The sequence below is a fragment of the Homalodisca vitripennis genome, chromosome X, assembly GCF_021130785.1.
Source record: "Homalodisca vitripennis isolate AUS2020 chromosome X, UT_GWSS_2.1, whole genome shotgun sequence".
NCBI classification, from domain to species: Eukaryota; Metazoa; Arthropoda; class Insecta; order Hemiptera; family Cicadellidae; genus Homalodisca; species Homalodisca vitripennis.
Genome location: NC_060215.1, coordinates 161,700,862 through 161,845,040, shown reverse-complemented (window position 1 = coordinate 161,845,040; position 144,179 = coordinate 161,700,862). Strand labels below are relative to the sequence as shown.

Here is a 144,179-nt window from a genome sequence, read left to right as displayed (position 1 = left end):
CTAGTAATTTTAGACGCAGAACATTATTTTATACCTAATATATATATATATATATATATATATATATATATATATATATATATATATATATTAATATATATAATAATGTCAAACTTTTACTCATCATAATCTTAGAAAATATATTGTATAAACGAAAACATAATTTAAATTTGATAATATATCATGACTGAATCAGTAATTACCTCAAAATATTGAATATGTAAATTAATTTAAAAGCATTATATTAATTTCTAGAGTAATTTCAGAATAGTATTTTATTCCCAACTACATACTATATACTAGATCACTGCTCCAATAATAACTTCAATTAATAATATAATTATTATTTGAATATATATCATATATATATATATATATATATATATATATATATATATATTAATGTAAAACTTTTAACACATAATAATAATGTTTTAATTATATTGTCATTTATATAGGTCTAAATATGTCCACGAATAAATTTGTTTTATTCTTTGTTCTTACCAATAAGTATGCAAAACACATGTGTAAAAAACGCTTGAAAAAGTATTCACAACAAGTGATAGATTCTAATATTATTAAAGTGTCGTAAAGTATTTGTAAAACACACCCAATAAAGTAATTAAAGATTTACTGTGTTATACTGAATTGGTTTTAACCCTTTCAGGGCCAGGACCACCAAATATGAGATGTTGCAAAAATTTTTTTCACATATCTATCCCCTTGTGACTAGTCAAAAGTGCCAGGCTAAAATTGGCGATTTTGCAGTTCTCTTAGATTAAAATTTATAACTTTTTCATAAACATTAGAGAATGACCTAAAAGTTGCACCAAATTACTCGTACAGATATATAATATCAACAAAAAAATATAAAGATGTAGTTTTAAGTAATTTAAAATTTAAAAAAAATAATGTTTTAATGGATTACATAAAAAAAATTTAATTTTTTAATTTTTTTCGGTAAATAACTAAAAAAGGAAAAATAATTTTTACTGTAGAAAGCTATGTTATTATATTGTACATTTATAAAGGAACAACCATACAAAATTTTGTGTTATTTCTCTCATAAATAAATTTTATATGACACATTTTGTATAAATACGCATAATTGTACTTCGCAACAAGTGATAAAGCAACTGACTCTTAACTGCAAGAAACTTAAAATAAATATTCACATTACGGATGTACCGGTAAACAGATGATTGTAGGATCCATAAGCAGTTTCAATACAGTTAAAAACACTATTTACCAAGAAATATTTACACAATTTTATTTGAAATTTATTTACACTTTTTCTATTTACAAATATGCTACTTACAATTTCACTCCCGTGAGATCGCAAATTGTCAGTCATTGTAACTACTACACACAATAGCTAAGCAGGTAACACTACTAATATTTACAACCACAAAATAAAATAATGAAGAAGAATCCAGCAATACAAATGGTACGATTGCACTAAAGCATAAAGAATTAACAACAATAGATCGAGTCACCTGATAATGTCACATGACAATTACGAAATAAAAAATGCATAGACCTCCAAAATAAAAATTATATTCATATTAAATATCTACAAATATACCAGGGAATAAAAAAACATAAAACTTTAATAATTTGGTGTCGTATTTTTTAAAGAAAATTACGAATATCAAGGCGGCAATATATTGCTGGCACTTTTCAGACACGATCTATGGCGGCAATATATTGCCGCCTGGCCCGGAAAGGGTTAAAGTACAAGAGCCGCAGATACTTAATATCTAATAAGCTAGTTGCAAGAGGAGGTTGGTGTTTGTTATGGAACAATACAGTTCCGATTGTGTCCTTGTAAATGACAGGTTATAATTCACTAAATAGATGTTATCTGGACTTCCTATAGAACCCCTTATCAAATGGAATATCAAATCCTACTGGGATAAGTAATGAGCAGATATTCCCTATAGAAAACGTGCTTTACGTTTAAACGCTGATATGTTGGAGTTCTGAAGCTAGAATGTAAAACACTGTCTCAATTAGCGCCAATAGTATAACAAGCTAACTTTAATGGCATCTGTTGTCATATTTTTCCAAAATTTAAAAATGTCGCAATGATTGCAGACTATTGATTGCAAATAAAATTCCTTGGAATTACGTGGAATAATCAAATCAATGGCTGTCTGTTACAAGCTATCATCAGGCATGTATGTTCTTATATCGTTAGCTAAACATTGCCCAATTCAGCTGCTGATGACGGCGTATTATGGACTCATTTGCTCACACCTCTTTTACGGAGTAGTGCTTTGGACACAGAATTCATGAGGTCATTCCGCCTTCGGAAATATCTGTTCGAAATATTTCATAGTTAAAACCCAGAGAGTCGTGCAAAGAGGATTTCAAAACCCTCCAAATGTTAATGCTCTCTCTTTATACATATTTGGAACCACAATGTTTTGTATGACTACACCCGCCTTGAAAAGAGCCAAGGTATTCATAAGTATAATACTAGGGGCATAGAAGGCTACCGAACTGGAAGACAGGACTGTAGTTTCTGAACACTTTCCCTCACAAGCGGGTGATCACTTCATTAACAGGTTGCCAGATTCTATCAAAAAATGCCTAAAACATTCTTAACTATTTAGGCATATAACTGGGCATGACTCCCAGCCCATTTGGGTGACTGACTCTGTAGTTGGGACTTGGATTAGAAAATTAGCGAATGGTTGAGTCGAATGAATGTGCTCGTACTATCCTTGTATGTTTCAGTGAAGTAAATTGTGATGTGCGTGTCAAAATTATCAGTTAACTTTTTCAATGCAATACATGTTATTTTTCTCTTACAATAAAAGAATTCTATATCTCTATCTATCTAGATAGTTCTCACTACCCATTCATACCCCCATGTCCACTTTAGTACGATATATTATCAGTACGGGCGACAGTAACAGAATATACCCGAGATATTTATATTTAAGTTTCAACTTGGTTGTGCTCTTTTTGGATCAGTCATTGTTTCCACTTTCTATTTTAAAGGGTGGTTATTTGGTTCTGGAGATCATTTTCGGTGATGATATGCAGAAAGTTTTTGGTGCTGGCATTCTGAACATAAAATTTTAATAAGCTGATTTAGTATATAAGTCATACTCAAATACAGACACTATAACGACTTGGATTGTAGATATTAATATTCCAGAGTAATTAATAATACAATACAAAATTAAATTATTAATGAGGCATCCAAGACGATATAAAATATTTTTTTGATTAGTAAGCTCCTAGTGAATATTAAGTACAATGTATTAACTATTAATTAACTAAATGTGTGTAACTATTAAATATTATCTGGTTTGTCTAAAACAAAAATCACAGTTCTAAATAAAAAACAATGGAATTATTTTAAAACTGGCAAATTAATAAGTTCAAACGTTTCAGAATTTTTATCACTCTATTTTCCACAAAGAATTGACAAACCTTTTTGTAAATTTAAAAATTCCTTTGGCAAGCAATAAATATTAATAAAATATATCAAACTAAAAATCAGAAGCTCTCTTATAAAATAAAATACTAAAGTGTTAAAATAAAAATCAAATACCTCTTGGAAATAACCTAAAATAAAAATATTCACTTCTAAGTTCACTCAAAATTCAAAATAAAAATTTAAACTTCTCTTTCCATTATATGAACCTTAACTTTCAAGTCTCTTCAATTCAGATTACAAGTCTCTCTAACAATTATTATAGTTCAATTAATTTCCAATTAATAATTCACAATAAAACAGTTCCAGTTAAATGTTAATAAATTACTACCTTTCCAAATCTCAATTAAAGTTATTAACAGAGTTCAATTTTAATTCACTTTTCTTGCAAGCATGAACCAAATGTAACTTGTATGATTCTATTATGCTCTATTGTGTTTCGACAATAAGTTATTCAGATTGCTCTGTAGTTTCTATGAATTTAATTTTTCCTATAAAAAAAAAACAACAAAATTAATTTAATATCAGATCAAGAAGACTATTTCATTAAAAACGTACAATAAATTTGGTGCTTACCTCAAAATCACTCGCGGAAAAAAAATTTATTTAAGTAACACGGCGCACTGTAATTAACTTTACTCACGAAAATAACCAAAAGAAGGGCGAAAATTATGAGCGGGGCGCTTAAATACTTCGCTTTCCCAATCAACTTTGCAGGACATCATCCGTGGTGCTCTCTCATTGGTCCAGCTGTATCAAACAAGGAGAACAATACTCGCAACAAGACAAGTTCTAATCAATTCAAGGCAGTCAACCTGCCTTCCTAACAATTTAAAAACTACTAGTACTAACTTGCCAAAGGATTACATGTTCGTTTTTAACCCTGACTTTTCACAATCTAATCTAAAATTAAATCCCAATATTTCGATTCCAACATTTTTATTTATTTTAAGTTTTAATTAAAAAATAAATCAATGTAGCTTTAAAAACGCTACAGACACGTAAAAAGAACTATAGCGGCTCATTCCTAAATTTTTCACCTCTGGTTTGCTGGTTAACGACTCCAATGATTCGTTCGTATCTGATAGGTCTATAGTTCGACAATTCTGATGTTTTTTTTTTTTTATAATAAAACCACGAAGAGGTGTAGCTAACCCAACCCTCATATGAGGACAGCTAAAGAACTTAATATTTAAAGCCTAAAACCCCTTCAGTCGGATGACACATAATCAAAGACATCAGGCCAACTTTCGAATTGAACCTGATGAAATTCTACTTTTTCACTGGAATTGGTTTTTGATTTTTATTTCGGGTTTGATTGCTCAACAAGTAATAATTCACAAATAATCACATATTGATATCGTTCGTTAATTAAGTATTTTTCCCTTAATTAAAAGTTGATTAAAGTTACGCTACATAACTCTTATTTGAGAGATTAACAATAGTTACTCATTGTTCTCAACAGAAACAGCAGAACACAAATGTTACGATACACACATATTATTTAACAGGTTATTACTTCGGGTTCTGATTCTTTCCATTAGAGAAAAAAACCTCCCATACCTCAGAGAACGTTCAACACTGCAAGTTCAAATAGACCAACATCCTTTTCCATTTTACTCGAACCAGGTAAGTGGAATAAGTTTATACATTGTAGGTCTACCATACCATTGTAATCTCCATTTTCATTTGAGATATATGGATATGTTAGGAATCATATGTTATATTGTGCAGACTCACAATATATGTATTTATTTTTTACCTACTGTTCAACCAATTGTAAAGATTAAAATTTTCTCCATAATATATTCTAAATTTGAAGAATTGAGTAGAAAATTTTAAGTCTTTATCAATTGACGTTACATAAAATGAAAGTGTATAAACTACTTCCAATTTCATTTAGTTACATCAAACAAATGTCAAATACGCAATTTGTCTATAAAATGTATATGTTTTTCAGTAAAAGTAAAGTTTTGCTTAACATAGCGTATAAAAAAAAAAATACTGAAGAAATAAAATAATATGAATAAATTAAATTAATTTGCCAAAATAAAATCTGTAAGCGATTCCTTATTTAAGTGTTAATTTATCAAAAATAAATATTTTAAAATGCTTATGGAAATTTTTGATTGTAAACTAGAGTAAACATATTTTCGACTTTTTTCGACAAATGAAACTTATAGATGAGAGTATGTCCGTATCATATTTAGAGTAACAATGGTTTATAAAGAATTTTTGCACAGTGTTTTATTTATAGAGATTTAAGGTTTTAAATAATTTAACCTTGGAAATGACACAAGTAAAATAACATAAATGTACTCCTTTTTAGATTGAAACATTGGCTTTTTGAATTTGTTTAATATAGAATGTTTTAATATTTCTTTAAGGTAAAATATCTTCTTTAGTTTAAGTACCAGCATTCTGTAATAATTTTCTTATTCTTTCATTTCTGCTTCTTTATTCTAAATTTTTTTTTGTGATTTACATTTAGTTTCGAACCATTAATAATGTTAAAATTAATTAAACTATTGAAAATACCCTTAAAATAATTTGTTTTTTATGCATTATTGTTTATTGCTAATGGTAATAAAAATAGCGTAATCTTTGGATTCTACTTTAAGTACGTTGTATGAATTAATATAACATTCACGTTGAGTGTAAAGCATGTATTTTTGAATTTCTATGTATGCATGTGAATGTATGTTAAATATGTACAAAAGCATATTTGAGAAATATTATAATAAGATTAATTAATAAATAAACATCATTGCTGGGTTTGAGTTTATAGTTTTATTAATTATTACAGCTTGGTTTTTATATAGGCTATTATTTACAGTTAAAATTGTAGTTTGTCAATATATTAATTAGTAAGTAGGTAAAACAACACCAATATTATTCTTTTGCTACTTACTTTAAATTATATACTAATTTAAAATAATTAGCCAATAACTCATTTTTTAAATGTTTTTTTACTGACCACTACTTTTTTTCAATGTTTTCAATAAAATATTAAATTCAGCTTTAGCACGGACATACTTACAGGTTTCTCAGCGTTAAAGATCCAAATCCTTCCGGGATAAACCAGGGTTATCCAGTAAAATGGCACTAAACTCAAAATCGAGCCTCATAAACTATTGAGTCAATAAATTGGAATATGGCTATTTTTATAATAAAAAAGTTAGAAACTATCTAATATAAGCCACTAGAAGTCCGTGTTTAAATACAAAATTTTAATTGCCTTAAATTGTTCTTGCTTAATCGTTTTTGCGGGTGTGTAGTGCAATGCGTCCCATATAAGCCGGATGATTTTTAATGTTTCTCCTAAAAAAAAACTAAAAATTGTATCGACGAACCCAAAACAAACATATGACTATCTAAAAAAACTATATACTATCTAACAAGGAAAATAATATTAGTCTGATAATCATCTGTTTATAATGTTTTATTCCCCACATTTCACCGTCTGCTGTGTAAAACATCCTCGATCAGTCATTGAATTTAGTTTCTATAATTACGAATACTTTAATCAAGGATAATCTAGATCATTTCATAGTAATTTTGAGACAAAATTACGTTCGTTTTTACAAATTTATTTATCGTCCTGGCGTTTTGAAATTAAAGTTTATTATTTACTAAATCTTCTTATATTACTGAACTTGTGGAGCACATTGCAGAGGTATAGAGTCAGACCTAGAGTGAATAATATTTATAGGATAATTTTATAAAATCTTGGTCACTTTTTGAGAGACTTGATTAGGTTTAAAATGCAAAATACATGATTTACTATCAGTTTTAAATTACTGTACATTAAACAATGTTATACCAACTACCTACAATTAAGTAAATTAAAAAACTTTTTTTAAAGTTTAGTAGTTTAAAGTTCAGATGGATTGGAACCTTGCAAAAACTTTTCTCCCAAGTTGCACACTGTCTACTGAAATGGCGAGTAGCACAACCCACCGCTTAAGATGTGGGAGTGAACGTTTTGATTTCATGTAATTAGAAAACCAAACGTTTTAACATAAACTTAATATTTAATAATAGCTGGAAATGTGATCAAAACATTGTATATCTGAAAATAAAAATGATGAATATTATGCTATTTATAAATTGAACAGGAAATAATATTGAAAAAAATTGCTTTAGTATAGTAGTAATAAATTGTAGCTTCTAGGAAAGCTGATTCAACAAATTTTATCTCTCTGCAGGGGGTCCTTATCTGAGATAACCTTTGACTTTTCCGCATTCCTGAGATAATCACGTCCCACTATTGTTTACTTTTTTCGTTATCGGCACGCGTTTGATTGTATCGCTATTTTCTCGACCTTCTTTTGATATTGAAATTACTTTAACTGAACGTGGTCGTCATTATAGTGTTGTGTGTTTAAGTTAAATAAGTTTTAATTTCTTCAGTTATGGCAGACAATCAACAAAGAGCAAATCAAGTGTCGCAGCGTCGAGGATTGGATGGTCGCCCGCCGCAACATAACTGCAGGCCGGATCCGAGAGTAGAATCGTATGAAGAATATTATCGAAGAACTCACGGTGAAAGAAAACCTGTACAGAGTGGTTTTTGTATCTTCTACTAAATGGACGGTATGGAGACTCTAATTGGTACAAAGCACAGACTGTGTATACAACTTCACAATATAGCAGCAGACCGCCACAGGACTCAAAGGTTTCTTCCAGCAAGGATCATTATGACAATTTCTATTTGAGGGAATTGCTTAGTGATTAATAGTAAAAATGTTTTTTATTCAGTTAGAATCTGATGAACATAATGCTATACTAAAAAAAATTTAAGAATAAAAAAAGTATAATTCTCTGATACACTTGAGTAAAAGTTGGTATTGTTGGGATCAACAGCTACCGACCTCTAAACTAATTAGATTTAGGTAAAACTATTATCAAAAAGTATGCATTCCACTACTTACTGTGGTGAGTAAGTGACTGTAGGTAAACTTGTTTTCAAAATTTTCGCTTCACTTCTGAATACATTTTCTATTACATTACTATTATTAATTCTGGATTTTATTTTTAAATTATCGAGAGTATGCAGTGTTCCACTACTTACTGTGGTGAGTAAGTGACTGTAGGTAAACGTGTTTTCTAAATTTTTCACATTAACTTCTGAATGCATTTTTCTATAAAAAATATACAAATCTCATTTGTATACTATCTACTCAGAGTCTGATGAAGTACAATGCTATAAAATAAATTGAGAATTCGAAGAATCTTTGAACATAGACTAAGTACGGGATTTCATGTTTATTTTTACAATATTTTTTAAAACTGGTTTTAGTAAACATTATATAATATAGATGAAAAATTCTTTAAAAAACATTGACATTCTAATTAAACTAAATACAATTGTATTAATTATTTTACTTCGCTCCATTTATAAAGGAAGAATTTCTTAACTAATAATTCTAAAATTATCTCAATTTAGATTATATTTTTTATTTTAAGAAAACATTATCAACTTTTAAGCTAAACATTTACAATAATTAGAGATAATTCAGTAGTTTGTCAGGATTTTTCAAAAAAACTGTAGTACTAGAACGTATGTACATTAAAAAACCGTGATTTTGGGTTTTTAGAAGTAGAACCGTGTTTTGAGGCCAAAATCACGGTTTTCAAATGTACATAATGTTACGTTTTTACAAACTAAATAATTCTTATGTGGGTTTACAAATAAGCAACACGATTATTAGTTACAATTAATAATGTTTATTAAAGCTAATTTACAATAAGGACAAATAATTACTTTAATTGAAAGAAATTACTATTTACAATTATTACTATTAATTACAACTCCAATAATTACAATTACTATTATTAATATTTGCCAAATGACTAAGATGGCTTTTCTGCAAAACTAATATTATTTGCAATCACAAAAAATATAGCTAATTAACAAGTGGCTTACTGTCTCTTCTGCTTAAGTCCAATTTGCTTACGATTTCCCCGGTGTCGTATCCTTCCACAGGAGTTTGTCCAATACTGCGCTGAATCTTCCGGTCGATCCCACGATGCGACGATTCCCACAGCAGTATCTCCGCAGGCACTCACTATCACAGGATCCGTGTCACGACACTCACTACACTGCCTCACTGGTACTCACAACTCCCCGGCTCCCCAGTAGACGGCCTTATATAACCTTCTAGCATTCTTGCTAGAAGGGTCTATACCGGTGGGGCTCTGGAAGGTCTAGAAGATTCCGGAGTCAATGGGCAGTGAGTCTTTTACCAGGAAGACTGGCTCTAGACTTTCTATTGTCATCAGCCTATTCAGAAGAAAGGACTGGCCCCAGCCATTTATGAGGGTGTTGATGGCTCTCGCAGAAGGATTTATGGCGGTCCCTTACGTCAACAGCCAGGCCGCCACCGCAGCCGCCGCGCGACGGCCAGCTCCGTGACACTGCCCTCTCCTTAAGGCTGATCGTCCCGATCAGTGTTGGAACCATGGTAAGACGCTAGACGATCTAGGTGGGACGACGAGCATCTTGCCTCTTGGGTGTCTTTGGATTCGGTTAGACCACGTCGTTGATTCATGTCACCACACGATAAGGTCCAATCCAGTCCTGTTGAAGCTTTGGGCACCTTCCCTTCCTCCGCAGGGGACTGTAGAGCCAAACCAAGTGTTGTTCTCCTGGAATCCAGCTGAGTTGGCTTGTCGGTCGTAGCGAGCCTTCATCTTGTCACTGCTGGGCGACCTTCAGGTGCTGGCGAGCAAACTCGTGAGTGTCGTGCAATTGATCAACGAGTTCCGAGGCGAAGTCAGTCGCTGGCCTCTCCTTGTCAGGTGGTAGGCCGAACATGAGATCACTTGGTTAGCCGAAGTTCTCTTCCGAAGACCATTCTTGCTGGGGTAACACCAGTTGTTTCATGGCTAGAAGATCTGTAGGCCAGCAGAAAAACTGGCACCTTCTTATCCCAATCCCGCTGGCTGGTGGAGACAACTTTCCTGAGATGACCGACGAGAGTCTTGATGTATCTCTCAACCATCCCATCGGATTGCGGGTGAAGCGGGGTTTGTCCGTGTCTTATGCACTCCCAGACGCTGAAGAACATCCCTCATCAAGATAGAACCGAAGTTCGTCCTTTGGTCCGCTGTGTAGCTCACGGGGTACCCCGTACCGGCAGACGAAGTCGTTCACACAAGCATCCTGCCACAGTAGATGCCTCCTGGTTTGGTATGGCGTATACTTCTGGCCATTTCGTGAAGTAATCCATGGCCACCAGGAGATAATTTATTCCCTGCGTCTGTCACGGGAAATGGTCCAGCGATGTCGATGGCGATCCTCTCGAAGGGTGATCCAACGTTGTACTGCCGCATCCTGCCTCGACTTCTTGTTTGAGGCCCTCGGCTTCCAGCACATACATCACATTGGCGGCACCATTTCTCAACATCAGCCCTAAGGTGCAGCCAGTAGAACCGTTGTCGCAACTTTTCCACTGTCTTGTTGACACCAAGATGACCTCCAGACGCTCCGTTATGCAACTCCATAAGGACTTCCCTCCTCTTACTTCTTGGGAGTACGATCTGTTCGATTTTCCTCTTCCCGTTAGGAGCTTCCCAGATCCTTATTAGTACTCCGTTCTTGATCTTCATATAGTCCCACTGTGCCCAGTAGCTCTTGTATAGGTGATCTCTAGCCGCGAATGTCTTCCCAACTAGGTCTTGTTCCAGCTTCCACCTCTCGCAGGAGTGGTCCGATCTCCGTGTCTCCTAGCTGCTCGTTTCCGAAGTTCACTCATTTCCCATCCACTAGCAGGCTCCACGGTGACACAACACAACGTTACTTCTGCCGAAGGATTCTTTTCTTCTACCTTGGAGCAGTGCTTACAGCCTTCTGGACAAGGACGACGTGGACAGAGCATCAGCGTTGGAATGTTTCTTCCCTTGTCGGTGTTCAGACGTGAAGTTGTACTCCTGAAGCCGCTGCACCCATCGCGCTGTCTGCCCCTCCAAGTTCTTGAAGTTCAGTAGCCAAGTCAGGCGGAGTGATCTGTCCTTAAATGGAAAGGTTGTCCATAGAGGTATTTATGAAAGTGTTCTAGGGACTTCACGACTGCTAGCAGTTCCCTCCTTGTGACGCAGTAATTCCTTTCGGCCTTAGATAGTGTTCTGCAGAAATAGGCTACCACGGTTTCCTGGCCATCCTGAACTTGCGAGAGTACTCCTCCTATGCCCACGTCGCTGGCGTCAGTGTCGACAATGAACTTTTCTCCAAAGCGAGGGAATCCCAAGATCGGAGCACTACAGAGAGGCAGTCTTGAGTATCCCAAATGCTTCACTCGACTCTGAGGTCCATTCAAACTTGCGCTGTTCTTCCGTGAGCTTGGTCCGTGGCTTAGCAATATCGGCAATAACCCTTCACGAAGCGGCGGTAAAGGTGCACAGCCCGAGGAAACTTACTACCTCATGTTTGTTACGTGGTGTGGGCCATTCCTTTATCGCTCGTATCTTCTCTGGAAACCACAGAGACTCCTTCTGACGAGACTACATGTCCGAGATAGTTTTACCTTATTTTTAAATAAGTTGCACTTCTTCAGGTTTAAGCTTCAAGTTGGCAGAACGAAGCCTTATAAAAATCTTTTGGGGGGGGGGGGTGGGGGGGGGGGGGGGTGGGGGGGGGGGGGGGTGGGGGGGGGGGGGGGTGGGGGGGGGGGGGGGTGGGGGGGGGGGGGGGTGGGGGGGATACTTGTCTCTGCTATACTTTTCTCTGCTATACTTGTCTCTGCTATACTTGTCTCTGCTGTACGCGTCTCTGCTATACTTTGTCTCTGCTATACGCGTCTCTGCTATACTTGTCTCTGCTGTACGCGTCTCTGCTATACTTGTCTCTGCTATACGCGTCTCTGCTATACTTGTCTCTGCTGTACGCGTCTCTGCTATACTTGTCTCTGCTATACGCGTCTCTGCTATACTTGTCTCAGCTATACTTGTCTCTGCTATACTTGTCTCTGCTATACGCGTCTCTGCTATACTTGTCTCTGCTGTACGCGTCTCTGCTATACTTGTCTCTGCTATACGCGTCTCTGCTATACTTGTCTCTGCTGTAAACGCCTTCCTTAGAATACGATTTGACTACGAGTTCCGAATCAGTTAGTAGCGAAATGAGACTTCAGTTCAGTGGAGAAAGTCTGGAAAACATTTAGCAAGACATTTAAATATTTAATATCCTTTATTATGTTATCATCCTTTATATTTAAACTACGCAGGGGAGTTTGTCATTGAAAATTCATAAACAACTTTCGGTTTCAATTATTCTTCCTATAGGCGCTTCTGTATTTTATTTCAATTTACTCAATATATTTTAGACTGTCATTGTGTTTTTTATTTTGTTATATTTGGTTGTCCGGTATCGTAATTTTAGATTCATATTGTCATGTAAAAATCACAATACAAATTAACATGTTCTTAAGCTTAAAATGTGGTAATTTATCAACATCGGAATTGCATTGGCTTACAAACTGATTTGTTTACTATTAATAACAAGAAGAAATTAAGAGCTCCTCTGATACCATTTCTCGTTATAAGTATAATTGGATTCTGACATTCTACTAAAGACTACGGTTAACGAAGTCAATGAATTTACTTATAATGTTTTATATATTTGTGTTTGTGTGATTAAGTTTGTCAAAGAGGAATATAAAATTAAAGTATTAAAATATTAAAAGAAAAAGCCCAACTGTACTGCAAAAACGTATTTGGATTTTTGTATTTAACTAGTGTGCACCCCAATTAATACTCGTATAAGATCACATGTATACAAAAGAATAACATTTAATGTAACTGTCTTACTTTGTATTTTTAATATGTTTATTATATTAAAATTTATATTTACAGAATGGGCAAAAAAGCCAAAATGTTCTCTATCATTATAATTGATAACAACCTGAAACAAACAGCCTTTTAAAGACACATCCTGCACTACATTCTTCACAAACACGACGTTATAAAATATTTCTGTAAAATGCGATCGTTCTATATATTTGTTGAATACTACAGAATTTATTAGCATTCTATAAAAAAGTGTTTATGCTTTAAACGAAAAGCTAATCAATTATACAATCACAGTTAATCAACATGACAGAAATAAAAGAAGAACTGATTGGTAAAGATAATTCTGAGAACTCAATAGTACTTGTTGTGTTCCATCATAGGTTGTTTATGAAGACCTTTATAAACTATCCAGAAACAGCGAGGCATATCAGGTCACAGAGAGATTACTTTACATGTATTCAAATAATATTTTTAAGATTGCATTAACTTTTGCTAGAAAAATGTTGTTTCTATTCATGATAAGATTACTTTATACAATATTTCAGTTTTATAATAATCCCATATACGTAAGAAATAAAAAACTATATAAAAAGGAGACAGAAAAATAGGGTTTCTACACTTTTATGATTGACTTTAATAATGCTAGTAGAACATTTTTCTTTTAGTTTAATTCCAGGACTATTTAAATATGTACGTAATAAATCTTTTTGGAACAACGAGGAAGGACAGTGTTTCTCCATTTAATTATGAACTCTATCTGGAAAAAAAATTCTTTTGGACTGAAAGATTTTGTCTTTATATCGTGGTCCCTACGCGATAATCTACTGTATGGCTTTTGTGACATTAAGTAAGACAACAGTACAGGAAAGCTTGCTGAGATGCCTATCACTAATAATAATCTTATTTCTATAATCTAATTATTAACCTGTAACAATATTTAGGCCAGCTCCACGCAATAGACCATAGTGAAACCTTTCTTTGGGTAGACAAGATACACAATATAGAGATAATGTTTTATTGTAACGTCCGTCACCTAACTTATGATAACAGCAAACATATCTCAGTTTATGTTATGGTTTCAGGTCACCTGATTTGAAAGTAAAGCGTAATCTGTTTTTAACCAGCTAAAGAAGATAAAGTGAAGAATTTTAGTGTCCTATAAGTGTATAAGAATATAATAGTGATAATTCAATGATAATCTTTTAACTATGGGTGGCAAAATATTATTATTATTAGAAACGTATTAAGATGTGATGTTTTGCCAATTTCTGTCCCTCCCCCTCAAAAATGCTAAAGAACATTTCGCTTTTTAGGTTCCGAATGACTTTCTACTAAAGACCAAATTGTGTTTTTTATATGTAATATGGAAAATGTTAAAATCACTAAATTAATATCATACCATACAGACTATTCGTCATTAAAATTTGAAATTGTAAAAAGATTATATACGTTGTGTTAAATACAAGCGTCGAACCATAACTTTTAGCATTTAAGAAACCGTCCTCTTGAAATTTTTTTTTGTTTTATTTGTGAGATTTAACCTTTTAAAACAAAAATAATTGATCTAATAATGGAGTCAAATATTTGAGACATAAATATAATAAATTATGACAAAGGAAAGTAAAATGTTGCCTCTCTAAACAGACGTCGATAAGAGGTCGAAGAAAAATGTTAATACTTAAATCGTGTTCTCGTTCAAGAAAGAATCCGGTGATATTTTGTAGAAAACGAGGGAATATTTTCTGCCAGAGCTGATATTTTCTGAACCGAGAAACCGACAAGAAGTGGAAATATTGTCTGGTTTATATCAGAACTACCTCAACGCTTCAGGCGGAGTAAGATATGTCAGAAATTGATAAATCATCAGTGAGCAGTGATTTTCTCTTCATTATAACATCTTACACGAATATATTAGTTAGTGGTTTATATCAGAACTACCTCAACGCTTCAGGCGGAGTAAGATATGTCAGAAATTGATAAATCGTCAGTGAGCAGTGATTTTTTACTTATTATAACATCTTACACGAATTTATTAGTTAGTGGTTTATATCAAAACTACCTCAACGCTTCAGGCAGAGTAAGATATGTCAGAAATTGATAAATCGTCAGTGAGCAGTGATTTTCTACTTATTATAACATCTTACAACGAATTTATTAGTTTGTGGTTCAACATTGGTTCAAAAGTTTAGTAGTTGGTTCTAATTAAGTCCTACAATAATATTGAACAACAGTTAATTTTAGAAATGTTATTTTACAAGATTTCTTTTGATTTAAAGAATCGTCTTTCGAATCATGCAGTGAGGCAAGAGAACAGCAACACTCAATTATTGAAAGCAATGGTATCAGACGTCAAAAATCGTGAAGAGAATTACTTCCAATCTTGGAAAAGTAGATTTCTATATTCGTAACGTAAACCTTACAACAGGAACAGTCACTATTGTACGTAATCGAAACTGAGAAACTTATATTGGTAAAACAATTAAATTATTGCAATTTTGGTGTTACCCAGCTAAATTATATCTAGTGAATAATTGTTGTGATAACACATTTGTGGGACACGAGCCTTTGAAATTCACAATATGAAACATACAAAAAATTAATTATTACAAGTAATGATCTACTATTTTGTTACAACTTAACAGGTTTTTAAGAGAAAATGTTCTTGATGCTCTAAACGAATAAGAGTTACACAAATAAAAGGGTTAGTGAAATGGAAATAAGGATATTTTCTTTGTGCTAGAATAGGGTTATTTCAATTTTCAAGAGCAATTGGTTTTCAATATATTAATTTTTAATATAGTTTACTACCTGATTTATTTTTCTGGTGTCATTTTAGACTTTAAGTATTTCTTTGATACAATAATTCCCAATCTTATTGTTAAATATTATAAATTTAATATCTAGCAGTGGCTAGATATGTGGCTACATGTCTTTTTCTACAAAGCAACATGAGATGTGTAAACATCCATTCCAGGTGTCATACGTAACGTCTATAATAAAGTCATTGTCACTGAAAATATATCTCTGGCCTCGGAACCTCATGAAAACGCAAATTAATAAATCTAAAGTCTATAATGAATGTTGACTTTAGCTCCAGTTAATCTTCCTCTTTAGTGCAAAATCTGAATTCTTTATGCTGTTGCATACTTAACCTCCTAAAATACGCAGTCAAGATTCGCCAGAAGGAAACCGAATTTCACTGAAGATTATAGTGAATTTTCACTAAATAGGAAGGTTAAATGAAGCTAAATTAAGCTATTTACGTTGAATTAATCTTCCCCACCACAGCTGCGATATGTCTTTAAAGTCACAGTTTTAAATCTTCAAACACGGAAAACTAAACCTATCTTAGTAAAAGCATATAAGAAATAGATGCAACACTTCATAATATTCAGTTGAACTGGTAGTAGGATATTCAGAATATGCTATTGACACTGCATATTAGGCTACTGCTATTTGTTAAGGCAACTACTGTTCATCAGGCAAAACTTCTATTCATTAGGATACTGCTATTCATTAGGCTACTGCTATTCATTAGGCTACTGTTACTTATTAGGCTGTTGCTATTCTTTACGCAACTGCTATTCATTAGGCTACAGCTATTCATTATGCTACTGCTATTCATTAGGCTACTGCTATACATTAGGCCATTGCTATTCATTAGGCTACTGCTATAAATTAGGCTACTTACTGCTATACATTAGGCCACTGCTTTTTATTAGGCTACTGCTATACATTAGGCTGTTGCTATTCATTAGGCAACTGCTGTTTCACTAGACAACTGCTATTTATTAGTCTACTGCTATACATTTAGGCCACTGCTATTCATTAGGCTACTGATATACATTAGGCTACTGCTATACATTATGCCACTGCTATTCATATAGGCTACTGCTATACATTAGGCTACAGCTATTCATCATTAGGCTACTGGTTCGAGCAAGAGTAACATATTTTACATCAAAATTTAATAATATGTTTTAAGGTAAAATTGGTTTATTAGTTAGTTAATCTTAAATGAAATACTTTTGTTCTGTATATCACACATTTAATACAATGTGTTTAACAACATTATTGAAGTTAATGGACAAATATTTACTATAACATTGTTGGATTACATTTTTTAACGTTATCACTTAAAACATTAAACTATAATTTTCTAAGCCCAAACTCTCCAATAGATTAATCTAGGTATTTATATAAACACAATTAATAAACGTAAAATTATTTATTTCAATTCAAGAACTATCATAAAATGTTTCAGTCTTTGAAATTGTAATTACTCGATATAACGAGTCGTCATGGAAACGGAAGAGCCAGTTCCCCCCGCTTGTAGAAACTTACTTTTTCAAACTTGTAATTTTGTTGATGAAGATTCATAATTATTTGTTACGAAAATTTGTGCAAATTTCTTTCTAATTAGGTAATAAAACATTTCTCCGTGTTGGTCCAGGAGTATTTCTTTCTTTTCTTTTTTTTGTTGTCAGAATATAAAGTCGATTGTTTATGTCCAAATTATAAGCAAAATTTCTCTAATTGATTAATTGTTATCCAAATGTTTATTCGGTTATTATTTTGATACAGGAAAATATGTATACGTGTTAAGATACACACTGCAGTATTAAATGTAAGTGAAATATATTTATATGGTATTATTTATTGTTTACATACAGCTGTACATTGTGTTATCAATTAATTTTGCTCATCACGTGAGAATGAACAAGATTGTAAATAATAAACGACTGACAGTTGTGTTAGAACTGTAATTACAAATCACTCTCCCACCTTCCCAATCTCCATCCCGCCTCCCACCAATACAATTACAGTTCATAGGAAGTTGTCAATTGTTTGTAAATATACTCTGCTAGTAAGGTACACATTACTAACTTGGGCAACTAACAAACTTTCTACATTGTGTACTCTATGCCTTCTCATTCTTACATCTTCTCTCATACCTCACATATTTATAAATCTTCCTAAATACGAGTGTATTGCGGTAAACTGTCAGGCCAATATCTTAATAAACATGACTTACAATCAGTAAATTAGTGTGGCATTAGTGAGTGAAGGTTGGTAGACCTGGTCCTACCCTACAGACACGTACTTTACGTCGCTCCATAGTTTAATTTAATTTTATCTGATTTTATGACCTAACGAGTAATTTTTGACTCCGGAAATAGATTTATTAAGCCACATAGTTAGGAACTGACAGAAAATAGGACAGTTTAATTTTTTCCCAAGTAGTTATAAGTTGTAAATTTAAACATTCATACTAACAAGGCTAGACATGTTTACGGCAATATAATCCACGTTTGACGTAACTAGGAGCACCGCGACTAATGAAAGATAAACATTCAATTCTTAGCTCAGTTCTAGTTGGTCAAGGCGGCAGTGTCACAGTCCTCTGACACGGGAGTTCGCCGTTCGAATCTCAGCAGATGATTTATCTTTTTGTCTAAGATTTTATCTTCTTTTACATATATTCCTTTCTATATCTTTAAATATTTATTTTTATTTTTAACATTTGTGTTATTTTAAATTTTGTTTTATATATTTTAAACCACATTTTATATCTTTTATTAATATTAGAAATAGGTTTAATCTTTATAATTTAACCTCTTGTTATTATTGAAATTTTTATTTGTATTTTGTTGTCTGTTATTAATATTTTATTGCATTTTAACCATCAATGTATTTTATTTATATTGTTACATATATATATATATATATATATATATATATATATATATATATATATATATATATATATATATACAGGGTGTATATTATGGTCTGGAAACGCCCAAATATATCCTTTAATAATTTTAAATATAAATTTTGAAACCTCTTACAATCGTGATAGAGATTGGGCATCTACTTTTTGGAACAATGTTTTTGTTATGTCACACCAACGGGGCGGACGTCCTGCCGAGGGTATCGTGAATATTCTTAATGGAAGCCTATACCTTGTGATACATAAATTTTAAAGGTACATAGCTTACTGAATTGAATGCCACAAACCGCATCTCAAGGGAATTATTCTATCAGAAAATAGAGCATTTTTAGTATTGAAAATTTACTGATGTTCAACAATGTAATTTTAACATGGTTCTTGCCACAAAATGTGTTACACACTAATTTTTTAGAATTTTTATAAATGATCAATTAAATAAAAACAAAAATTTCATTTTAAGCTGGTTCTATTAGCACAAATTTGCCAGTTTTTATTACAGTACAATTATGGAAATAATTATGTTATTGATTTCTTATTACAAATTAAAACATAATGTATGCTGTTAGAAAAGTCTTACAACAAACGTTTTACCTGCATTTGGTGTCAAAGCAATTGTTCGAACTGTGTTCCTTCTAACGGTTTGACAATGAGCCAATCTTGTGTAAAATGATTCGACAGAGTTGCCTAACATTTCTTCAGTTATCAAAGCAATCTCCTCTATAATCCTGTTTTCTTAGGTCTTCCAAATTATGAGGCTTTCTTCTATAAACATTGGATTTTAAATGACCCCATAGGAAATAATCGATTGGTGACAAATCCGGAGATCTTGGAGGCCATTCGATTTCTCCTCTTCGGCCAATCCATTTATGAGGAAACCTTAAATCCAAATACTCTCTTACCTGTCTCCCATAATGGGGTGGAGCACCATCCTGCTGAAACCATACATTATCAAAGTATTCTCCTGATGCAATTTGAATAGCTGGGATTATTTCATTTTGGAGCATATTGTAGTAAAGTTCGGCATTTAAATTTCCATTGATGAAAAAGGGTCCAACAATTTTGTTACCTTAAATTCCACACCATACGTTCAGTTTTTGTGGTTGCTGTGAATGGGACTCAGTAATCCAATGTGGGTTTTCACTAGCCCAGTAACGGCAATTGTGCCTGTTAACATTGCCATTTATGAAAAAAGTTGACTCATCAGAAAATAGTATGTTGGTCAGAAAATCTCTATTGTCATCACATTTGCGCATCACAAGTTCACAAAACTCAACTCTTCTGTCGTAATCATCCTCACTTAACTGTTGGACTAAATGAACTTTAAATGGTTTGTATTTATTAATTTTCAAAATCTTACTCACAGACATAGGGTGCATATCATGTTGCTGTGCAGCTTTTCTGAGCGATGTATGTGGGTCTTCAATAAATGTTTGCAAAACATCTAGTGCATGCTCTTCATCTGTTGCAGATTGTATCCTACCCGACTTTGGCCGATTACGTACACTCCCTGTCATTTCAAAACGCTCAACAGTTTTTGATATTGTTGTTGAAAACACTTATGGGATTCCTTTCTGGGAAAGTGTCATTAAACAAATTACAAACTTCCCGATAAGATCTTTGACGATCGCCATATCCTCGCATCATCAACAGAGTAATTCGTTCTCTTTCAGACAATTCCATTAAAATGCCAAAATAAAAACTGAACTACTGTAATTAGATAACTTGTTGACAGCAATGCTTCAGAGACACTGATTAACTCGACAGGAATGATATCACCTTTGTCCATTTGTAATTCCCAAGCTTAGACCTGTCTAGTGAAAGCTCCATGCTCAACAAACTGAAACCTGTAGACCAGATGATTAATAACACAATAATGTTTCTCATAGGCTAGTGACCTTTGTCTCTTTAAACCTTCCTGCTGACTGGAAAACACCAAGTACAGATTCATAAGTAATCAGTGAAAGTGACTCATAAGTTTTATTCATTGTAATAAAAACTGGTAAATTTGTACTAATGAAACCAGCTTAAAAATAAATTGTTTATTTTATTTTAATTGAACATTTAAAAAATGCTAAAAAATTAGTGTAACACATTTTGTGGCAAGAACCATGTTTAAAATTACATTGTTGAACATCAGTAAATTTTCAATACTAAAAATGCTTTATTTTCTGATAGAATAATTCCTTTGAGATGCGGTTTGTGGCATTCAATTCAGTAAGCTATTACCTTTAAAATTATGTATCACAAGGTATAGGCTTCCATTAAGAATATTCACGATACCCTCGGTAGGACGTCCCCCGTTAGTGTGACATAACAAAACATTGTTCCAAAAAGTAGATGCCCAATCTCTATCACGATTGTAAGAGGTTTCAAATTTATATTTAAATTATTAAAGGATATATTTGGGCGTTTCCAGACATAATATAACACCCTGTATATATATATATATATATATATATATATATATATATATATATATATATATATATATATATATTTAATTATAAAATAGCATTCACTGTTGATAAAACAAAGACTGGAAAACCGTGCATTCTTTTCAACGGTTCTAAATATCGGCAGCAACGAATTCTAAGAAATGGGGAGGTGTCTTGGCGCTGTCTAGGGAAGAGCTGTGGCGCGTCGATCAAAACTGATGCGGGTGTGACGCAAATTATTACCTGTAATCAAAAACACAGTGGCGTACATCCTGTCACATTGCGTACCCTCTTATCACCAAGTATAAACCTAATAAATCCAAACACAGGCGAAGAAAAACTAAGAACATGAAGAATCAGATAACACAAGCACCAAAAATTCTCGTGCAGTTCAAAACAGTGGGGATAGTGGTGACAGCCACGCTCGTCATCTCGCCCGACTGGTGGGAAAACTGGTGGCTCCTGCAACAACGGTGAGTGCCATCTGCAATCCCGGGGCCAAGCTGCTCAACATCCTGAGGCTCTCCCCAACACACAACTCACATTGCGAGGTGCTAATTGCGGGAAGCAATGATCTGACAGACGGCGAGCAGAAGAACATATATCTCCACTTAAAGAGGCAAATCGCGGCTAGACCCACCAACACCGAGATGGCCATCGCGACTCTCCCACACCGACACGACTTGGAGCCAGACAATCCCATTCACTTGGAGACTGCGCTGGTAAATGCTTTTATTCAGGAGCTGGCTGTGAGATACGGAACTCGCGTGGTCGCCTTCAACAGGATCAGCCGACAGTGTTTCACAGCCAACGGCCAACACCTCAACATGAGCGGCAAGCGTAAGCTGGGGGAGCTCGTGGTGGAGAGCCTCGCTGCTGAATGTACGGTGCCTTTGAGGAAGACTGAAGCCCCGCGTCCGACTCTCCGAAAACGAGGGTACGTCGTCAGAGACTGCGGAGCCATTTGTCCTCCCACACGACTTCTATGCCGAAGTGGTCAAGAAGACTTTAGACAAAGAACCTGTTTTTTTAGAGACTCCTACAACTGTATTACTTCAGACATAGGAAAAAATATAAACCAAAAGCGCTATTTCAGGGACCCTATATTTCAGCGCCAGAACAAATTGACAGATACGCCAAATCAACGACAAACTAATGCAAATTTTCTAAATAAAAATTCAATTCGACTGCTACACCAAAACGCCCAATTCGCAACCAACAAGCTCGATGAATTGCAACTCGTGTGTGAAGAACAAAACACAGATATACTTGTCGTGACCGAAAACAGGTTTAAAAACAAAAACATTGAACTCTGAAATATTCCAAATTTCAATCGGGCTACTTCTTATTGCAGACAACTCTCCAAAGGAGGGGGAGTCTCGATTTTTCTAAAAAAACAACTTCAGGTTCACATTGTTTTCAATCAAGGAAACAGTGGAAAAAGATTTCGAAGCAGCAGGAATCAAAGTCGACATCAACAAATCAAAAACAATCGTTGTTGGTATTTACAGGTCTCCCAATGGAAGCGATGATGTTTCTTTTCAAAATTAGAACCTTTACTGACAGAACTGACCAACCTTCAGCTGAATTATGTCCTGATGGGAGATTTCAATGTCGACGCGCTGAACAACACTCATCCTACCACAATACGACTTGTCGATATTCTACGGTCCTTTGGCTTGGAGTTGGTCAAATCTCTAACGAGAGTAACGCCAACGACACAAACTGCTATCGACAACGTCGTCTCCAACATTCCAAAAGTCGCAGTGTCTGTGGTTAATACAGCCATCTCGGACAACTACGGCCAAGAGGCTATAATTGTGGGAAAAGAAATCGAGAGGGAGCTCAAAATTACAAAAATCATAAGAGACACAAGGTCAAATAACATTGCTCTCCTTAATGCTTCCCTTTCAAAGGAACAATGGGATTTTCAAAATTTTACAGAACCCGTAGAACAGCAGTTTCAATCATTTAATAATTGCCTTAAATATCATTTCAATCTATGCTGTCCTACAAAAAAAATCAAAGTTTGCCCTAAAAAGTCAAACAATAACTGGATCACGAAATGAATACTGGTTTCGAGAGAAAAACTGAAATTTTTCTACGAATTTTACTTCTTCTACGAATATTCTTCCGTAATATTCTTTAAGTAACACTTACAATGTAATTATTAATCATTAATAATTAATGAGAGTTAATCAATAACTCTTCAGAAGATATTTCCGAAAAATATTTTTAACGAGGTCACAACATTACAGAGATTAGACATGTAATTCTGAAATACCTGAATTCAATCTTAAGTTCTTCAATAACGAACGTAATATTGTCAAAATTATTGGTTTGATGACCCAAAAGGGTGTATTAAGAATTGTTTTTTATATCACTTACAATAATAAAGTAATAAAATAAATAACTTTCAGTAAAAGACCATTAACTGTTTACGTAAAAATATTTATAACCAAACCGTAAATACTTTGCTATTTTTTAAAACTCAGCTTTTTATTCGACTTTATAATTTCTATTATCATATAATATGATAAATTAAGTACAGTCATATAAGTAATTAAACGGGATATATATATATATATATATATATATATATATATATATATATATATTATTGCAATATAATACAGAGTATTTACATTTAAAAAAAATTGGGATATATTGGAATTAGTCTTCCGTAAACCAATTTATAAATTACAAAACACAACTTTCCTACTTATCAATTTACATCACTATATGAATTGGTGAAATAATACAAATGCAGCTCAATGATTGACTCTAACGAAAGCCTTTGCCATCCCATAGATTACCGATTTAGAGCATTCGAAAACACTTATGACGGAATGACGGTACAGTAAATTATAGTATTAAGTTCGCTTTCCCATAAATCTTAGTACTGAGTTAAATATATTTTAATTTTGAGTTTCTAAATAATCTTTCATGTCGAATCTTAATTGGATCAAATAAAAAACTTATGTTAAACATATTATATGGTATTCGAATTTGGGAGAGTTTCACATAAGTGTCTACTTTTTTCAATATAGATCTAAAAGAAATAGCCCACACCTTAACCAAGTCCAAATTACTATAGCTTACAGTTAATTACAGTTAATACAGTTAAATTTATTTATAGAAGAGTTTAAACACAATAGCGTAATTACTTACATAATTATGACATTATGAATAGATTAAATTTAAAAAAGTCTATGACGTATGCTGTACTTGTTCTGTATTAGCACCTGAGCTATCAGAAACACAGATGTCTGTAGAGCCTGTGTACTTTACCTACAGTTCTTCAAAGCGTTCACAAGAAAGGACATTTTTGAGGCTTAACACCTTTTGTAAACCTACTTAACTACTGTTGACACTACTGATAACAATTGTTCTAACTGTAACTTTAGTTATAATTGTAAAACTCTTCTCTCCACACAGACATTACTTTGTCTAGACACTGGTACTAACTCTGCTGTCGGCAGTATGCCGGAGCGTCTGGAACAGGAAACTCACGACCTTCACAGACTACTGTATTTTTATGTTTCAGATTTGATGGCGAACTTATAACGGATAAGTATTTAAGACAGATTTATGTTTGTAGCCTACTCAGACTTACTCAGTTAACAATCACTATTCTTGTAGCACTGAAATATATCACATTGATCTGTCATTATGGTGATAATTTACAAATATAAATACGTTAGTGTACTTTAACTTCGAGCTATGTAGTGTACACTCACTGATTTTGAAATAATGATTGTCTAACCTTTCATCACCTCTAAAACAAGAGGTTTTATTGTTTTAACAAACAAACATTAATAACATTGTTTTATAGCCAAAATAATAATAAAGTAATAAGTTCAATAAGATATAATAGGATGTTTGTAGCATTTGTGTGTGAAAATTGATATATACAAATCTGCGCATAATTGACACATAAATAAAGGGCAATACAATATTTTGTTGAAAATTATGCAAAAACATTCCTCCTTATTCTGTTTGATAAGGTCCTCGCACAGGCCAGTGGCTTAACCTTTAAAAAAGTATTAAAAATTATTTTCAAATCTGCTACATTTTCCAAATTATGAATTTTGTTATTTTATATGTCGAGACTAATATAAATGTTAAAATGTAATATGTATAAATATTAAACCTTTATTTAGCTTAGAAACAGGCTTGTAAGAACAATGAGTATATCATACCACATGTACGTATCATTAGTCTATAGCTCAATACTACAAATGTTACTTACGTGTCTGTTACTCGTGCACATGTTGTTAGGGAGATACATTTGTTGTATGGTCTGAGCTGGTACTTTATTCACCTCCTTAGGTTTTGATTCTTATACGTAAATTTGAATCAGTTACGTATCCACCGCAGCTCCCCGTTTGTTAACCGCAAATATTTACTTAAAGTATAAGACAGCGTTAAATGTGAAAATATTACAAATTTATCGTTTGGAGCCTTTATGTGGGTCATGCTGTTGGAACTGTACTTGTATTTTGAGAATTTTATAAAACAGGTGTCCTTTATTTTTATTTTTACCAGTACCGGTAATACTTTAAACATTACATTTTCGTATAACCCTCATGTTTAGGGGGAAATTGTGTTAGTGGGTGTTTGAGGGCCGGCTTTAAAAAATATGGATAATGCCTTGAGTGACGGTAGACACAAAACGGAACACAAAAACATAAAGCATTGGGCCGCGGTAAAAGTATTTTGAGTTATAATTGTTTGTAATGTATTGTGTCAACACTTCCCACCGTAGCTAAGTTACTTGAACAGCTGTGAAGTCGATTGGAGGTTAACTATTTACAATATGTGGTTGTCAAGTCACCAAGATTGACATTGTCTCTTACGAGGCTTAGAAATAATTTGAAACACATATCCGTGTGAATAAATATATTTCAGTACAACATTTAGGTTGTATGTTTTACGAGAGTTTGGTGAATGGACATAGTACATAAGTCACTACAGAACACATAATAAAGATACCTAACTTAAAATAATTATCATCTGATAAAACATTTTTTTATCAGGTGTGGAAATATTTGTTAAACACTTTACTAAATGTAATGGAATGGCTGCAACAGTACAGTTTATTATTAGTAACATTTAATCTCTACAGTGCAATTATTTAAGTAGAAATTATGTACATCCGTAATTAGCTTTTAAAAATGACTAAACTTTTATTTTTCAAATGATTGTTATTTGATAAACATTTCAATAATAATATTTGTATAATTAAACACATGATAAAACTTTTTAATTTATCAGCTACATTTAAATACGCTTGCTTTTTAACGTATTGTTATGTCCTTTTAATTTCAGCCCCCTAAGAACAATTTTAAACCTTAAAGACATTTATCATTTATTTTTAATCGGATAATTATGAATGCTATCTCTTTTGAAGATATGGTTACATATCCAAATGCATTTTTATTTTCTATTTTTGTATTTAATAAATAGCTCTCAATATAATTGTATTTAATAGTTGCACATTTTGTTTTATTTACAGAAATTATATTTAGTTTTTTGTGTTCAGAGTTTCTCATAGTGGAAGAAAGGTAGAAGAACCAGAGCGTGGAAGGAAATGAGCGTAAAACAAAGATAAACTCTGACTTCACGGGTTTTCTGTTAAATACGGATAACAATCGAAGTTCTTAAGCTTCTTTAATGATCCTTGACGGTAATCTCAATTAATACGTAGATAGTCCTCCTCTACTGATTTTACAGGTCTCCTGTTATATACGGATAACAAACGACGTTCTTAACCTTCTTCAATGGCCGTCGACAGCAATCGGTATTAATACGTAGGAAGTCCTACTATACTGACTACACGGGTTTCCTGTTAATTACTGATATCAATAGAATTACAATAAACCAAATTACAAAGCACACATTTTATTTATAATCAATTACTCGTAAATATTTATATTATTATATTGCTGCTAAATACCAACCATAAATTTCAGTACTGTCTGTGAGTAAAGTAAGAGTAAAGATAGTGTGTGGAATTACGCTCATAGCTAATCATTAAAGTTAGCTAATCAATAAAATTACAATAAACAAAATTACAAAGCACACATTTTATTTACAATCAATTACTCGAAATTATTATATTGCATCTAAATATCAACCATAAATTTAACTACTGTCTGTGAGTAAAGTAAGAGTAAAAATAGTGTGTGGAATTACGCTCATAGCTAATCAATAAAGTTAGCTAATCAATAAAATTACAATAAACAAAATTACAAAGCACACATTTTATTTACAATCAATTACTCGGAATTATCTAAATTATTTTATTGCTGCTAAATATCAACCATAAATGTAAATACTGTGAGTTATGTAAAAGATAGTGTGTGGAATTACACTCATAGAATAGGTGGTCTGTTTATTTATTTTGTTTAAGATGGTGGATTGTGACAGGTATTTTTAGATCTGAATTTCTATGCATATTTGCATTCCAAAACTCTTTTATTATACGCTGTAAACTCCGCTTGACAATATATTATACATACAAAGGATGGACAGGAGGATTGCATCTAAGAAAATTATGGCAAAATAGAATCGGATATAAAGTCGCTGATATGTTTGAACATTAGGAGAACAAACTTTTATCTATGACAAATACTAATAACAGTATTTTATTTTAAAAACTAAATACAATATTTTACTGAAATCTTTGAACAGATAACTAATTTACTATTCTGTATAATTAACAAAGATATTAAGTTACAGTTAAGTAACTCGCTGACAGTTAAGTTTTAAAACTTTAGAGATAAAACATTTATGTATAAACAAAGACTAAAAAATTGAGTACAAAAACAGTACTACATGTGAATAAATTATATTCAGTTATTTATTTCAAGAGAAAAAATAAGATACTTAAATCACAACCAACCCATTAGTATAACACAAAAAAGGAAATGTTATTAATACAATCAATTATTCTCAATACATAATACAAAGCGTGCATTTATTATTATAGCACGGGAATACCTACTTAAATCTTTACTATTACTAGATCACACCACTGCAACTTTGAAACAATTTTAACACAATTAAAATATTAAGACATTTCGATCCCGCCATGTTCAGTTAAAGCATGTTAAAACAAAATTCACACCTGGTTTGGCACAATACTCACAAAACATCGCACTCGGAATGCATGGTGTCCCTATGGAAAAAATGAAGATACAGTCAGTGCAGTGAAAGAGGCAAGAAGGAACTGGATTTGAACATTTCTGACTCGATGGTGGACGCTTGACACAGAGTGGGAAATAAGCTAAATTGAGGCAAAAATCCATCCGGAAGAATAGTACAGTTCGTGAGGCATGCGGCAAAAGAGGAATTCATCCAAAAACTGCTAAGGAACGTACTCCGGGTATGGGCCACATACGAGAACAACTCGCTGTCGGAGAATTCTCCCCAAGACAAGGGCAGCCTGCAAAGAAAAAATACGAGTTTCTTTAGGTCCGGATTGCGCAAATCTTCTTTCGGAGAAAATGCAGCCATACATATATCTAGTACATGATCAAGCTGATTTCAGTAAACTTTAAACCCCACAAGGGTAACAATAATCTATGTTTGAATTCACTGTATTGTTTATATTTTGGTTTTTTCATGTAAATAAATATAACTAACATGTATATATATTTAGTTAAACCAAGATTACTTTATCTTTCATTGTGCTTAAAGTTTTTACGTGATATAAACAAAAACGCTGAGAAAATATTAAATAATTAAATCTTTATGATAATGTCAAAATATCGTACGTCAAAACATAAGAAGAAAAAGAAAATATTTCTTTATTTTCTTAGCTAAATATTCAAGGCAAATTTAACTCCAGTAATAATAGTTATAAGTTGATAGTTTTAGTTGATAGTAATAATAGTTTTGCAAAATGAAAAATAGTTCTTTTGAATACCGAACTGTTTAAGTTTGATAAAGTTTTAATGAGGTTTATAATGCTGGGGAATCATTTTATATTTGAAATAAAATATTACAAAATCAAATCAAATTAGTGTTAGTAAACGTTATCTTTAAATTGCTTAATCTTTTATTTCATTCATTTATAAAACGTGTGTAATATTGCTTAGGATTTTAGTTTTTTGGGTAATTAACTAATTTAAAAATGTTTTTTTGTTTTCAATTTTGGAAGTAGTATAAAAATTTGCCCACAGCTAAAGTTTCTTAAAACATATATCTTCTACACTAATTACCTTTTTACTTTCTTGTCATAAATTTTGTGAAATAGCATTGAACGAATCAAAAGCAGACGATGCGTCACACTGACTACACAACAGACCAATCAGCGTTATCTAACAAACAGCTGATTAAGTTAGGAGTAATCAAATCGGTGGCGGAGTATCGGGAGCGACAGGAGACGGTACAGCTCCCCGTCCCACCATCACCTACACCCAGCCTTATCACAGAGTGATCACTGATACTCACATATACAACTGCAGCATACATGATCTCAGGTAGACTCGTGATACGAGCAGGCCCATTAACTAAACTCTCCAAACCATTAACCACCAACACGGTTTTATACTCTCTTGCTACATTGGTATTATCTAATAAATTAATATTTATGTTACACAACCCGATCTATAATTATCATTACACTTAATACAGAGGGTATACTTGGGAATAGTCTACGAACTAGTTTCACTTTAAATTAATCCAAATTTCTGATAGTATAATTACATCGGGAAAAACTTTAAAGACTTGACGTAAAGATAAAAATCGTTTCCTAAACTTCTAATTTTTTGAAATAATATATAGTTTTGCATAATTTAATGTTATGGTAAAGTTTTTTAAACAAACAATTGAAGTTTAGGGCCTTTTGTGATAGTAGAAGTTAGTAGAATAATGAAACTAGGAAATTGACTAAACGCATTCATAATGATTTAAAACTAAGAACCGAAACTGAAATAAAACATAAACAATTATACACGCCTTTTCGACTTAAAAAATCCAAATTTAAACAACCGTATGCACTATTACAATGACAAGTCACCTGATTCGTCATCTTTTGGTAGGAAGATCTTTCCCCTCAACCCCACTGGTACCGGTCATCACTGTCACCCTTTAGCAGCCTCCCCGTCCCCAAGAGCCGCCTCCTCGCTGGTGTTAGGTCCTCGTTCACGTAGACAGAGTTGTGAGCCGTCCTGTTACCCATCCGATGATACGCATCAAACATAGAGTCCGCGACGTCCATGCCCAAGGCCTTCCTAACCTCCTTAACTGCACTCAATACGTCCTCCTAAGGATGCATAAGGACACCATATATTTCCACGAAATTCACTCTCGAGTACTTTCCATTCCCTTTACTCGTTTTTTCAAGAAATTCACCCTCTTGCCCAGCTTGTTATTAAGTTTCAGGAGACCACCAGTGATCTCCAAAATCCCATTGAGCATCCTTCTATTGGTATCCAGTTTTTCATTTAACAATTCAATTTTTTTGTTAACAATTTCATCCTGACTTTTCTGATTTTTTTTCAATTTTGAATACTTTCTTAGTGATGTCTTCCAGGGAAAGCTTTCCTCTCCATCTACATCGACTCGCCGGCGCTTCCTTTTCTGCTCAGGACAGTTTATACATTTCCAAGTATCAGCCGTTATACGCTCCATTTTGGCTTTGTTTATATCCAGACAAGTGCAATGAAACCTCTTACCGCACTTACAGCATGTCAATGTCTTCTTTTGTTTAAGGGGGATCTTACAAATTCCACAACTGGCCATTTTTCTAAAAGGAGATGAAAGTGAAAAGGTTCAAAAACCACCACTTAATATATTTGACCTGATCGCAAAAACTAAAGGCTTGATAAGTTCAAGAAAGGAGCACGATCTCACGACTATCCTTATCTGAACGCCGCCGACACAGCACTGTAACTATATGCAAAACCGATATAGGTAATGAAAATTTCATTTACAGTTTTACTTCTTCTGCCGATAGTGGAGTATTGTGTTTTACCGACGATGCATGGAATTAATTAACTCACCTCTTGAACGAAGATTTATGTGCCGTTCAATGGTGATAACGAACCATATGCTATTGTATCCAGAAGAAACTAAATTTATCAACTTAGAAATGGACGTACATGTTTCAAATAATATTCTACAAAAATGTGCTGATTGTTGCTTTAACAGACATATTGTGCTCAGTTTGGTTATATTAACAATACTAAATAATTATGAATTATTATTGATCAAAAAATAAATGAGAAAATCATGTAAGAAAAATCAAATAGCCATAAGACATGTTTATTATAAAATTATTGTACAATGCAACAAAGCAGACTATTTGATTATGGACTGTTTTACTGGTGTAGAACTAACTAGACTAATATGAATCCAATATTTATTAATACTAAAGATAATTATGTACAATCTAAAGACTTTTTCAATAATACTGTAATACTCATGTTTGTTTTATGACCAACAGCATTTATCTGTTCCAAAACTACACTTAACTTTTCAAAAAAAATTGTTTTTGTTTGTTTGTTTTTTGGGCAAACAAATTATTAATCGGATTCCGACAGATGTAAAATTAAATTAATCTATTTATAAAAAGAATTTAATTTTCGTTAAAAATATTAGTAATCATCATTTTCATATTAATTAAAACGCATGGAATCTCTAAATAGGCATTTATTTTCTAGCCGCCCTTATAATTTTCTAACATTGCCATAATTTATTATAATATCATTTTATAACTAAAATTATGAATATCGTCTAGGAAATTACGGTTCAGATATCAAACCGTAAATTTGGTTTGACGTCTGTCAACAGATTTTTAATAATTTTTTTTTATTTCGGGCTATTGTAGAGGGTCAACTTAGATGAGAGTAAAGACGATAGCCGCATAAGCCTAAAATGTAAGATTATTTGAACTGTGTTTAATAGTCACGTGACTTTACTAATTACAAACAATCCTGCAAAAATAAACAATCCTACAAAAACAAACAATCCTGCAAAAATAAACAATCCTGCAAACAAATTTTAATGATTAAAATTTAATTCATATATTTGGCAGGGTTCAATGTATTGCTAAACAACATGCTTCATGAGAAAACAATAAACGAGAATTCCAATTATATGTCGCTCCTCCTGCTTGCAAAACTTTGCTACATTAATCTGGTGATTACAAATATTATTATTTAAGTATTAACCTACATACTTAAGGTGTCGAGCACATGTTTACAATTGTAATTGTACATTTTCCTAATCCATAGTTTTCTCAACGCTATTAATATATTATCGTTTAATTTGATTCCATTCTAATTTTATTAACAAAATATAATACAATCTTTCGTTAAGTTTAGATCATAGGTAAAGATACAGTGTGTTGCCAATTATGCTTGCCCCCTCACTACCCCACACACACACTCGCACACACACGCACACGCACTCTCATACACACAACAGTTTTTGATGTCAAGTTATTCAACAGTTTATAAAATTTTTTTTAAATTATTCTATTATTACCATATACGATGTATCCCTTAAAACACTGATATTCGTGTTTATTAAGGGAATAACATTAATATGTCTACATAACGTTATATTTATATACTTTATAACAGAAAAGAAATATATAGTTGGGATATTTTTCTCGAAGAAAGCTTCATTAATAAAAGGAAAATTTTGATTTATAAATATATTTATATAACTGTTATAATAATTAAATAGATGGAAAACGAAACGTTTAATACGACAATGAACAGCAATAAAATACTTAGTTACATTTTTTAAAGTTCAAAACTACATTTATTTCATAGACATTAATTTTTAGCAATAAATAGTAGAAAAATATTGAAATAATGTAAATAAGCTTCACAGACCTAAGATACTACTGCTGCCTTGTCTTTGTCTCTTAAAAATATCATACACCTTAAATTTCGCCCTGAATACGCTAGACACGTTTGAAAGTGAAGCACCACAAACTAAATTTCAACATATTGTGTTGGCTTCCGTACGAATTGAAATGAAGTCACACATCGGAAACTTCATCTGTTTAAAACGAATATGAACCAATAATAAAGAGGCCCATTCACGTTTCCTGTGTTGCCCCTAACTTCTTCTGCCTTGACGGTCGTCGTTTACAATTTACCTCTGGTCAGTTCCCAGTGGTTCAGTCGCAGACCTGTTGTGAGCGATATACTTCAGTTTGATTTTAATAGCTTTTTTATTAAGTACATGTTTTATAGATAAGTGTGCTTGGAGTTTACAATTGACCTCTGGTCAGTTCCCAGTGGTTCAGTCACAGACCTCTTGTGAGCGATATACTTCAGTTTGATTTCAATAGCTTTTTTATTAAGTGTGTTTTATAGATAAGTGTGCTTGGAGTTGGCTAAAGGTTTGGTATGATTTATTTTATTTTAAAGTACATTGTAATTATTTGTTAAGTTAGTTAATAACCTGAGCAAGATATTATATTTGAGCTATAAAAACTTATTGTTACTGATTTCTTATATCATTGAATGATGGCAAATGTCTGACAATTGTTACTACACAACAAATACAAATAACATTTAAAACACTCATCTAATCCTTAATGAAGGTTCAGTTTGAACTTTCAGGACAACCGGTATTAATAAAATGGAGTCGTACAAGAATATTCTGGCTTGTGATATATAACACAATAAACTGTAACACTCTATAATCACACTTTACTGAAAACGGTTCTGCTATAGAGAAAGGAAACTATGCATGGAGACTAGAAACGTCTCCTCACTTTAACGTACTCGGTACACAAGGCTTTGTTTATTGTTTAAATATTCTGCAGTGGAGGCCAAAGTAAACTCACCCGAATCCAGATATCTCATTATCAAAAGTCAATCAATAGATCTAATCGGATTAATAATGTAATTCGATTGTGATTCCCTTGTGTTCTACTCTAATATATTTAATCAATGTTTTGATTATCATAACTAGATAAACACTCCCTACCAGTTAAACAAAATAGTAGTTTGTTTAGTAAAACTCGTCATATCCGATCTTGACAGCTCCGAGACATGGTCGGAATAAAAAATTCGGATAACCCTAGGAGCGAAACCTCATATGTTAAGAAATGTCTTGTATATTTTTGACGACGTCGATGCGTATAATATTACACAAAAGTGCATACATTATTGCAGTTCTAGATTGTTTCTGATTACTTCTACCTTGGAAAATGCCCAGATAATTTGGTTTACTTCATAATGTCAGAATTTTTATTTATCATCCCTATACAGGTTGAAAATGGGACTCGTCACGCTATTGCAGAATTAATTAATTGCGGAGCGCGGCGTCATTGCACGAACTAAAGAGTACGCGATGGGCTTGGATGTGAAGAAATTGCCCCTTTATCGTACTAGACCTAGACAGCGCCGTTATCCTCCATCAGAAGATAAGGAAAATGTATATTCTTAGCGTTTTCACTCTAAGAATAGGTTAATTCTTTACTTTTAAAACTTTAAGTTAAAACTAATTGTTTGTGTATTATTGTACTACTTATTACTATAAAGCTAGTCGTGTTCAAAAATATTTTTAATGTTCATTAATTAAAGTGTAACAACCTATCTTATTAACTTCTTTTATGATAATTAATTTGTTAAAACAACGAATGTTCATAATATGTTATCATGAAATATGTGGCTCTTTGGGAATTATAAATTAATTTTTAAGCGTTCTGGAGTTTTGATACCCTTATCATCCTCACAATTACAATTACGAGATAGATTTTCTGACCCTTTCACTGAACTGACAACTGGCAGCCATATGGCTTCTTTATTGTTTAACTTACGATTAGAATTTTCAGGTATTAATATAATTTATTTGTTAGTGAATGTTTATTGTAGTATTTATTCTCTTTTGGTGGTCACCTAATAGATCTATTAGATTGAAAATTTTACTATTCATTGAGGTATTTAATGTAAGTAAGACCAACTATCGCAATTAATTGCAGTCTGAAGAATGTTTCCTGGACCTTATTCAAACGGCTACAAGTTTTTTATCTTTAGGCTGCAACCATTCTTAAGGTGTTAGCTCTGATTTAAATCTCTGTCGATTGGTATTATTGATTTTACATCTGTATAAGTCTATTACATGACTTTTAATGTTTGAACTGACTATAAACCTCAATTATTTCGAATTTAATATAATTAGTTTTAAAATATTATTCAAATGATCAAATAATCAAATGGTTTACAGTTCACGTGGGTCTAAATTAATTTATAAAACTTGAGTACGACACCATTCATGAAACTTTCACATTCAAGATTCAAAAACATATTTATTTTAAATCCGGTCTAAACCAAAATCGACCCGGTAAGAAAGACCTCTCACCTCCCAGGCTACAATAAGCTACCGTAAACTAACGATAGACAGGCGGGGACAATTTCCACATTCTCACCACGAGACATACTGCAAATGAGGTGGTGCCCTATTTATAAACAGCTATAAATACTTACAAAAATTCCAACAGCTGTCTCTTTATTGTGGCCTTTAGCAAAGAGTACAATATTCTCACAATACGCTTCAGTAATAAATGTGTAAATCTTAGACCAATTCATGCATTTACTGATATTAAAAACGCGAAGAAAACCTGAGGACACGGCCTTAACCATAAGGGTAATGTCGAATGATTCGAGATGTATAAATCAACAGTTTTTGCGTGTTGTATAAATACATAATTTAATTTTTCACTAAGCTCAAACATAGTTAAATATTTTTCAAGTTCGTTTACTTTTAACAATGTTTCATAATGTTTTATTTAGCTGCTATGCTTGGTTATGCGGAAATTGTGCCTTTTTATTAATAAAGGTTTAAGACTCTAAATGTATGGAAATGCACTACACACAATAAACTTTGGCATTACAAAGTTAAACAGAAGATTATTTTAAATCTTCATGTAATTTTAAAGTTAAACTGAATGTTTTTTAGCATTTAACTAAACTATAACACCAGGATTGTTAATTTACATCTAAATTACCTTTCTTTGATATTTTAACTCTATTTTTACGTTAATTTCCTATTTTATTCTGATATTCCATATAAATATAACGCGTGAAACAAATATATATGTCAAATACAATTATCATTTGTTTCTAATCCTGTTTAGACATTTAATTCCTTTCGTACATGCACACCAATGCAGCCTAATTCTTCATAATTCGTACCTCATAATATAATGTAATATACGTTTAAAAGTACAAAAATACTTCATGTAAAACATTTCTAACTTATCACATAAGTTTTTAAAATCCATTGAGGTCACGCAGATTTTACACGATATACAGTATTTTAAATACTTCAGCTATATATTTTTGGCTATTTTTATGCCCCGAGTAATCTACAAATTCTTTATATTCCTTAAACTTAGCTTCTACCCAGAATGAACTTTAAACTAGTTAATTTAGTAATAAACTTTTAAACCACCGGTTAATTTCTAGTCCCAACAGAATTTGTTCATATTTTTAGGTATTAAATCATCTTATAGAGTAACTAACTTGTACTTATTTTATGTTCAAATATTCTTGTGGTAAATTATTAACGTATTTTTTATTATAGGATTTTCGATCTTTTATATTTAGACTCATGAACATTTCTGTCTCCCATCCACGTGTGTAGTCTTTGTGAGGGAAAATTTCTCTAGTTATGAATGTTTGCAGCATTTAAAACGTTTGTTCTTAAATAATTTGTTTATATTAAATTGAATCAAATTATCTTATTAAAAAACTAACTGACATAACGAGTCTTAACTAATGGCTTACATACTGTAAGTTTTAATACTCTTTCTCAAAGAATACAAAGAAAATACACCATAGATATGAAGAACGTTAAACGGACATGTTTCAAAGGTCACGTCCTAAAAATGTAAGAAAATTCTATTTAGGTGTATTATAATTTGTTTTACAACATAGGCTCTGTATGGTTTCTTAAGCCTTAAAATAAGGGTTGCGTTCTGTTTCACCTTCCTGTTTGAGCCCAGTCAATGAGGGACTCCACCCTCGACACGAAGCTAGACGTGCAGTTCCCGAACTTCCCTCTGATGTCCAGGCCGACAGTCTCGAAGTTCACCTTTACACCGCAGAGGAGTGCCGTAGCGCAGACGGTCGACTCGCCGATCTGAGCGTCGAGATTTTACGTCTAAAAATAGAGTAGTATAAATAAAGTCTATTAATACAATTACCGGGAAGAGTTTTAATTTCGCTCTTATCGTTATCCTCCTCCTTACAATACAATACATCACAGAACCTAAGATGAAGTAAAGTAGGACCCCTCGTATCCGACCACACGGCGTGACCGACTCCTCGGGATATCCGACTGAATCCGATTGTTCCCGGTATCAGGACATAACTTTATTCAATAGTCCAATTAAAAGTTTTACATTGCGGTTACATTTATTTTTGTAGAGCTAATATAAACATGTGAATTGCAATTATAAAAACCAGTTAATCCTATAAATAAAAAGGAATATAAGTAAAAATAGAATTTCAAAATATTATACAGTATCACGTAAAAGAAAATTTCAACAACTTAAATATTCTTTTACGAAATGGTACACTCGGTTTATAAGGTACAACGTTAGGCATTGTTAATGGATTTTATGGAACATTAATTTTTTAAGGAATCTGTGCATTTACTGTATGTTTAAGTTATAATGCAGAATAATGCATTAGCCAATCCACAAGCTAGTGTAGAGTATAATCTCTTGTGGGGTAGGAGTGACGAAGTTCATTTTTAAGGAACTGCTCACTATTAGAGAAATAAAAATTTCCTACTTCAAAGGTGTATTAATTAAATATACTTTTAAGTATAAAAATTGAATTATATGGCTCTCGGGATCGGGGTATAAACATTATGTTCCGTAAGCATATAACTTTTATTATTTTCATCAATGAATACTGTATAGCCTACAGTACGCTGTATAATTTTATTTTAGCCGAAATCATTTCACTAATGCTGTATAAACTGTTACATACATTACTGTATGAGTGTTCATCTTAAAGTATATACACGATTATGGTTAGAAAAAATGGGATTTTGCTCCTAAGGTTACCCAAATATTTCTTGCTCCGACCATAGCTTAAAGCCGTCAAGATCTGATATGACGAGTTTTACTCTATAAACTATTATTTTGTTTAACTGGTACTGAGTGTTTATCTAGTTATGATAATCAAAACATTGATTAAATACATTAGAGGAGATAACACAAGGGAATCACAATCGAGTTACATTGTTAAACTGATTAGATTTATTGATTGACTTTTGATAATGAGATATACGGTTTAGGGTTAGTTTACTTTGCCCTCCACTGCAGAATATTTAAACAATAAACAAAGCATTGTGTACTGAGTACGTTAAAGTGAGGAGACGCTTCTAGTCTCCATGCATAGTTTAAATTATTATGTGCACCCTTAGAATGCTGAGTTTGACATTGAAATCTTTTTGCACAATTCATAAAGAATTTTCACCTTCAGTTATTGCTCTACAGGTACTTATGTAGAGTTTATTTCAATGTCCTCGTGTATTTTAGACTGTCATTCTGTCCAGAGTTTAAAGTCGATATTGTCCTTTTAATTTTGTTATATTTTGTTGTTCGTTATCGAATTCTAGATTCGTAAAACCATGCAAAAAATAATACTAATTAATATTATCTTAAAATATATAATTTCTCAACAAAGGAAATGTATTGCTAACAAAAGGAACTTTTACTTTTCAAACAAGAAGAAATTAGACCTTCTCTGCCATATTTCTTTCGTTTTGAGTGTAATTGGATTCTGACATTCTATTAATGACTGAGTGCAACTAAACCAATGGGATGACTTTGAATGCTTTTCTATGTTTGTGTTTGTATAATTAGTTGTGTTAAAGAAAAATATAAAACTAGAGTATTATATGCAAAATCTTAACTACTAAGCTGTATTATTATACCCTTTATCCCTTTATTCAATCAATGCTTGCCAGACTACTATTAAACCAGTGTAGACAGATGGTCACAGCAATATGGACAGTATATACACCTGAGTGTACTGCTCTCACTTTAGCATCTTGGCTATTAAGGGTTACAATAGTATTTATATATTCTTTTAAAGCATTTTTATTTCAGTATAATTCCATAAACATTACTTAGCTAGCTTCCATATTACTGACTAGAATCTATTATTTTTCATTTTACTCTATGAACTGTTTGTTGGCAAATTTATTTTATTTCTATCATCATGGTTACTTATAAGGCCAATTTAAAATTATTTTCTAACGCTCAGCCAAATCCCATTGAGTGGCATACACCATCAAAGAAATCAGCGTTGCTAATATATAGATGAAACTTCATGCTGGAATTCATTTGGAATTTTTTAGGCCCATGAGTGATAGGCTTCGTTAACGCTCAGCTAAGCACACTTCTTGTAATAAAATAGTTTCAGCATCATAAATCCTTAAAGTAATTTCTTAACACATGTCATCAACAGCTCATAGAGATAAAGTCACTGTTGATCTGTGCGGTTGCCCCCTCAAGTGACTAAAGCCTTGTTTTTTGTCCTCATTCTTTTATGAGGCAATCTCCGGCCCCATTACAGTGAACTCAACTTCCACAGCCATTCTCCCTTCCCACCATCGGCTTCTCTCAGACCGCATGAAATAACAACCCTCCACGACCAGGAGATCATACGAGTACGTAATAGGCACCACCTAATAAACCGGTTGTATACTGTCCTAGTATATTGTAAACTCTAAAGGTTTTTGCACCCTTAAAATATCAATTATATGAGGAGCCCACACTTTTCCCTCCACAGTACCACTAACCTTTCTTAGGTTAATTAACGAATTTCTTCAAAAAGCTTTTTAGCAATATATGCTTAAAGTTATTAAAATTTTAAATCTCACGGTAAAAATTACAAAATATACATTTTCAACGAAAATGGGAAGCTTATGATGCAAAATATAAATCCTAAAAGTCTAAATTGCAGCTGAGGACGCATACTTATTCTCGGATTCTAGTTTTGACTGTTTTATCACCGCACTATTCTATACGTATATTAAATGATAGGAGACGGAAATGCAAACAAGCATAACTTTTAAATTCTATAAGAGGAAATCATTTAGAAATATATATTTTGCAAAATTTATCCAAACACAACCATGCTCTAATATATTAGATTTACAAATTTTCCTGCTGCACTGTATGATGAATATCCGAGCAAAGCATGCTGACCACGTCATTGCCGGGTAGGAATGATATTATTTGTGAATTCCTGTTACACAGACTGTCAGCGTATCTGTACGTGGCTCCTCTGTCAATTCCTAAGTTGTAAAACATTTCATTCATGGATGGCTTTATCGTGTTGAAATATGAATATCCAATAGCATTTCTTAATCCTGGAATGCCATAGACCTCATCTATTCCACCCGACAGTCGACATTTGTTATTACGCCGTCTGGAAACCATTTGTAACAACCCAAGCACTTCATTCCAGCCGTTGTAGGAGGGACTCCCAGGATAGGAGGGACTCCCAGGATAACCCTGCGTGCAAAAAAGGAAGTTGCTATTATGAAGTACTAAATTAGTAATTCTTAATCCGATATATATATATGTGTGTGTGTGTGTATGTGTGTGTGTGTGTTTTTTATCTACTTTATTTTTGTTGTTCCCTGGACACGGCTCACTGTTTTGTAAAATGTGAAATAATGGGAATGTTGAATATATAAATAACTATTACCACAAACGTTAAGGCATAACTGGAAATGGCGATTGAAATGTAGGAATAATTAATAGTTCATAACACATATAGAGCCCAAGAACTATTTTAAAATTATTTCCTCTGCAATATTGTAAATAAATTGTTATTCTTTGGTCATCGCATAACTCGATAATACTCGCACTGATTTGGCTTTTTTGTTATAAAATGTTCGTGATAATCCAAATTAGCTATTCATTGAAAGATAAATCGTAAATTATGGAAAATGGGAGTATTACTTACTAGCTGAATAACCGTGCTTTACTACGAGACTAAAATAAAAACTTGTTTTACCTAGTTTGTTATGTCCCAACTATTACTGTGTTGAGTTTTGAGTTTAACACCAGTTCACCTTCTTTTTATTGCAGCGTCTGGTACATGACGCTGTCTCAGTCTTGACTCCTAGAATCCAAGATACTCAAAATGAAACATTGACATCGTTCCAACATCAGAGACACCTATAAATACGTAAAGTAGTAGTCTCATTGTGTCATCACTCATCAGGTATACAAAAAAAAAACAATGTAGATGTTTCGTTATGACCTTCTTCGCCGTCAACTTTTTCCAGACGAACATGGCTCCAGATTCCAGGAGTCAAGTCTGAGACAGCGTCAGATACCAGACGATGCTATAAAAGGAAGGTTAACTGGAGGTAAACTCAAAATTCAATTGAATCAACACTTCTTACCATAGCTACGTTATTATTGTGTATTGGATAATTTAATAAATTATTAAATAATTAGTATTGCAGATCTTTCGCCTGAAACATTCCATTAACATGACATTACTACATCACGAGAGAAGTCTAGACCAGGCCACATTCAGCTGGCCGTGGAAGAAATAAGGGTTCCTTAAATCCACTGTTGCACTGTTTAACTAGCCGTTGAGCTTTATTCACTGTCATAGAAGATCAGCGTTTGACTGGGAACTGTAAGCTTTAAATTGAAAAGGATAATCTGAGGGACTCATGTCTATCTACCTGCCCTTCTGTCTGCGATAACTCTTGGTAGAAAGGAACAAGAGATTTGAAATCTGGTACATGCGTTTCCTAGAGTCCAAGAATATCCTCTTTTGTTAAAAAGATCAAATGAGAGTTCGTACATCTGTCTTTCCCTATGCCCGTCTATAGACAACTCTTGTTATAAATAAACCTCTTGATATATTGGTTCCTCACGGTTCAAGGTTGAACCCTATTTGTATTTGGATAAAACAACATTCAAACATTCCTTTTACCCCAGAGTGTACATTCCAGTTTATATTATGGCCCCTGGAAAGATTAGTTCACAGGATTCGAGTTTTTATGTGGATTTAAGTACAAATAACCGCTTAACTACGTCTTAGGAATTGTTCATAACTGTATAAGTTAGTTTAATATAGTACAAAATATATATATATATATTCCACACCTGGTTCAGGCAAATAAACTGTTCCTTAATGCACTTACACCTGACGTACATTGTTTAATTTTGCATAAGTATACACGATTTACTTCTTGAGATAAGACCAGTATTAAAATCGTTCCTTCGTATCTATTTATATTATTAGTAAATGATGAAGCCAAATGACCAGGATTGCACTGGTATACCTTGTAATATAGTAAATATATTATTAGGATTCACCTGATAACTCCAATAAGGTTGTGCGTCCACTGTTGCCACATATCCGGAAGCAGTAGCGATTATCGAGATTGTCAAAGGTACAAAAATCCACATGATTGAACAATGTTTCTGAAATAAAAACATAGGAGAGAATAAAAATATATCAAATCATATTATCACTAGTACTGATTTGTCAATATTTTTCTCAAATATACTAAAAAAACATCCATTATAAAATGTCCTTATTAATATAATCGTTTCTGTGTGTTTTCCTGAATTGTGATCTTGAATGTCTCAGGCGTGACAACTTAAAAGCCCCAATCGTACAGTTACCTACAAGTATTCATTTCCCATACACCAATAATTTTGTGTGTCAATCAGTGTGAAGAAACCGTCTGGAACGGTAATATTCACACCTGTCACTCAAAGAAATCAGTCCAAGCGGTGAGCAGATTCTCCTCAAAAATGTTCCAATCATAAAAGCATAACAGTATTTGCCATCTTATTTGATTCCTTCTTGCTGATTGGTTTTTTTAATCAACTTAAAGGCCCATGGGTTAAAATCTAATAATGTCAGAAAGCAACGCAAAGAATAAAGACTTCTATACATAACGTACTCTATGGTGGGAAGGGTTGATTCAATGTGAATTTGAGTTTAGCTCCATTTCACTTTCCTCTTAGTGCAGCGTCTGGAATCTGACGGTATTACAGACTTGACCCTTCAATTTGGAGTCATGATTGTCTTAAGAGATCCACAAGTAGCGGTGTCGAAGAAGCCTAAAATGAACTCTTTTTGGATCTCTTGAGATGACTCCAAATTCCAGGAGTCAGTGACAACGTCAGATTCCAGACGCTGCACTAAGATGAAGTTTTACTGGAGCTTAACTGAACTATAACAACTCATTAAAATTAGGGGGACTTGAACGCTCCATATAAACCCATGTTAAATTATGGTACTTTTGTGTCCCATTATCTTAGAAAGTAATAAAGATACCAACCTGATATTTTTATATCACTTACTATGTGGTCCTATACAAAAGCTAACTGATCTATTTTTTTATGAACTTATAACTCTGTTTGGCCAAGTTATGATATTTTTTATCTAGCGAGTTTCAAAATAACCCTGATAATATAGGCTATTTTTCAGTAAAATGAGGCCTAATAAGTCAATACTTGTTAATAATTTCTTTCTTTGTAGATCAGTAGCATCATAGATAAGTACTAAACATCCTGTAAAAATTTAAGCTTGTTATCTGTAGTACTTTCAGAGAAAACGGGTCATTTGGTTGAAAATCAAAATTTTCGGGAAAACGCAAAAAAACCAAAAAAATTAGATAAAAAGTATATTTTTTCACAATACCTATGCTCTAAACCCTCCAGGAACATAATGTTCATCATCCTCCTCTTCCTCTCCAAGAGTTCTCCTTCTTTTCTTCACTCGACTTTCCTTGGTCATCATTTCTGCCGCTCGTTCAGCTTCACGTAGTCGAACGGCGTCGATCCGCCGTAGGGCCGTGAGAGTGTTCTTACCATTGTCTGCGATTCCAAGCTCCTGCAGAACCCTCAGTCTACCTACATTCCCATCATTAAACACAATGACAGCATCTCTGACCCCTACTGCTAGAGTATCTTGCCTACAAACACTTTTTTAGGGATTCTCGTCCAAACAACATTATTGAACGACTCATTCACATTTTGTGTTTTTCCCATGCAAACATTTGCTTAGCAAAATGGGATTGGCCAAGGCTTGGTAAATGGGCTTTACAGCTAGCATTACAGCCTCAGGGATTGAGTTTTTGTGCTTGTAAGCTTCACCTTTAGCTTTGGCTAACTTATATTTGCACCAAGTCGTCGGAGCCTCTGGACACGTGTTGTGCAATGTTTCGTTATTGTCATCGGTGGCACACTTATGGAAATATGATGCCCAAAACTGCTTTTTTCATTTTTTGAAGATCATCACAATTGTCTCTTATAGCCTTACCATAGAATCCTTGAAGTTCATCGATAACTTTTTCCGTTAGCCTTCCAGCTCCTTTTATAGGCTTGCCATCTGACACAGGCGTATTGCCTAGTTTTTTGTTTCAGCTTTCGCATCCTAGTCCCCATCCTCTTCATTACATGACCAATACACTCTATTTTTTTTATTTTCTTTGTCCCCATACGGTTTTTTTTGATTTTACTTCTTCAAAAGCTTTAGAGTCTCCGTTACCAAGAAAAATTTACGTACCGTACTTTCCGTTTCACTAATGAGAGACCAAACATGGTTCACTGCCGCAGCAGTTTCCATGCCGCCACTAGATCCCTCATAATATTTCTTACATAGGACTAGCATGAGCTATTTTTTTTGAGCTTCACTTTTTACTTTAGAGTGCATCCACTACAAAACTTTGTCATTACTTCAACATCCAAAACTTTTCCGGTATCCATGGACGTCACGGTCGCATAAAACCGTTCTTGGAAACAAAGCCGCGTCTTTGCCAGCTTCCGTCGAGTGCTATACTAAGGTCTGTCTTTTCTTCATTTTCATCAATACCTTTTTTATTTTCCTCTACAGCAATTTTAGTGGCATTAGCCATATATTCCTTTGCAACAACCTCTATAGCCTTTGAAGTAACGTTTGTGTAGTTCCTTCGGGCTGTACTTGGAGAAGGTAAATTTAGCATGGCACACAACATTTTCCCAGCTTCTAACCCTTTACCAATACATCTAAGACCGTAGAAGAACCATAATCTTGGTTTCAAACATACTAGAGTCTTTACATTTATTGGATGTCCAAAAGAAACTTTCATCATCACACGAGGCACAACGTGAACTTTTAGCCTACTCACAAACCATAGACGATCGGGTTCATTTTGCGATAAAGTGACCGAGTCCCCACACTGTTTACAAGCCAACATTGTCAAACATAGCTTTTAGCAAACTAAAATCTACAATTATGTTCTCAACTTCAAACTCATCATACTTAGTGGCACTACTACCTAATTTCTTCTCAGAAGAATTGGGTGGCACTACAACTTTTGGAGTTAGTAGGCCGAGGCCCTAACTGTTGAGTCTTCATCTGGTGAAACTGAAGGTAACATTTTATAAAACCTATTACCTTTATTGGTACGTTTTTTAAAGATTCCTTTAGGTCTAGTCATTATATTATCAAAGATCACTTTGAAATAAAAGTCTATAAAAACTGAGTCAACTTCAATAATAACAAAATATTGTCAGAACAACAAATTTGCTAGGTTACAAACAATTGACAATAACAAAACAAGCAGACATCTGTCAAAACTGCTAAGGTCATAGAGAAACAAAACCTAAGAGTAAGTAAATAATGAATCAGTAAAATCAGCACTATAAGCAAGCTCAACACTGGATACAGCCGTAAATGGCGTTGCAAAGGCAAATTCAAAAAATTTATTTGAAACATTTAGAAATTTTTGTGAGTGATAATATTAATATCATAGTATTCCGAAAATGTCAAACTACAAAAAAATTATGAAAAAATACTGTATATGTTACAAATAATTTTTTTTTTTGTCCAAGTCCCCTTAAAATTAAAATTTCAAATCTGTAGCAATAATAAAATTTGTTGACATTGTTTAAGACGGTGCGATGTTTAAGGATGGTGAGAAGATATTTTTATCCTTAAGAAACTCGGGTAAATCTCTTAAATAGGTTAGCCATGTCTTTACAGATTTACAGTATTATGATGATAACAGAATGGAAATATTTAGATATAAATTACATTAGGCAAATCTTTTAAATATTATTTCCTGATAAATTTATAAATAGTATAATATTCACCATATTTATTTTCAGATATACAATGTTTGATCACATTTCCAGCTATTATTAATTATTACGTTTATGTTAAAAGGTTTGGTTTTCTAATTACTTGCAATCAAAACGTCCACTCCCACATCTTAAAACGGTAGGTTGTGCTACTCGCCATTTCAGTAGACAGTGTGCAACTTGGGAGCCAAAGTTCCTCTGCTAAATCCATTTGAACTTAAACTACCAAACTTTAAAAAATATTTTAAAACTTTTCAAGATTTTTTTGAATGTAGGCAGTTAGTATAACATTTTTTAATTTACACTAATGTAAAACTGATAGTTTATAACGTATTTTACATTTTCATCTAAATCAAGTCTCTCGAAAGGTGACTCAGATTTTATAAAATTATCCAATACATATTATTCACTTTAGGTCTGACTTCTATAGCTCTGCTATGTGCTCCATAAGTTCAATAATATAGGAAGATTTAGTAAATAATAAACTGTATAATTTCAACACAGCTGGACGATAAAGAAATTTGTAAAAACAATATTGATTTTGTCTGAGAATTGCTAAAAAATAATATATATTTTCCTTGATTAAAATACTCGTAATTATATAAATTAAATTCAATGACTGATCGATGATATTTTACATAGCAGACAGTGAAATGTGGGGAATAATACATTAAACGGATGGTTATAAGACTAATATTATTTTCATTGTTAGACAGTATATAGTTTTTAAGATGGTCTTATGTTGTTTTGGGTTCGTCGATACGGTTTTCGGTTTTTAGGAGGAAAATTTAAATCGTCTATCTTATCTCGGACGCATTGCACTACAACCCGCAAAACGATTAAACACGATCAATTTAACAAAATTCAAATTTTTATTAAACGCGGACTTCTAGTGGCTTATATTAGATAGTTTCTAACTGTTTTGATATAAAAATAGCCCTTTTCAAATTTATTGACTCAATAGTTTATGAGCCTCGATTTTGAGTGTAGTGTCAGTTTATTAGATAACCCTGGTTTATCCCGGAAGGATTTGGATCTTTAACGCTAAAAAACCTGTAATTATGTCAATGCAAAGCTGAATTTTATATTTTATATAAAATAATTACTATATTGAAGACTCTTGAAGCAATTGAAAAAGGTCTACACAAGTGGTCAGTAAAAAACACTTTAAAATGAATTGTTGGCTAAAATAAATTATTATTTATTTTAATTTAGTATATAATTTAAATTAAGTAAAAAATATATTGGTGTTGTTTTATCAAGTACTAATTAGTACAATGACAAACTACAATTTTAACTATAAATAATAGCCTATATAACAACCAAGCTTTAATAACTTATAAACTCAAATCTGGTAATGATGTTTATTTATTACTTAATCTATTATAATATTTGTCAACTTTGTTTTAGTACATATTTACATACCAACGTAAACATGCACTCATATAAATTCATAAATATTCATACACACAACGTGAATATTCTATTAATATATACAACGTGCTTAAAGTAGAATCGAAAGATTACCCTATGTTTATTACCATTATCAATAAATAATAGTTTATAAAAATCGATTATTTTATAGATCTTTTCAAAACAATTTTAAATTATTAACGGTCGAAAGTAAGTGTAAATCACAAAATAAATGTAGAATAATAAAACGGAAATGAAAGAATAAGAAAATGTTACAGAATACTGGCACTTAAACTAAAGAAGATATTTACCTCAGTGCACTATTAAACATTCTATTGTACAAACATTCAAAAAGCCAACGTCTCAATCCATCGAGGAGTATATGTATATTATTTCATTTGTGTCATTTCCAAGGTTAATTTATCTAAAACATTTAAATCTGTATAAATAAAACATTGTTCAAAAAGCTATAGACCATTGTTTCTCTAAATATATTACGGACAATCTGTATGTTTCGTTTTTCCTATAAGGTCTAAAATATGTTTAGTCCAGTTTAATTTATAATCAAAAATCTTCCTATGCATTTAAAAATATATCTTTTTATAAACAAACAAATTTATAATATTTATTTCTTTTAGTACTTTTTTATTATACAGTAAGTTAAGCAAACTTAATTTTACTGAAAAACATATAAATTTATAGAAAAATTGTATATTTGACTTTTTTGTGATGTGACTAAATGAAATTGGAAGTAGTTAAACACTTTCATTTTATGTAACGCCAATTGATAAGACAACATTTTTTCGCAATTCTTAAAATTTAGAATATGTTATGAAAAGAAATTTAAATCTTTACAATTAGTTGAACAGTTGGTCAAATTAAATACATATATGTGAGTCTGCACAATATAACATAGGATTTCTAACAGATCCCTTACAGTATATTTTGATGGATATTTTGAGCGTATTTAAAAAACAGCTGTGGTCAAAAGAGACATAAAAAGATTAATATGAAAATGAACATTACAATGGTTTGGTAGACTACAATGTATATAAACTTATTCCACTTACCTGGTTCGAGTAAAATAGAAAAGGATGTTGTCTATTTGAACTTGCAGTGTTGAACGTTCTCTGAGGTATGGGAAGGTTCTTCTCGAATGGGAAGAATCAGAACCCGAAGTAATAACCTGTCAAATAATATTTATGTACCGTAACATTTGTGTTCTGCTGTTTCTGTTGAGAACAATGAGTAACCTGTAAAACAATATTTATGTACCGTAACAGTTATGTTCTGCTGTTTCTGTTGAGAACAATGAGTAACGTGTCACATAATATTTATGTACCGTAACATTTGTGTTCTGCTGTTTCTGTTGAGAACAATGAATAATAATTGATAACCTGTCAAATAATAATTATGTAGCGTAACTTGAATCAACTTTAATCCAAGGGAACAACACTTAATTAACTAACGACATCCATATATGATTATTTGTGAATTATTACTTGTTGAGCAATCAAAACCGAAATAAAAATCAATGCCGATTCCAGTGAAAATGTAGAATGACCTGTTCAATTCGAAATTTGGCATGATGTCTTTGATTATGTGTCATCCGACTGAAGGGGTTTTGAGTTCTAAATATTAAGTACTTTAGCTGTCCTCATATGAGTGTTGGGTTAGCTGCACCTCTTCGTGGTTGTACTATCAAAAAACATCATCAGAACTGTCGAACTACAGACCTATCAGAAACGACGACTCATTGGAGTCGTTAACCAGCAAACCAGAGGTGGAAAATTTAGGAATAGGCCACTATAGTTCTTTTTACGTGTCTATATTTTAGTATTACTTATATACAAAATCAGCCTATTGCAATTTTATGTTCTGAATGGCAGGACCACAACTTTTTCCGCATATCATCACCGAACATGATCTCTAGAACAAAAAAAAACCACCCTTTAAAAAAGTATGTGGAAACAATGACGGCTCCAAAAAAGCAGAACAAAGTAGAAACTTAAAATGGATTTTGGGTTGCTTATAAAATTTGAAAAAGATTTTGTAATTTCAAAATTTTACTGTATCTCAAGCGGTTTTCAAGACAACTGAGAATAAATATATCTTTTAATCGTTACAAAATCTACCTACTTTTCCGACTGAGCCGGAAGGATTATCTAACAACATCATGTTGAGTTATGGTATGATATGAGTGCCCTTTTTTTAAGGGCAGGGCCGTACCCAGCATTGGCGGGCTCCGGAGAAGATATTCGACCGACCTCATCATGTACCGCCACCCGCCCCCCTACAAGTGTGGTGGCCTTAGTAAAATTTCCCAAAAATCTGGTCTGCGTATGGGTCTGATTAAGGGTCTAATACTCAATCCAGGACAAAAAAATGATTGTTTTAAATTTACAATAATCTGTCACAGGTTCCTATAACGCCAGATTTCCCATGTTTAAAAATAAAAAATTAAACCTAGAAACAGCTTTGTAACTGAGATATGAAGCTGAGGAAACTTCTGCTGCACCTTAACGTGAAATGTATTCTTCGCATATTTTGGGGTGACAGAATATTGAAGTTACGCCAAAGTCAGGGTTTTTAACTGTCTCCGGTACTGATAATATCTAGTACTAAAGTGGCCATGGGGGTATGAATGGGTATTGAGAACTATCTAGATACATAGAATTCTTTTCTTGCAAGAGAAAATACCATGTATTGCATTGGAAAAGTTAACTGATAATTTTGACACGCACACCACAATTTCCCTCACTCAAACATACAAGGATAGTACAAGTAAATTTATTCGACTCAACCATTCGCCAATTTTCCAATCCAAGTCCCAGCTACGCGGTCAGTCACCCAAATGGGCCGTGAGTCATGCCCAGTTATATCCCTAAATAACTAAAGAGCGTTTTAGGCATTTTTGATAGAATCCGGCAACCTTTAAATGAAGTGATCACCCGCTTGTGGGGGAAAGTGTTCAGAAACTACAGTCCTGTCTTCCAGTTTGCTAGCATTCTATGCCCCTAGTATTATACTTATAAATGCCTTGGCCTCTTGTCAAGGCGGGTGTAGTTATACGAAACAATGTGGTTTCAAAAATGTATAAAGTGGGAGCGTTAACTGTTGCAGGGTTTTGAAAGCCACTTTGCATGACTCTCAAGTATGCAATACTTCGAACAGATATTTCCGAAACCGGAATGACCTCATGAATTCTGAGTTTGCCCAAAGCACTACTCCGTAAAAGTGGTGTGAGCAAATGAGCCCATAATACGCCGTCATCAGCACCTGAATTGTGTAATGTTTAGCTAACGATATAAGAACATACATGCCTGAGGATAGCTTGTAACAGACAGCATTGATGTGGTCATTCCACGTAGTCCAAGGAAGTTTATTTACAATCAATAGTCTGCAATCATTGTGAAATTTTTAAATCTCAGAAAATAGGACAACAGATGCCACTAAAGTTAGCTTGTTATACTATTGGTGCTCATTGAGAAACGGTTTTGCATTCTAGCTTCAGAACTCCAATATATCAACCTTTAAACATAAAGCACGTTTTGCACATGGAATATCTGCTCACTACTTATCCCAGTAGGATTTGATATTCCATTTGATAAGGGGTTCTATACGAAGCCTAGATAGTATCTATTTATTGAAATTATAACCTGCCATTTACAACGACACAATCGTAACTGTATTGTTCCATAACAAACACCAACCTCCTCTTGCAACTAGCTTATTAGATAGTATGTGTAGCCGGCTCTTGTACTTCAAAACAAACAGAATTCAGTAAAACTCAGAAAATCTTGAATTAATTTATTGGGATTTTTTACAAAGACTCTACGACACTTTAATAATATTAGATCTACCACTTGTCCAGAATATTGTTTCAAGCGTTCAAAATAAAAGTGTATTTCTTTTTACATTTATGTGTTGCATACTTATTGGTAAGAACAAAGAATTAAACAATCTTATTCGTGGAGATATTTAGACCCACATAAATATAAATTTATTATGTATGAAATTGTTTTCCTCTTCTAAAACTAATTTTAAAATTAGTCATAAAAATTTCAACTTAAATTAATTCAATAAAAAAGCATTTCAATAACATTAGTACGTACCGAAATAAATGGAAATTATACTATATATTTATACACTGGCTTGGGTTCACATTTCTGCAGTAAATATATTGACTGATATATAGCTTTTTGATCTGTAATCCACGTCTTACAGTACAAGATTATTTTTAATTATAAAATGGGCACAATGGTATTAGACACTTTGTATACGCTAGACTTATAAATTTATTAAAAGAATTATAACACCACGGTAATAAATAAAGCACACAGAATATATACATACATGCACGATTCAGTATAAATATGGCGTCATAAGAGTTCAAAGGACATACATCTGTGTACCTTGGTCAAACACAACATACGAAACACAAAATAAACTATCACAAGTCGGAGGGTATAGAACACTTCCGGAATACATAGCCGACACCAGACATACATACATGCATAAATACATAGCATACACCAGAAAATATATACATACATAGCAGACACCAGACATACAAACATACATTAATACATAACAGACTTCAGGCATACATACATGAATAAATACATAGCAGACACCAGCCATACATACATACATAAATGCATAGCAGACACCAGACATAGATACATGAATTAATTCAGAGCAGACTCAAGACATGCATATATACGTAAATACATGACAAAGTTACTGGAAATTTTAAACGCCCAGTATGAAGGCAATATATAAATAAATAGAATTTTCTGGCATATAGTTTTCACGAGACTACTTCTACAGACTAACTTTGCATGAACTAATTTTATTTTGTGTTAATTAAGAAATGAATAATGAATTATCATTTTTTGAGAAACAGCAAGTAATGAATGAGCTCTTTTATTTTACAGAGCCATTCGTACACTTAAACTTAGATAAACTGTAGTTACACAAATTATATTATTAATTGGAGTCATTATTGGAGCAGTGATCTAGTATATAGTATGTAGGTGGAATAAAATACCATTCTGAAATTACTCAAGAAAAATATAATGCTTTTAAATTAATTACATATTCAATATTTGAACTAATTACTCATTCACTCATGATACATTATCAAAGTTAAATTGTGTTTCGTTTATACAATATATTTTATATGGATAATTCGGCCATTTTTGCTATAAGGGTATTCGTAATGGTAACTGGTACTAAGTGTAGAATATTTTATGGTGTGGTTATACATTTTTTAAACAATTCTAGACTTGGGCTACATTTCTACGGGTTGTCCCTAGGAATATGCTTAATTGCTTACAAGTAAAAGAACATAACCTACAATTTGTACAGTGTATATTATGATACGGAAAACAAAATGTATGTCTTATTTATTTCATTTGTATGTGTTGTGAATTTTATGCATGATGTGCCTACATGGCATTGTTTTGGCAACATTACATGCAAAAACATTAGATTGCCTAGCAAAATACATTATTACTACTGTAAATCTTCTGTCTCAGAGAATTTAGGACACATAATTAAACAATTGAGACATGATACATTATTACACACCTTATGACGTCAGTAACTGCAATTAATTGTTTGAATTGTAAACTAAGACAAACAGTAAGTTATTTTTCGTCACTTATTGAACTATGCTCGTTCTCTATAAATTTAAACACACATTTTCCGTATCGGACAGAAACAATCTGATAAACTTATCAGCGCAAGTCCAGAAGCTCAAAAGTGTGATTATAAGTTTCGACAAGGCCATATTGACTTTCCTACTCCCATCCAATTATTCCATTTGAATGAAACAAAACAGCTAAAGGACGCACCCAGAAGCCGTCTTACTTAGTGAAGTTCTTATTTTTTTTGTCTCAAGCTTATTATGTTCTTTAGTCCTTGGCAAGCATCAAAATCGCTATTATTAAAATTAACAATCCTTTATTTCATTATGTTAACAATATAAATTGTATCACAATTGTCAACAGATTTCTTAGCTCAATAGTTAGTCCCCTAATCGAGACATTCACCCATTCAGACATACAATTATACATACATACATCCAACACACAGTCGCACTGACTTCACAACCACCACTTTCAAGTATCAGTTAAAGTTAGTTTTTACCATTGAATGATACAACTTTATGTGTAAATAAGGATAAAATGTCATCCTGTCTTGAGATAGCACCATTAGTGTATTTTAAATTTACAGTAGTCTGAATCGAGAGTAAAAGTGGAAATAGTTTAATTAAAAGTTATCAGTTTGTATGAATTAATCTCTTAACGTATAATGATACTCATAACTCCTTACTCTAGGTATAGACCTTAAATTTTACTTACCCCTCCTAACACACAACCTTTTATCCTAGTTATTGCTATATTCTAGTGTTCTTACTTGTTATCATTCTCGTATTGGAACTTTATTATACTACGCAGCATTCATCTTCTCCCTTAAATGTGGTCTATTGCAGATATTTACTAGCATTATTTCACTATCACCAATTCATTTAAAACAATTGACTAATGTAAGAGATAATAAAGTTAACTCCACTTTGCTCCTGGGGTCTTAAGATAGCCAATTATCGCAACCTCTTAAAATTATAAGTTAATTAAATGGTGGACTTCAGTAACGAGTGCCTCTGAAATCAATTTTATTAATCAACTACTAGTTTATCACATACTGGAGAAATAATTTGGGTTCTGTGAAACTAATTATACATAAAAAACTGGATTTTGTTGCACAACAGGTTGCTCAAGAAGCAAAGTTTGAAACGTACAAATAAATTATTTCTTTACGCCTAGTAAATTATCTTACATAATTGTTCTATTTTTGTATGCTTCCCCGACAAGTTACACCAAAAGAAACAAGGAATACTCTGAAAAAGAATCAAGTTCCTAAACCTGTCGATGATATAACCTCTCTCTGACACGGGAACTAAGCACAGATTATAGTACCGATGGCTGAGCGGTCTAACGTGTCGGATTTAGGATCTACGTTAGAGGTATCGGAGGTTCAAATCTGTCTGTGATCGTTGTACTTTTTATCAGTACTATTGACCTTGTACTGTGTCGACTCTCTCCCTTATTCTGTTTGATACGATCCTCGCACAGGCCAGTGGTCCATGAGGACGGGTAGGCTAAGGCTTAAAAGGCGTCGGCTTTCCTTTAAAAAACGAAAATAGCAGCGCCGTGAAAACGCTATTAGATTCGTATGTGATCTTATTCTAGTTTGCTTTTATTTAAGAGAAATAAGAAAAGAAAAACGGTAAAATTGGGCCGTTAATGTTTTGGCATTTGATTGCGGGAACTCTTAACATTCGAAACTATAAATAGTTCTGAATTTACAGCTATCAATAGATTAATAAATTACTAACATTTACAATTTTATATGATACTTCTCAAAAAAATTGCATCTTCCTCTTTTAAATAAAATATAAAGGTTTACTGTTACAAATTAATTAATATAAATTGAACACATTTAGTAATTTTTATATGTATTTGGATATAATTTTCAGATGGTAAATTTTTGTAAACACATTCTGAAATGTTTTGAAAATTTATTGTTCTGTCAAGTTATGCAGAATACTTCAGTCAGATGCGTACAAATGTGTAACTACATTTAACTCTTAGCCGTCTATAAAAAAAATTAACCCAATCCGTTATAACATCGTTAGCATCAATTGAGACTTTCAGGAAACTACATAAGAAATCTAGATGATAAGAATAAACAAAATTATGATTGAACAGATTTAGCAGTATCATGAACTATTCCTTTATCATGAAAACACATTTTCGATTATTGTTAGTGTTACTTAGTATAAAACTTGCATGTAATGAATCTGTACCCGATATATCTCAGATAACAAAGGTTTCTGGCATATATGGCCAGTCGTTGTCCTGAGAACAGCACTATTTGGTAGTGTTTTGGCAATCTGCCTCTTGGCCACCGATTGGTCTGATCATCTTTGATTGCCCAAATTATGTCGGATTGCAACTTCTTCCGCAGTGATTCATGGACTTTAGGGAACACAGTAATAAAGTAAAAATAGTTTGTTTTGTACTTTCCTATTACACAGTATAAATGACTATTTTTAAAATTTTCAGAGTATTGTTACTTTTATTCTGACTAAAATAAGAGATTATTTACAATTAAACGTATATAATAAATTATTATACAAGACAACAGTTAAGATAAAGCACAACGAACGCTCTCTATGTTATATCTTTTGAGCTGATTCTATTATTCTCCTGTTAAGCCTGATGGACACGTGATTCAGGAAATAATAATATAAATTTAATAATAAGTTAATATTATTAAAAATGAAAAATATAAATTTATCAAAGTTATATGTGGTGGAAAATAAAATTATATTATTGGAAAGTAGCTACAATGAAATTATTAGCAGCGATAAATCGGCTTTATTTATTTCAACGTGCTACAAATAATAAATACAATCATGAACTCCGATCTAAATTAAAACAGATAAATATTATTAGTAACGTTGAATCAGTATTCATGTTAGATATCCAACTGAGCTAATTTAGTTAAGTTCTGTCAAAGATAAATATGAACAGGAGCAGTTAAATTAATCCTTAAAGGAAAATGTAAATGCAAGCTAGGAAATACCCAGAACAAATCAAAATCCTACTTAAAATGAGATAAAAGCCATTGATTAAGTTCAACAGTACCAGCTGGAGCTAGTAGACCTACAGAAAACATTTCATCAGTTTGTAACATTGCAAACCGTCATGGAACCAACGAGCATAACTAATTATTAATCCTCTAAGTTTACGTCATAAATTGGCATATCCTTTAGTATTTGTGTAAAATGTCATTTTAGTATATTTAAAAAAGAACAAATGTTAATGGACTTTTATAAACCAAACTAATTATTTGCCTTTTATCAATCTTGTATCCCTAGCATATAAGGAATTGGAAAAGAATAAAAAATTTGAAGGGGAATTTAAACTATTACTTATAGAAGTATATAGTAATGTAGAAAACGAACATTGCAATTTAGATTCGTATATTTTTACCAATAGAATGGCTAAATTTAGTCTAAGAATTGTTTACAGATCAAAAATTGGAGAGTCGCTGGAACTCATCAAGTAATATTTTAATATACCAAATCTGAATGAACCAAATAAATAAAAGTGATAAATGTCAAATTAGTTCCACTAAAACTGCTCAGGGAAAGTATCAGGGCGAATTATTTTCCATACAACTCAGCAGTAATGTGGAGTGTTTGTTTCTAGACTTAATTGGTCCACTAACCACATGGAAATACTGTCACAAAAATTAAATATCCTACCAGTACCCGACCCTGTACGTAAATCTAGTTTAGTCCCTTAAGCGAATGCACATCTGAAAATAAGCCAAATGTATTATGTTCAACAAAGTTTGTATATCTAAAATAACTGTATCTGGCAATGCCGCATATTTTACTTGTATATACTGTAAAAAGTGTTACAGCTGCATCGCAGGACATTAGCTCACAAAGCCAGTTGTAATTACGTTGAGCCTTGTATTCGAAATGTAAAACACTGCATTTCGGAATATTATTACAACTAAGACTGATCAGAATACAAACCAAGAATATGTGCAAAAATAAGTTTTCACAAAGCATATAGTGAATTCTTATCTTTACATCATGTAGTTTATGGCCCAATCAAAACTGCAATCAAGTCTTATCTAAATTAAGAGAACTTAATGGCCTTGTAAGTGAAACACTGCCAGCCAACACTGTTTATTTAAAAAGGGCTGCATATAATGTAAAAAGTTGAAGTAATTGAAACATTTTAGTAATTGGCAGTTGATAATTTAATCAATCAATGTTTATCGGTGAGACATGAATTCCATGTATAGCAAACTTCAACAATTAGAGTTCAGAGCAAACTTTTTGAACATTCTCAGTACATCAGGACTACACTCAATCATACAATGCAAAATTCATTAATTCTTCATCCATTTACCAATTTTCTACCTAAAGCGCCAAAGTCAATCCCCTAATTGGGTGATCTCCCAGTCAAATGCAGAAAACTCGGTAACATTAAAAAATGCTAATGTGTAAAAAGCGCTTCAACCGACTTTTTTTTCATTGGGTTCTTTTGCATTCTTTATCGCATTGAGCAGCTTTTTGATGAAGTGAACACCTGTCTTTGAGGGTAGATAATCATAAACAACCCTTTTGTGCTTACCAGTTCGGTAGTTCATCTACTTCTGCTCTCATACGAATAATTGTCTTGGCCAGTTGGCACATTTAGACATACAGAACAGAGTTTGGCACAATTTAGAGACTTGGCAGAGTCAACAGGCGAAGATTGTTGAAGGTCTATAAAAGACCGTCTGAACTTCAAACGAGCGATTCTAATCACTTACTTCTGCAACTTTAACACTCTCGTTAACTGGTTGTTAGGCACCCCATAATACCACTCCATAGGTAAGGGGAGGGTTAATTAAGCCATTCTATGCCGTCATCTCAACCTGAGTAGGGCAATACTTTGCCAAAGTCCTCAAAAAATAAATGCCAGAGGATATTTTGCCTCAAACATGGTGAATGTCATCATTCAATGGCAACCCTCGAACAAGGTGTATTTCAAGGAATTCAGTGCTGTAGCCTTCTTCCAGAATTGAATATACCAACATGACAACAGGACCACAGTCTGAGTCAGCGGTACGCAGAGTAAAATTCATGATGTTGGTGATTGTTTGAGAATGAGGCTGTTGAAATTTTGATCACAATAGTTGATTTCTACAAAGTTCTGTTTTTTCCGAAAGAGATTTTGATATTACACAGAAACAGAGTTATCCATCAGCATACTGTACGACTTCCATGCATTAGTGATGACCTAACGTCATTGAAGCATATGAGAAGCAGAATTGGACTGAGAGTTGGATTTAAGTTTTCGCTTGTCGTCGAAACGCACACACTACATTTGTTACACTAAGAATTACACTTTCACGCAATTAATTAATTGGATCACTTTTTAACTGAAAAACATAATTAAATACACTAGCAATACGCCTTTTTTCACGCCTTGACCAACCCAATCATTAGCAAAATCATATCATTCACATCAATCAGTGGAAAAGACGTACAGTACAAGTAATTTGTGATGACTTAATCAGTCCTAAACAGAGTACCATCTTAGAAACAGACTTGGTATTAGGTTGCAACCAGCAATCGCATAAGACCACTGCTGCAACGTCTATTAAGAGCAACATCTTACAGGGTTAATCGATCGATCAGTCTATGGGTTAGTTCCGTTCGGACTGCCGATAGCTTATCTTATCATAGTGCGTCGTCCTCCTCCGTAGACTAATGGTTATAGTCTCGGCTCTCTAACCGAGAGATCACGGGTTCAAATCCCGGGGAGGTCCAACCAGGCATAGACACGATTCATAGTGTACTTTGTAAATAAATACTTAGACACGATTGATAGTGTACTTTGTAAATCAGAAATACCAATGTAATAAAATATCAGTGTACATCGAAGCCAGCATAGCTTAAAGCTGAGGCTTAAAAAACAATAATAAAAAAAATAAAAAAAATCGTAGTGCGTCGCGTGTCAAAGCTTGCTGTTCAGTATGCATTAAAGCGTCATTTAATGTTTAACTAACTCATATAATTTGATTTTTAATACAAATTGCTTACTATTTGTTTTCTAAATTGTATTGGAACACTTTTTTTCTTGATTTACATCAATAGATAAATCTCAAATCCAAGAAATGTCTCATTAGTGCAAGAAATGAGATGAGATATATCTCATCCGTGAGATTGATCAAAGTACCCGCACTGTAATATAATGTTTAATTACGGATGTGTTTCGCGATCGGATCGAAGATTACAGAAAAATACTAAATTTGTCAGGTGTCTGATACATGTCAACCAATATTCAGGCGCGAGGGGATAGAGAGCTCGTCTTCACCTCAAGATATCGCTGTCTTTAGAAGTGGAGCGCGAGAACAATGGCGTGAGGTTCATTCATTCACAATTATTCAGGGTTCAAAACTCATGTGAATGAGGGACCTTCCTCGTGTATGAGACCTTTCGAGTGTGCTTTTTAAAACCACTGATTTACGAAGACAGGAAAGACAGAAGTAATTTGTGTCTATTGGTAAATACATTGGAAAGTGATAACAAGGAACTGAAAAACCAACTGACCGCGCTAAAACAAAAACTAAAAATGCAGATTCAATAGCGTGCTAAAATACTAAAATTTTGCGATTCACTTAATTTTTAGGATAACTTTTTCTGTGTAATCGTTTAATCGTTCAAAGAAAAGTATTATTCTTTCTTGTCATGATCTAGATTCGGCTATTCTCAAATCTCCACCCGATCGAGCATTCGAAGTCAGTTTTCAGAACATCTACCTGTTCTGGGTTAGCAGGCGCTGATGATCGAGTTAACTCACTGAGTGTACAACATCTTCACCTTAAGCCTCAGCAATAGGTTCTCCGCCTTACACTTAATCTTTAAGGCGTCCGAAATCAGAGTTGCTCATCTACCTCGCAGTATACCTCCTACTTGTACTTGAGACGTTTATTTTCCGCCGTGCAGAGCGCCTGTCTTTTAAGATGTCATATCCTTTTGGAAAGCTTTTTTATATTTTATATTTTTCAATGTTTTTACTAGTTACTAAGATATGAAAAGAGTACTTAAAGTTTACTCCATTACTTTATGATCTATAACGAAATCACCACTCAGCAAATGCCAGGAATGTGTAGTTAGAAGCATGTTTTGCAAATATTACTACCCTAAGTAATTTAATAATTAAATATATTGTGAGAAATAACATGTATAAACATTTGAACTACCGAAAGCAATTTACAGTCTTTATCAGCTATACCAACTCGGTTCTAAAGCTTACATAATTTGTGTAAGAAGTATTTAGAGACTTGACAAGATTATGATAAACAATACACAGCCTGGAGTGGTAGGTTTAAGTTGCATACACTAAACTTGGTTTACCAGTCATACGAACTTAGTTCAATACCTTAAACAATTTCTCTTAAAAGTATTTAGAGACTTGGGCATTACAAGATTATGGCAAACAAAGCTGAGTTAAATGTACGAAGTTCAGAAATGAAATACAAAGCGGGAGTAGAAGTAAAGTTGTGGTACCGACCAAAAGTGGAGAAGTTGGTGTAGACGGTATAAAGTAGACCAACCTCGACCTAAAGTCCATTAAGCCACCAAAAGTTTGATTACTTGGTAAAAAGGTTAGGCATAATGCAATGATCACTCCATTTTTAAATCATGTACTGTACTTAGTATTTATATATTTAGTTGTTCTTGCATATATTTAATCAAAATAAATTTTTCAGAAAGTAAACACTAAAAAACAATACGTAAATATCACCCCCGTATAGTTAAGTTTGGTAATTGTCTGACTGTATTTGTGTTTTATAAATATTGTCTCAATAACCCTTAGCTCTATGATAAAACCTAATAGATTGGATTTGCCTTTAAATGGCCTAATATTTTGTGTTTTGACTTTTTTAACTTGTAGATTAACATTACTTTTGCAGTTTTTTTTTACTGTCTTCTTTTTTAATCGGACACCTGTAGGAAGGTAATTTTTGGTGTTAAATAGATATGTTAAAGTCTCTGCCGAGTGTCTTTGACTTTCTAAATAGTTATAGAACTATATTCGTTAGCAGTTCCAAACTTATAGATATTTGGATTTTATTACAGATTCATCGACCAAGGAATGGGTAATATATCTCAGGGAATAGATATTCATTCTACAACACAGGGACGTTCAGATTGGATTTAAAATTTCAAATTTAGAATAATATTTCATTAATAAGATTAGTTCCACAAGGATTCAATGAAAATTATTAGTTCAATAAATATGTATTACTCATTTCGTGCCTGTAAGGGCTACCTTTTGCGGGAATTTACAAATTTATAATACATATTTCAGCAGTAAATATGTTACTTTTAAGTAATTATTGTATAGTTATGAACTGTTTTAATAATTTATTATTTGTTTCATTTCATTTGAAAGAAAATGAGTTTGTGTATTCCTGCAATGAAGTGTTTTCTATTCTAATCTATTTATTACATCGTTTTTTTGTCATCTCTCCTTATAGGATTATTAAAGACGTTTAAATTAATAAACAACATCTTTTGCGCGCCTACACTAAACATTCTCAATCATTATATTACAGTAAATAATTAGAATGGTAGGATATTGTCAGACTTGTGATAAGCATCACAGAAAAAAGCAGGTCGGTGTGGAGGGAGGGGTAAAACCGAATTACTACATGTCGAGTTTCTTGCCAACCTTTTTGTATTGGAAATTTTTGTGAGGCAATAAACAGCAAAAGTATGCTAGAATGGCGTTTCAATAAATAAAAATTCTTTTGCAGTATAGCATGGACTAGATACAATGAATAATAGACCAGCTTCGAAGTGCCAGAATGTTGTACGATTTGGTTTTGCTAATTTAATAGCCTCTTTATTACCCATTGTATAATATTTGCAATATGTATAGTTAGATAAGGCTCTAGTTTCAGTATTTAGAATAAGACTCTTTGATATAATTTAAAACAATTTAGAGCATTCCAATGTAAAAAACGATGAGCCCGATTGATTGACTTTGTCTTTGTCGTCCGATGTGAAGGCTTTTTTTATTCGTGGACTGATATAGCGTGACGTCATTTTTAGATCGACCTTGTCTGACAATTTCTATGTTTTACTAAACACCTGATTCCAAATATGTGTGCAGTGAAATATCAGTCAGGTTTACCAACTATCTGAATAGTAGAACAAAAATTCCCTTAATACAACCATACAACCATGGGTTTTATATGAATTATTTTAATAACGCCACGAGGAAAGTATAACATAAATGGTATTATTTTTAAAATTAGTAAAATATCCACTTTATTTCCATTAAGTACAAAAAGTGTACTGTTGTATTTAAACAGTTTGTCACGAACCCTACGCCTCCTGCTTGTTGGTCTCGAAAAATGTTTCCTTATAATACTAAAACACTAGAAGACGTTTCTAGGATTAATAATAAAGCTGTGACAATTTGACAATGCTAACCAAAAACTGTTTTGAGCGGAGCGAGTGAATGACGCAACCAATAATCAACTCGACAACAATAACTTTTTGGCCTTATTACACACAACTTTGTCCGTTTTATCTTTGTTGCGTCTCTTATATTTTCCAAGATCCCTGCAGTGTGCCTTAAATGTGGAACACACTGTATATATTCGTATTACACACTATTGTAGTAGGTTTATAACAAAGAAAAATTATAATTCACCGAAACACCATAAAAACTAATAGCGGCAGGCCAGGTGCATCAGTGAGGTTTATGGCAATAAACAATGAGTGCTGAAACACTGGATCAGCATTTTGGGACCATAAACAATAAACAAGCCCCTCTATGATCAGCAGATTTTGCGGTTTGGTTTTTATATAGACGTAAATTACATTTAGTGCAAGTTAAAAAATTGCTATTTTTGTAATTGTTTTGTTAATTTTTTTCACAAATAAGTACCTAGCTCCTGAATTTAAATAACTCTTATCCTTTATTGACAATAAAGCTATATTAGTAAGTGATATAATTCTCCTTTCTTGTTTTATTTATTTATTTGTATTTTCCTACAAAGAAGTGGCCAATCCGCTTTCACTGCTATAACTAAAACACTATACAGACAGTTTATAGAGGTGCATAGTTTTGGATCAAACTCCACGAAACTGCTCCTTTGTACCGATCAAACTCTGTTGTCGGCTTGTAAATATAGCCTTTGATACACCTTCTTCTGTATATCCTCTACTTCTAAAGAACATATCCAAGACATATTTCCGTGAGTTTTATTCGATTTGTATTCGATTCAAAATGTACCGCTTTGAATGTATGAAAAACAGGAAACAGCCTTTATTTACTTTTTATATTGTACTAAATAGTAAAAGGTTCTGATTATTAAGGCGCTATTGTATTAATCTGTGTATGTAGTTCTAAGCGCGAGAAAAAGATACCAATTTGTGCATTAGCTATATATCTATATATAAAGTAAATAAAAATCCAAAAATATTGATCAAGTATTGTTGAATGAATGAATAACATACGTGTAACTGAAAAAGAATTTATGAAACACGATTTACATGTGTTATTGTTTAGTTCTAGTCTTGAAGGAAATCAAATATGTACTAATCATCCACCACTGCTAGTTTTTTTTTTTTTTAATTTTGACTTTTTCCTGGCAATTAGTTTAATTTATTAATCACACCACCTGATATTAAATAATCTTACATAGAAATAACACAGCACTTGGAAATTAAAGTATATATCAAATTCTATATCTATATTAAATCTTATCAACAGTATTATTATTTATTAGTGAACTTTGTACACTTCAATATGCTTAACTGACGTCTAAGCATTATACATTACAAAATTTAATTCATTGAAACCTTACCTAGAAAATATATTATTATCCCAAATGAATAAAAGTCATATCATTTGTAATTACTTTCAAATATTTATACCAGTTCATCAACGAAAATAAAGTATAATGGGCAGTCTAAACACATTAGTAAATTTGCGATATTTCTAGCCTTTTAATTAACTTAGTCAGTGCACTAGAGTTACTAGATCATAACCACTTACACTTAAGTACTTCATTGCGTACTTGGAATCAATCAAACGTACACAATATATGACAACTCTTCTCTCACATTAGGTGAACCAAATTTATTTACAACTCAGTCTATGAATTTTTCAGCTAACGGTTGAGGATAGTGTTTGGTGAGGCAAAGCCGAAAACTCAGCTACTTCTACGAATGTAACTTTCGCTTTAGTTATATGTTACAGGAATTGAATCAAAAGTAACAAAAATACATCTTCTCTTATTTAAATTAAGATTTATTGTATGAGACTTGCGTTTTTAAGATGAGCTACTCGAGCATAGGCACAATAAACACGTTGGATATACTTCTCCTTCCTTCTAACCTGTGAAAATGTCACAGTGTACCTGATACGTCATACCAATCAAACAAGGTCGAGCGTGGCTGCTGCTTGAATGGGTGTCCGCTGAGCGATCCTGTCCTTGCAAGCAGCCCGCCTTCCCGGCCATTGGTGGTGGTTCGGAAGTCACCTTTAAGCCGTTGGTACACAGATTAAGTATTAGGGACAGGGTGTCTCAGCCCTTACTTCCCCTGGTATAATAAGACATTCTTTGACTTTGGACTATTTTGACGTATCAGATGCTCAAGGACCCATTAGACAAAGAGCTAGTCTCCCTTATTTACTCCATAAGAACAGTCTCTGAGATTCATGTTTAATTGGCTGAGTTTTGTGCCAGAGTCCAAATCTGCGTCCATTTTTACTAACTAAAACATTATGTCCAAGTATTATTTGCTAGCCCTCTAAACACATAATCCAGTAAATAAAAATTTTTTTTACTTAAAATTTTCCTGAATTTTTGTTTGTAAAATACATGTCATCGATGTTTAAAAGTTAAATCTAATACATTTTTGCCAAGTTATAGACCAAATGGATTTTCAGCTTTTATGTTGACGAGTATATGTAACGCCTACTCAGAAATTTTGTAGGTTTACAGCCACATTTCAAAAGTTCAAAACAGTCGTGCTTTTTAAGAATTTGTATTGTTCAAGAAACGTGGTTTATTACAGACCGAATCCATAGCAGAATCACTCTTTGTCATCTCAACCTCTCTGCAGTGAATCTCGAACCCCCCACTTGTGCTACTATATGCAAAAGTAGCTATTGTTAGAGAAATATATTTATTCAATTTTCTTAATTAAAAAACTGATATTTGTTGTGGCTCATTGTATTAAGTATATCTTGATGTTTTCTTAGTATTCAATAAAAAAATCGTGAACAAAGGATTGTTTTGACCTACAATCGGTTCCCACGGTGTATATACGGCTTGTAACCAGGAATAATACAATTCTAATTAAAGTAAATGTGAGTAACAACGGTATAAAGACGAAGGTATAAACATGACGGTATCTCTTTGAAAGGGAATGAGATTTTGATTATGTGTGGTTGGCGGACTTGTTCGTCAGTCCTACCTACAACCCACAAAGGCGAGCATTCCCTTTATGTTGTGGCATTTCGCAATTACAAATTTCTGCACTGGTAACACGTGTAAGATATGGTGAATGATAATTCACTGAGTATTCAGTTGCGCTTAACTGTTACCAAGGTGAGGTACTATTCAGTTCTGAGCAGTTGACTTGATAATACATCCTTCGTATAACATGCATTATATTACATTATAAGACATTATTGGCTGAGCGTTAACTAAGCCTATCACTCATGGAGCTAGAAAATGTTCATTTCTGTCTGTATGTCCTTCCATCCACACGATATATTGAAAATGAACTGATCTATAGACCTAAAACTATGCACAAGCTTTATTCGATATGAGCAACACTGTGATCGATTATGGTACAAATCACTCCATGGACTTGGCTGAGCGTTAGTGAATATTTTTACATTGGTCTTATTGGTAACCATAATAGCAACCAGAAAATAGAGAATAAATAAATTTGAATTGACTTTACCTGACTTGTTACTAGTTGAATCTAAACAGAAATATTACCTGATTATTTGTTTAATTGTTCTGAAAGAAAAGTGTTGATTTCCTAAAGAAAAGAAACAATGTATTTTGTTTCACATAGAAACAAACTAGCAATTATTATTTGTTGTTCAAAAATTATTATTTGATAGTCAATATTTATACAATTAAAATTATAATGTAATAAAGTGTTGTCATTATTGTCACCTAAAACAGATTTTAAAGCAATTAAAACCACATAGTTCAAGGTTATACGTCAACTGAAAACGGAACTAACCTACCACTTACAATTTAAAAGTATTTAATATACATGTTATATTTTTGTCTTAACACAACTCGAAAATACACATGTATTATATATTGCAATATCTAAAATGAACTTTGGAATAAAGAAAATATTTTATAAATTTAAATGTAAGAGTTCCTTCTCTAACTGTCTTTAAAACATGGCCATTCCATTATAATGAAGTATATTTATTTTTAAATGCTTAGTTTATATGAACCATTAACTCCGGATAAAAAGATAATAAATTTGTAAACTGAAAAAATACACGTGAAAGTGATCTTTACAACTTATTAATACGTGCTTTTAATTATTTACTCATAGAGTAAAATAAAAATAATAGATGGAAAGTCAGTGTTAAAACTGACAAGATTTGATTAGTACTTAACCTAGCTCAACTGACCTTTCATTAAGTAAATACTGCCATGGAACCTAATTTCATAATACAAAATTTGAATGTATCATGTGCAAGATATCCAGAGAAATGTATTATATTATATTATCATCTCATTTCCAAATAAACAAGAAAGAGTTCTATGATGGTGCATGTCCAACCGTGGACATCCCACATTCTCTTTCAACTTAATAAAGTACAATGAAATACAACTTTGTAATACAGTACGCCACTAAGGTGCTGTTTGTGTTATTTATAATGAATAATTCAAATGTTTACTGAAGTCGGGAAATATTGGTTTCGGATATCTTAGACGTAAAATCCTTAAATAAAAAGCACCGAGTAAACGAATCGAAAGAACCAATATTGGTGAAGGAGAAGAATATTACCGTCGGCCATCTTGTGTTCTATGAAGAAAAATGTATATGTTAAATTATAAGAATGTAGTCATTATATAATTCTGTGTTATGGGCTGATTTTCCTCAAGTATATCATTTCTTCTGTAAGTATCTAAATAGTGAAAAAGTCAACGTATTTCAAGTTATCTCAATTTTTGTGAATTTTAGCTATCGGTTATGAAAATATGGAAAAACGTATCTATACGCGTATCTATATGAATCTTAAGGAACCCAATGCTAAATTTTTGGGGTTTTTTAACAATCTTAAATGTAATAAAGACTGATTTTACGCTAAAATTATATACTTTTACAGATAAAACTAAGTAGAAACTGAGATCATTTTTTGCAGATTTTCACAGTTAGGCGGAGAGATATTTTTAAAACCGCTTCTTAACGAGCATCCGAGAAAAAGTAAAGTAAAGGATGCATTCTTTTTAACCGGCAAAGTTAGAACCAAGAAGCCCTCTCTAACACTTAACCTGGGGACCAACAGCTTAAAGGTGACTTCCGAACCAACACCAACGGCTGGGCTGGCGGGGCTGCTTGCAAGGATAAAATCGTTCAGCGGTCACCCATCCTAGCAGCAGCCTTGCTCGAGTTTGCTTGATTCTCGCTACACTACGCCATTGGCTAATAAATTAGGTCCCACTCAAATTCAAAGATATGTAGATTTACATATGTGGAGTGGAAATGAGTAGCTTTAGAAAGTTAAATAACCGAAGTTAATAAATCTCCAGCAGTTTTGCAGATTTGGTCTTTTATTTAAACTGTCACGTTTAGTATTTGAGAAATATAATGGTTGTGTATTTTCATGATCATCAAATCGTGTGCCTCTGCAAGGTTACTCCAACATTATAAAATCAGAAGCTCTTAATCATGAACTAAAAACTTAATTGCAATCATATTAAAGAAATACGAACAAATATAATAAGACGAACCTACAAAAACAAGTTAAACTAATTATTTTTAAATTTCAGGGCTTTGTAAAATATAAGTATCATATTTTCTAATGTTACTTTTCAAAACGATTTTAACTTATATATATTTTAAATGCTCCAAAATAACAATAATAAATCAAGTATCTTGCACTTCTTAAATATATTAACACTTAGTATATTATATACTTAAAACGGATTTTATACTACACACCTTATAGTTTTTAAACTTTATAAACTCACAATTGAATGAACTATGTTTTTGTTTAAAATGTATTATTGCTGGTGTATGATTGGGATCTCGGATATTTCCCATAGTTGTAGGTTAAAAAACACAGCGTTTTGAAAAGTGTAATGTGTTAGGTGTTAAAACTAAAACAATTGGGCAAGCACAACCAATCATATTTGTAGTAATATTAATATAAACGTTTAAAATTAAGTAATTCTTTTAAAAATACTCGTACAAGAAACACTAGTTTGATATTTTTATCCATTTCGATCCCCTTCCATTTTTAACAACATCGTTGGGCAACTTGTGAAATACTACTGTCACTATCTCTAAGGAACTGCGAATAAATTATGCTATGTTCTTCCTTTTCCTTCCGGTAACATTTTAGCTTTAATATGAAAGGGATCATACCATGTCTGAAAAATATTTTGATATACACATTGACAGTGACCTGCGCTCCAAACGTAATGTCAGCCATCCTTCACAACATTTTTATATGTCAACCAAACTAATTGACTAAACCTGACTTGTTGCTAGTTGAATCTAAAGAGAAATATGATCTGCTTATTTGTCCATTGTTCTGAAAGAAAAGTGTTGATTTCCTAAATAAAAGAAACAACGTATTTTGTTTCAAATGGAAACAAACTAGCAATTCTTGATAGTCAATATTTATACAATTAAAATTATAATGTAATAAAGTGTTGTCATTATTGTCACCTAAAACAGATTTTAAAGCAATTAAAACCACATAGTTCAAGGTTATACGTCAACTGAAAACGGAACTAACCTACCACTTACAATTTAAAAGTATTTAATATACATGTTATATTTTTGTCTTAACACAACTCGAAAATACACATGTATTATATATTGCAATATCTAAAATGAACTTTGGAATAAAGAAAATATTTTATAAATTTAAATGTAAGAGTTCCTTCTCTAACTGCCTTTAAACCATGGCCATTCCATTATAATGAAGTATATTTATTTTTAAGTGCTTAGTTTATATGAACCATGAACTTAGGGTGAAAATATCACAGATATTTAAAACAGCTTCCTTTTCTTTATCTCCGCTTTTTAATAAAGTTGACCTGTATTTGTCTCATTGACCTCTTAAGTTTTCTTTTCTAAAATCTTCATTGTCAGGACGAAATGAGTGGTATATTGAGAGATGAGATATGATGTTATAAACTAAACTACCACAGAACTACAAAGTACTTAACCCATAAAAAAGTTTGATCTTATAGCACGCAAGGCCGATGTGAGGTAAGGGATGATTAAAGTTGGTCCATTAGATGAGGATGACAAAACCTCGGAAATTGCAAATGGCCTCCTTGACCCTGCAGTAAGTTAATCAAAATGAATCCTGGTTCTGTCTTACTTTCCACCTACGTTCTTTTGAGATATTAATCTTCAAATCGTAGAAGTTCAATTTTGTAATTAGTCTAACAACTCTCTCAAATAGTAAACTTTAAAAAATATATATTTTAAAAATACAAATGATCAATGTTTTATTGATTTTTAGACGCCACGGATATAAAAAATTGGATTTATTTTCTATTTTATGGCTCTCAAACTAGGAACCCTCCCTAGCATCCTTCTCACATTCCAATGCCCAAGTGGCACGCCGCAATGTTACTGAAAGATATTCCCCGGAGCCCTCACCATTAAACCCCTGACCTACATCCCGGGGCGAGCGCGTTTATTGAAGGCTCTAATGTTTGTTTAAAGAACATTAAGGGCGCGCTACTTGTATGTATTGACAGTCTTGTATATTATCGAGTATGAGATCGGTAATTAATTGAATTAATTATCATGATTTGTGATTGAGAGAACGTATTGGAACTTTTATGCACCAGAGGGATTTTTATTTTGTTCCTTCCTTTTAAGTCACAAAGGTTGTAAAAACTTTGAACTTAGTGAAATGTTTACACTTTTATAATAAAAACAACAAGACGTTTGTTAAGTACGATTTTGTTTAGTGCATTCTCACGCTCTTCATCAATCTGGTTATGTAAAATGATGTATTTTCTCTGCTCGTGAGGAATAAGATAGAGTTCAACTCTTATCGCTTCAATAACTTTACTTTAATTTTTGTCAAGGTATGCTTTTTTATTTAAGTAAAATATTTTAGATTTATAGGAATGAATTTTACCTTCATGAAACAAAACCGATGGACGCAAACTTAATATTTATAAGTCAAACCCATAATAAACCGTTTCTACAAGGCATTTCGGAACCAAGTTTTGAAATTTTTACTAATATGAGGTTAGATGTTTAGTTGATTTTTTCAATACCTCCTTAAGCCAAATACATTTATATTAAAATACTGTACCGTGTTTGTTATATCATTAATCAATTGATCAACGATATTCAAACATAGAATGGGGTACGATATTCTGGTGAAATGGTAATTATCAAGATATTTAACCTCACATGTTAAACCTTCCTACTTGGGAAATACATGTAATAAAAGCGAAACACTAATTATTAAAACTGAAGTACACTAAGCTGGTCACAATAGCTCTGCATTGAACTATCGTTAGCCTCTTGAATTGTTTATTGATGTAATACAGTTTTTATGTGAAAGAACGTTATTGCAAGGACAATCGTGAATGGCGACCGTCACGTTAGAACAAGATGGCGACAAGTAAATTACAGTGGGTCTTTTTTATCGCCCTTCTATATGATATTCTCAAAACAATACTGAGACTCCGCTTTGATGTACTAGAAATGTTTAATCTGTTCTATTCTCTAGATTCGCTTGTAAGTTTATATTTTAGAATCGGTTAAGCAAAGCGGCATAATTTGGACTGACGGCTGACTATATGCATGTTTTAGAGATAGTTTGCATAGAGCCGACATACATAACATGTTTGTAGTGATTCCTGACTTATGCATGTCACAATGCTCTGGTATATGTATATATGTGTGTGTGTGTGTGTGTGTGTGTGTGTGTGTGTGTGTGTGTGTGTGTGTGTGTGTGTGTGTGTGTGTGTGTGTGTGTGTGTGTGTGTGTTGTAAAGGTACTCATATATAGTCGTAATTATAAATATGTTTTCGGATTATCGTGGTTTTGTGTTCTGGTGGTTATGATCGTATCTGTAAACACAATTCCCTATTATGAATATTATACCCCACATCGCAAAATCCTAATAACTTGTGCACTGTATATAATTATGTGACTTTACATATAGTTAAACAAATTGACCTACATATTATTCGCACAACAAGATCAAACGTATAAAAGTGAAATGCAATGCTTTAATATGCACTTAAACAGTACTTATACTATTTAAAAAGATCGGTAGGCCTATAGTGTCACGTAAACTTTAAAATACTGCTACTGATTGATGTAGAAACTAAAAGCAAATATGATTTTCATTCAGTTTAATTGTACAATAGAATCTTATTGTAATAAAATTCATATCTGAATCATTCTTGTTAAAATTAGATAATTACTAATTTCATAGCCATAATTTGTAATGCATGGTCTTCAAGGTACAGAGGTTTCTGTAAAGTAAGAAAGCAAATTTCAATGCTTAAGTACGGCAGAATCATAAGATATGCTTAAGATATAAAAGACAAATGGACAGATGCACGAACGAAGAAAGATATTACGTAAATTTCGTTTCAATACAATTTTTTGCTTGTATTTTCTGTATAATATCATATCATGAAGATGTGACTACCTCTCTTGAAACACCCTAAGTATATCAACTGATAAAATATATTTAAAATTAATTTTATATTGATTTTTTTATTCATTACGTTTAGATTTTATTTACGCGTAAACTCTAGTTTTCGTGCAAAACCATTAAAAACCATCTTCTGATAACATTTCATTACTTTCCTACTGGTCTGATACGGTAGCTAGCAATTATACCTGGTGAGTTTTATAAAGTGATCCAATAGCTAACTTTTTAATTACACAACTTAGCACCACAATTTAAATTTGGAACTTGCTAAATTTTAAGTTTTACTCAGGAATACATTTTCAAATTTTTTTAAGATGGCCTCCATTTTCCAATATGGCGGCCAACTTTACAATCTTTTGGAACACCGCGTATTTTATTCTACTTTAAAAAATAAGATATTTTTGCTCTTGGGAGTTTTTCAATATATCTAATGGTTCAGGAGCTACGTGGACTGGAAGTTTTCATCATCAGTGGCATGAACTCTTAAAGCACGTTTAATCAATGTTAATTTTATGTGTTTTTAGTGTTTTGTTATGTGTGTAGTTTGTATGTGTTTTGATATTAGACATATTTTACGCCGAGCATTAATCATTTTGCTTTGATATTCATTTAACTTTTCGACTAAATGTTTAGTAAAAAAGATTTGAGATAAAAAAAAGATTTCAGAAGCAGCGACTTAGATAGATCACAGTTAAACAAACACATTTAAAGAATACATATTTTATTGAACACATTTAAAAATTATTATTTTGATAGCAAAACCAAAACAAAGGACCAGTTCTAATAGCTTAGTAACTTTACAAGTTCAAATCAAATGTTCGAAGTGCCGCCCTTCTGTCTCAATTCACTTTCTAAATCGTGGGCACTCTTTGTACCCTGATTAAAACGTCTTCGCCAATTTAGCTGCACTCGTTGCGTATCCTTTTCACGCATGTCTTCGTGAGTTGTACGGGGCGTGCGGTACGCCTTATCCTTTATGGTTCCCCACAGAAAGAATCCAAAGGAGAAATGTCAGGTGATCGAGGAGGCCACACTACGTAATGGTTCGGAGTTGTTCGAATGGCGGCCATCGTCAAAAAATTTGAAAGTGCATTCCTGAGTGAAACTTAAAATTGAACAAATTCCAAATATAAAGTGTGGTGCTAAGTCGTGTAATAAAAAAGTTAGCTATTGGATCACTTTAAAAAAACTCACCCGATATATTTCAATACTAAAACCATCAAACAATAGTCGACTGTACTGATATCGAGCGTTATCAATTTTTACGAGCGTATCTGTCTTTTACGATTTATGTCTAAGGAACTTTTATCAATGGTTACGCTAATTAGCCAAAAAACAATGGAAAATCTGTGCGCTTGATATCAAAACTGTCACGGGATATGGTTTTATTTCATATAATTGATTATGATGACTATATAAGACAATATACTTCTGATTAAATTCACAGTCTTGGATGATACTCTCAAGATATAGCCTACACCACGTAAGGTAAGTAGTTATGTTGTATAATTTATTTTGTCATACGGAAATTTAATTTGCAATTCTATAACAATATTTATTTAATATTTCATCTGAACCTATACAGTTTGCTAATAATTTCTTGGATAATCAACAACTAATTTGATGGTAAAAGCATTCTGACACTATAATCAAGTATTGCACTTCCCAATATGAATTTTACGTTTATTGTAATTAATAGTATATTTTTTATAAATTATTTACTGCAGATTGAAAGAAATTATATGTCAGCGTTATTATAGTTTATTGCTTTATAGGAACGAACATTTCTTATTGAGTTAAATAAATGTAAAATTTCAAATAAATTATAAATTCAAGAATAACGAAGAGGAAAACTAATGGATAGTATGTAATTGTCTTTTATTTACTTGAATTCAATGAATACCGTACAAAAGAATGTTAACCTAAATATGGTTTAGTAATTGCATTTACTTTTGTATTTGTAGACTATTATCTATTACAAATTGATACACGTAAATTGAGAATTTAGTTGTTTAACTGTTTAATTATATATAAGTTGTTGCAGGAAATGATGTTTAAGAAACTCATCTGTTTCTGCCTGCTAGTAACGATAGTTCGCACCCACTTAACGGTAAAAAGAATATATAATTTATTAAGTATTTAGTTATATATGCTTTTATTGGCCATTAATTTCAATGTAAATACATTTTTAGCTTAAAGATATATTTTTATGAAGTATATCCGTTAATATATCATAAAAACGCTAGGATAAACAACTAAGAAAATGGAATTTTATGGGAATATATATTTCTTGATTTTCTATGTTATTACAATAATTTTTATGCCTTTTGACCATTAAATTTAGATAAAAATTTATTTTAGCCTTACATAAAAATAGATTAAATTACACCGACATAGAATATGACAATATGTCAAATTTAATTCGCTAGAGAGTTCTTGTTAAAATACCAAGTAACGGAGAGTCTTCAAAATATGAATTTAAGAAAATCAACAAATGATAAATTATTAGTTGACATATATATATTATTATGTCAACTAATCATTTATCATTTGTTGACGAGAAATTTATATATATACATTATATATATATATATATATATATATATATATATATATATATAATGTATAATATATGTGTAATCATAATATATATTGATCCCTTAAGTAACCTTTAAAAAACCACCAAATTAACAAAACATTCTATCTAGAATCATTGATATGAACTATAATTCGTCTCATCCAAAAATCTTCTCGTGGATCACAAGTGAGGCGACATTGATAAATAAGAGTTCAAAAGCTTGTCCTGAGTAAAATTCTAATTACATATTTAGATTATATAACTGACTTTACGAACATTGTGTGTTTGAGAATGAAATATTCGATCTATTGAAATGCATATCATTTCGATTATTACAAAATCCTCAGTAGTTTTAATACGTTGTTCTGTTTAATAGTCAATATCCATAGTGGAATGAAAATGGATCGGAAATTTGCAAGAGTCAAAATGAAACACAATTTCGTGGTTTAACCCTGTTTGAGATAACAAATTACTTTTAGACTGTTTTAAGTATATCTTATGTTTAACAAGGTATACCGTCTTTGCATGTTACTAAATTAGAACACAATTATACTAACTTTGTAAAGTACAATGATACCAAATGTGCGAAATCCTGTTCCATAAACAAATCGATAATAAGCAACTGTAATTAAATAATTGTGTTTCAATCACATCTTTTATATTAATCCTTTTTGTTCAAAATATAATTATGTATATTTAAAAAAGTCCTTCGTGTTATATAAAAAAGAGATAAATTCGTCACTATTACTTATATAATTTTAAAAATGCTGCCCAGTTAGTATTATCAGTTTCTGCTGGGGTACCTGGATCGGCTACAATCAAACTTACCAACTAAAGCTTATATTATTACTATTTTGTTACCTCCACTCGATTAATATAATATACTCAGACGTATCAAGGTGTATGCAGAATTATGTGTTCACTTTAATATTTAATTACTGGGCTTTTGAAATTTTACTTTTGTACGAGTAAAGTCTGGTAACATTATTGTAAATGGCATTACCCATATATTAGAGATTCCTGAAATAATAAAAGTTGTTTACAGATTCAGCAACCATTTATGTTTGATTTTGTTCAAAAATTTACAAAAAGACTATAAGTGACAAAACTTTTTAAAATTGAGGTATTTAATAATAAACTATGATTCGTAGTGTCATGACAGTTTATAATAAAAATGTAAAAACCTTTGGAACTACACATTTGGCCGTTTTGTGTAAAACACTTGATAGTTTTAGTTACTTCTTTAATAAATGTAATTATCTAGGTACCTCATAACAGTTCTGAGTACATCAATAAACTACTAAAATATCTGAATTACTGAAACAAAAGTAAAACAATTCAGTAAGATTTGACAGTGTTAAAACAATTATTTTTTCTTAATTAATTGGAATTAGAATACATATAATAATTTTCTCATTTGATTTGTCTATTTTATCAGTTTACAAAAAGAAATGTTTTTAAGTAAATATAAGGAAGGGCCATGTGGCCCTAATATTACCTCTGTACTCATGTACAAACAAAGAAATTATAATTATGTTTTCATAAGCTTGTAGCTGATATAGTTTCCACATTTATAAAAGTACATTTATTCAAAATATAATCATTATATCAATAGTTATATTTATGTAAAACAAAGTAATAAAAGCACTCAAGCATACACTACCACATGTAGACTTGTGTAGCATGCACATACATCGAATGTAAATACCTGTATCATTTTCAGGACGAAATCTCCAGCTCCATAGACACAACTCCCCCAACATCCAACAGTGTGGCCCAACATTTTGAAGAACTTAAGAAAGATGGAACAAATCCTAAGCATAATGGAATTTCTCCTCGCTCCTCGGGCTCGCTTTTCGGACTTGGGATCGGTGCAAATCTCCTAGACGTGCATGCAGGTGCAGGTATAGGCCATGGCCGTGGAGGATATGGTGATATGGGCCAAGGGTTTGTTGGCGAACCTGCGGGAGGCCATTATTCACAACAACCCCGGTATCCACAATTCCCATGGTATCCACAACCTCCACGGTACCCTGGATCCATGGAAACACGAATGCTTTTCTATCCAGATTACCCTCCGGATTATATACGCTTGTAGCCTATACGCCTCAAGGAACGTTCACCAGCGAGACCTCCAACGTGTTACCTTCCCCCTTGCACATACCTCGATTTCAGTTGTAGATCTCATTGACTAGATCTCCCTACACAATTCTTTGTTTAGCACTTCTCAAATATATTTTCACTAATAAAGCATTAAAAATATATAAAGAATTTCAGACTTTGTTTTCACTGGGCGTACCTAAAATGTTTCCATGTTTCCAATAATCATTATAGCTTATGAGTTTCCAGATCAATTTCATTATTATAAATGTACTGTAATTAAATCAACAGATAATATAAAAAATGAATAATTTATTAGGCACCTTACACTCATATTTACAAATAGCACTAAACTCATTGTGTACACAAGGAAAAATGCCTTTATAAAAAATGTAAAAGAGAATAATATATCACATTAAAATTATAAAATTCCTTTCATAATCATTTTATAAATATAACTTTAATGGTTCGGACACGTTGTGGGATTTAAAATAGAATATTTAAAATAGCGGTTAATAAACATATGTAGATAATAAGTATGCAAATAAAAAGTTTTTAAAATGCCTAGAGACAGAAATACACTTCTTAGGTCATATTTATACTTTGCACTGCCATAATATAATTTTATTCAAACGTTTATACAGAGTGGCCATGAATCACTCATAATTGTTACCGTATGTTTTGTCAGATAAAAATAAGAAATGTCTCATAAAGTATAGTCATATTTTGTTAAGTTTACTGCCTGTCTGTATTTTTTGTTTTGTGGAACAAGGAACGTTTATCAATAGTTACGCTAATAAACAAAAAATAATGGAAAGTCTGTGCGCTTGATATAAAAACTGTCACGGGATATGGTTTTATTTGATATAATTTATTATGATGACTATATAAGACAATATACTTCTGATTAAATTCACAGTCTTGGTTCACACTTTCAAGATATACACCACATAAGGTAAGTATTTATGTTGCATATAACATTTTTTTGCCACACGGAAATTTAATTTACAATTCTATAACTATATTTATTTTATATTTCATCTAAACCTATAGGCCTACAGTTTGCTAATAATTTCTTGGATAAGCAACAACTAATTTGATGGTAAAAGCATTCTCACACTATAATCAAGTATTGCACTTCCCAATATGGATTTTACGATTAGTGTAATTAATAGTGTATTTTTTATAAATTATTTACTGCAGATGGAAAGAAATTATATGTCAGCGTTATTATACTTTATTGCTTTATAGGATCGAAATTTTCTTATTGACTTAAATACATTAAACATTTCAAATAAATTATAAATTCAAGATTAACAAAGAGGAACAACTAATGGATAGTATTCTATTGTATTTTACTTACTTGAATTCAATGATTCCCATACAAACGAATGTTAACCTAAACGTGGTTTAGTCATTGCATATACTTTTACATTTGTAGACTGATAATTAAGAATTTAATTTTTTTTAATTGTTTCATGGAAACTAAATTAATAAAATATTATTACATAATTAATTTTATTTCTTTTTGTCTGTCCGCTCGATAACTCGTAAAATAACTTACTATAGTCTTGAAATTTTGCATAAAGCTTCACTTCTGATGAAGCCGAGTTTGGTGGTGATGCAAGCCACTCCATGCTGTTTGTGTGTCCGCACTATAACTCGTAAAATAACTTACTATAGACTTGAACTTGTGCATAAAGCTTCACTTCTGATGAAGCCGAGTTTGGTGGTGATGCAAGCCACTCCATGCTGTTTGTATGTCCGCACGATAACTCGTAAAATAACTTACTATTGACCTGAACTTGTGCATAAAGCTTCACTTCTGATGAAGCCGAGTTTGGTGGTGATGCAAGCCACTCCATGCTGTTTGTGTGTCCGCACTATAACTCGTAAAATAACTTACTATAGACTTGAACTTGTGCATAAAGCTTCACTTCTGATGAAACCGAGTTTGGTGGTGATGCAAGTCACTCCATGCTGTTTGTGTGTCCGCTCGATAACTCGTAACATAACTTACTATAGACTTGAAATTTTGCATAAAGCTTCACTTCTGATGAAGCCGAGTTTGGTGGTGATGCAAGCCACTCCATGCTGTTTGTGTGTCCGCACTATAACTCGTAAAATAACTTACTATAGACTTGAACTTGTGCATAAAGCTTCACTTCTGATGAAGCCGGGTTTGGTGGTGATGCAAGTCACTCCATGCTGTTTGTGTGTCCGCACGATAACTCGTAAAATAACTTACTATAGACTTGAAATTTTGCATAAAGCTTCACTTCTGATGAAGCCGAGTTTGGTGGTGATGCAAGCCACTCCATGTTGTTTGTATGTCGCACGATAACTCGTAAAATAACTTACTATAGACTTGAACTTGTGCATAAAGCTTCACTTCTGATGAAGCCGAGTTTGGTGGTGATGCAAGCCACTCCATGTTGTTTGTATGTCCGCTCGATAACTCGTAATATAACTTACTATAGTCTTGAAATTTTGCATAAAACTTCACTTCTGATGAAGCCGAGTTTGGTGGTGATGCAAGCCACTCCATGTTGTTTGTATGTCCGCACGATAACTCGTAAAATACCTTACTATAGACCTGAACTTGTGCATAAAGCTTCACTTCTGATGAAGCCGAGTTTGGTGGTGATGCAAGCCACTCCATGCTGTTTGTGTGTCCGCACGATAACTCGTAAAATAACTTACTATAGACTTGAACTTGTGCATAAAGCTTCACTTCTGATGAAGCCGAGTTTGGTGGTGATGCAAGCCACTCCATGCTGTTTGTGTGTCCGCACGATAACTCGTAAAATACCTTACTATAGACTTGAACTTGTGCATAAAGCTTCACTTCTGATGAAGCCGAGTTTGGTGGTGATGCAAGCCACTCCATGCTGTTTGTGTGTCCGCACGATAACTCGTAAAATAACTTACTATAGACTTGAACTTGTGCATAAAGCTTCACTTCTGATGAAGCCGAGTTTGGTGGTGATGCAAGCCACTCCATGCTGTTTGTGTGTCCGCACGATAACTCGTAAAATAACTTACTATTGACCTTGAAATTTTGCATAAAGCTTCACTTCTGATGAAGCCGAGTTTGGTGGTGATGCAAGCCACTCCATGCTGTTTGTGTGTCCGCACTATAACTCGTAAAATAACTTACTATAGACTTGAAGTTGTGCATAAAGCTTCACTTCTGATGAAGCCGAGTTTGGTGGTGATGCAAGCCACTCCATGCTGTTTGTGTGTCCGCACGATAACTCGTAAAATAACTTACTATAGACTTGAACTTGTGCATAAAGCTTCACTTCTGATGAAGCCGAGTTTGGTGGTGATGCAAGCCACTCCATGCTGTTTGTGTGTCCGCACGATAACTCGTAAAATAACTTTCTATTGACCTGAACTTGTGCATAAAGCTTCACTTCTGATGAAGCCGAGTTTGGTGGTGATGCAAGCCACTCCATGCTGTTTGTGTGTCCGCACTATAACTCGTAAAATAACTTACTATAGACTTGAACTTGTGCATAAAGCTTCACTTCTGATGAAGCCGAGTTTGGTGGTGATGCAAGCCACTCCATGTTGTTTGTATGTCCGCTCGATAACTCGTAAAATAACTTACTATAGACTTGAAATTTTGCATAAAGCTTCACTTCTGATGAAGCCGAGTTTGGTGGTGATGCAAGCCACTCCATGTTGTTTGTATGTCCGCACGATAACTCGTAAAATAACTTACTATAGACTTGAACTTGTGCATAAAGCTTCACTTCTGATGAAGCCGAGTTTGGTGGTGATGCAAGCCACTCCATGCTGTTTGTGTGTCCGCACGATAACTCGTAAAATAACTTACTATAGACTTGAACTTGTGCATAAAGCTTCACTTCTGATGAAGCCGAGTTTGGTGGTGATGCAAGCCACTCCATGCTGTTTGTGTGTCCGCACGATAACTCGTAAAATAACTTACTATAGACTTGAAATTTTGCATAAAGCTTCACTTCTGATGAAGCCGAGTTTGGTGGTGATGCAAGCCACTCCATGCTGTTTGTATGTCCGCACTATAACTCGTAAAATAACTTACTATAGACTTGAAATTGTGCATAAAGCTTCACTTCTGATGAAGCCGAGTTTGGTGGTGATGCAAGCCACTCCATGCTGTTTGTGTGTCCGCACGATAACTCGTAAAATAACTTACTATAGACTTGAACTTGTGCATAAAGCTTCACTTCTGATGAAGCCGAGTTTGGTGGTGATGCAAGCCACTCCATGCTGTTTGTGTGTCCGCACGATAACTCGTAAAATAACTTACTATTGACCTGAACTTGTGCATAAAGCTTCACTTCTGATGAAGCCGAGTTTGGTGGTGATGCAAGCCACTCCATGCTGTTTGTGTGTCCGCACGATAACTCGTAAAATAACTTACTATTGACCTGAACTTGTGCATAAAGCTTCACTTCTGATGAAACCGAGTTTGGTGGTGATGCAAGCCACTCCATGCTGTTTGTATGTCCGCACTATAACTCGTAAAATAACTTACTATAGACTTGAAGTTGTGCATAAAACTTCACTTCTGATGAAGCCGAGTTTGGTGGTGATGCAAGCCACTCCATGCTGTTTGTGTGTCCGCACGATAACTCGTAAAATAACTTTCTATTGACCTGAACTTGTGCATAAAGCTTCACTTCTGATGAAGCCGAGTTTGTTGGTGATGCAAGCCACTCCATGCTGTTTGTGTGTCCGCACTATAACTCGTAAAATAACTTACTATAGACTTGAAGTTGTGCATAAAGCTTCACTTCTGATAAAGCCGAGTTTGGTGGTGATGCAAGCCACTCCATGCTGTTTGTGTGTCCGCACTATAACTCGTAAAATAACTTACTATAGACTTGAAGTTGTGCATAAAGCTTCACTTCTGATGAAGCCGAGTTTGGTGGTGATGCAAGCCACTCCATGGTATTTGGCTGAGTGTTAGCATCTTTTTTTATTATTGGTCTAATAAGTAACCATGATGGCAACCTAAATAACAGAATAGCTAAATTAGCAAACAAGCGAAGTACAATCATGTGATATTTTACAAAGTACATTATTATTTTAAATTACGTTTTAATTTAGGTTTATTTTTAACTTAATTTTACTTTATAAATGTTATTTTGAATACTGTATCTTGAAAGAAATATCAACAATAAATCACTATATGAAAAATATAAATATATGATTATTCAACTAATAATTGTTTATTTCATTGTGCGGGAAATTGCAGGAAATGATGTTTAAGAAACTCATCTGTTTCTGCCTGCTAGTAACTATAGTTCGCACTGACTTAACGGTAAAAAGAATATATAATTTATTAAGTATCTAGTTATACATGCTTTTATTGGCCATTAATTTCAATTTAAATACATATTCATCTTAAAAATATAATTCTATTAAATAAATTCACAAATATGTCCTTAAACAACGGTAAGATCAACAACTAAGAAAATGGAAATTTATGGGAACAGATATTTCTTGATTTTCTATGTTATTACATATATTTTTATGCCTTTTGACCATAAAATTTAGGTAACAATGTATTTTAGCCTTCTATGTATTATAGAAATTAAGTTTTTATACCTTATAGTGTGCGCAATATCGATCTTCCTGATGGATAAGGTATAAATTAATAACCGTATCCCTCATGTTAACAAATGCTTAGATTCCCTTCCTTGTAGGAAGGGAGCTTCATGATAAATATATTAATCATGATGTTTATACGTAAATGAATGTCAAATTACCGGTGTATAATCAATAGATTCACTCCAATTATAATGCTGTAGCTTCGTAGTTAACACAACGCGCAGGTGATTAATCCAGATAAATGCTAAACCTAAAATGGAAACCTAATTAGTCCATTTCCTAAAAAAACAAGCAACAATATTTAACTGTGAGAGTGTTAGGGAACATGGAAAGTTAAATCACAGTTATGTTTTTTTCAATAATTTCTAGCATTTAATTAAACAAACTACAACGAAATAACTCACAGATTAAAACTTTCTCCCTATCATATTTTTACACATCTAAGAATTGCTGTGTATTCTTTCATGTGTGAAATGAGGTAAATTATTTATTTTATTTTGAAATTATTGATTTAACAATGCGTAACCAATTGCTACAGAAAGTTAGGAGATTGGCTCTTAGTAATATTTATGTTTTATTAATTTTCAACGAATTTAAAAACCATGTTTTTGTATTTGATCGAACTTAATAACAAGTGTAAGGTTTGTATATAAAACATCTAGTATAGATAAGGAGCGACTGTCAGGTGTGTACGAGTAAACTGTGCTTCTGTGAACATCATTCTTTAAGACAAAGCTGGTAAACAATTATTCTTTCTCTAGTGCTCAGTTAAATTTGGAAAATATTTGTAATTGTACTGTTGTGTTATTTAGGCCTAGTTAAGTATTGTGAACTGACTGATGTTCTCTTTGTTTCTAACACTTTAGCCCTATTTTACTTACAGAAATTGATTATTTTATTAATTTGTGACCTTCAAAGTTTTTGGAAATTTTATTGAATCTAATCTATCTAAAACATTGATACATTATTGAAGAATTACAAAATCAAGATAATAAGAACAAAGTAAAAATAAATACATATAGAAAAAGTGTCTTGGAAACCATATTCACAAAATTAGAAAACCCTTATTGAATCAAGAACATGAATTAGCGTTTAAAACTTACATGTTTCACCTTATGATAAAAGAGCATAAACCAATAATGCATAATCAATATTTTAAATTTGGTAATACCGTGTTTGTATCGTTATCTCTGAGAAAGGATATGATCTGCCTCATTTAACCCAAACATAAAATGTTAGTTGTTTATTTTGTATATTATTACTAGAACATTACATTGTTTCTGTATTACTAGAACAATGTTTGTGTTAGACGTACCCAACGCACATCACATTCAAATAGTTATTTTGTATATTATTACTAGAACCCTACATTGTTTCTATTATCACTTGAACAATGTTTGTGTTAGACGTACCCAACGCACATGACACTCAAATAGTTATTTTGTATATTATTACTAGAACACTACATTGTCTCTATATCACTTGAACAATGTTTGTGTTAGACCTACCCTACGCACATCACACTCTAATAGTTATTTTGTATATTATTACTAGAACACTACATTGTCTCTATATCACTTGAACAATGTTTGTGTTAGACCTACCCTACGCACATCACACTCTAATAGTTATTTTGTATATTATTACTAGAACACTACATTGTCTCTATATCACTTGAACAATGTTTGTGTTAGACCTACCCTACGCACATCACACTCAAATAGTTATTTTGTATATTATTACTAGAACACACTATATTGTTTCTATATCACTAGAACAATGTTTGTGTTAGACCTACCCTACGCACATCACACTCAAATAGTTATTTTGTATATTATTACTAGAACACTACATTGTTTCTATATCACTAGAACAATGTTTGTGTTAGACCTACCCTACGCACATCACACTCAAATAGTTATTTTGTATATTATTACTAGAACACTACATTGTTTCTATATGACTAGAACAATGTTTGTGTTAGACCTACCCAACGCACATCACACTCAAATAGTTATTTTGTATATTATTACTAGAACACTACATTGTCTCTATATCACTTGAACAATGTTTGTGTTGGACCTACCCTACGCACATCACACTCAAATAGTTATTTTGTATATTATTACTAGAACACTACATTGTCTCTATATCACTTGAACAATGTTTGTGTTAGACCTACCCAACGCACATCACACTAAAATAGTTATTTTGTATATTATTACTAGAACACTACATTGTCTCTATATCACTTGAACAATGTTTGTGTTAGACCTACCCTACGCACATCACACTCTAATAGTTATTTTGTATATTATTACTAGAACTCTACATTGTTTCTATTATCACTAGAACAACGTTTGTGTTCGACCTGCCCAACGCACATCACACTCAAATAGTTATTTTGAAGTCGTTAATTGTTATTTGTTGTGTTTTTATGGTTTTGGTTGAACAACCTAAATTATTGTAAACACATTTTATCCTCTATAAAACTCAAATTTATTACTATTAACATTGAACATTTGTCTTTGTTTCTCTTTTTTTCTAGTTTGTTTGTGTACTAAAGTCCGTGATCAAAAAGTTTATTTATATAAAAATGTAAGCACTTTTTAAACTCAAAACGTCTCGCTTGTCGCTGTTATCAAGACTTGAGTTACTCTTAACTCTTTTGATGACAAAATTAATATATGTTAATGGAGATAAATTAAAAGAAACTTTTAATTTAGACTTAAGGAAAGTTATAGTTATTTTAAAATTTTTTAGGATAAATAAAATTTTAAGTTTTTTAAAAAATAGTTTCAATAAAACCAAAAGAATATTTAAAGTTCTTATTATTGAAATTACTACACTACCCTATAAAATTCATTTAAAATAATTTAATCTTTTCCCAATAAAAATTCCATAATATATACTGTTATTAGACTATTAGACTGGTATTCTTATATAGTAATAACTTTCATAATTTCATAGAAAGTTAGTGAACTTTTTAAAATTATAAATTTAAACAATGTTTTTTTTATACCTAATTATAAAAAATGGGTAATTAATCTGTGTTATGTAGTAAAATCGGGTAGCGGTGCCATACTACTTCAAGTAAGGCACGAGACATTAAATTTAATGTTTGTATATACTTTACTTTTGACCTTTAGTGTATTATGTTATTAGTGATTTAGTCATGTATGCTAGAGTAATGAGTAGCTGGTATTTAATACTACGCTATAATAAATATTTCCAACAGACTCAGCCATACTTTCTACACATAGGCTAGTTTTTTAAAGTAAATAATATCACAAACTCGGCCTACAATATTTATGTAGTCATGAGTTATACTTTGATCTGTTTGCGTTTAGCACGTTTTGAAATAGTTTTGGTTGAATTATTGTGACTTAAAATTGAAAGATCATGTTTATACAAATAATATCCTAACTAATAACTTTATTTGTACTTTAAATTATTATGGTTTATAAAACATATACTTACGTAACGTTGTTTATAACAATAATATAGAATGATGTAAAAGTATTCTATACGCTTCTTCCAATCCAGAGAAATAATAACTGCATGCCTCAGAGTGTTAGTTATAACTTAAAATATAATAGGCCAATATGCAATCTTTCCTTGACGATGTAAATATATTAACTTGCACACATTGTATACATGCTTAAAAGTTTAGTTATTACATTGAGATAGTTGTAGCACTGTGTAATATTCATAAAACTCACAGAAACATAAAAAGGTGGTATACAAGATTTTATGTTTAACTTTTTTTTTATGGAGCTGATATCTTCGCTGCCAGTACAGCATCTTTCTCTGCCTACTAGTAGGACTTGGAGTTTGTAACAATACAAATATCATGTTTAATGTAGTTTGTCTGTTACAAATGTAACTTGTAACGTAATTAAGCGTTTTCCTTAAACACTGTTGATTTGGCGAGGTTATTACTCTTATGTAGGCGAGCCAGAGTTAGAAAGTAGAATTACATTACTTACAAATGTAACTTGTAACGTAATTAAGCGTTTTCCTTAAACACTGTTGATATGGTGAGGTTATTACTCTTGTGTAGGCGAGCCAGAGTTAGAAAGTAGAATTACATTACTTACAAATGTAACTTGTAACGTAATTAAGCGTTTTCCTTAAACACTGTTGATATGGTGAGGTTATTACTCTTGTGTAGGCGAGCCAGAGTTAGAAAGTAGAATTACATTACTTACAAATGTAACTTGTAACGTAATTAAGCGTTTTCCTTAAACACTGTTGATATGGTGAGGTTATTACTCTTGTGTAGGCGAGCCAGAGTTAGAAAGTAGAATTACATTAATTACAAATTATGAGTTTCTTTGAACTCTCCTGTTGAAAACACACTCCTACAAAGTAACAGTATTCCCTCTGGCTAACCTTTGTAGGAGCAAAACGACTACAATCTCTTAACTTAAATTAATGTTGTTTATTCATTTAAAACAACATTTTAGATTACTAAACAATTATAACCTGCGCTATTAAGTTGTATGTATTAATAGTCATATAAAGTAATGGGGTTATTATTATATGGGATGTACTAAATGATATGTAATATAAATGCATTCTATGATAAAATTGCATGCATCACAATTCAGATAGTACATCATGTTTACCTCTGTTATATAAAGTAACTCACATACCAATTCAGTTACAGTGCTTAGTTCAATAATAGTCGAAGATTAAATTATGGTAGACTGTATCTGAAATTGATATTATATTTAACCTCGTTTCATGTTATTTCGCTCATATTCTTTCTCTGACTTCTACCGAGTGTTTATTGTCGAGCATAGAAATGTATGTGTCAACAATAAGGAAATTAATATGTTTCAATATATGAATGTTTAGAAAAAGATTGTGTTCAGGATTGTATTTAAAAACTATAACATGAGTAAAAGACTTAAAAGAGACACAAATGACAAACTTTTGTTGAATGTATATTTTGTGGGAGCATTTTAATTTTATTTGCGATGGTATAATTGTGGACAGTTTAGAACATATTAATCAAATACAAATTGACTAATATTCTTAAATATCTTAAAACAAGAAACAATTTTAAGAAATATATACCTTTAAACATTGCCTAAAATCCTAAATGTAGTAGGTAGACTCAACCAAAAGTTAAGTTTTACATTAAATATCATTGCCAAGAATATTTTGACAGACTTCTACGAAAATATTTGAAGGGCTCAGGGGAAGAAGGGGGCAAGTCAGTTTTTGTAGATTTTACAGGAAACTGATTTTTAAGTTTTAAGATCGAAATCTCTATATAAAATTTAAGTTTTCTTAATTTTTTTAGATTCTTTATACAGTTTTATCTTAAATCTACAAAATTTTATAGGTTAGATTGTCTTACCTTCCTTGATTTTTTTAAAAATAACATAAATTGTTTATAAACTCCATATTTACACGTTATAAAGGGGGCAAGTCATAGAAAATAAATGGATGTCCAGGGAAAAAAAGAGTTAAGTCATCTACTACACAAAGTGATTTTTTGTTAACACCTGTTTTAATTGTTAAAAAACTATTACAAACTAAATATTCATGACATTCTGCAACTTTCTCAGCTTCTCTACTTGTATGGCAAGTTTTCTAAGTACTCTCTAGCTTCTCTTTCGCAGAACCTGGACAAGTGCTTCACATCTTCATACTTTGCCTTGGGTATCGGTATCAAATCTATAAATGTAACAAAAACTGTAATGTAGAGATGTAAATTAATTACAATTCAATTTATATAAATGAATACAATTAATTACATTATTTTTATTTTATACAATTTTAATTTAACACTAACCATTTACATTGAAAAATCAAATGAGTGGTTCAGAATGTTTTCTAAATTATCCCTCCCTCTCCATATCCTACTCTTTATAATTTCTTATTACAAGAACATAGAAAAATACAGTTCATAAAAAAATAAAAATAATACTGTGTTAAATAGAATATTATTGTCGTTTTGTTGATTAAAGCACGATAACATTAGAGCCTTCACTCAAACACTTATTCTAATACTAAGCTTCTTAAATTAATAACGTTATAAGACCTACCTTCATATAAATAATCTGGAAGAATGAATTCGTTGTCTGCCAAGTTCCTTCGTTTTTTCACTTGTCGGTTACAAACCACTGCAGAATCAAAATGCCCACTGTAGGAGCTTCGATGAAAGATGAAACGAGGATGAGTTCCAGTTATCTTAAGTTCTCTTATTGGCCTGGATTTGAAGGGGCACTTGTTAACATACATGCTATTGAGAAGTCCAGACCAGTTCCGAAACATTGATTGCTTTACTTCTACAACGTCAAAGGGTCGAGGCTTAACCCTGGCTTGCCTGAACACATCTGCCCATTGGCTTGGTAGCTCGACTCTAGTCTTTTGCTTAATAACTCCCATATTCTTATCTGTCTCCATGTAGGAGTGACCTCTTATGGGGAAACAAACAATGATTTCATCAAATCTGTGTTGCTCATGTACCAGTTGGTGAAGGAATCTAAAAACATTCCAGTTCTTGTTTTGCCCTCCACATGAATCGCAAAAAATGCGCAGTCGTCTAACATTGGGATCTAGAAAGTTATATAGAAAATCGTGAATCATGGAGCAAACCTCGTCACTGCCTTTGCTACCAACAGTCTGTGGATACGTATAAAAAACGCTGGTTCCAGTGGATAAAATGTGAATGTTAAAGGTATAAACTGACAGCTGGCGTCTATAGTACACATCATTTGTCGACAAGTTGGGGACTGGCAGATTTTTCTGGAAATCAAAGCAAATTGCCTCAAGGTCTTCATTTTTTCTGCTAATGAGCTTTGCAATCCTTTTTCGTTCATAGAACCTTTCAGCTTTTTTCTTATGAACTGTGTTCTCAATACGCAAGCGTTTTAGTTCAGTATCCTTTTGCTCTATTTGATCGGTGTCTGTATTTACATTTAAATGTAATTTTTCTGCTTCTAAGATTTTTGATTTTGCAATGTACTCATCGCATGTGCCACAAGTGTCCATGCGGGGATAGCCAAATGATATATTAAATTCTGTGGAGAAAATTGTACGGTATGTTTCATAGTACACTTTTATATTTTCATGCTTAATACAGAACATATCAAACATTTTTTTTATGTTTAATTCTTCTGGTAAATATATTTTGTTGGACTGTGACAGGTTGTAGTGGCCTTTTCTGCCCTTGAAAGACCCTATATGTTCTACTATAGCTGTTTTGGCTTCTTCTGAAAGTTTATTAGGCCTTACATTGTGCTTACCTCGACCGTCTCGGGGTGCCTTACCTTCTTTTTTAAGACCTCTTTGGAGGATTTGTAGTTTTTTCTTTCCAATTCCGTGAATTGAACGAAATGCTTGCTGGCAAACCTGTACTTCCTTTACTGTTTCATCACACAAAAATCTGACTCTGTAAGAATAGGTTGCATCACGAAAATTAGCTTCATCTTCAGCTAAACGAGGGCGCCTGTTTTGTATTTGTTGCACAGAAATAAGCCCACAAAGATAAGTATTTTGTTCGTCAACAGAATTCATTAAATTAAAATTCAACAAAATACTTTTCCGGCAATGTTGTGGGACATTTTCAAAGCATTTGAGATGTTTACATTGGCAATCAGGCCCTGGAGTATGGCTCTGAAGGTTCAACTTCTTATTCGCATCACTTAAACGTCCAAATTGTTTTCTCTTCTTCGTATTTTTCACTTCATTCACTGCACTATGCTCTTCATACTCACTTTCACTCTCCATTATTCACCACAAAAGATTTTAAAACTGCAAAGAACACTATTACAACAGCAGAACATTAAAACATAACCTCAAAATCAACTACACTGACGGATCAATACTGGAGAACAATCAATATTACAGATACGAAAAGCCTGCAGACGATTTCCTGTTTACTTCGCCAGCTGACTTGCCCCCTTCTTAGCCTGAAGCGCTCAGACTTACCTCCTTTATAACCTGTATGGATATTTTTTAAATACGATTTTAAACTAACTAGCCTCTTTCTTCTCCTGTATAATTTTAACACGAGGTAGCTACTTATCTGACCTATCCGCTGGTATAGCAAACTAAAAAAAAAAAAAATTGACTTGCCCCCTTCTTCCCCTGAGCCCTTCATTTGTATAGGACAGTGTTATTTATTTCTTAATGTTTAAAATCTTAGCCTCCTGTACAGAACACATTAAGGGGAGTGGGAAGGCCCTATACCCGCCATGTTAAATTTGTGAACTTTAGGTACACTTTTCTCAGGAACTATAAGAGATATTGAGTTGGAATTTCATATCTGTATACCTCTATGTATTGTAAAGCTACACTACTAGAATTATTTTAATATCTTTTTTAATTGTTGAAAAAACATTTTTTTTTTTTTTAATATGCTATTTCTTACTAACTTTTTTTACATAAAATTTTTTTTCTCAGCAACTACAAATTTAAATGTTATAATTCTAGTGCTGTTACTTGGTATTATGTAGGTGTACATGCATAAAAAATTTCAACCCTGTATCTTTTATAGTTCCTGAGAAAAATGTACCTATGTACAAAAAAAATCAAATTTCGGTTAACGAGCGTTAAAGAAAATCTACTCACAGTTCTGCTTAGAAGAGTCCTGCACCATAATCTGGATCATCAGCATCCATTTCCTTGTCTTCTTGCAGCTTCCTCTTAGCTCTCCTGGCCTGTCTAGCTGCTTTTGACATTTCTTCTGTTGCCTTTTCTGCTTTCTTCAATCTTATTCTGTCCATGGTGCGAAGTGCGTCGACCGACTTTTTAGACATTTTTAGTCCTAATTTATCAAACACCCTCAACTTACTGGAATAACCATCATTGAAGGTTAAAACTGCATCATTGGCACCAAGCTTCAAAGTATCTAACCTAACAAATGTGTTTTTTGGAATTTTTGACCAAACTATGTTATTAAAACTTTCATTCTGGTTTTGTGTTTGGCCATGAAGGCACTTTTCTAAAAGGTCAGGATTTGACAAGTCAGTAAATATTTTTTTCATGGCAAGTAAGATAGCTTCAGGAATGCTGTGATTATGGCTATAAGACTGCTTCAGTTCTTTTGATTTATTATAGGCACACCAAGAATCAGCTCCCTTTGGGCATAGGCCATGTTGGGGAGTTTTGTCGGTCGACAGCTTATGGAAATATATGGCCCATATATTCCTTCTCATGCCTTGTACTCCAGTGTTATCCGACACTGCTCGTCTAATGGCTAATCCATAATATGTCTGCAACTTGTCAATATCTAGATCAGTGAGCCTATTTTTACCGCCAATCTTTTTACCGTCATCCAACATTTTGCCTTTATAATCCCTTTTTAGCTGCCGAAGTCTCGTCCCCATTCGTTTTTGTATGTGGCCGATACACTCAAGCTTTTCTATCTTTACATCTTTACCATACGGCTGTTCAGAAACAACTGTCTGATAGCCCTTACTATCACCGTCTCCTAAATACTTTACGTATCGCACACCGTGATCAACAGAGTCGTAAAACAGCTTTACCGCACCACTAACCTCCATTGTACACTTGAACCTTGGAAATTTTTTGTGCATACATGAGCCTTAGGAACTTGCTTAGTATTTTCAGCCATAGTGCAAGTATGGCAAAACTTAGACATAACATGCATGTCATGAACTTTGGTAGTGTCTACACTAGTAACAGACATCCTAATAAAACATTTAAACATATTGTTAAGTTTTTTATACAAACTCTTTTTTAAACAAATAAAGCCCACAGATAAAATATTATTAAGGTCGATATTGCTGCTCCCACCTTAGCCAAAGGAACTATTTTTTTATATTTGATTGTTTTGACACACAGGAGACACATACACTTGTAACATAAAATAACTGCGCATACAGAACATCACTACATAACGCAACTACGCGTAAATGCTGTTAACTGAATACCATAACCTTTGATGTTCCTAATCAGACTGTTTGCAAATTAATATTAAATTGCACTGTTTATTTATAAGGTAAATAGCTTTTTTAATCTATTTTTATTACTATGGGTTTATAATATTTGTTATTGTTATTGATTAATTGTTTAGATTTTACAAGAAGTTCAGAATAATTTTTGAATGTTTATAATAAGTTGGAAACCAAATAAGTTCTATATATCGTCATCTAAGAAGAAAAATAATGCACCATGCCCTTGATTTGTCATTAATTTATTAAAATTTATATCTAACGTTTATATTTAAGTAATATAACTGCTAAAACCAAGTAGTTTATCAACATTGTCCTAATTTTAAAATATTTATAATTACAACTTGTTTTTAAATTAGTGCCATTTGGTATAAGATACTAAGTTAAAATTTAGAAATCAACAACCACTCATAAGAGTACAAAGTACGTGTAGAGCGTTGGGTAAACCACGATTATACGAACCATACTTCAATATCCTTTCAATTCCATTGACATCAATATTTATGTCAGACCATTTGTTTCCCCGACTGAGTTAGCAGAATATTTCTTAGTGTAACACCACACTATACGATCTTATATAATATATCTAAGGCCCTCGTCGTCACATATAAACATTGATGTACGCTTCACAATAACCATCTCAATATTTTTAATCATCAGAGTTTCAACCACTTTCGTATGCAACTCAAGACAAAGAAAACATTGTTTTAGTTTTAAAATCTTAAACTCTACCCAGGGACTGTTTATAGTTTTAATTCAGACTAAAGTAAAATATCGTTAGTTAAAAGCGTTTCTTAATACATTCACTGTTTCCAGAATAACTAAACTCCGTAATAGTCTTAAAGAGCATATTATAGTTTAAATAAACTAAAATTTTGACTAAGGTATACAAAGATAATTACAGTAAATATGTTAATTTTAAACACTTGTGACAAAAAATATCAAAAGTTAGATGAGCGATCGTACGAGAATTATTTGTTGGCAGTTTGAAAGTCAATAAGTTTTCATTGAAATAAACTTCACTTGTATTATTAGTGGTTGTGAGGGAGGTCGTTTTACAAGTTAGGGAGAGAAAGTGAGAAACACTTCCTCCTGACTTCAAGTCTGATTTTACGAAAATACAGTAGATAGCTATGACGTGTGCTACGATGTTAGATCTCTTCCTGGAACAACAATCACTTGCTCAGGTACTTCGGTTCCCTGTGAGATAGGATCTTGTGAACCATGCTTATAAACATTCTACAAAAGGAATTCCACTGGCAGCGACTTAACAGCACTGTGACTCCTAATTTGTGCACAACGATGTGGTATTATTTGCTTTTTAACCTAGATTGTACTTATTTGATATGTTAGTTATACACCTGAGGTAGACGCCAGATTACTGATCTCGAAACGTAGCGATTTACTGAAATATTAATTAAACGATGACAAATTTCCGGGAAAAATCCAGTTCCCTTCTCAATCATTTTATTGCAAAAACAAACTTCACACAAAGTAGCTTGATAAGATTACAAATCATATAAAATTTAAAATGAAGCGAACAGCGTGTTTGGAGTACAATTTACATCACCTCGGGAGCTGTTTCTGTAAGTTTCATAGAACTAGGAAATAAAGTACTAAATGTGCTGAAGCTACGTAATGTCCTGCAAGAGATTTCTGAACCTGTACAAACCTCTCAGTCTGCCAAGGTCACGCTGGATATCTTGAGCGATGTGATGGTCAAAGAATGTAAGTTTATTGACAAGCAGGATTCCGAGTACTTTAACGTGATCACAAACCCACCATCAAGAGCGATCTCCAGACCTCTGTACGTCAATGTCTGTACCAGATTGTGTGGGGTTACGTGAATGGTAGGGCACTTGCTTACGTTCAGATTCAGACCATTGTCTTCACACCATTTAACAAAACATCTTTTTCAAAGTCCGAGTTTATGCAGGAAAAGTATTTTCAAACTGAGCTATGATACTAATTATTAGCACAATTGGCAATCAATCAACATACATGTAGCTAATAACATCTTGTCACTGACTGTGAATAATCCAACGTAAAAAAATTAAAACCTTACCTTCGTCTGCCTTTTTAATCAATAACATTACAAATCACATTCGTCAGTGCAGTAAACTTGATGTGGTTTTATTTAAAGCCAGATTGTGTTTTGGAAGAATATCCTTAAAGTCCATGTGTTTCATTAGTGAAATAGTAAACGTTTTTATAGGATTTTTGAAATAACGGAAATACATTGACATCAATCCAATCTAGTTTGTTCACTATAAGGAATGAATACATTAGTTGGACGATAAAGTATACCTTTTTCCTTTTGGAGAGAAATTACCTTTACACAAAGGTACTCTTTTAATGAGCTGTTTAATGTCACTTAAAGCACAAGATATTCCATTACTTTCAACCGCTTATGACTTTATCTTGTTCTATGCTGATTTAAGATGATCAAAAGCGAGTGCAGGGAAATGAATAAAGTATGTTGTTTAGAAAAATATATTATATATAAACTGTGGCTTACAGTGTAATTTTGTAACTGAGTCTTCAGTCATGTTTATAATTAATTGTTGTTGTGATTTGAATGTGATTAAACACTCGATTGTATGTTTTAAAAGAATGTATTTTTCTTATATTCTTAGAGCCTTCTTTTGGAATGAAATTTAAACAAATTACCTTTTATTACATAAGAAATGTTCTAAAATTTGGTCAAAAACGACATTCCTTATTATCTATGGTTTCAATGTTGATCTATTCCATTCTTGTAATCGTATTTAGCTTAACTTATTCTGGTGTTAAATTTAATTCAAATTATTATCCTTTCTTTTAACTATTTAACTGCAAAACAATGTTAGGCTAACTATTGTATATTTATATCCTTGTTAGTAAACTACAAAATTTCTAAAAAGTAATAATTTTTGATCAATGAAATATAAAAATGAAAAAGAAATAAATCTAAGAATAAAGATATATTACGGTATAAAATACTACTAGTTCTAACACATTCATAATTTCTAAAGTTACTTATCTGAAAGAGGCCCATTCAGAGACCCCATCCTAGTATCATACGATCTTGGATCCGTTCCAATGAATATCATGCTAATAAATGTACTATATCCTGTAGTAAATTTTTAGCCCACGATGCGGAATAGTAACCCACCCATATTTTAGTAATCTTACTGTTCGTGTACTGCATGCTAAAGTTGCTGTTATCTACTACCTAACACTAAGTACCTGTAACAACAATGTATACAAACATTGGCGATTAAATATACCACATTACTGTACAGAACCATACACACTACGAGAACACAACACTTATCTGGTGAGTGAGTCGTGTGTTGTGTAGGAAACAGAAAATCTGGTTCTGGTTTTAATTCTTCTTACCAGTGTGGAATTAGATGTATATGCCTTTGTTTTGACCTTCAAATTGTACTGATGTGAAGTTAGTCTGCATCAAGTACATCGTAAAACATTAGGTATTTTTTATTTTGTGAATTTGTAAATGTTTAACCTTATTTCTAAGGTTATTGTTCTAAACACAATACATTCTGCTCTTGTCTTTACTGTATATCCAGGAATTTGGATTTGGAACTGTTCCCCTCAACTGTAACAGTTATGGTACAGAAGCAAGCTCTTCCTCATACAGAGGATAGCGCAGATTAAACACAATGTATTCTACTCATGTCTGTACTGCATAGCCCGGACTGCATTTGGCACTGTTCCTCTCAACTGTAACAGTTATGGTACAGAAGCAGCTCTTCCTCATACAGAGGATAGCGCAGATTAAACACAATGTATTCTACTCATGTCTGTACTGCATAGCCCGGACTGCATTTGGCACTGTTCCCTTACAATACAGAATCATATCTGAAACATAAATACAAAGATAATAATATTGATTGCGTTAAAGTATTAGAGATCTGTGTTACATAAGTTAAGGAATTGTTGTATGAAATGATAAATCTATCGTTTTGTAAAATTGATTACACAGAAAAAACATATAAAACTAATTAATAACTAAAACAATTCAGTTACATACACATTCATTTAGTTTATGACCATTTACCACATAACTAAGACATAGCCTGAACACAAATCAACTTCCATCTTCTTATATAATAGGATAGTTACATACTTACTATTTACTCAAATGGCAACGTACTCCAAGCTAAGACGCAGTTTTACCTCTTATATTGCCTTCTATATTCTTGTATTACAAGTATATCACATAGTTATTCTGTAGTTTATAGAAGTATTACGCTGCTGAGGAATAAAGCTCAGAAATGTACTGGTCTGATAGCGACTGTGGCGATGAGAAAGAAACCGGTTATTGTGATTTACAATTCATGCTCAGATTCGAACCTCAAGAGGGTCAGTGAAGAGGTGTTGAAGTGAAATATACAAGGAAACGGTAACTGAATTCCAATAGAATATTCAAAAAGAAAGTTGAAATCAACAGTAATAGGAACATTTCTGGAGAGAAGGTTCATCTCGTTGTCAAATTATCTGTGGATAGGAGAGCTCGTGAGAGGAATGGAAAGGCTCTGTAAAGAAAGGCATAGTGGTAGAGTCAGGATGTATGTATATCGGGTGAGATGTTATGTATTTCATACGTTTGAGCCACAGGTTACCCGAATCTCCATACCACAACAATGTTTTAACAATAGAACAAAACTAGCCATCGGAACTTATTTTTTACGCATGATCTCTTGAACGCTCTGAGACTCGTTAGCATGTTTCGTTGGCAGTGACAGGCAAGCACAATCTCCCATGGAAGGTTTGGTTTGCTAGCGTGGCAGATAATCCATCATTCAAGTATCGGAAGATATTCTCCTGGAACGTTACCTTCCCACCAGCAATCTATGGTTAATGGTAAGAACCACCTAATAAGATTTAAAATTGGCTTGTGAAAGTAAAGAGAGACATTTTTTCTCCCAATTTTACATATATTCAATAGGAAAAAGATTTGGTAGGAGAGGTACAACAGGGGTTTGGAAAAACTATTTCGAAGACGAAACATCTCTGGACAAATATAAAGGTCAAGTACAGATAAGAGACGATTCTGGGTTTCAATTGAATCACCGCCAACTAAACGCTGGGGATACGTCGGTAAGAGAGGTGTTAGGCCAAAGATTTTCATTTGAGAGAAAGAGGAAGAGAGAATGTGAGTGAGGAGTGATAAATGAGATGTCAAGAAGATTTTTTATAAGAAGTCGAGGAACATAAATTACTCCTGAAGTAATTAAACACCTGATCGGAATGCATAATGTGGCCTTAGTTAGTAATAAACTGAGACAAAGGAAATGTTTTATTTTCTAATTATATATTCACACCACATTCTTTGCCTTGAACTAAAATTGAATCTAAATATCGATTTTAGAATAAACAATATAATTTTTGTATTAGTGGATGTATAATATATCTTACATTGCAAGCTTTCTGAATGTCAACAACCACTTATTGGTATAATAAAAATAACGAAACACTATCATTAGCCTACGCCTATTAAATAGGGTGAATACCCATTACTTTCAAGCAGCGAGGTTTTGAGTTTTTATTGCTCTTTTACAATTAACCCACACTATCATCCTGGTGGTATACACAACACTTACGGTGTATTAACCGTCTTTATTCATCTTGGTAGCAATACTCTACAAGCATATGTGTGTTTTAAGATTACATATAAATTATGTTTAATTTCAACAAAGTTCTTTAACTCTTCATATACTCGCAAAGTCTATGCTAACATATCATGTTGTATTTGTTAGTAAATTTATATTGATACATTTATTATTTAAAAACTACGTTCATGTTGAATCAGTTATATGGCTCATAAACTTTAGTTACAAAACTTTTAAGGTATAATTTTTAAATCTGACATCTTTAACAAAACAGGATTTTATATTTTGTTTGTTCCCACGGTGAAAATATAATGCATTAACTCCAATTTCAATATATAGTTTTTGTGTATATAAATCACACACACACATACACACACACACACACACACACACACACACACACACACACACACACACACACACACACAGAACTTTGTGAGAAAAATTGGACATACATTTTAATTGAAACATATCTGTTAATATTCATCCACATTAGTCATCAACAACCAATTTCAAAAAAGATTTCTGTAAATACACAATATTACAAATAGACATAGTCTATGATACCACAAAATCTTTGCATTCGGTAATAAAATCAATAAAAATATGTTCAATCATGTATATCGTATTTCCTCAGAGACAGTCAAAGTAAAATAATTAAACAAATTTTTAATTTATTTTTGTGGAACAACCATTGGGTTTAGTAATTGTGGGAAAGTCTGGTGTATTGTAATAGTTAAGGCAAAGAACTTTAAAATAGTGTCATGTCACTACGACAACTACAAGCCGAGAGAATAATTTGTATACCATTATTCTGTTTTGTATTGTGTATTATATTATTTATAATATTGGTCTAATTCTTCGAGTTCAAAAAAATAATTTTCAGTTTCTTCAATTTACTGTCCAACCCAACATAATGTTAAAAAGCCTTTTGCCATTTCCACTAGAACAAACTCATACTTTGTCTTTTATAACGTGAAGGATTATTTCAACAACCTGGTCTATGCAAGCAACCACGAGTAAAATTATTTGAAAAAATCTCCATCACAGGAATACCAAACACATCCTATTTCTTCAGTTTTATATCCCCCGTGGCATTTATTGGCATATACTGACTACACCAGCTACAAAAGCAGATGTTACAAATTCCGGGAAAATCCATTTCCCTAGACTCCTTCACTTCATTTATATCAAAAGCTGATCAGCAGATTCACCAGCAAATCTATCTCGACAGCCTTATATTGTGTTGGAGAATCTACCGGTGCATCTGTAAAATGTATTTTCAAAGGATAACACGATTAGGACAATGGAGTCGGACACGTTTCAAAGTTTTGAATCTGTGCTCTTCCTCAGGTGGAAATACTCTAGACACAAGGTTAAGCAATAAAAGATTCAAACAAAAATAAATACAGTGAAGAATTTGTTCAAAATTGAAAGCAGAACAAGTTAAAAACGTAAAACATTCAAGCATATACCTGAAATTTCAGAACTGTTAGAAGAAGCACGTACTCTAAGTCTTCACAATACAGATGTACTACAAAATACATGCTGAACATACCAGAACCAGTGATAGACTTGGGAGACATTACTATATTAAAATTCAGTTGCCTGCATAAAAACATATAAAAACTTTGGTGATGGCTGGGAAGGATTTAGGCAGACACTGTCGCTGTTAAGTTTTGGTCTTGATTACAAGGTCATAGTGTTGCTCAACAATTGGCTGAAGTTTCTTTGGTTGTTACCATTTTATGCTTCATAGTTAATCTTTTATATTGATAGTCAAAATAGATCAGCTTTATCAGAATATTGACTTATCAGATCTGATATGCATGGTGTCTATGAAATTATAGTCTACGTTACAAAAATAGTTTTGCACTGTATGGCGGTGATTTGGTTATTTCGGTCTTGCATAATTATAATAAAATCATATAGTGTAATCAGTTATTTTTTTAGGACAATATTTTTATTTTGTTTCAGGAGTTTTTAGACTATATTATCTTATATAGTCTAAGAGTATGGTAGAATTTAATCGTAGTCCTAATTTTGTAACCATATTGAATGAAACACATTTATCCTTGTATAAGTCTCGATTGATGAGGTCATTAAAGTTGTCAAAAGAGTTAAAAACTCAGAAAGCAAAGACATTTATAACTCATCTAACAATATATTTTAACGAATTTACCGTACGTTTTTGGACCCATTAGCTATATGTATATCTGCCCCATTCTTAAGAAAGGGTCTAGGAGTCTCCATTAGAGCTATTGCCCAGTATAAATTATACCTGTCCTGTAATAATATAAACTGTTGTACATGATCAACTTTTTGCGTATCTGGAAAATAACAACAATCTAAATTTATTACAATATAAGAGGTAAATACACCATTGATGCAGTTTATTTACTAATTAAGGAGGTCCTAAACACTTTTGAGATTAAAGCCTTTGCTCAGGCAACATATTTGACCTGAGCAGGGCCTTAAAACTTAACTATTACGGTATTAGTAGGAGTCCGGCTTTAAAGAGTTCTTTAAAGACTATTTATCTAACCGCAGGCGAAAAGTTTGTTTGAATTAATGGAATTCGGTCCAACAATTTGGTGATCAGTAATGTTGTACCTAAGGATCAGTCCTGGGCCCTATTATGTTTTTATTATATATAAATTAATTTCCTACTGTTGTTAAGTTCAAATCTCTTTTATATGCTAACGACACAACTCTTTAGAATATCCATACAAACTTTGACAAACTACAAGTTCTTGTCATTGAATTAGTTGAGGAAGCCTCAGTGTGGTTTAGATCAAATGGATCTTTACTAAATGAAGTCAAAACTCAAAACTTTTTGTTTACTCTGCGACAAACCCCTTCCATTGACACACCAAAATTATTTCATTTCTTGTGCTAAATTTCTAGGAATATTTTGGTAGAGTAATTTTTTTACTTAGACGTATTATAAATCGTGTTACAGAAAACTATGTTAAATCTGCATACTATGCCTATTTTTCAATCAATAACAAGGTATGGCCTAATATTATGGGGTAATAGCGCTAAAATTAATGAAATCATTATCCTGCAAAGAAAGCTGTTAAATTAGCTTGTTAGATAAACATGGAAGCTGGCCCGAAGATTGATAAAAGCGTATGGGAATTTTTTGCAACCAATGGCCGAGAAGAAATTAGAGATAAATTTAAGTTTTACGCTGTCAGTAAAAGAGACGTTATTTCGTCAATGAATGAAATAAAATCTAAAGCTGTGGGCAGCGATGAAATTTCGATTGACGTGATCAAGTCAGTGAGCCCCTACGCAGTCAAAGCCATTACACACCTGGTAAACGTTTCCCTGGTTGGCAGCGTGTTTCCAAAGTCATGGAAAACAAGTATTGTTCGGCCAATACCGAAAGGGCAAGCTGCCAATCAGGTAGACCAGCTAAGGCCAATTTCAATACTCCCAGCCATGTCTAAGATACTGGAAAAGATTGCCATTAGACAAATAGACAGTTTTATGAAAAACATCGGATATTTTACCGAAGCTGCAATCGGGCTTCAGGCGCGCAATCATAGTACATGTACAGTCCTGACAAAATCTTTTCAGTGATATGATTGACGCCAAAGACAGGGGTAAATATAACTCCATTGTTATGTTGGATTATTTTAAGGCCTTTGATTCAATGGACCATGAGATGCTTTTAGCGAAGATGAGCTTATTATGGCTTTGACTTGAGCGTTAGTCAATTGGATAAGGTCATACTTAGACTCCAGGCTGCAGGTGACGCGTTTAGGGAGTGAAACATCAACCCCGCTTGTGAAGACGTATCGAGGCATTCCTCAAGGTAGTTGCCTAGGGCCTATTCTGTTCAATATGTACACAGCCGATATGCCAAGCTGTGTGCAAAATTGCACAGTTCATTTGTATGCTGACGACTCGCAGCTGCACTTGTCTTATGAGCCATCGCAGATGGTGTCAGCTCATTGATATGATCAATGTCGACCTTGAAAAAATATTTGGGTGTGGTCAATGGCGAATGGGCTGAAACTAAACATAGGCAAGTGCACTGTGTTGCATACGGCGCCACACAACATTTGTGCAGTCCCTCAGTGAAAGAGGAGTGATGGTGAGGCTCGATGGCCAGAGTTTGGCTGTATTTGATAGGGCGAGAACTCTTGGCGTTGTGCTAGACAGTGGCCCTCACGTTCTCTCTGACCATGTCACGCATGCCTGTCAACGAGCACTCGGTAGACTGAGGGGACTCTACAGATTTAGAGATATTTTACCTGAGTCTGCGAAACTACGTATCATGCAGTCACTAGTCCTGTCCGTTTTCGCCTACTGTTTCCCAGCCTACGGGAATAGCATTTCTGGAGAAGACATGCATCGCATTCAAAAGTTGCAAAACTCTGCTATCCGTTTCATTTTTAATTTGAAACGATTTGAGCATGTCTCTCCTTACAGAGATGCCGCTGGGATGATGTCGGTAGAGACCGTCTGCAGGGTCATGACGTGTTGCATGGTCCACAAGGCTCTTGTTAATCAGGAGCCTCAGTACCTTAGTGAGAAGCTCTCATTTCGGGGATGAGGTCTCTCAGCGCAGAACCCGCCATGGGAATCTTCTTCACTTTCCCAAAGTTAGGCTGGAGTTGGGAAGGAGGAGCTTCTCTTAATTTCGGCCCCGAAATTGTACAACGACCTCCCACCAAACGTGAAACAATGTTTCAATAGCTACATTTAAGAATAAGATGAGGCAGAATTTGCTTAATGTATAGATTTTTATTTATTTATTTCTATTTAATTTTCATGTATATGTTGTATTTGACGATAGTTGTTCTGAAAAGCAGTTGTTCTGTATGTAACTGAGAAACGCTTGATGAAAATAAAGACAACATTATTATTATTATTATTAACAAAATCACAACCACTAGAACACTGTGAATCACTTTTTATTAAACTTTTGTTGCAAACTGTTATAAATTTATATATTTTTGACTCAGTATTGTATATTAAAAAACACATTTCATCATTAATTTTGACTAGTAACTTGCATAATTATAATACCAAAAAATAATATAATATTGTTATTGAGCATTGCAGATTAAACAAAAAACAAAATAGGCATGTTATAATTACTCAGAAGACTTACAACAAATTACGATATCTAGTTAATAATTATCCAACAAAAATGTTCATAAATCAAACCGTACAACTGGCTTCTCATAAACCCATTTTATGATTTTTCAGGGTTTTCAGTATGGACGATATTAATGAAGTTTTAGATAGTTTATTTCTATAAAGTGTAACTATTTACTGTTTTTTTTCTGCATACTGTTATTAAAATACAAAATACATGTAAAAATTATTCTATAATACTCGTAATACTTACTGTTTTGTCTATGTCACTTAGATGTATAAGACTTTCTGTAAAATGCCAATAAAACCTTATTTATTTGTTTATTTATTACACCCTAAGAATATTATCAAAAAATACGTTATACCGGAATTCGATGACAAGGACCGAATGTAGACTACTTGACTGAAGTAGAATTTTCATGCCGAGTAGTATTTAAATAATGTGTCTTAAAAGTCCCACCCTCCTCACCGTTTTAATTGTGTTATTAATAGAGATGAAGAGATATTCTTTGGGGTATGTTTATATGAGTAAATGAAGAGTTTTTTAGGTTTGAAATATTCTTTTCGTAACAACACTATTCATAAACAATGGGTATTTTATAAACCAATTGAAACTTTAATTAGCCACCAAATTTTTTTAGAGTAATATTAGATACCTCTAGTTCTTGTCATTCTTCATATTTTTATAATACCTAAAAATGATGTATCACTTACTAGGGTTTCCTATTTAAAAAGTTTTGACCTCATTTTGGGTGGGGGGGGGGGTTAAGACACCCGGTATATCATTTAAATTGACAAGGCAAACTTTACTGTAACGTGTGTAATCTAATTGATTTTAACCGAAAATGATGCAGCACACGCTAAAACTCAAATAAGATAAACTGGGAATTTTGTTTAGCTTATATTCTCTTAAAAGCTACAATTAAATAATAGGCACCATAAAAAAGGTCTCCTTCCAAATTTAATAATACATTATAAGCTTCCATCATATTAAATTAAATGTGCCTTCTTCAACATTACTACAGCCGACTTAGTATTCGTCATTCTCTCCTAAAGTAGTTCGAGTGTGCTGAAATTGTTAGAGCAGTTCATGAAAATGTTGTGGATTTGCATCAATACTCATTTACTCTCCAACTTTGGAACCCCAAAGCACTGCTCTTTAAACTTAAAGTGGAATTATTCTTAAGTGGATCAGGATACGGGAATATCATTCAGTGACCATCAGTTGTTTTCAGGAGTGTTTATTGTGCCTATGAAATATTTCATTCAGTAGGAAATCGCTTGCAAAGCCACGGGCAACTGCTAATTTAATTAATGAAAGGTTACCGGAAATTTCAACCGTAGAGTTCATCTATGCAAACAACGGCGTTCTATTACACGTTCTATAATCCATTTGGAAGCTGTACCCCACACCTCTACAATCTAGAGCCCGACAATGGAAACATGGGCCTCACCCTGGAGTCTGGCAGTTCCATGGTAAGAGTTGTCGTCAACAATTCAATAATATTTCTACCTGGCAAATTAAAACCACAAGGATATCTCGCACATGTACATAATTAAGTACAATTTTATGCCTTGCACTATTTTTAATGACTAACTTAGATTACATTAAATTAAATTAATATATATATAACTAATTTAACAATGTTTATTAATTAGATATGTCATCATTTGGACTTTTTTATGCAAAGTAATTCATTGTGAGGGTGTTTGCTGTAATTTAAAGTTTTGAACATAACTATTATGTTATTACACAAAATTGATACTAAAGAACCTATTTTAAGAATAGCCTAAGTGTTTTAATATTAATAAAATCCAATTTTGTGAGAAACAAGTCTACATATATTCATACCATAAGCGCAGTAATTATAAAATTGTATAATGTTTATTATTGCAGGTGAATTAAGGGCGATTGAAAGTGCCCAATACCTAGATTACCGAAGGATATCTGACGGTATCGCACATGTAAGTCCAATACGCAGGGCATACAGACGTCAAAATACTACAATATTTATAGAATCAGAGCGACTGGTACAAGGCACATATAATGAGGCTCAGTTCCTCGACGTAATGTCAAATTCGACCAGAGGGCTACAGCAGAGATGGGGAGTAGTAGTTCCAGCTGTTGGAGATACACGACCCGACTGTACCAACTATATCTCCACCACTTATTAACCAGGTACACTCAAACTACATTGAATAATTTTAATTTTTATACTGATTATTAGAATGACCATTTGTTAACCTTGAAACTAATTATCTAAGTATGTAAACCTTTCAGTGTCTTAAAAAAAGTTCGTTTAAAAAAGCATTACAGTCTTATTTTATTTTAAGATATGAATTATTTGTTGTAAATAGCATTATTTTCAGGAACATATTTATATGAGGGCTTATTTTACTAACTATATTTAGAAGGTATGAAATTTGATTATTGCTGACAGTTATAACTTGCAATTGATGTTAATGTTTACTACTATCTTGAACCCATTTAAAAACATTTCCATTTTTGTTTGTACGACTTGTATTATCCTAAATCACAATGCGGTATATTAATTAATAATAAGATGCTTATAATGCAACAAGGACATGGAATTAATTTTATCGTGTAATATTAATTTATTACATTTAAACCGTCTATAATATAATTTGACCGGCTTATTTATTTATTACGGGCTTATATCAGGAACCAACTGATGCTGCTCCAGCAGCACCAGCTGCGTCAGCCACTATCCCACAACCGGCCGCAGGAGCAGCCTCAACTTCTGCCCGTCGTCCTACAGCTGCGTCAGCCGCTCCTCCAGCAGACGCAGCTCCTACAACACACAACGCAGCAGGAGTGCCACGTAACTGTGCAGAGTGTGCAGTGTGCCTGACTCAAAGGTGTACACGTGTGGTCTTTCCTTGTGGCCACTTGTGTATGTGCACTCCTCCAGCAGACGCAGCTCCTACAACACACAACGCAGCAGGAGTGCCACGTAACTGTGCAGAGTGCGCAGTGTGCCTGACTCAAAGGTCTACACGTGTGGTCTTTCCTTGTGGCCACTTGTATATGTGCACTCCTCCAGCAGACGCAGCTCCTACAACACACAACGCAGCAGGAGTGCCACGTAACTGTGCAGAGTGTGCAGTGTGCCTGACTCAAAGGTCTACACGTGTGGTCTTTCCTTGTGGCCACTTGTGTATGTGCACTCCTCCAGCAGACGCAGCTCCTACAACACACAACGCAGCAGGAGTACCACGTAACTGTGCAGAGTGTGCAGTGTGCCTGACTCAAAGGTCTACACGTGTGGTCTTTCCTTGTGGCCACTTGTGTATGTGCACTCCTCCAGCAGACGCAGCTCCTACAACACACAACGCAGCAGGAGTGCCACGTAACTGTGCAGAGTGCGCAGTGTGCCTGACTCAAAGGTCTACACGTGTGGTCTTTCCTTGTGGCCACTTGTGTATGTGCACTCCTCCAGCAGACGCAGCTCCTACAACACACAACGCAGCAGGAGTGCCACGTAACCGTGCAGAGTGTGCAGTGTGCCTGACTCAAAGGTCTACAGGTGTGGTCTTTCCTTGTGGCCACTTGTGTATGTGCACTCCTCCAGCAGACGCAGCTCCTACAACACACAACGCAGCAGGAGTGCCACGTAACTGTGCAGAGTGTGCAGTGTGCCTGACTCAAAGGTCTACACGTGTGGTCTTTCCTTGTGGCCACTTGTGTATGTGCACTCCTCCAGCAGACGCAGCTCCTACAACACACAACGCAGCAGGAGTGCCACGTAACTGTGCAGAGTGTGCAGTGTGCCTGACTCAAAGGTCTACACGTGTGGTCTTTCCTTGTGGCCACTTGTGTATGTGCACTCCTCCAGCAGACGCAGCTCCTACAACACACAACGCAGCAGGAGTGCCACGTAACTGTGCAGAGTGTGCAGTGTGCCTGACTCAAAGGTCTACACGTGTGGTCTTTCCTTGTGGCCACTTGTGTATGTGCACTGAGTGTTTAGACACACTGCCTGGTTACCAGGTTAATCGCCAATGCCCGTTATGTAGGCAAGTGAGCCAGGCAATAATCAGAGTTTATTTCTGATAATTATAATTTATTAAATACAATAAAAACCGAGATTGAAAGCATATTTTTCTTCTATGTTATAAAATTGTATTTGTTTCCTATGTAATACATCCTGTATAAATAGATTACAATGAAATGGATATGTTATTAATAATATCATGTGGAACATTTTGAGAGGTATTGAGATTGCGTCCTAAACAATTAATACCTTTGATCCTCAAAAAATCAGGAAGATTAATTTTAACAACAATCAGTCCATAAGTAGAGTGCGGCAAACTTCTTACGGCGCAGTGGGAGGACTGAGAGTAGTCGATCTCACTCAGTATATACCAGCAACAAAGGTGTTTAGATACTTCTTTATTGTTGTCGTCTTGCACTGTATGTCATGTTGTATGGGTCTTCTGAAGCCTTATACTTGTTCTCAGTTTTTTCAAGTAATGTTCTAATCGCCCTCATCCTCTTTTTAAGATTGACGACTTTTTTAACATGGTTTCATACCTTCTTTTTTAATCTATGAATGTTCAGCTTTAACAATGAAATTTAAACATTATTTTAAATTTGTTATGCAATCATCACTAAGAGAGAGATTTGCGCCGATACACCAAAATTCAGAGATGGCAGGCTGACAAATAATTTTTATAAAGACTCATAACAAGTTTTTATTTTCTTAGAATAGCCAAAACAAGACGCGCTCTTATAAGTGCGTTACTGGCGCGATCTGTAATAAGATATATATATAAGTAGATATGAATATGGGGTTTCTAGACCACTTTTGGGTGCAACTGAAATTCAATATAAATTCTTGTTCAATGTACGATAAACGAATCTGTAAATCGCGATTGAAAAATAACCGAATATATTGCTGTATGCTTCTAATTTCTTAAACTGTTTCAAAGAAAATCTTCGAAATCTTGATGAAAAATCTTAATTCTATAACGTTATTTGTAACACATTCTTTATCTTTTAGTATATTCTTTCCAGTAACAATCAAGTGAAATTTATCATTTTTATTCAATTCTTTAATCTTTTTTTCATCTAAGTGATTAAAAAATCTATTAGGCAAATGTACTTTGAATTTTTCCAATTCTGCAATGATTGTAAGCTCAAATTTATCTTTAATTTTCTCCAATTTAAAAATTCTATATTTCTTATTTTCTTCCTATTCCATTAATTTCTTGTATTTTTTGAACTTGAAATCACCAACCTCATTTAATTCCTTTAGTAGCTCCATTTATAAAGGAAAAATGTCTCAACTAAGAATTTGAAATGTTTGTCTATTTAGTAAAATATCTTTTTATTTAAGAAACATTATCAACTTTTAAGCTAAACGTTCACAATAATTAGAGATAATTCAGCAGACTTTCCAAGACTCCTTAAAAAAACCGCAGTACCAGAACTTATGTACCTTTAAAAACCGTGATTTTGGCCTCAAAACACGGTTCTACTTCTAAAAACCCAAAATCACAGTTTTTTAATGTACATACGTTCTAGTACTACAGTTTTTTGAAAAATCCTGACAAACTACTGAATTATTTCTAATTATTGTAAATGTTTAGCTTAAAAGTTGATAATGTTTCTTGAATAAAAATATACTCTAAATTGAGAGATAATTTTAGAATTATTAGTTAAGAAATTCTTCCTTTATAAATGGAGCGAAGTAAAATAATTAATACAATTGTATTTAGTTTAATTAGAATGTCAATGTTTTTTAAAGAATTTTTCATCTATATTATATAATGTTTACTAAATAGTTTTAAAAATATTGTAAAAATAAACATGAATCCCGTACTTAGTCTATGTTCGAAGATTCTTCGAATTCTCAATTTATTTTATAGCATTGTATTCATCAGACTCTGAGTAGATAGTATACAAATGAGTTTTGTATATTTTTTTATAGAAAAATGCATTCAGAAGTTAAGTGAAAATTTAGAAAACACGTTTACCTACAGTCACTTACTCACCACAGTAAGTAGTGGACTGCATACTTTTTGATAATAGTTTTACCTAAATCTAATTAATTTAGAGGTCGATAGCTGTTGATCCAACAATATCAACTTTTACTCAAGTGTATCAGAGAATTATACTTTTTTTATTCTTAAATTTTTTTTAGTATAGCATTAGGTTCATCAGATTCTAACTGAATAAAAACATTTTTACTATTAATCACTAAGCAATTCCCTCAAATAGAAATTGTCATAATGATCCTTGCTGGAAGAAACCTTTGAGTCCTGTGGCGGTCCGCTGCTATATTGTGAAGTTGTATACACAGTCTGTGTTTTGTACCATTTAGAGTCTCCAAGCGTCCATTTAGTAGAAGATACAAAACCACTCTGTACAGGTTTTCTTTCACCGTGAGTTCTTCGATAATATTCTTCATACGATTCTACTCTCGGATCCGGCCTGCAGTTATGTTGCGGCGGGCGACCATCCAATCCTCGACGCTGCGACACTTGATTTGCTCTCTGTTGATTGTCTGCCATAACTGAAGAAATTAAAACTTATTTAACTTAAACACACAACACTATAATGACGACCACGTTCAGTTAAAGTAATTTCAATATCAACCGAAGGTCGAGAAAATAGCGATACAATCAAACGCGTGCCGATAACGAAAAAGTAAACAATAGTGGGACGTGATTATCTCAGAAATGCGAAAAAGTCAAAGGTTATCTCAGATAAGGACCCCCTGCAGAGAGATAAAATTTGTTGAATCAGCTGTCCTAGAAGCTACAATTTATTACTACTTAGGTAAGCCATGTCTTTACAGATTTACAGTATTATGATGATAACAGAATGGAAGTATATGGATAAAAATTACATTAAGCAATTTTTCAATATTATTTCCTGTTCAATTTATAAATAGCATAATATTCATCATTTTTATTTTCAGATATACAATGTTTTGATCACATTTCCAGCTATTATTAAATATTACGTTTATGTTAAAACGTTTGGTTTTCTAATTACATGCAATCAAAACGTTCACTCCCACATCTTAAGCGGTGGGTTGTGCTACTCGCCATTTCAGTAGACAGTGTGCAACTTGGGAGAAAAGTTTTTGCAAGGTTACAATCCATCTGAACTTAAACTACTAAACTTTAAAAAAAGTTTTTTAATTTACTTAATTGTAGTTAGTTGGTATAACATTGTTTAATGTACAGTAATTTAAAACTGATAGTAAATCATGTATTTTGCATTTTAACCTAATCAAGTCTCTCAAAAAGTGACCAAGATTTTATAAAATTATCCTATAAATATTATTCACTCTAGGTCTGACTCTATACCTCTGCAATGTGCTCCACAATTTCAGTAATATAAGAAGATTTAGTAAATAATAACCTTTAATTTCAAAACGCCTGGACGATAAAGAAATTTGTAAAAACGAACGTAATTTTGTCTCAAAATTACTAGGAAATGATCTAGATTATCCTTGATTAAAGTATTCGTAATTATAGAAACTAAATTCAATGACTGATCGAGGATGTTTTTACACAGCAGATGGTGAAATGTGGGAATAAAACATTAAACAGATGATTATCAGACTAATATTATTTTCCTTATTAGACAATATATAGTTTTTTAGATAGTCTTATGATTGTTTTGGGTTCGTCGATACAATTTTCAGTTTTTTTTTTTAGGAGAAAAAGTAAAAATCGTCCGGCTTATATGGGACGCATTGCACTACACCCCGCAAAACGATTAAGCAAGAACAATTTAAGGAAATTAAAATTTGTAATAAACACGGACTTCTAGTGGCTTATATTAGATAGTTTTCTAACTTTTTTATTATAAAAATAGCCCTATTCCAATTTATCGACTTAATAGTTTATGAGCCTCGATTTTGAGTTTAGTGCCAGTTTACTGGATAACCCTGGTTTATCCCGGAAGGATTTGGATGTTTAACGCTGTGAAACCCGTAAGTATGTCCGTGCTAAAGCTGAATTTAATATTTTATTGAAAACATTGAAAAAAGTAGTGGTCAGTAAAAAAACATTTAAACAATGAGTTATTGGCTAATTATTTTAAATTAGTATATAATTTAAAGTAAGTAGCAAAAGAATAATATTGGTGTTGTTTTACCTACTACTAATTAATATATTGACAAACTACAATTTTAACTATAAATAATAGCCTATAAAAAACAAGGTGTAATAATTAATAAACTATAAACTCAAATCCAGCAATGATGTTTATTTATTACTTAATCTATTATAATATTTCTCAAATATGTTTTTGTACATATTTACATACATTCACATGCATACATAGAAATTCAAAAATACATGCTTACACTCAACGTGAATGTTATATTAATTCATACAACGTACTTAAAGTAGAATCCAAAGATTACGCTATTTTTATTACCATTCGCAATAAACAATAATGCATAAAAAGCTATTATTTTAAGGATATTTTCAATAGTTTAATTAATTTTAACATTATTAATGGTCGAAACTAAGTGTAAAATACAAAAAAAATTTAGAAGAAAGAAGCAGAAATGAAAGAATAAGAAATTATAACAGAATGCTGGTACTTAAACTAAAGAAGATATTTACCTTAATGAAATATTAAAACATTCTATATTAAAAACATTTCAAAAAGCCAATGTTTCAATCTAATAAGGAGTAAATTTATATTATTTTACTTGTGTCATTTCCAAGGTTAAATTATTTAAAACCTTTAAATCTCTATAAATAAAACACTGTGCAAAAAAAATTCTTTATAAACCATTGTTACTCTAAATATGATACGGACATACTCTCATCTATATGTTTCATTTGTCGAAAAAGGTCTAAAATATGTTTACTCTAGTTTACAATCAAAAATTTCCATAAGCATTTTAAAATATTTATTTTTGATAAATTAACACTTAAATAAGGAATCGCTTACAGATTTTATTTTGGCAAAATTAATTTAATTTATTCATATTATTTTATTTCTTCAGTATTTTTTTTACTATACGCTATGTTAAACAAAACTTACTTTTACTGAAAAACATATACATTTATAGAAAAATTGCGTATTTGACATTTGTTTGATGTAACTAAATGAAATTGGAAGTAGTTATACACTTTCATTTTATGTAACGTCAATTGATAAGACTTAAAATTTTTCTACTCAATTCTTCAAATTTAGTATATATTATGGAAAAAAATTTTAAATCTTTACAATTGGTTGAACAGTAGGTAAAACATAAATACATATATTGTGAGTCTGCACAATATAACATATGATTCCTAACATATCCATATATCTCAAATGAAAATGGAGATTACAATGGTATGGTAGACTACAATGTATAAACTTATTCCACTTACCTGGTTCGAGTAAAATGGAAAAGGATGTTGCCTATTTGAACTAGCAGTGTTGAACGTTCTCTGAGGTGTGGGAGGTTTTTATCTAATGGAAAGAATCAGAACCCGAAGTAATAACCTGTTAAATAATATTTATGTACCGTAACATTTGTGTTGTGCTGTTTCTGTTGAGAAACAATGAGTAACTATTGTTAATCTCTCAAATAAGAGTTATGTAGCGTAACTTTAATCAACTTTTAATTAAGGGAAAAATACTTAATTAACTAACAATATCAATATGTGATTATTTGTGAATTATTACTTGTTGAGCAATCAAACCCGAAATAAAAATCAAAACCAATTCCAGTGAAAAAGTAAAATTACCTGTTCAATTCGAAAGTTGGCCTGATGTCTTTGATTATGTGTCATCCGACTGAAGAGATTTTGGGGTTTAAATATTAAGTTCTTTAGCTGTCCTCATATGAGGGTTGGGTTAGCTGCACCTCTTCGTGGTTTTTATCATCAAAAAAAAAAAACATCAGAAACTGTCGAACTATAGACCTATCAGATACGACGAATCATTGGAGTCGTTAACCAGCAAAACCAGAGGTGAAAAATTTAGGAATGGGCCGCTATAGTTCTTTTTACGTGTCTGTAGCGTTTTTAAAGCTATATTGATTTATTTTTTAATTAAAACTTAAATTAAATAAAAATTTTGGAATCGAAATATTGGGATTTAATTTTAGATTAGATTGTGAAAAGTCAGGGTAAAAACGAACATGTTGGCAAGTTAGTACTGGTAGTTTTTAAATTGTTAGGAAGGCAGGTTGACTGCCTTGAATTGATTGGAACTTGTCTTGTTGCGAGTATTGTTCTCCTTGTTTGATACAGCTGGACCAATGAGACAGCACCACGGATGTCCTGCAATGTTGATTGGAAAGCAAAGTATTTAAGCGCCCGCTCATAATTTTCGCCCTTCTTTTGGTTATTTTCGTGAGTAAAGTTAATTACAGTTCGCCGTGTTACTTAATTTTTGTTTTCCGCGAGTGATTTTGAGGTAAGCACCAAATGTATTGTACGTTTTATTGAAATAGTCTTCTTGATCTGATATTAAATTAATTTTGTTGTCTTTTTTATAGGAAAAAATTAAATTCATAGAAACTACAGAGCAATCTGAATAACTTATTCTCGAAGAACAATAGAGCATAATAGAATCATACAAGTTACATTTGGTTAATACTTGCAAGATTGTGAATTAAAATTGAACTCTGTTAATAACTTTAATTGAGATATGGAAAGGTAGTAATTTATTAATATTTAACTGGAACTGTTTTATTGTGAATTATTAATTAAAAATTAATTGAACTTTAATAATTGTTAGAGAGACTTGTAATCTGAATTGAAGAGACTTGAAAGTTAAGGTTTCATATAATGGAAAAGAGAAGTTTAAATTTTTATTTTGAATTTTGAGTGAACTTAGAAGTGAATATTTTTATTTTAGTTATTTCCAAGTGGTATTTGATTTTTATTTTAAAACTTTATTATTTTATTTTATAAGAGAACTCTGATTTTTAGTTTGATATATTTTATTAATATTTATTTCTTGCCAAAGGAATTTTTAAATTTACAAAAAGGTTTGTCAATTCTTTGTGGAAAATACAGTGATAAAAATTCTGAAACGTTGAAACTTATTAATTTGCCAGTTTAAAATAAATCCATTGTTTTTATTTAGAACTGTGATTTTTATTTTAGACAAACCAGATAATATTTAATAGTTAACAAATTTAGTAATACATTATTGTACTTAATATTCACTAGGAGCTTACTAATCAAAAAAATATTTTATATCGTCTTGGATGTATTATTGATAATTTAAATATTAACCCAGATATGCCTAGTGACCTATATTTAGGACACTTGTAGTGTGTTCTCCATAAAGCTTACTTCTGAAGTAGTTTCAGCTTTTTCCAACAGGTGGCAGGGTGGTTGCTGTCTTCAGTAAGAGCTACTGAATGCATCTGAGCAACAATCAAGTGAATGCTTCAACTAGTTTGTTTCTTTAGACTAGTTTACAAATTTAGGATTTCCAATCAACTTCATGAGCTCTGCGCCATGTGCGAAAAGTAAGTACAATACTATTATTTCGTAGTTTTAAACCTATTTAAGTACATTTCCCTAATAACTGACTAACTAGTTTATTACATTTATCTTGAAATGTGACCGTTCTAAAATTCAGACCGTTTATAGGTTATTGTTTGGAATTGGCCCGTCCTACATGTAGTCCAGTAGGCATATGTACAACAATAATGCTTCCCACTCTCAAATGAGTTTCGACCCTTGTATTTCAAGTCGTGACTTAGTAATTGGGTTAAACTTTTTGTTTTAAGCATCAATACAATTTTTTACAGTTATTTTATAAAAAATTCTGAAAAACCTTGTTTATTTATCGTACTTTGAATTTTTTAGGAACTTGAACCTTCATGAAATTTTGACGATGCTAGAAGATGAAGAGATCCAAGTGCCACCTGATGAAGAAATTGGCGTATATATTCAGCCACCAATCAATGCAAATGATGATGTCACTGATGAGGGATTCTGGGGATGAGGACATGACTTCAATCCATCATCTTCCAGGAAACCAACTATTGGCCCCGGGCTGAAGTTTCCCAAGAATTTGAACTGAGAGTGACAACAAAGATGAAGAGGATCCTTCTTTATCACAACCAACCTTACCCTCTAGTTCAGCGAAGATGGACATAGCACAGCCACCAAATAAAAAAGTAAGACGAATTCAGAATTTTCACTGAAGAGAAACCAGCAAAAAAGGTTAGTAAGCCATTTCACTAAAAAGCAGTACAAATGGGTCAAAGGAGGGACCTAAAACTAGATGATACTATTTGGAGTAATAGACAGGAAGTACAACAAAAATTAACACCAATGAACAGTTTTTCTGTATTTTCGATGATGATATTTGTAGATTTTATTAGTTGAGAAAACAAATCGTTATGCGGCATTACATAACCGTTTAGGTGATGTAACTGTCGATGAAATGAAATGTTTTCATAGGAGTATTGTTGTTGAGTGGTTATGTTCCATTACCTCGAAGACGAATGTTTTGGGAAACAGCTTTGGACACTCGCAATGAATTAGTTGTAAATGCAATTTCTAGAGACAGATTTGAGTTTATTATGTCAAATTTGCATGTTTTGTGGATAATGACAACCTCAATGCTGATGACAAGTATGCAAAAGTACGTCCATTGTTTGATGCATTGAACAAAACATTTTTTGATTACGCACCACATGAGGAACACCACTCAGTTGATGAGTCCTATGGTCCCATATTTTGGGAGGCATGGTTTGAAACAATTCATCAGAAAACAAACCTATTCGCTATGGTACAAAATTTTGGGTTGGTGCTACACCCAATGGCTATGTAGTTTTGGAAAGACCCCTACCAAGGGAGCAGCCACACCTTGGACCCTCAGTATGAACACTTGGGCCTTGGTGCCAGTGTTGTTTTGCAGTACTGTGATGTTCTGAAGAAGAATGGTGATTTCCCGTACTTCTTGTATTTTGATATTTTTTTTTCTGGGTCTACCTTTGTTTTGAGAAACTGTCCCAAAAGAATATAAGAGCTATTGGTACGGTGAGAGAGAACAGAATAGCAAAGTGCCCACTGACTGATAGTAAAGATTTTGAAAAAGAAAGAAAGGGGAACTTTTGAATACGAAAAAGTATGTGATGAAAATTTAATTATTGCAAGATGGAATGACAACAGTATTGTCACTGTTGTTTCAAATGCTGTTGGTGTACAACCCATACATCAGGTAAAACGCTTTTCACTTAAAGCCAAGAAACATGGCTTTCATCCCTCAACCAAACCTCATACACCAGTACAACAAAAAAATGGGCGGAGTTGGACCGGTGTGCGATCAAAATATGAGCCTGTACCGAATCCAAATCAGAGGTAAGAAGTGGTATTTCCCTCTGATCTGTGACTGCATTGACAGTGCAGAACAAAATGCCTGGCAACTTCACCGCCATGCGGGAGGGAACCTTGACCACTTGTCTTTTCAGACGCAGACTTGCCTGTAAACCTGCTAGAAACATTTGGTTAAAGGGTGCGCGTCAAAGGCTGGACGGCCCATCGAAACAATCAAAAGTGGACTCCAGGTTTGACAGATTTGGACCACCTTGTTGTTCCTCAGGAAAAGCAAACGAGATGTGGGCATTGCCATGCCAAGTGCACTACCAGATGCCAAAAGTGTGATGTTGGTCTTCATACTAAATGTTTTATTGATTACCACACAAAGCCATAAACTACAAATGCACTTACTAAAAAATTTTATTTAAGCTTGTTTTATATATCTTTGTTAAAAACACAGTTGAATTAAGTACATAAAACATATATATCCAATGTAAATGTAACCCTTCTAAAAATAAAAAGCATTTTTGGAATATTTTAGCATTTCACATCATATTTTCCTACTGTCCTATATATAGGCCACCCATTTATTTACTAAACGACGACGATGAAATTTTTTACAATTATTGTTTAAAATGTGTTGAAGAATACATTTATAGTATAAAAAAAACTGTAGAATTAAAAAAAATTAAAAAAAAAATAATTCAGGCATATCTTGGGTTAATACTCTGGAATATTAATATCTACAAGTCGTTATAGTGTCTATATTTGAGTATAACTTATATACTAAATCAGCCTATTGCAATTTTTATCTTCAGAATGCCAGCAACAAAACCTTTATGCATATCATCATCGAACATGATCTCCAGAACCAAATAACCACCCTTTAAAAAAGAATGTGGGAAACAATGACTGATCCAAAAAGAGCACAACCAAGTTGAAACTTAAATATAAATATCTAGGGTATATTCTGTTACTGTCGCCCGTACTGATAATATATCGTACTAAAAGTGGACATGGGGGTATGAATGGGTAGTGAGAACTATCTAGATAGACAAAGATATAGAATTCTTTTATTGTAAGAGAAAATAACATCTATTGCATTGGAAAAGTTAAACTGATAATTTTGACACGCACACCACAATTTCCCTCACTCAAACATACAAGGATAGTACGAGCAAATTCATTCCACTCAAACCATTCGCTAATTTTCTAATCCAAGTCCCAGCTACGGAGTCAGTCACCAAAATGGGCTGGGAGTCATGCCCAGTTATATGCCTAAATAGCTAAAGAGCGGTTTATGCATTTTTTTATAGAATCTGGCAACCTGTTAATGAAGTGATCACCCGGTTGTAGGGGAAATTGTTCAGAAACTACAGTCCTGTCTTCGGTAGACTTCTATGCCCCTAGTATTATACTTATGAATACCTTGGCTCTTGTCAAGGCGCGGATGTAGTCATACAACACAATGTGGTTCCAAATATGTATAAAGAGAGAGCATTAACATTTGGAGGGGTTTTGAAATCCTCTTTGCACGACTCTCTGGGTTTTAACTATGAAATATTTCGAACAGATTTTCCGAAGGCGGAATGAACTCATGAATTCTGTGTTTGTCCAAAGCACTACTCCGTAAAAGAGGTGTGAGCAAATGAGTCCATAATACGCCGTCGTCACCACCTGACTTGGGCAATGTTTAGCTAACGATATAAGAACATACATGCTTAAGATAGCTTGTAACAGACAGCATTGAGTTGATTATTCCATGTAATTCCAAGGAATTTTATTTGCAATCGATAGTCTGCAATCATTGCGACATATTTAAATCTCGGAAAATATGACAACAGATGCCACTAAAGTTAGCTTGTTATACTATTGGTGCTCATTGAGACACTGTTTTTACATTCTAGCTTCAGAACTCCAACATATCAGCCATTAAACGTAAAGCACGTTTTGTATAGGGAATATCTGCTCATTACTTATCCCAGTAGGGTTGGATATTCCATTTGATAAGGGTTCTATAGGATGTCCAGATAACATCTATTTAGTGAATTATAACCTGTCATTTACAAGGACACAATCGTAACCGTATTGTTCCATAACAAACACCAACCTCCTCTTGCAACTAGCTTATTAGATATTAAGTATCTGCGGCTCTTGTACTTTAAAACCAATTCAGTATAACTCAGTAAATCTTTAATAAATTTATTAGGTGTTTTACAAATACTTTACGACACTTTAATAATATTAGATCTATCACTTGTTGTGAATATTTTTTCAAGCGTTTTTACACATGTGTTTTGCATACTTATTGGTAAGAACAAAGAATAAATCAAATTTATTCGTGGACATATTTAGACCTATATAAAAGACAGTTGTACGGCGAATCAGTAATTATGGACTTTACCACTGCGGACTGGAAGTGCGCCTGCAATAACCGGGAATACTTCAGTTCAACTTAAGTTATACAGATTTGCCACCTTAAATACCAGTGCTGATAAAAAGGTATATAAAAACTGATTGAATGACTGACATTAAATATTTCCTGCTGCCTTTATACACATTTATAGTCTGAAATCTGCCATAAAATCTTGTCCATGGGACTTACTGAAAAGCAAATGAGTGTATGTGGTTACCGTGTCCAGCTTTGACACATGCTTCAACAAGAACACAAATATTCTCAAGATGTTCTACCTCATATATTTTACAATAGCGTGACATTCATCATAATGTCTGTGTGATAAAATAATTATGGCGAAATGCTCGCAGTACTTTTCATGCGTTAATTACGGGCTTATAGACCAATAAAAACACAGCTACAGCCACATGGACTGAAATCATGTTAAAAACCATTTTACCAAAATGTGGCAAAAGAGTATTATTCACAGTTCATTTGAAAAACATTTTTATTAGTTGTGAGAAAATTCATTTGTAAGAAAATACATTATATTATAATAATAAATCAAAGTGGAAAAACCAAAATCATCGGTGAATAGTAAAGTAATTAATGAAATGTTGATACATGACATTTTCTTGCTTTCTTTGACCGAAAATCCCTAATAACGTCATCAGAACTGATGGCAGATAGCATTTCTGTATTTGCATTTATACTAGTCGGCCTTTTCAATTTCCATCTCTAATCAAATTACGGGGGTAATTTTTAACTCTTTTAAAATACTAAATGCCCCTTTACCATAGGCATCTGTTGGCATCACGGATTAAACACATATGAAAGCTACATCAATGTTAGGGAAAATATTTGGTATTTGTGTTGATTGAGTTTCCAGAACTTAGTAGGAAAATGATGCTTTTAACGTTTATATTAAGTGGCTCTACAAATTCTTTAAAATGAACACATTTTTCTTTATAATCTGAGGCAAGATCATGGATCAAAACTTTACTGTTCTCGAAATAAAGTTTCAGTGTATTGTCTAGCTTACTGGAAATATTATCGATCATATCAAAATGTAATAACAATCATGTCTGTCCCCCGTCGCGTCTGATGACATCATAATGATGATGTCTGGTGACAATAATCACCTGATTCGTTGTAGAAAGTGTTTCTCCTTGTTTACCATCTAGAGTCTAGGCATCCTTATTTTTACACACCTCCATGCACTTTGTCTCGTAATGATCAAATCTTACTCGTAAGCCTTTACATACTCTTCAAGAGAATTGTATACGTTGTAAATAAGTCCAAGGATAATGTTTGGTAAGGTTTTGTTGGATGCATTATAGATTTCCAGTATGAAAGAACATGTCCTCAAAAGTTTAGCTGGAGAACTGGATTTTGGCTTTTCCTATGAGGTTTCAAAGATTCTTAGTTTTTTGAAACTAACAGTAATGATGCAGTAAAACTGTTTATGCCAGCCATTTGGCAGCCCTTGTTATATTGTCTCTTAGGCAATAGTCGTGTTTATTTCATGTTTTATCTTTATCTTAATCATAGTCTCAATCACTGATCATCTCTTACATAAACATAAACAGTTTGACTGAAGAGATCAGTTAGCTGCGCGTGTGTCCACCACATTAGCCATCTCCACCGTATTATGAATTACAAGTGTTGTGGCAGATGTTTTATAATATTATCTTTTACATCATTGGTTTGAATTTCCCCACAAAAATTTGATTTAATATAAAAAATTAAAATCACGGTTTTATCTTCTATCTGTACTAAAATCGTGGGAATATTCAGTACCCTATCTAAATACGAAGTTTTCAGTAACGGCAGTAGCACTTAAACTAAGCCTACTAATTAAAATAAGATTTTCAAAATTAGCATTACCTGTACTTTGTATTTCAGTAATTTTAGGATCATTTTTTTAAGCAGATGATATTTTAAAGACCTTATTTAACTTGACAGTATTTTGTGGAGATTTCAAATGAGCATCTTTAGCGTTTATAAACTTACGCTTGTAAGCTCCACTGGTAGTTTGTGAATGTTTACTCTTGATTAATTATTCGCCAGTAGTCCTTCTGCAAATATTTGATAATCGTTCACAGCTACACTAGAGTCACTTGTCATCAGTAACTAAATTAACATTAGCAAAACTTGTGTAATTACATTTAAAATACCATTGCGGTTCCACTCATAATTTTGTAGTAAAATAACCACAAAATATTCAAGTGTTTGACGTGAACGTTGCAGCGGAGGGTGGAGGGTGGGGATGACGACTGATCCATCACAGGAAATCGGCGCCACGGGGTGCGATGCATCGCTTCTACAGATAATCACTGTGAAAACTGACAAGCAATCGTAACTAAACTGCCTCCTTAGCACCATTACTTTGCGTGTATATACAGTATGAAGATAACATTTTGGTAATGTGTTATGGAAACATATTTACACAGGTGGAAGTTACACTAAAACTTAACTCAAATCATTCCTCCCTTGTAAGAATTCAACCACACATAATGTAGGTCCAGAATTATTATCCAAAATTAGACTTTACCAATACTTTTGAATTGGTAATTTTGTATTCATCCTGAATTGAAAACCATTTTTAAAACTTTTAAGTTCCGCTTATCATTAAGTATATATCAAGTTCTTTGTATATATTTAATTGCCGCTGTTAGTAGTAGGATTATAAAAGGACAGTTTTCATCAGCCGTCACTTCTCACAGTGAGTCATACGAGGTCCATTCGTTGTGAGCTCTATAGCCACCGAATTTCTTTAGATATTTTTAGACGAACAAGACTCCAGATTCCAGGAGTCAAGTCTGAGCAGCGTCAGATAGCAGTCGCTACAATGAAAGGAAGGTGAACTGGAGCTAAACTCAACATTTAAATAATATGTACGTTTACCAATTACTACCCAAAAGGTCATCATAAACGTTTAGAACTCGTTACTTTACTACCGTATGACCCCAAAAATTAATTGGCAATAGTTCTTGGAATAAGAGAAACCAATGTTCTAAATCTGAATCCTCAAGGACCTTTATGTCCAGAATTATCACAACAGACAAACAGACAGACAGACACTGTCTGATACGCAATATAATTTTGTCCTTAATGCAGTGACTGGTGAATATAATTTACATAATATAATTAAAGGTATACTAATTCTTGTAAAACATATTCTGAACGCAGCTAATACTAATTATTAGTTTACACAACTGTGTCATTAGTTTTTACTAATAAACGTATAAGATCTACTTACTTGCTGATTGATTTAATTGAACTTGCAGAAGTTCGCAGATAATGTATCTCAGTTACCGACCAGTGTATGTGATCATATAGGTAGGATTGGTGTAAGTACGTTCATGTAATTCCAACAAGGTGATAATCTTTCAAAAAATATTATAACTATTTTTGTTTTTTTAATAATTTATGTTTCAGGTTGTTGGATAATATAATGTACCAAGATATTTTTCCGTGGCAACAAACTTTCGGTTATTTGTTTGTTACTCATTTTTATACTAATTTGGATCTTACAATCATTGTTTTACTGTTTAGAAGTTGGTATTAAATACAGTTAAAATTTTCACTCTAAAGCTGGAATTAGATTGGGGCTTTTACGTTTATTGCCACATTGACTACATATTCTTGTTTGAGCTTTCAAATGCACAAAACATTTACTTTGTTCACCTTTGCAATTAAAAACAAAGAGAACAAATTTATATAAATTTGATTTTCACGTCTCTAAATAAAACAGGTATGAACAATATTTATCCTATCTTCTGAGAGCGACTCATTAGTGACATGTACAACACTTTTTGTACAACCTTATTCTATCTGAGAAATATAAAATTGGAATATGAGATATTTCAGTGAATACTTGACTAAACAATATACTGTGTTTGACATTATGTCCTTCAGGTGTTATTAAACTTTTCCCACGGCCAAAATTCAAACACTAGCTCCTCAAGACGTATTTTGTCTGCCTACGCTTGGTTCGTTTAAAGATTAAGAGAACAATCACGTTCGTTAACAAAAAGGTTTACATTTCTATATTACTTAGTAGGTGTTCTACTTCCTACACAACTCTCGACATATAGAGGTTCACTTTTATCCACAATATTTGTCATTCACATTTATCTACAGTATGTAAACCTACTGTTAACCACTAATTGTACCTTATTATTCCCTTTGCTTTATATTTGGTTGACTTATGACTGTATTAAATCATTTTTCTGATTAATAGTTTTTTAAATGCCTAAACAATTGATTTTATATGAATATCAATAAACAATTCTTATGTTTACGAGTAGACTAATCAATATGTCATGCCTATCACGCAGGTTTGCCGGTTTTCAAATAGTGAAATGCTGCTAACACATTTAGAACCATGAATACCTTTCAGCATTTCAGACATATTGGTCAAGTTGATAGATCATACCTGAAATGTACAAGAAAACGATATTTAGTTAACTTATACTTTGTATCGATCTGAACAGAGTTTTTGTTGTTTGCAAATAGCACGGCTTGTTATAAATGTATAGATACACAAATATTAAGTACATTTTGATGTAGTCTCTACGGTTGAGTAAATAATCGACAGGCTTAAAACAATACAACAGTTTTAAAGATTGCTCACCATACAACATGCTAGAGTGGTTAGATACTGTTTCCATGTGTACAGTATATATATATTTCAGACACTTTTAAACTAACACTTACTAGGTTTTCAATACTGAATAATTGTTAACAATTTGTTTTAAATGTATTACAAAAAGAACATTTTCCTTTAATTATATATCATTCACATATTTACCCCCATTTCCGTGTGTTTACCACCACCGTTGTTCTATATTTATTTTTACTCAGTTACTGAGGCAACAAAGTGTTATGTTTCATTGTTTATAATAAAATAATTATTGATTTTCTAAAAATGGTAACTAAATTAAATGCTTTTATTTTGGATATAGTAATGTTTATTAGGACATAAACCGAGGGGTTCATTTTTACCACCATTACTAAAATAAGTTTCCAACCTCCTTTCAAGTGACTTTAGACCCTTTAGAGGGTGATCGATTTGCAATAAGATAAGACAGGGGCGCACACCCTTTATCAGTTACCTAATAGAATACAGACAAAATAATACAATGCAAAAGTAAATTGCATATCAGTCACATCGTGTCAGAATTATCGAATTAAAACTAATCGCTTAAATATCTTGGCTGAGAGTTAACGAATAATTTCCTGAAACATATAATGATAGTTAATTAATTAATAAACAACTAATAATAATAAGGGAAAGAGTAAAAAGCATCAAATGGCTTCATAATTATAATCTGTAATTTATTTACTCGAGGTTTGAAATCAGTTATGTTTAAAAAATTCTAAAGTATGGAAAGTAATAGTAGATACTAGTAGAGAAACAGTCGTGTATAGCTGTAGAGAAATATTAGTAGATAATAGTAGACTAGTATAGAAGAGAAATCGAGAACCAACCTCAGGAGTGTAATTAATCAAACTTCCTCTGACTCAGCACAACAGTGAGGTGCAGCGCTTGAACTGAACCGAGAGTCACGAACAGATAAATTATCTCCGATCACACAGATCGAACGCTGAACTCAAAGTGACCATTACCGATAAAAGTACTTAGTTTATAAACTTTATCGTATCCAGAAGATATATCATTTATACCCAGTTTTATCGCTCGGTTATTGCTTACTATAAGGTTAAAGGTTATTTATCATTGAAAATAACTTTATTGTGTTTTATATAGGAGTTCTGATAGCACTTTAAAATAGAGTGAAGTACAATCTGTAGTTAAGGAGTCTCTGATGTCATAAACTGCAGGTGTCAAGTCTGAGACAGCATCAGATTACAGATGATGTACTAAGAGGGAGGGCTTTAGTTAAATTCAACATTCTTCTTATTGTTATGTTTACAGAACTACAGAAACCCAAAAGTACCCGGTTTTAGAGTTCTGCTTGTTATGTCATTGTTCTAATTTTCAAATAAGTTCAAAAACATTTCAAGAGACAGATAAGGTTTATCACACCAATCGCCTATAAAAAAGAGACATAATTTTAGTAATACTAGGAAATACATAATAAGATGAAGCATATTTCACTACGTAAATAACTCTGCTTATCCTCGTGCTCACATTCACTGTACGTGTCATACATTCTACAGAAGAATTATACATTTAATATCTCTAAAAACCATACCTATTTTTGGTATCACGTCACTGTATGTGTTCTGCAGTCTAGAGAGGGATTTAAATTTAATACCCACATATCTCAAGATTTTCCTTTGTTGCAAACACTAGCTGTATGTGTTCTTGCAGTCTAGAGAGGGATTATACATTTAATACCCCTATATCTCAAGATTATACTCGGTGTACACACGCATTGTGTGATCTGCATTATAGAAAGGGGTTTCATTTAATACCCACATATCTCAATATTATCCTCGGTGCACACACGCACTGTGTGATCTGCATTCTAGCGAGAGATTACATTTAATACCGATATATCTCAAGATTATCCTCGGTGCACACACTCGCTGTATGTGTCCTGCAGTCTAGAGAGGGATTACATTGAATACCCGTATATCTCAAGATTATCCTCGGTGCAAACACTCGCTGTAGGTGTTCTGCAGTCTAGAGAGGGATTACATTTAATACCAATATATATCAAGATTATCCTCTGTTCACACACTCGCTGTATGTGTTCTGCAGTTTAGACAGGGATTAAATTTAATACCCCTATAGCTCAAGATTATCCTCGGTGCACCCACTTACTTTATTAGTTCTACAGAAGGATTTATACATTTCTTATCCTAATTAGGCAATCTTTTCCTTAATGCACACCTCACTCTATTGTATTCTTTAATTTTCAGAGACCGTAGTGAATTTTTTTTAAAGCAGAGTTTTTTTAATAAAAAACTATTTTAATTAATACAATGTACATACTGGTGTAGTAAAATCTAGTTAGTGTTCTTTTAAATCACAAGAATACGTATCTTATCTATTTCTAGTGTTTTAAAAAACCATTTTTTGCTACTTAACATCTGTCAAGATATATATTTTTGTTAACTTTGCTGTAAGTTTAATCATACAGTCCTGCAGAAAAGCCATACATAAATGCAGATTGAGCGAGTATATTATTATTTCTATTGGCCTGTTTGCCGATTCAGCGAAAATGTTTATATCTACCCTATAAATTATACAGATAATATACATCATAAATATTTACTAATCAGATATATCAAACAATACTTATTTTGTGTATAATGTTTGAATTAATACAATTGGTTAATATACAGGTTGTCCCAAAATTAGCAAAAGGCCCAGAGAATAGAGCACCCCTATTATTTGAACTTGTTTTAAGTTATCGTTTTGTTATATTTTATTACTAAACTCTTGACTATGATAACATTCTCGCTATACCTACATAAATAGTTAAGATAATGCTTTAATTTTCTTTTCGACACTACTGATTGGCTAACGTATCTAAAGCATCTAAACTTGTCACTGTACATCAATCCATTAGTTCTTTTAAGAATCATGTACTTTTAGAAAAACGCGAAAACCTCAATGGCTTTAAAATCTTTAAAGGCGATTGATAGAAAAATATCTTATTATTTTTTCTCAAATATAATTTAAATTTAAATCATTTATCTATTATTCTAAAAACAAGCCAATGCTATCTCAATCACACCTACAACGCATAGAGCTGTAATTTTTAATTTAACTGAGGGAAGAAAGTTTATGAATACTCAATGAACATTGCTGTTGATATGTTTGATTGGTCAAAATGACATAAACATTTCAAAACTACGGCCTTTTTGCTTATATAAAATACTATACCGTCATTTTTGTGGAATTATAAGATTAATTTAATTTTTAAACACCTAAATGTGGATCTTTGAGGGTGCTCTATGTCTGGGCTCTTACTTGACACTAAATTTTGGGACACTGTGCATATATATATATATATATATTATATAGTATTACGAGAATCCAGAGTTTGAATAATTTTACGACCGGTCTGTAAGTGTTAGAAATGTATTTGGGGAACATAATTAATTTCCTTGTGAGTCACAAGTTCAATTATTTAAGTTAAATTATTGTTACTGAGGGCTGTTCTTAATTCAAACTCTCCGCATGTTATTCTGTATAAAACAGATTTTGACATGCTTTTCGTAAGTACAGTTAAATCATATTGGCTTTCAACCGTGGGGTTTCACAGCACCTAATCTAATAGCACCTAATCTCACAGCACCTACAATTTAACCGTCTAATAAGGCCGATTCTCATAGCAACTAAAATTATAGTACCTCACAGCACCTAAGGAAATGCCCGAGAGTCGCACGGCACCTAAAGATCGTGCTGGAGTTTTATAGCACTTAATATCACACCACCTAAAAGGGAGTGGTGGGGATCGCCAGAGGGGTAGGCCACCACCACTGTCCGTGGCCAGTGGGCGACCGTCCGTTGAGTCGCGTGGTTAGGGGAGAGCTCTGAGTTGGTTATTGACACGTGCTGTGCTGGTTGCATTAACGCGCTCGCTGGAATAATTGAAGGCGGTTGACGTTTCATTTAGGAATTTATATATTATGTTATTGTTACCGGATCCCGGCGACCTCTCTCACACACACTAAAAATCTCACTTAAAACGTATACTACATTAAAATATACCCCTTTATTACATCTGAAAAAGTTTGACGGTTTAGGTATTATTTATAATTAAAGGCGTAACAAGTTTTTTGGGAAACTCATTAGACTTGTATTTATTTATAAATCACGCAATACTAATTGTCTTTACTTATGAGTGAGGGTGCCGAACAAGCGAGGTACACAATAACTGTGCCGGAACCTTCCTACATAATGGCTTAATGAAACATACCAACTTGCCCCGTGTGCCAAAAACACGAGATAAAATATCGACAGTTTTATTTTCACACAAACCACAACAGGAAAATGTTTAAATTAGGCTTGTATGATTCTGTTAAATATATTAATTCAAGGAAAGGCAATTAAATTATTCATTTACCCAAGCCAAACATTTAATTAAACTTATATTTGTAAATTCCCTAACAGATAATTTGAAGGAAGTTAATAATCCTCACAGCAAAGCGGCAGAATACCTTCCATAATATTATCATCATCGTCTTTGTTATCGGTGTTATACTCGTATTTTCACTGTTTTACCTCATGTTCACTGACACAGCCTCCCGACGAATTTCTGTCCCCCAGTCAAAATATTAGTAGTCTCCAGCAATCATTCATTGGTCCAAGCATTATCAATAACTATTTTTGTATTCTCTACAACTTTCATCCAACAATCATGTGTAGTCTTTTCCAAAGCTTTTTTACAAATTTTGTGATAGAATTAATAGTGAACGACTTATTATTTCGCGATATGTAAATTAATTTGAGCCCATATTAGTTCTATCACGTGGAGCTTGACTGTCACTAGAAGTTCGACTTTTTCATATCTGAACTAAAGTTACTCCTTTCTAGTAAACTGTAATTTCTGCCTTATATCTTTTGCTCATAGGTGCTTAAAATATTTATTTTGATTTATACAGTGTATTATACATAGCAATAACTATATCTTTCATTAATATAATCCACCCATAGGGGTAGAAACGGACATAGAATTCTTAGAAGAACTTCCCTATGTCCTATGTACATAAAATGTGGTACACACATGCCTCATGACTAAACTCAGAAAAACAATAGCGTCTTTATGAAGATTAACTACCATAGCGACTGAAATATAATTGCAAACCCTAGAAAAAAGTATATTATTTTTCATCTTCCCGCTATCCAAAAAAAGTTAAAATTTCACCACACACACGCGCGCGCGGTTCTCGTCATATAAATTGATTATAAAACGTATATTTAAAGAAGATAAACCCAGATTACTGGTTTACATGGAAGTTGTACCCGCTATAACAACTACGTTTAGCTTTGTAAACTTCCCGGTATCCTATGAATGTAAAGTTTGACATACATGTGTATTATGCATTAATGGCAAACCAACTCGGGGAGCCCATTGTCTTGATAATGTTTTTTTAGTCTGCCTAGATCAAGTTATTTCATGCAACATCTTTTATTTTTCTTTCTCGGATCGTAATGGGCTTATTTTTAAATATTCAAAAGAATACTTTGTCTGAAACATCTAAAACCTTGCTAAATCCAAAAGTACAAGTGACACATTTTATTTAAACTCTTCCAGAATCCTCTATTGATGATCTGACAAACCATTTGTTTTCACATGATTGGAATGTCTTACTTAGTAATGGAAGAGTATTCTCTACCCAAAAATTCGTTCATGCATATTTCTCCATTTTAGTTAATAAATAAACATTTTACTCTATAGTGAAAAAACAACGTTCACAGTTAGTGAGATTAAAGGTCGAAATCAAAATGATTGGTATAGTGGGGAACTATACCAAATGAAAGAAATTTTTGTTTAGGAGAAATCGCAAAAATTTTCTACTAGTAATAGGCTTCGTGTTAACTATGTAAATCTCGAGAAATGTTATAAAAAGTCCGTAGAAGACGTGAACTCATAATGTGCAAAAATATAAAATAGCAGTAACCAATATAAGGCCTGGGGATTTGATAAACGAAAATACAAACATTTAGCATCTCAATCAGCATTATCAATAAATAAACACTCCAGGTAACTTAAACCATTTGTTTTATCAATTCGGTTAACACCAAATAAAGGGTAGTATCAAAAAGCCTCATGTTATGAGCTTAATAAGAAATTACCATATTTTGAAAGAAAAACATTTATCTTTGTCGAAGTCTCGATTGATGAGGTCATTAAAGCTGTCAAAAGAGTTAAAAACTCAGAAAGCAAAGACATTTATAACTCATCTAACAATATATTTTATCGAATTTATCATAACGTTTTTGAACCCATTAACTATATGAATATCTGCCCGATTCTTAAGAAAGGGTCTAGGAGTCTCCCTGAGAGCTATTGCCCAATATAAATTATACCTGTCCTGTAATAATATAAACTGTTGTTACATGATCAACTTTTTGCGTATTTGGAAAATAACAACAATCTAAATTTATTACAATATAAGTGGTAAGTACACCATTGATGCAGTTTATTCACTAATTAAGGAGGTCCTAAACACTTTTGAGATTAAAGCCTTTGCTCAGGCGCCATATTTGAACCTGAGCAGGGCCTTAAAGACTATTTATCTAAACCGCAGGCGAAAAGTTTGTTTGTATTAATGGAATTCGGTCCAACAATTTGGTGATCAGTAATGTTGTACCTAAGGATCAATCCTGGGCCCTATTATGTTTTTATTATGTATAAATTAATTTTCTACTGTTGGTAAGTTCAAATCTCTTTTATATGCTAACGGGACACAACTCTTTAGAATATACATAAAAACTTTGACAAACTACAAGTTCTTGTCATTGAATTAGTTGAGGAAGCCTCAGTGTGGTTTAGATCAAATGATCTTTACTAAATTAAGTCAAAACTCAAAACATTTTGTTTTCTCTGCGACAAACCCTTCCATTGACACACCAAAATTATTTCATTTCTTGTGCTAAATTTCTAGGAATATTTTGGTAGATTAATTTTTTTACTTAGACGTATTATAAATCGTGTTACAGAAAAACTATGTTAAATCTGCATACTATGCCTATTTTCAATCAATAACAAGGTATTGGCCTAATATTATGGGGTAATAGCGCTAAAATTAATGAAGTCAGAATAAAGCTATCTGAATAATTACATAATCACAACCACTACAACACTGTGAATCAATTTTTATTAAGCTTTTGTTTGCAAACTGTTATAAATTTATATATTTTTCACTCAGTATTGTATATAAAAACGAAATTTAATCATTAATTTCGACTAGTAACTTGCATAATTATAATACCAAAAATAAATATAATATTGTTATTGAGCATTGCAGATTAAACAAAAAACAAAATAGGCATGTTATAATTACTCAGAAGACTTAAAACAAATTATAATATCTAGTTAATAATTATCCAACAAAGATTTTCAAAATCAAACTGTAGAAACTGGCTTCTCATAAACCCCTTTTATGATTTGTCAGGGTTTTCAGTATGGCAGATATTAATTAAGTTTTAGATAGTTTATTTCTATAAAGTGTAACTATTTACTGTTTTTTCTGCATACTGTTATTAAAATACAAAATACATGTAACAATTATTATATAATAATACTTACTGTTTTGTCTATGTCACTTAGATGTATAAGACTTTCTGTAAAAATGCCAATAAAACCTTATTTATTTGTTTATTTATTACACCCTAAGAATATTATCCAAAAATACGTTATACCGGAAGTCGATGACAAGGGCCGAATGTAGACTACTTGACTGAAGTAGAATTTTCATGCCGAGTATTTAAATAATGTGTCTTAAAAATCCCATCCTCCTCACCGTTTTAATTGTGTTATTAATATAGATGAAGAGATATTCTTTGGGGCATGTTTATATGAGCAAATGAAGAGTTTTTTAGGTTTGAAATATTCTTTTCGTAACAACACTATTCATAAAAAATGGGTATTTTATAAACCAATTGAAACTTTAATTAGCCACCAAATTTTTTTAGAGTAATATTAGATACCTCTAGTTCTTGTCATTCTTCATATTTTTTATAATACCTTAAAATGAAGTATAACTTACTAGGGTTTCATATTTAACAAGTTTTGACCTCATTTTGGGTGGGGGGATTAAGACACCCGGTATATCATTTAAATTGACAAGGCAAACTTTACTGTAACGTGTGTAATCTAATTGATTTTAACCGAAAATTATGCAGCACACGCTAAAACTCAAATAAGATAAAACTGGGAATTTTGTTTAGCTTATATTCTCTTAAAAGTTACAATTAAATAATAGGCAACATAAAAAGGTCTCATTCCAAATTTAATAATACATTATAAGCTTCCATCATATTAAATTAAATGTGCCTTCTTCAACATTACTACAGCCGACTTAGTATTCGTCATTCTCTCCTAAAGTAGTTCGAGTGTGCTGAAACTGTTAGAGCAGTTCATGAAAATGTTGTGGATTTGCATCAATACTCATTTACTCTCCAACTTTGAAACCCCAAAGCACTGCTCTTTAAACTTAAAGTGGAATTATTCTTAAGGGGATTCACCACTGAAAACATACTTTTTTTTAAATACACAATAAAAATAGCTTAACCATTTTTTTCTAGTGTGTAGTAGGCTAACAAAAAATACAAAAATATAAAACGGCCAAATAGTTGTCACATACAGCCTACAGCGAATAAAAACGGGGGTTTTTCGCGTTTTTCAGACCATATTTAAAATTGATATATCTAAGAAACTATCCAACATATTGCACTACTCATGGTCTAATTTTGAAGATATGGATCTAATCTAAATATTTAGGTAGATTTATCATGGTAGCATTATTCGTTTTAATAAAATAATTTAGTAAACTTTAGACTTTTTTTAAAAAAACATGCATATATATAAAATTATGTTTCTATTCATCATATATACCTAAAAGTCTAATTCTACCTAAATATTTAGAAAAAGATCTACTTAATATGTGGTAAAAATATGAACTTTCTATCTCAATTAGTTCCCAAGATATATCGATTTTTGTCTGAAAATTTATGGAAATTCAAACTTTTGGAAAACTGCAATAAAAGTAAACGTAGGTTCAACACTAATATATCACGTATATTTTTTTAGTTTTATTGGTTCTGAAATAAATTTGTACAATATATTAGGTCAAAAGGTTGTATTATACATCAATATTAGGTCATATTATTATGTCAGTGTTAAATAAAATACAAATATATATATATATATATATATATAAATTGTAACCGAGTTCGGTCGGTGGACGTAGGTTGCAGGTTGCACCTCATACCGCTTTGCAATATTGTCCTTATTTCTTCTAGCAACATTTTTTTTGTATTCTTGACTCTTCCCATATTTCATGGCATAAAAATGAACTAAACTTCACTCAAAACAAACAGCCTGAAACTCAACAGTAGAATGACAGATGACAGAACACAAATTGTTTTGTTTTTATTCTATTACTACTTCTTCTTCTTCTTCAGCATAGAGTAATGAAAATAAAACAGTACAATGATTGATATGCGTATTAAACTAGATTTAAATATCTGGTTTACATATTTATAATGAAATATATAAAAGAAATTATGATGTTTTTAGTAAAAAATAAGGTATCTAGTAAAAATGTGAAATTTTGGACATTGACGCGCTTGCAAAAATCGTTATTTTTTCATACTTAGGGTTAAAATATAGGTCTTAGGATACTATGTTTTTGTTCAGTAGGTTCCAAATGACAAAATATGACAAAAAAACTTTTTTTGAAAATTTCATATTTTTTTCTTATTTTCAGTGGTGAATCCCCTTAAGTGGATCAGGATACGGGAATATCATTCAGTGACCATCAGTTGTTTTCAGGAGTGTTTATTGTGCCTATGAAATATTTCATTCAGTAGGAAATCGCTTGCAAAGCCACGGGCAACTGCTAATTTAATTAATGAAAGGTTACCGGAAATTTCAACCGTAGAGTTAATCTATGCAAACAACGGCGTTCTATTACACGTTCTATAATCCATTTGGAAGCTGTACCCCACATCTCTACAATCTAGAGCCCGATAATGGAAACATGGGCCTCACCCTGGAGTCTGGCAGTTCCATGGTAAGAGTTGTCGACAACAATTCAATAATATTTCTACCTGGCAAATTAAAACCACAAGGAATAATTAAGTACAATTTTCTGCCTTGCACTATTTTTATTGACTAAACAGATTACATTAAATTAAATTAATATATATATAACTAATTTAACAATGTTTATTAATTAGATATGTCATCATTTGGACTTTTTTATGCAAAGTAATTCATTGTGAGGGTGTTTGCTGTAATTTAAAGTTTTGAACATAACTATTATGTTATTACACAAAATTGATACAAAAGAAGCTATTTTAAGAATAGCCTAAGTGTTCCAATTTTGTGAGAAACAAGTCTACATACATTCATACCATAAGCGCAGTGATTATAAAATTGTATAGTTTTTATTATTGCAGGTGAATTAAGGGCGATTGAAAGTGCCCAATACCTAGATTACCGAAGGATATCTGACGGTATCGCACGTGTACGTCCAATACGCAGGACATACAGACGTCAAAATACTACAATATTTATAGAATCAGAGCGACTGGTACAAGGCACATGTAATGAGGCTCAGTTCCTCAACGTAATGTCAAATTCGACCAGAGGGCTACAGCAGAGATGGGGAGTAGTAGTTCCAGCTGTTGGAGATACACGCCCGGCTGTACCAACTATATCTCCACCACTTATTAACCAGGTACACTCAAACTACATTGAATAATTTTTATTTTTATACTTTCCAAGACTCCTCAAAAAACCTCAGTACCAGAACTTATGTACATTTAAAAAACCGTGATTTTGGTCTCAAAACACGGTTCTACTCTAAAAACCCAAAATCACTGTTTTTTAAAGTACATACGTTCTAGTACTACAGTTTTTTGAAAAATCCTGAAAAATCTACTGAAATATCTCTAATTATTGTAAATGTTTAGATTAAAATTTGATAATGTATCTGAAATAAAAAGATACTTTACTAAATAGAGATAATTTTTAGAATTATTAGTTAAGAAATTCTTCCTTTATAAATAGAGCGAAGTAAAAATAATTAATACAATTGTATTTAGTTTAATTAGAATGTCAATTTTTTTAAAGAATTTTTTCATCTATATTATATAATGTTTACTACATAGGTTTAAAAATATTGTAAAAATAAACATGAATCCCGTACTTAGTCTAAGTTCGAAGATTCTTCAAATTCTCAATTTATTTTATAGCATTGTAATTCATCAGGCTCTGTGTAGATAGTATGTATATTTTTAATAGAAAAATGCATTCAGAAGTGAAGTGAAAATTTAGAAAACACGTTTACCTACAGTCACTTACTCGCCACAGTAAGTAGTGGATACTGCATACTTTCGATACTTTTAAAAATAAAATCCAGAATTAATAATAGTAATGTAATAGAAAATGCATTCAGAAGTGAAGTAAAAATTTAGAAAAACAAGTTTACCTACAGTCCCTTACACACCACAGTAAGTAGTGGACACTGCATACTTTCGATAGTTTAAAAATAAAATCCTGAATTAATAATAGTAATGTAATAGAAAATGCATTCAGAAGTGAAAGTGAAAATTTAGAAAACAAGTTTACCTACAGTCACTTACTCGCCACAGTAAGTAGTGGACACTGCATACTTTCGATACTTTAAAAATAAAATCCAGAATTAATAATAGTAATGTAATAGAAAATGCATTCAGAAGTGAAGTGAAAATTTAGAAAAGCAAGTTTACCTACAGTCACTTCCTCACCACAGTAAGTAGTGGACTGCATACTTTTTGATAATAGTTTTATCTAAATCTAATTAATTTAGAGGTCGGTAGCTGTTGATCCAACAATACCAACTTTTACTCAAGTGTAATCAGAGAATTATGCTTTTTTTATTCTTAAATATTTTTAGTATAGCATTAGGTTCATCAGATTTAACTGAATAAGAAAATTTTTAATATTAATCACGAAGCAATTCCCTCAAATAGAAATAGTCATAAATCATCCTTGCTGGAAGAAACCTTTGAGTCCTGTGGCGGTCCGCTGCTATATTGTGAAGTTGTATACACAGTCTGTGCTTTGTAACATTTAGAGTCTCCAAGCGTCCATTTCGTAGAAGATACAAAACCACTCTGTACAGGTTTTCGTTCACCGTGAGTTCTTCGATAATATTCTTCATACGATTCTACTCTCGGATCCGGCCTGCAGTTATGTTGCGGCGGGGCGACCATCCAATCCTCGACGCTGCGACACTTGATTTGCTCTTTGTTGATTGTCTGCCATAACTGAAGAAATTAAAACTTATTTAACTTAAACACACAAACACTATAATGACGACCACGTTCAGTTAAAGTAATTTCAATGTCAACCGAAGGTCGAGAAAATAGCGATACAATCTAACGCGTGCCGATAACGAAAAAGTAAACAATAGTGGGACGTGTTTATCTCAGGGATGCGGAAAAGTCAAAGGTTATCTCAGATAAGGACCCCCTGCAGAGAGATAAAATTTGTTGAATCAGCTGTCCTAGAAGCTACAATTTATTACTACTTAGGTAAGCCATGTCTTTACAGATTTACAGTATTATGATGATAACAGAATGGAAGTATATGGATAAAAATTACATTAAGCAATTTTTTCGAATATTATTTCCTGTTCAATTTATAAATAGCATAATATTCATCATTTTTATTTTCAGATATACAATGTTTTGATCACATTTCCAGCTATTATTAAATATTTACGTTTATGTTAAAACGTTTGGTTTTCTAATTACTTGCAATCAAAACGTTCACTCCCACATCTTAAAACGGTAGGTTGTGCTACTCGCCATTTAAGTAGGCAGTGTGCAACTTGGGAGACAAATTTTTGCAAGGTTCCAATCCATCTGAAATTAAACTACTAAACTTTAAAAAAAATTTTAATTTACTTAATTGTAGTCAGTTGGTATAACATTGTTTAATGTACAGTAATTTTAAAACTGATAGTAAATCATGTATTTTGCATTTTAACCTACTCAAGTCTCTCAAAAAGTGACCAAGATTTTATAAACTTATCCTATAAATATTATTCACTCTAGGTCTGACTCTATACCTATGCAATGTGCTCCATAAGTTCAGTAATATAAGAAGATTTAGTAAATAATAAACTTTAATTTCAAAACGCCTGGACGATAAAGAAATTTGTAAAAACGAACTTAATTTTGTCTCAAAATTACTAGGAAATGATCTAGATTATCCTTGATTAAAGTATTCGTAATTATAGAAACTAAATTCAATGACTGATCGAGGATGTTTTACACAGCAGATGGTGAAATGTGGGGAATAAAACATTAAACAGATGATTATCAGACTAATATTATTTTCCTTATTAGACAATATATAGTTTTTTAGATAGTCTTATGTTATTTTGGGTTCGTCGATACAATTTTCAGTTTTTTTTTTTAGGAGAAAAAGTAAAAATCGTCCGGCTTATATGGGACGCATTGCACTACAACCCCCGCAAAACGATTAAGCAAGAACAATTTAAGGCAAATTAAAATTTGTAATAAACACGGACTTCTAGTGGCTTATATTAGATAGTTTCTAACTTTTTTATTATAAAAATAGCCCTATTCCAATTTATCGACTTAATAGTTTATGAGCCTCGATTTTGAGTTTAGTGCCAGTTTTACTGGATAACCCTGGTTTATCCCGGAAGGATTTGGATGTTTAACGCTGAGAAACCCGTAAGTATGTCCGGTGCTAAAGCTGAATTTAATATTTTATTGAAAACATTGAAAAAAGTAGTGGTCAGTAAAAAAACATTTAAACAATGAGTTATTGGCTAATTATTTTAAATTAGTATATAATTTAAAGTAAGTAATAAAAGACTAATATTGGTGTTGTTTTACCTACTAATAATTAATATATTGACAAACTACAATTTTAACTATAAATAATAGCCTATAAAAACAAAGGTGTAATAATTAATAAACTATAAACTCAAATCCCAGCAATGATGTTTATTTATTACTTAATCTATTATAATATTTCTCAAATATGTTTTTGTACATATTTTACATACAATCACATGCATACATAGAAATTCAAAAATACATGCTTACACTCAACGTGAATGTTATATTAATTCATACAACGTACTTAAAGTAGAATCCAAAGATTACGCTATTTTTATTACCATTAGCAATAAACAATAATGCATAAAAAAGCAATTATTTTAAGGATATTTTCAATAGTTTAATTAATTTTAACATTATTAATGGTCGAAACTAAGTGTAAATTACAAAAAAATGTACTGGAAAGAAGCAGAAATGAAAGAATAAGAAATTATTACAGAATGCAGGTACTTAAACTAAAGAAGATATTTACCTTAAAGAAATATTAAAACATTCTATATTAAAAAATTCAAAAAGCCAATGTTTCAATCTAACAAGGAGTACATTTATATTATTTTACTTGTGTCATTTCTAAGGTTAAATTATTTAAAACCTTAAATCTCTATAAATAAAACACTGTGCAAAAATTCTTTATAAACCATTGTTACTCTAAATATGAAACGGACATACTCTCATCTATAAGTTTCATTTGTCGAAAAAGGTCTAAAATATGTTTACTCTAGTTTACAATCAAAAATTTCCATAAGCATTTTAAAATATTTATTTTTGATAAATGAACAATTAAATAAGGAATCGCTTACAGATTTCTTTTGGCAAATTAATTTAATTTATTCATATTATTTTATTTCTTCAGTATTTTTTTTATACGCTATGTTAAGCAAACTTACTTTTACTGAAAAACATATATACATTTATAGAAAAATTGCGTATTTGACATTTGTTTGATGTAACTGAATGAAATTGGAAAGTAGTTATACACTTTCATTTTATGTAACGTCAATTGATAAGACTTAAAACTTTCTACTCAATTCTTCAAATTTAGAATATCTTATATAAAAAATTTAAATCTTTACAATTGGTTGAACAGTAGGTAAAAAATAAATACATATATTGTGAGTCAGCACAATATAACATATGATTCCTAACATATCCATATATATATATATATATATATATATATATATATATATATATATAATATATATATATATATATATAAAGAGATAACAAAAAGAATAATATGAAAATGGAGATTACAATGGTTTGGTAGACTGCAATTTATAAACTTATTCCACTTACCTGGTTCGAGTAAAATGGAAAAGGATGTTGTCTATTTGAACTTGCAGTGTTGAACGTTCTCTGAGGTATGGGAGGTTCTTTTCGAATGGGAAGAATCAGAACACGAAGTAATAACCTGTCAAATAATATTTATGTACCGTAACATTTTGTGTTGTGCTGTTTCTGTTGAGAACAATGAGTAACTATTGTTAATCTCTCAAATAAGAGTTATGTAGCGTAACTTTAATCAACTTTTAATTAAGGGAAAAATACTTAATTAACGAACGATATCAATATGTGATTATTTGTGAATTATTACTTGTTGGGCAATCAAACCCGAAATAAAAATCAAAACCAATTCCAGTGAAAAAGTAGAATTACCTGTTCAATTCGAAAGTTGGCCTGATGTCTTTGATTATGTGTCATCCGACTGAAGGGGTTTTGGGCTTTAAATATTAAGTTCTTTAGCTGTCCTCATATGAGGGTTGGGTTAGCTGCACCTCTTCGTGGTTTTATTATCAAAAAAAAACATCAGAACTGTCGAACTATAGACCTATCAGACACGACGAATCATTGGAGTCGTTAACCTGCAAACCAGAGGTGAAAAATTTAGGAATGGGCCGCTATAGTTCTTTTTACGTGTCTGTAGCGTTTTTAAAGCTACATTGATTTATTTTTTAATTAAAACTTAAATTACATAACAATTTTGGAATCGAAATATTGGGATTTAATTTTAGATTAAATTGTGAATAGTCAGGGTAAAAACGAACATGTAATCCTTTGGCAAGTTAGTACTGGTAGATTTAAATTGTTAGGAAGGCAGGTTAACTGCCTTGAATTGATTAGAACCTGTCTTGTTGCGAGTATTGTTCTCCTTGTTTGATACAGCTGGACCAATGAGAGAGCACCACGGATGTCCTGCAAAGGTGATTGGAAAGCGAAATATTTAAGCGCACGCTCATAATTTTCGCCCTTCTTTTGGTTAATTATTTTCGTGAGTAAAGTTAATTACAGTGCGCCGTGTTATTTAAATTTTTTTTCCGCGAGTGATTTTGAGGTAAGCACCAAATTTATTGTACGTTTTATTGAAATAGTCTTCTTGATCTGATATTAAATTAATTTTGATGTCTTTTTTATAGGAAAAAATTAAATTCATAGAAACTACAGAGCAATCTGAATAACTTATTCTCGAAGAACAATAGAGCATAATAGAATCATACAAGTTACATTTGGTTCATGCTTGCAAGAAAAGTGAATTAAAATTGAACTCTGTTAATAACTTTAATTGAGATCTGGAAAGGTAGTAATTTATTAATATTTAACTGGTACTGTTTTATTGTGAATTATTAATTGGAAATTAACTGAACTTTAATAATTGTTAGAGAGACTTGTAATCTGAATTGAAGAGACTTGAAAGTTAAGGTTCATATAATGGAAAGAGAAGTTTAAATTTTTTATTTTGAATTTTTGAGTGAACTTAGAAGTGAATATTTTTATTTTAGTTATTTCCAAGTGGTATTTGATTTTTTATGTTAACACTTTATTATTTTATTTTATAAGAGAGCACTGATTTTTAGTTTGATATATTTTATTAATATTTATTTCTTGCCAAAGGAATTTTTAAATTTACAAAAAGGTTTGTCAATTCTTAGTGGAAAATAGAGTGATAAAACTTCTGAAACGTTGAACTTATTAATTTGCCTGTTAAATCCATTGTTTTTATTTAGAACTGTGATTTTTATTTTAGACAAACCAGATAATATTTAATAGTTAACAAATTTAGTAATACATTGTACTTAATATTCACTAGGAGCTTACTAATCAAAAAAATATTTTATATCGTCTTGGATGTATTATTGATAATTTAATTAAATATTAATACTCTAGAATATTAATATCTACAATCCAAGTCGTTATAGTGTCTATATTTGAGTATGACTTATATACTAAATCAGCCTATTGCAATTTTATGTTCAGAATGGCATGGCCAAAACCTTTCTGCATATTATCATCGAACATGATCTCCAGAACCAAATAACCACCCTTTAAAAAAGAAAGTGGAAACAATAACTGATCCAAAAAGAGCACAACCAAGTTGAAACTGAAATATAAATATCTCGGGTATATTCTGTTACTATTGCCCGTACTGATAATATATCGTACTAAAGTGGACATGGATTGGGTAGTGAGAACTATCTAGATAGATAGAGATATAGAATTCTTTTATTGTAAGAGAAAATAACACGTATTGCATTGGAAAAGTTAACTGATCATTTTGACACGCACATCACAATTTCCCTCACTGAAACATACAAGGATAGTACGAGCACATTCATTCGACTCAACCACAATCCAAGTCCCAGCTACGGAGTCAGTCACCCAAATGGGCTGGGAGTCATGCCCAGTTATATGCCTAAATAGCTAAAGAGCGTTTTAGGCATTTTTTGATAGAATCTGGCAACCTGTTAATGAAGTGATCACCCGCTTGTGGGGGAAAGTGTTCAGAAACTACAGTCCTGTCTTCCAGTTCGGTAGCCTTCTATGCCCCTAGTATTATACTTATGAATACCTTGGCTCTTGTCAAGGCGGATGTAGTCATACAACACAATGTGGTTCCAAATATGTATAAAGAGAGAGCATTAACATTTGGAGGGTTTTGAAATCCTCTTTGCACGACTCTCTGGGTTTTAACTATGAAATATTTCGAACAGATATTTCCGAAGGCGGAATGAACTCATGAATTCTGTGTTTGTCCAAAGCACTACTCCGTAAAAGAGGTGTGAGCAAATGAGCCCATAATACACCGTCATCTATTATTACTATCATCAGCAGCTGATTTGGGCAATGTTTAGCTAACGATATAAGAACATACATGCTTAAGATAGCTTGTAACAGACAGCATTGAGTTGATTATTCCATGTAATTCCAAGGAATTTTATTTGCAATCGATAGTCTGCAATCATTGCGACATATTTAAATCTCGGAAAATATGACAACAGATGCCACTAAAGTTAGCTTGTTATACTATTGGTGCTCATTGAGACACTGTTTTACATTCTAGCTTCAGAACTCCAATATATCAACCTTTAAACGTAAAGCACGTTTTGCATAGGGAATATCTGCTCATTACTTATCCCAGTAGGATTTGATATTCCATTTGATAAGGGGTTCTATAGGAAGTCCAGATAACATCTATTTAGTGAATTATAACCTGTCATTTACAAGGACACAACCGTAACTGTATTGTTCCATAACAAACACCAACCTCCTCTTGCAACTAGCTTATTAGAAACTAAGTATCTGCGGCTCTTGTACTTTAAAACCAATTCAGTATAACTCAGTAAATCTTTAATTACTATATTGGGTGTTTTACAAATACTTTACGACACTTTAATAATATTAGATCTACCACTTGTTCAGAATATTTTTTCAAGCGTTTTTACACATGTGTTTTGCATACTTATTGGTAAGAACAAAGAATAAATCGAATTTATTCGTGGACATATTTAGACCTATATAAATGACAATATATAAGTTAATTAAAAATTATGATGTGTAAAAGTTTGGCATTAATATATATATTAGGTATGAATTATTTTCTTCGTCTAAAACTACGAGAATTTTAAAATTATACATAGCTTTTTGATCTGTAATTCACATCTTATAGTATAAGATTGATTTAATTACAAAATTGCCACAATGGTATTAGACACTTTGTGTACGCTAGATTTCTCAATTTATAAAACAGAATTATAAAACTGTGAGCTAATAAATAAAACGCACGGAGAATATTTACATGCATGATTCAGTATAAATATAGCGTCATAAGAGTTCACAATACATACATCTGTGTACCTTGGTCAAACACAACATACGAAAACACAAAATAAACGAACACAAGTCGGAGGGTATAGAACACTACCGGAATACATAGCAGACACCAGATATACATACATGCATAAATATATAAAAGACACCAAACATACTAAAGAAAAGTTACTGGAGGCGATATAGAAATAAAATATAATTTTATGACACATACTTTTCATGAGACTTCTACTATAAACTGACTTCGCATGCACTAATTTTATTTTGTGTTGATTAAGAAATGAATGATGAATGATCATATTTTACAAAACAGCATTGAATGAATGAGCTATTTTATTTTACAGAGCCATTTCTACACTTAAACTTAGATAAACTGTATTTACACAAATTGTATTATTAATTGGAGTCATTATTGGAGCAAAGATCTAGTATATATTATGTAGTTGGAATAAAATACTATTCTGAAATTACTCTAGAAATTAATATAATGCTTTTAAATTAATTACATATTCAATATTTTGAGGTAATTACTGATTCAGTCATGATATATTGACAAATTTAAATTGTTTCGTTTATACAATATATTTTCTATGGATAATTCGGCCATTTTTGCAACAAGGATATTTTTATTGTTTTGGTAACTGTTATACTCAGTATAGGATATTTTATTGTGTGGTTATACATTTTATAAACAAATCTAGACTTGGGCTACATTTTCAAGGGTTGTACCTAGGAATATACTTAATTTATTATAAATACGTGAACATAACCTACAATTTTTATAGTGTATATTTTGGTACGGAAAACGAAATTTATGTCTTATTTATTTTATTTGTATGTGAATTTTAGGCACGATTTGCATATATGGCATTGTTTTGGCAACATTATATGCAAAACATTAGATTCCGTAGCAAAATACATTATTACTAGTGTAAATCTTCTGTCACAGAGAATTTAGAATATACAGTTAATTAGTTGAGGCATGATAAATTATTGCACAACTCATGACGTCAGTATCTGCAATTAATTGTTTGAATCACAAACTAAGACTAACAATAAGTTTTTTCTTACTTATTGAACTATGCTTCTTCTCTATAAATTTACACACGCACTTTCCGTATCAGACAGAAACAATCTGATAAACTTATCAGCGCAAGTCCAGAATCTCAAAGTGCGATTATAAGTTTCGACAGAGCCATATTGACTTTCCCACTCCCATCCAATTATTCCATTTGAATGAAACAAAACAGCTAAGGGACGCACGCAGAAGCCGTCTTACTTTGCGAAGTTCTTAGTTTTGTTGTCTCAAGTTTATTGAGTGCCCTAGTAATTTGGCAAATATCAAAATCATTATTATTAAAAATATTAATCCTTTTTTGTATTATATT

The 144,179-nt window shown here is 32.5% G+C and overlaps 2 protein-coding genes across 2 annotated transcripts; one reads left to right on the top strand and one right to left on the bottom strand.

The window, feature by feature from the left end:
• Positions 1-40,529: 40,529 nt before the first annotated feature.
• On the bottom strand, positions 40,530-139,082 carry LOC124370065. The gene is made up of 3 exons (XM_046828384.1): positions 138,985-139,082; positions 42,765-42,872; positions 40,530-40,931 (listed from the first exon to the last, which is right to left on the bottom strand). Exons 2-3 carry the CDS (start codon positions 42,855-42,857, stop codon positions 40,569-40,571), a joined length of 456 nt encoding a protein of 151 aa, XP_046684340.1. The 5' UTR covers positions 42,858-42,872; positions 138,985-139,082; the 3' UTR covers positions 40,530-40,568.
• On the top strand, positions 73,928-77,325 carry LOC124370066. Its single transcript, XM_046828385.1, has 3 exons — positions 73,928-73,964; positions 74,521-74,586; positions 76,778-77,325. Exons 2-3 carry the CDS (start codon positions 74,524-74,526, stop codon positions 77,150-77,152), a joined length of 438 nt encoding a protein of 145 aa, XP_046684341.1. The 5' UTR covers positions 73,928-73,964; positions 74,521-74,523; the 3' UTR covers positions 77,153-77,325.
• Positions 139,083-144,179: the final 5,097 nt, after the last annotated feature.

Coding starts and splice junctions, on each gene's coding strand:
- LOC124370065 (XM_046828384.1), bottom strand. CDS start 42,857: ATGTGGATTTTTGTACCTTTGACAATCTCGATAATCGCTACTGCTTCC. Junction 40,932..42,764: donor AACCTTATTGGAGTTATCAG/GTGAATCCTAAT, acceptor TTTTGCACGCAG/GGTTATCCTGGGAGTCCCTC.
- LOC124370066 (XM_046828385.1), top strand. CDS start 74,524: ATGATGTTTAAGAAACTCATCTGTTTCTGCCTGCTAGTAACGATAGTT. Junction 74,587..76,777: donor TAGTTCGCACCCACTTAACG/GTAAAAAGAATA, acceptor TATCATTTTCAG/GACGAAATCTCCAGCTCCAT.